Raw genomic sequence first — 139,566 nt, forward strand, 5'->3', positions numbered from 1 at the left:
GCGGGCTTCGACGCCCCTTTCCCCGGGCGTTCACCGTCCGCCGCCCCGGGCGGGATGGAGCAAGGGGGACTAAGCGCCTTTCCCGCCACCGCCGCTTGAGGCCCGCGGCGCCGCCGGAGCCGGGCGCAGCCCCCCGGCCCCGCTACACCCCGCTGCGCCAAGCCAAGCCCCGCCTGCCGCCGCCGCCCTCCCCGGCCCCGGCGAGCGGCCGCTGTGTGAGGGGCCGGCGCCGGGCGGGCGCTGCCCTGCCCTGCCCTCCCCCGCGGCGGCGCTGCCGGGCGGCGCGGAGCCTGCGCACTGCGCTCCCGCGTCCCCCTTCTGCCCGGCCGGCAGTCGCGCGTCCCGGCGCTGAAGATGGCGGAGGGCGGCGGCGGCGGCGCGGCCCCCCCCCTCCTGCTCTTCCTCGTCCTCCTCCTCCTCCCTGAAGGGGCTGCGGGAGCAGATGGGTGAGAGCGGGCAGCGCGGCCCCGGGCCGGGAGGGGAAGGAAAGGGGAGTGTGTGTGTGTGTGGGGGGGGTGGCTGTCGCGGCGGGGGCGGTCTGGGGACCCCCGCGCTCCCTCGGCCCAAGGGCACGCACGGCCCGCCTTGGGGCCGGGTGCCCCCCGCTCGCCTTCCGCCCCGCAGTACGCCCGGCCTCTTTCCCGGGGCGAGGAAGGGGGAAAGGGGCACCGGGAGCGGGATGTGGGGCCGCCGCAGGCCGCCGGGCTTTGTGTCCGGCTGGCGGCGGGCTGAGGGAGAGGCGCTCCTCCCGCCGCCGGGGCTGCCCGGCCCCGGCCCCTCTCCCCGCCCGCCGGCCCGGACGGGTCTGTGAGGCTGCGGAGCGTCCTTCCACCCACCCCCTGCCCCCCCCCTCCCGCCTCCTCCAGGCGTTAATCGCTGACTTGGGACCTCTCGCAGCTTGTAGGCAGCAGCAGAGCCGGCTGCAGGACTGCTTCGTTGCACGATTCGCCCATTTTTCACCACTCCTCGACGGTCTGAACTTCTCGGTTTCTCTGGTGGCTCTTGCGTTCAGGCTGACAGCTATTGCAGATGGTTTGTCTCAGCGATGTGTCCGATGACTGCTCGGAGCCCCAAGTGCAGAAGGCAGGGACAGTCTGTGGCATTGATTCCTAAGCAAAGATTGGATAATGCCTTAATTCTTTTTTTTTTTTTTTTTTTTCTTTTAACTGGTGTCTTAAGAGGGCTAAAGAAACTCTACTTTGGTTTTGTCCTTGGGTGTGTTGATGTGCCTATTTATAGTTAGGGTCCTTAATAATATCATACTCTGAAATTAGTATTGTGCATGCATGATGTATGTTCCAAGCATAATTTCATGGCACATCTCCACACGTTAGCTTTGTGGGCGAGCCATTAGAATAGATAAACATTTTCTTATCCCAGACAAAAAAAAAAAAAAAAAGAGGAAAGAGAATTGTGGTTTGATCTAAACTAACTAACTTGGTCTATATACAAAAACTACTCAGACAGCCTCTCGCTTGGTTGTTTTCAGTGTACCTGTGTAATTACATAAAGAAGAGTGCTGGCAAAAGGTCCTGAATGCACAACTCTCATCTGGCAGTCTTTCTTCTTCAGTGTGTTCTGTGTCAGAAATATTACTTAATTACTTTTTATTTCTCTTTCAAAATTAAGACAATCTAGTGCTCCAGAAGGATAGCGATCTGCCAAAAGATAGCGCTTCCCACCTGCACAGACCATGTCTATTTGATCCTTATCCTGCCTGCTAGAACTGCTGAATTTTGTTTTGTCTGTTGGATGCGCTTGTACTGTGGCTCCTAAGTTTTTCTAAAGATGGGCACCCACATTTGCTGGCAACTGTCATGACCTAGATTTAGTCCCAAAACTAGAGGTGAAATGTTCCTTGAACCAGGCGACTCCATCTCCCTTTAGGTATGCACATGTTCTAATATGCACATCATGTTAAAAAAAAAAAACAAAACAAAAAAACCCAAACCAACACAAAACCCCTCACTAGATCCTGGAAAGGCTAGACCTTGAATTTTTTTTCCCTGAGGGGTTGCAAGTCACTGAACCAGAATCTAAACTTCAATTTACATGAATGCATTTCTAGCAGTTACATGCTAGAAGATGAACTCCTTGCTAATGTGAATTGAAGCAATGCTGTCTGTGAGTGTACAGGCCACTGCAGTTCTGCTTGTGGCTTCTTGTCAGTAGCACTCCCTCAGTCTCTTGAGAAAGCAAATGATGTTTAGAAATCATCCTTGCAATCCAGTGGTTAACAGTGGAATTTGCAAGATAATTGCCACTGTATTTGCTGCTGTTTGGAGAAGTTGTGAGCAGCAACCAAGTCTGATACCACAGCTGTTTGGAGAAGATGTAGAAAAAAAAGACACCAGGAGGAACCTCGTTCGGTCCCGTGCTACTGTTCGGCAAGTTCAGAGAGGGACATAACTTTGTCCCTTTCTAAGCTAAGTTGGCTGCGTGGGGAGTTTCTCGGTTCCAAAATGCCAGCTAACTAGAATGCTTGCACACAGTTTCTGCTGGTCTGTGGGCAATTATGTCCTTCACTGTCTTAATCAGTCTGGAGAACAAGCATCTATACAAAACAAATATAGTGCCATGCACCTTCAGTCCTTTGCCAGTGAACTTCTAGTTGGGAATCTCATGTTTAAAGACAATAAGTATAAATGATCAGCATCTTGCTGAGAAACCATGTCTCTTTCTGGTAGTCTGGCGAAGAGTATACCTTTTGTATAGTTACCTTTTGTATGGTTACCTTTTGCATGGGTTCCTTTGTGGGTCCTTATTGTAAGACTCTGCTGGGTTCGTGTTCCCTGCCTCTGCTCTCTGTTACCAGCCTCTTGATACTGGTTTGATATGTGGCTGATTGATGCTTGTTAATTATTTTAGGCCTTGAAAGTGTAGAATTCCATGGTGCCACTTGTTACTAACTTCCATATCAATGTGGTAAGTTTAAGAGGAATCTTTTTCTTGCCAATTCAAGATAGTATTGAGGTAAGGAAAAGGTGTTTCTCTTCGAGTATCAACTGTAATTAAGATTCTCCAGGCCAAGTCATTCCTGCTGTGTCAGTTCTCCAATTCCTTTGCAATAATTTTCTGCCCTTACACACTTGTCCAATCTTTTTTCCTTTAGGTGGACAACAAAAAGCAGAATTTGCTACTAAAACTAGAAGTCAGTTAACATTTCTAACAATGATGCATGAACATCACTTAACATTAGAAATTAATTGTGATTGCACACTGTGAAACAGCAATGCATAAATGGTAGTTGCTTACTCCATTCTTGTGATCTATGCTTGCTGCTGTCATCCTTCAGGGAGGAAGAGGAATTTTTGCTCCTATTCTAATACCATAAGCTCTGTTGAGCTTGTTAAGATTGAGAAGAGGGGAATAGTCAGTTACTTGCGGTCTACTCAGTAAGTGAGGTTTTTCTTGGGTAGTACAGGTAATCAGAATAAAAAATACATATAATTTAAGCTGTTGTAGCCTACATTTATTGTTTTATCTTCATTTTCACTGAAATACTAAAATCTCCTATCCTGTCTTTTGTAGTACCGGTAGTAGAGAACGTGTATTTGCTTTTGGCAGAGCTTGGCTGTGCTGTTGCTAGGATTTCCACTGGTGTATTGAATCATTGTTGTGAAGGTTGTTCAAAATAGTATATTAAAATGCTATATGTATATTTTCCTTTCCAAGACCTACATGATCTTTTGGGAAACCTGTCTCAAAGCATGGGACAAAAATAATGTGCCTTTTTCAACAAATCTAGCTGCAGGCATAATTTCCATGACCTACATGGCCAAGCCCAGTTTGGTCGGAAGTTGTCTAATAAAATAACAGCCTCATTCCATCTAATCAGTTGTTTCTCCCTGTATAAGTGACACCGTCTGGCTCTGTCTGTCTTGCCTGGAGCACAGTTCCTGGTAACTTCTTTACCAAACACATATACACAGAATTGGCGTGAAAAGAAGGCTGGATGAATAACTAATAGTGAAACTTCATTGCTCAAGCAAGTAGTCAGGAACATGCACAGATTTGTCTGGTCTCTGGGTAGTTATAAAGCATAACTTAAGAACACAAGTTCATACCAATACCTATGGAAGTACTAGAGAACTCCTTGGCAGAGTCTTGGTGGCAGAGTCCCACAACAGAAGATGGTGAGTGCTGTCTAGAGAAAATTAGTTGGGATCCAGAAGCGTCTGTCAGTCAGACAACCGATGAATTGGCCTATGCATCAGAGCTGCTTACTGGAAGAGAGAAAGGATCCAAATTCAAAAGTAAATTCTTAAAAGCCTTTGCATTTTACAGAGTGATTGTGAGTAGAGGCGGGCTTCAAAACTTGTCTGGGAAGCTGCAAGACAAGGAAACTATTCTTTTGCCAGGTTTCTGATAGCATGGGGGTGCTACAGTAAAGGCATCTTCAGCATTCAGTTGTTGTCTTACTTGGTGGTTTTTGTAGGAATGACTAGTACATATTCCATCTGTGGAGTAAAGGTGGCCCAGCGACTGGGGCATTCAGCTGGTGTTCACTAGGTCTTGCTTCAGTTTCTTGTTTTGTGAAACTCCTAATAACTTTGGAGAAGGTCTTTAAGGTTTTCCTGTGCTTCATGTTTTTTCAGTGCATGAAAGTAGTAGTTACACTGCTTTACAGAGTGCCAAGGTGGTAAACACAAAGAACTGCACAGAAATTTGATTTTGCGTAGATCCCAGTGGTGAGAGAGAACACTCCCAAGTCAGGCTGAGAACTTAATGTAATTGTAATGGCTATGAGCCTTAATTTCATTTTCTTCTTGTTCATGGAAATGCAATAGTATGGAGTAGGGATAATTTCATGCTGATTCATAAAGATGTATGCTACGTATTAGGTGCTTAATGTTTTGAAGATTACTTCCAGTTGTAAGTGGTTTATAAAAAAGGTTTTATTCTAATTTAAAACTTTAAATTCTTGAGATTTCTCCAAATGCATTCAAGAAAGACATTCTCCTTGCTGTAAAGCAAAAAAAAAAAACCAACAAACCCATGTGTATATACAGGATATTTTTTGACATTTCATATACAGAATGTTCCATTCTCTACATATTTCTTCATGTGTTAAAATTACAAAAGATAAATTTGTATTCCATGCTTCAATTCAGATGGAAGTATTAAACAAATATGACTTGCAAGGATCATAACTAATGATGAGAGCCCAGAGATGCTGTGGCTTGTACTATCCCTAACTGTGCATGGCCTTAAAATGTGACTAGAATTAAGGACTGCTGCTTCTTTATACACTTGTGTTTTTCAAGAAGAAAATGGATGGGAATATTTAAAGTACTCATATGCTATTAATTCCCAGTTCTTAAAGTGGTCAGAGAGTTAAGAAGAAAACCACTGGGGTACTGTGAGATAAATGGAAGAAATACTCTGGGTTAGTCATAATCATAGGGGTATCAAATGCTGCTGGCTGTCTTTAAACTTGATTAAATAATTGGTGATGCTTGCAGTCCTGTTGTGGAAGGATATCCTGACAAATAAAATTCTGAGCATGCAATTTTAATGACTTGTATGAATATGACTTATCAGATGACTTGCGATATTTTAAAAAAAAACTGGGGACTTCAAATTCCTGGCCTGCCCCAATAAATTAGCGCCATTTAGCTTCCAATTACGCAGCTTACAACCAGGTAACTCTTAATTGATGATATGCTTTCGATGTGTTGGCATATGCCTGTCCAATAATTAAAACTGTTCTAGATGCTGGTGATTAATTTGTTTGGAGTGTGGGATTCATGGAAGAAAAATCAAATGTTGCTTGAAGTGTTTTTGTTTGAAAGAGAAGCCTCAGCTGCCCTGCATAATGCCTCAGCCATCCACCCTATATGCCTGTGGTGTTCACTGTGTACATAAATGGACACAAGCATTTGCTTTTAAGGAAGGCTGGCCTAGTTGCTTGACATTTGTTTTCCTCTAAATTATTTTTATTTTCCAGGCAGTTTGGAACTTCGGCTTTCTAGGTGAAGGATCCACACCTGCAGTTGCCTTTGAAGCAAACAGTTAACCACTAGCCGTGCTCAGAATTCCTCTGTCTTTCCTCATAGTGTTTTTTGCCTTCATAATTCACAAGGAACTTTTAAAATACTGGTTTATGAGTACTTAAGTGGCTCCTAATTTACAACCTCTGCTGTTTAAATGCACTGACCTGAATCTTGGGAGGGAACAAAGATACTGTAGTGGCCTGTGAATTGCCTTCTCTGGGCAAGTGTTTGAAAGCTTCCAAGTGTTAAAATTCCTCTTCCAAGTCCAAGAGGAATTGGCTATAAGAATATAGAAATCCTGTAGAGATCTTTATACTTAAAGAACATAATTTAATAGAACACACTTATTCATTTGAAAGTTTATTCTCTGCTTAGTTTTGCCAAGAGAATTTCTTAAAGGAGCATATTTTTGCAGTGCAGCATTGATCAATAGTATGTAAGTTGTGTTCTGGACATTCAAAACTGAGGATGGTTGTTTCCAGACAGACCAGATCAGCAAGTGTCACCTTACTCACTTTCAGATTTCTCTGAAAGACTCTGCCACTAGGTAGTGAATTAAGCAAAAACATAGTCTCTTTATTGGTCCCTTTCGCCCTTTTATCCTGCTTGGTTTCTCTACACCTGTTTGTCATTTTTCACTTACCCATTCTTCAAGCTCTTTGGCGCAGGGATCGATTCGGGCCTACTTTACTCCATTACTTGTAGTGGAATGCCTCAGAGCTTTCATTTTTTAATTAGCTAGGTTAAGCATACAGTTTTAAGAAAACTTGCAGTTTAATTCCTTTTACATTTTGCACCACTGTGTTCTGCTTTAGGCAGTGGGTTTGCTGCATTAAACACGCTGTGGACCTGTCAGTGTCTTATAGCACTGTTCTGGTGCAGGTCTGTATTGAGTGATCTGATTTGAGTCTGGAAGCTGGTCTCTTGGGGGTAAATACCAACACAGTCCCTCTTTTTCTGAAGCAGAGACAGTGTTTGAATGAGCTCTAAAGTTGCCATAAGAAATTCGTCAAGTGTAAAAGGCAAAAGCAGTAGTTTTCACTGCTATCATGTAAAGGAGCTATTATCCTTACATCTAAAGAAAGCTCAAAATTGTGTTTTCACAGGGTTTGTCTCAAGTTAGTTGTGACTTGTAGTGCTAGGCTGTGTTCTTTGCTGGCATTGTTTGGGCTGGGTGTATTAAACAATAGCCAGCCTGCAAACAAGAGGACAAAAGCATTTACAAGAACATGACTTTGAGCAAGCAAAAGAAACCAGACTGCTCAGGAAAGGGGGAAGTAGCGGATAGAAGTTAGCTGATTTTCAGTGTTAGGGATAGTGCAATATAAAAGAAAGAAATAATACAATGGGGAAAACAGATGTGAAAGAGGAGAAGAGAGCAGAAGTTTGTCTTGAAGTTACTTTTTGCAGTGGCTATGCAGGAGTGTGAACAGGAGTCAATTTAAGGCAGCCTTCAGAATTGGAGGAGTAAAGCAGAGGTAGCTGATTTCTGTCTAGCTTTTCCTGACGCTTGAGCTGGAATGGCGGTAGGAACTAAACTGCTCAGACCAGGTTAGAAGTGGGACTGCTCTGATTTAAGCCAGTCCGATGTGAGGGACAAAACAGGTTAGAAATTTTTTTTTCTAATGTACTTCAGGAGCCTGAGGCATCAGAAGGTGTTATTAGAGAAAGAAAATGTTCTGTACAGCAGAGTGGCTACTAATAATCTTCCACTCTGTGTTTAAGACTCCACCATTTTACCTTTTTGGTCATTCTGTAGCTGTTAAACTTGTGTCTAATTCTGTCAGGTTTGGAGTGTTTGATCTGTATACACCTATATGTAAGCATTTAACTTATGTCACATAACTACTAAATTTCACAATGAATCCACTTGAAATTGTGTGAGGGCATATTTGTTGTATAAACTGCTTTCATTTTAGTCCACTGTATTAGGATACTATGGAATTTCCACTATGCAGAAACGAATAAATAATGATTTCTGTTACGCTTGGGAAGGTTCACAAGGGACTTTTAGTCATAGTTTATTGCATCAGCATTGCAGTCAGTGTCTAATATATCTAAAAGAAATCACTCAAGGTGGATGAAAGCAATTTCTGTTTGTTTTGCAGTTGGCAAGAGGAGTTTGGAGTTGCCAACCCACAGAAATGGTGCAGAAATATTCACTTTACATCTAAAATGCAGCCTTAATGTATTCTGGTGGAGAATGTTACAGAGAGTACAAATACCTTAGTGCCTTGCTCTTTCGCTGAGAAACATATAATGAGTGCTTTAACCTTTCCAAAGCTCTGGCTTCCCTGTGGCTGTGTCTTACTAAGACTGTGCTTCTAGACAGCAAAGACAAGACAGCAATGCATGGCCGTTTGCTAAAGAACACAATTGGGACTGTAAGGCTTCTATATCCTTTATGCAGGAAGCATCAGCTCTGAAGAGAGGTCATTGTGCAGATAAGCTTGGTAAAGCACAATGGAATGTACAGATTAATAACTAATGCCAGGTAGAACAGGGAAATTATCTGAGTTGTGTTAAAGCTCACAGAGAGTTGGGAACGTGTGAATTGGAGAAGTATCCCCTTTGGAGGGCCTTTTTGGCCAAATCATGTTATCGTATCAAAAGAGATGGTGAAAGACTGTGTTCTTTAAAAAAAAAAACAAGTGACAAGTGGATCATGCAGAATGCAAAGCCTTTTCAAGTTTCTTTGGGAAGGTGAGGAAGAACTGTGGGGAAGAGTGTGGCAAAGGGCAAAGTGAAGGCAGCAGAAAGCCAGTGAGTGAGTGAGAATAGAGTATCTGCTGTGGTTCAGTTTCATTTCTTTCAAGGGGTGAATAATAGCATACCTTACTAATAAAGAACCCCAAATTGTGAAGCTGGGTGTCTTTTCCAGAGAAGGGAGTGGATTTAGCTTGTCAGCCCTGTGTGCACAGTACAGGCAGTGCTTCTTACCAACCTTATGATGGCTTCTGCAAGAGTTGGTGACATCTTTGTCCTCTTTAAGCATTGTGATGGCAGTTGCTTTTCCCATTAAGTAGAGAGAAGTATAACTCTTGGCTGAGCAGTGTGACCAAGGTTAAAATAAGAGGATATGAGTGACAGCAGGAATCAGTAAGGCTCCATAGAAGACACATTTACAGTACGTATCACTAGCATTTAGACTAAGGACGGTACTCACCTGATGTGGCTGTTGGACAGTGGTATAGCACCTCTGACTGTAGAAAGTTCTTGGAGATGGCTGACAATTCTTTTAAGGACAAATTTTGATTCCTTGGTCTGTGCTTGTATTACATTCAAGTTTGGTTTAGATTATGTGCTTCCCCTGGGGAAAAGTGTACAGAGATCAACCCACAAATTAACTAGCAACCTTCCTGGTCCCTCTCTGATCATGCCCTAGGCTGAATGAATATGGTAACATGTCTTTAAGATTGCTTCAGCTGTATCTTTGTAGGTTTCCTTATAAGGCCTAAGTAGTGTTTTGTTAATGATGTGAATTTTTTTTTTTTTTTTTATGTTTCCAGCTCTTAATCTGAGTGTGGATGTTTCAGGATAAGTAAAAACTTACATTCTTGCAGATATGTCTCAAATACTTAGTTGTGGAGCTGCTAATTCATATACTACAAAGGCATGCTTGTGTCAAGAGTTTTCCATTGGGATCAATACTTGTGATGAACTGAAGAAATCATCCCAAACTGCCTTGAACATTGGGAAGAAAACCAGATTGTTGTAGAGAATTAGCTGCAGAAATGGTCTTAAGAGGAGGAGGAAAGCACATAAAGGTAATAAAATAGGTATCACATGCAGGGAATAAATATAGAATGAAAGTGTGCGAATAGAGTCTGGAATAAGGATAAAACAACAGGAAGCTCTTCTGGCCTGCTGAAGCTGAGAGACATCGTGCACTGCTTTCTGGAGATCTGTGTACTTCCCATCTGGTGACTGCCCAGACAAAATAGGAGAACCATCTGGTTTCCAGCTGGTCCGTCAGAAGGTGCCTACTGGGAGGCTCACGTGTTTGGTTGTGGAGCCTGTCAGTCCTTGCAGCCCAAAGACGGGACGTGAGGATCAACAGGGAAAGACAGAAAGAAGGGGGAAGGCAGGGAAAAGAGGAATACGTACAGAGACGGCTTTTCTGCTCATGGTTAGAAACTTTCTGTGTTGTCTGCCTGTTTGTGTGAGGGTGCATCCTTCTGGTGTCCTTTAAACAACGAGTAATGGTGTAAAACCAATACCTGATTTTTAAAGCATCTAACATATGATCTTGCATCTATTTGTCTTAACCTGTGTTAATTAATGAGTAGAAATCGGCTTAAAAGGCAGTGCACAGAAATCTCAAGCTTGAATGCTGACTTCCCTCATCTTTCCTGAAAGCATGGTACAAAAATTATTAAAAGAAGAAGGATCTGAACAGTGTTACTGAAAAGGATTACTATCCACTAGACAAACAGTAGCTGCCTGTAGTGGAGCAAGACAAAAATGGCATCTTGCAGATTTGACACAGTTTGCTATGAAGACAGATATTTTGCTGGGAAGTTCACTTTTGGTTTATGGATTGTTTATTGGCTTCTTGTTACCTGCTTTAAACTTTTATGAAAACACTTAGATTCATAACAATGCTTAACATCCAGGATACCTGCTAACTGTTGTTTCAAAGGCTTAGTCTGGGATTTTTTTTCTTTGTTTGCTTTGCATACGGAGTCATTAAATCATAAGAACCAGAAGGATTACTGTGAAAGTCGGCACGTTCTGCTCTCCTTTCTGGTTCGGCATGGAAAGGGAAGAGCGAGTGGGGCAGCATCTGGCCGGGTCACAGATGGTGGGAGAGGCGATGGGATGGAAGCCCTAAACCTTGCTAGGTGAAGGGACGGAGCCGCTTCAGTCCCTAATGAGGTTTACTAAGAACAGCAACTGTGTGGGTCCTTTGACAGTCTTGGCAAGGGCCAAGGGTATTAACTCAGTGCAAGGATTGAAATAGAAATAAAGTTTTATTTTTAGCACCGGTCTCTTCAGGGCATATTGGAAACCTGATAGGCGAAGGGAAGTATCATCGTGCTCAGCGCGAGGGAGGCACCATCGTACCTGCGCGGTTAGCGTGATCGTGAGCTGGAAGGTGAAATTGGGAGAGTCAGCTTTATCTGGCACATTGCCTCCTGCAGTGGCTGGTTCCTGGTGTTTCCGTTGGTTTGGTTTATCCATGATACGCTTGGCCAGACACATAGTGCTAAACGGTGGTGAGGGTGCAGAAGGAAAACTGCTTCCCAAATTAGCTGACCATTTTATGTTCCAAATAGCTCTATTTTATTATGCATGAATGCAGATATTATTATTGGCCACATGTGTGGCTTGTAGTTTTACGAATTTTAGCTGAAATGTTTAAAGGTAGACTACTGTAAAATAAGCACACGCATTATGCTGATCACAAATTATAGTTGTGAAAGCCTTTAGTGACTACTGTGGGAGGGAAGCTTGGAATAGAAATGAGACTTAATTTGCCTCTAAGAGAATTTTCTTCTCTAGGAAGTTTGCTGAATATATCCATGAAGGCAACCCCCTGTAATATAGCACGTGACACAGGTTGTAGTGAAATGGTTGTTAACTGGTTTCCTGTTCTGGGGTATCCTAATTAATCACAGAAGTATTAGGCTTATTTTACAGAGATAGTTAGATTTTGTGGAAAATTCTTTTCAGTGAAGCTTTGCTCCGTAGCAGACTGCTACATTCATTATGGAAAACTAGGCAAAAAAACTATAGACACTCATGCCAAAACATATTTAAATGTATTCAAAATTAAGATTTCTTTTATCCTATTAAAGCAAAATAAAATCTGCATTTTTTTAAAAGGTTGCAGAATGCAGAAGTATGCAATTCCTTTTCTCTTACTGTAATAGAATGTGGATTTTGAAAATCACGGTTTCATATTGTAAATTTACCATAAAATTGACAAGGGCTGTAAAACCTGTCTGTTCACCTGAGACTTGGTGAAATTGAGTTCACACATCTTGGGGATGCATCTAATGTGATGGCTGTTCCCCTCTTAATAATCTTTTGTTCAAATCCCCAGTTCACTTTTAATTCTAACTTTCTGTTAGTTAAATGGATTGCTTCTGTGTAACATGAATGTGCACTCCTAGTGCCTTTAAATCTGCTACTTTCAAATTTGTAAGCATGTTGTTTTTATTCAAATAATGAAGCATTGAAGCAGTGAACATAAATATTTGAACTGACATACAAAAAAACCCTGACATACAAAATCCTTTGGCTAAGTATTTCTAGACTATTTTCACCTCTGTGTCCTTTGCAAGCTGTACTGTTTCTGTAACCCACTTTCCTGTTCTATAGAACCTCAAGTAATTTTTTGCAACCTTAATTAATTAAGATGAACTGACTAATTGCTTTGCAGATGACACGTTTTTTTAAATGAGTGCCTTCTAATCATGAACATTATTCAAGTGTTTATTTTTTTAAAATGAATAAATAAATACATAATCCCCTACATCCATTATGACTGGTTTGCTGCAAGATTTCTAAGAGTAAAATACTTCCGCAAGTAAAATAAGATTAATATTGTACCTGTTTAAATTGCAGCTTGCTTCTTACTGTAACTTTGTTACAGAAATTTTGATGTTTAAACTTTGAGAGTTGAGGCAAAATTCCAGTGTTGGTCATAACTAAACCCAGTGTAGGTGTAGGGTGAATTTATTCTGTTGGGCTCATTTCCCAGCTGGGCTGGGCTGAATTGGTGCAGTCTGCATGTATACCTCCTGTCTCTCCTCCCTTACTGATGGAGACTGAAGAAAAGATGCAACTGGGTTTCTGTATTTGTCATAACTTTAAATGGTATTTGAAGAAGCTTATGTTCTTTCAGCCTTTATGATCTACAGAGGTGTCTTTGGATATAAATGCCCTGGCTGTATATTTTTGCTCTCAGAATAACCTGCAGTAGGCTGGTTTTACTCAGGCTGTTTTCACATCTAATTGTGTTGAGAATATATAATTTTGTTGTTCTCCACTTGCTGAATTTTTGGGCCAGGTTCCCATCCACGTGACGTGCAACGGTGTACAAAATCAGCTTTTTGACTCAATTTTGGTCTACATAGTGAAATTACAGTGAGCCGTTTTTTAGTTGTTCTCTTTGCCAATTGGTAATCTTACCGTGTCGCAGTATATCTGGTCTCTGACTTGTTTGAAAAGAGCCTCAGAGATGTATGGGATGGAACTGAGGAAGACTTTTGTTTGGTGCTGCAATGAAAAATTAATTCAAGACATGGCAACAGCTGCGGGTGACAATTTAGAGTTGCTGAATAAGTATTGTAATCGGCATTTATCACTGACATCACATGGGATTAAATACTTTGAGGTGATTGTTCTTGGGCGCAGCCTTAGGGAGGGTTATTACCATGACACAGCTAGTTGTCATGGCAATGCATGGAGAAGAGGGAGACTCTTCCTTCCTCCTTTGCATTCTGCACTACTCTATTAAAGGGAAGCCTGAGATCATTGGCAAAGCTGTCCTTGTCTTTTTTTAAATGTAGCACCAAATTCTGCTACTCGTCCTTCACATTATGGTTGAAATCTCGGCACATTATGTGTTACTTTTGTGGATTGCCTTTTCTGTTTAAAACAGGTGTCGACTTCTGCTTTCTCGTGTTTGGTTGATTGCATGGTGTGTTCTCTTGCATCCCCCGAAGTTGGGCTTTTCTGTAAGAACCAAGTTGATCTCCCCGTATCTGTCAGCCAAGGTTAGAACAAGGTGTCACTGCTGTAAGGACACTCCTGTTCAAAGCTGTGCAGGAAAATGGGGTAATGCTGTATGACAGGTTGCCCTGCCTGCTTTCCCTGTAACGCTTCACCTTCACACCCTAAGAAGTGATCAGTTAAAGTGAAAGTTGATACCAAAATAAAGACAATCTGTGGAAAGTGATACAGTAAATTAGTCTCCCTGACTTCTTAATGGGTTTTGTTATTTAGCAAAATTAATATTGCTAGCATTTCATTTCTGTATGATTAACTGGGAGTCGTAGCCCTGCAGTTCAGTGTACTCACCTTGGTGAAATTCAAATAAGGTGAACGGGTCTCTGCACAAATGCTCAAATTACTGTTTTGGAGTCTAATTTATAATTAGAATTTATTTTTGAAGATCCAGTTTTAGAAGTATGTTGTAAGCATCCATTAATGGTTTACTCTGTGCAGCTAATCTACTTTCTGTTTCATGTCATGAAGTAATGAAAGGTCCTCATAAACCTTTCCCTGCTTGGGTCTCATCAGAATATGATTCTACCAGTGCTAGTCGACTCATATATGTTTGTTCAGCCCACAAATACATGTGCAGTAGCAAAGAGGTTTTATTATTAAGTCAGACTCATAACTTTCCTAAATATTGCTTTTCTTCTTAGAAAAGTTATTTAGTAAGTTTGGGGTTTTTGAAACTCTGTAGTCCTTTGCTACACATTTTGAAACATAAGGGTTTGTAACTGTTGTTTTTACAATGAAAAGCTGTGCCAAGTCTTGTTTGACAAGTTTTTTCTTCTTACAAGTTGAGCAGTCCCAAGTTATTTAATAAAAGGATCTGCAATGTCAAGTAGAATTTTATGTATTTATTTTAGATATTTATTTCATGAGTTTTGGTTGTAGAGCTTTTCTTAATATGGAATGATTCTTTCTCACAGTTGCTGCAGCCCAAGCCATAGCAGAAGAAAGAAGAAGCCAAAGTGGCGTTAGCCCTATTGCAGTCCAGACCTCAATAAATATAAAGACAGCAACTAAACCAGGTATAATTATTGGTCATTGTTCTTAATGAAGTACTGGGTTCACAAGGGAGAGTTAGTAGGGAATGAATAAAACATCTTTAAAAAGAAGTTTGATGTTCTGTCTTCAGGAGGTATCAGAGCATAAAGTATCTGGTAGATGGTTCATAGATTCATTGAAGGTCTGGTTTTGATGACAGACTTTTGCTCTTGACTCACTCAGAGTTCAGTTGGTGAAGTTGCCTATCTCCTCAGTGGGTCATAACAACAAAGATAAATGATTTTTTTTTTTTTTTTTTTTTTTTTTTGTGCTCTGGTCAGGTTACTAGTTCACTTCTTGCTGAAATTCAATTTTTTATACCCACAAAGACTTCAGCAGTCTTGGTTCTGCTTAGCCTGCAAACTAGCTATCCTACAGTGCTTTGAATTTGTCGTGACGGGTAAACTATCTGTTCTCAAATTGAGTTTTCCTAGATTCCTGTAATTCTTTATCATAGGAATTCTGATCAAGAATGAGGATCAGAGCTGAATTTGGACTAAGGGTATGTTCTCACACGTCTGACTTCTGTTCAGGCTTTCTTTTGACTGTATGCATTGGGCCTTTTAATATTTTATCTGCTTTCTGATGTACCTATTAAAAATAGTGGATTGGTTGTTGTGAGGGAATGGAAAGAGGAAAAAGGAGGGTATTCAGCTTCCTATGAATTTTTCAGATTACATCTTTAATCTCTATATAGAGTGTGCAGTGCTTTGGTGGTATGCGTATCTCTCAGGAAGTTCCATTATCCTTTTCATAGTAAAGACTTCCGACCTTTTTATTTAAATTTGAATGTTAAAAATAACTGACAATTATGTGTCTTCAATTTTTCTTTTGACAGTGATAGATGGTTCCACTCTAAGAACAGAAGAAAGACAAAGACTGGCCAGGGAGCGTAGAGAAGAGCGGGAAAAGCAACATGGTATTTTCAAGTTTCATTTAAAAAACAATTTCCCAAAATGTTTGTGTTGAAGGGGTAACTTGCTCCCTTAATACATGTTCAGTCACTTTTTTCAGCTTGCTGGGGACAAGAGACAAGGTCTGCTCATGGTCTTTCATCAGTGACCATCTGTGAACCTGAATGGAGAAGTATTAGATTTGAGAGGAAAACATTCCAGAGATTTTTAGCTTCTTGAAGCTGTATGTCACTTCTGACCTTCCATTTCTTAGTCACCACCAAGCAAATTTAGCCAATTTCTTACTGAAAGACTTAACAAAAACCCTCCTGAAAGTAAAACTTTTAGCTTAGAACTGCTTCCTGTAGCGCTGAAGACTGAGGTTTGGGGAACGCTGATGCAGAGAAAACAGAAAAGATTTAGCTAGTTGAATGGCTTGATTGCCTTGAACACTGCTTCTCTTGTTTCCTAGCACACTGAAATGACTCCTGGATTGAAGTGTCAGCAGTATACACTTTATCTTGGCAAAGAATCTGAGACCCAGAGAAGAGCATAAAACTCTTGCCCAGCTTTATGCTGTTTGTGACGTGAATCAGTGCATGTATGTGCAGCAAGAGAGGAAGGGGTCACAGTATGCCCTGCAGTCCTGGTTCTTGGTCTCCCAGCTTGTGAGGAGTGGTGTCTCTCTGGCCTGTATGTTTGTTTCTTAACATAAAAGCATAGACACACAGCAACAGGAATGATTGTGTTACCCTAACATGGAGAGAGGATAGGACTAGGACACATACAAATTCAGGAGTATTTTGGGGGCCTTATATGTAGATACTGCCTGTGCGTTGTTGGTGTAGTTATCTGGTCTCTCGGTTCATTTCATCTGTCTAGCTGCCGAAAATACTTCCACTGTGTACTCAACCACTAGCTTTTTGTCACAGTATTTGAAGCTTCCTGTTAAACTGTGCACAGCTGTTCCTAGGTGGAGGCTGCGGAGAATAGTGACATAACTATTTTGAACTCGAATCCAGTAACTGTGGGGTTTTCCCATCTTGTCACTCAGTGCTTTAAGTCTTTTCATTATATCTTGTTCTAAAAAAAATGAAAATCGCAACATAGAAAATTCTGCCTTTTGATACTCAACTTACTACTCTACTTACAAAGGCTTCACTGTTATGATGGCAAGAAAAGTATATGCTTAACATAGGGTATATGCATATCCTGACATTCCTGTCTAGACAGTAGTCTAATGGCAGGAAAGTTTCTAATTCCAGCCTAACCTGGGGACAGGATTAAAGACTCCTCTGTCGTCATGTGCAGTGTCATCCAGCTCTGCAAGCTAATCTTGCTGTATGTTTTAGCTTTAAGTGATGATAATTTTGCTTGGTAGTCTCTTGCCTGTAAGTTGCGTTGTAATATCAATGAATAGTTAAGTTTTATTTTAATTTTTTCTTGAAAATTTACAGCTGCCAAAGAGACACAAATCCTTGAAAAGGAGAGAAAAGCAAAACTCCAGTATGAAAAACAGTTAGAAGAAAGGCAGAGAAAGCTAAAAGAACAGAAGCAGAAAGAGGAACAACGGAGGGCAGCAGTAGAAGAAAAGAGAAAACAAAAAATAGAGGAGGAAAAGGTACTATGCATTGAAGTTCTGTAGTTTTAAAGAAACTCCTACATTGTTTTCCTACCTTACCATGCTCTGAAGTAGTGTGAAACAGAAAGTTACAGAAATGGTGAATGTATTAGAACATTAAAAAAAAAAGTCCTCATCTGTACGGTGGGCTATTGTTGTGGTTTAACCTCAGCCAGCAACTAAGTACCACGTAGCCACTTGCTTATTCCCCCTCACCCGGTGGGATGGGGGAGAGAATCAGAAAAGTAAAACCCGTGGATTGAGATAAGAGCAGTTTAATAGGACAGAAAGGAAGAAACTAATAATGATAATAATAACAACAATAATAAAATTACAATAATAATAGTAAAAGAATTGGAGTATACAAAACAAGTGCTGCACAATGCAATTGCTCACCACTCACCAACTGATGCCCGGTTAGTTCCCGAGCAGCAATACACCACCACCCCCCAGCCAACTCCTCCCAGTTTATATACTGGGCATGACGTCACATGGTATGGAATACCCCTTTGGCCAGTTTGGGTCAGCTGTCCTGGCTGTGTCCCCTCCCAACTTCTTGTGCCCCTCCAGCCTTCTTGCTGGCTGGGCATGAGAAGCTGAAAAGTCCTTGACTTAGTCTAAACCCTACTTAGCAACAACTGAAAACATCGGTGTGTTACCAACACTCTTCTCATACGAAATCCAAAACATAACACTATACCAGCTTCTAGAAAGAAAATTAACTCTATCCCAACTGAAGCTAGGACAGCTATCCAGACATATGTCCTCCTCCTTCTTCCCAGTGCTAGCTTTAGCTATACCCGAGGCACTCAGGATTTCAGGAGCTGTGGCTGCTGTTTGGCCACTGGTTATTTTTCACATGAGCGAAAACCCCACCCCATATTCCTAGATTTCTAGATTCCTTTTGGTGCACTTCATAGATTCTCCTTGTAAATCAGCGCGGCTGACAGGTCTTAGACTTTTCTTAATTCTGTGTCTTGCTTCCTGGGAGCCCCACTGTGGCCTAAGACGCTCACATTCTTTCTTTTCAATTACAATTTGTAACTATATGTTGAGCGGTTGATAATGTTATCTGTATAGTTACCATTTGCTGCTTTGAACTGTGTATTGACTGTTCTTATTTGACTCTTTGCCTTTGCTCTGACTGCCTATGCACCAGCAGAGCAGTATTTGAGTTGCGGAGCTCGTTGCAAATTGATAGAAGCTGAAAGTAGAAATAAATACATGAAGTTATGCCATCCATTTTGAAGAGTAGGTCTGCTAGTGCATATTAAAGGTGATGCAAGTTCTGAAAGGGTTCATTTCCATGGTGTCAGCAGTAAAGGCATGACACACACATGTGCTTTTATAAGCTAGTTCTAACAACTTGCTGTGGGTCATGGATGAAGAGCCTATAAGCCTGGCCGGCTGTTCCCTTGGGAGTCCAGGCATTGTTACATTGTTCTAGCAATACATCTTTTTTACCCTTTTTGACTGGCAGTATTCTACACTGGTGTTTGGTTATCTGTAATTGGCTTCTGGGTGTGTTCAGTTTGATATTCCATTTGAACTTCATGGAATAGTTTACATTGCTGGAGAACAAGCAGAAATGTTTTGGGTGGGCCTTGACTGCAGTCCACTGCAGTATCATCTCTTCAAGCAACTACTTTAAGCAAAAAGCATCCCTTATGCTTCAAGAGGTGTTACCCCTAAGGCTATAGTACATTTATTCATGTAATTTTGAGGATGGTGGATATGTTTTAAGTGGCCACCGGGGTGAATAATCAAGGAAGACAAGGACTAGCCGATGAGTGATTGGTGTTAACCTCATCTTTTACTTGGTCCCTGGAGGAAGATGACCTTGTACATAGAGAGTTATACATGAAGAATCCGGCAGGTGGGAAAATAGTGTGCACTTGACCTATAAACCTTGCTTTCAACCAGAAAGTGAAAACAGATCTTGACTTTGGTACTCTGACATTAGAAAATAATCACTTTTAAATAAGCTAAGCTATCTCAGGGCAATATTTGCCATCAAGGTACCATCTGCAGTTGTAAATTTAGTAGATGGAAGTGCATCAAAATATACAGTCTCCAACATTCTTGTTTGGTACTTCAGCCAAGTCTCATTTAGTTTAGTAGCAAATACTGTGGAAGAAGAAGTGGTTCTCTGCCTAAGAGAGTCTTGAAGACAACTAGCCATGGCTAGGATTGAGATACCTGTCTTCTCTCAGTTACTCTGTTATTCTGTACAGCTGTGCAACTTGCTATGTTGATGTCTTGAGCTGAAAACTGATTTTCTGTTTTTTGTAAAGTGAAGCCTATGTCTTTAACTGTGACTTTGAAGTATTACCGCACTGCGGATACCTCCATGGAAATATCATCTACAGATTACATAATGTCTGGGTACTTTGGCACCTTAGGTAAACTCTAGTTCAGGTTTCTTTAACAGAGGGGAAGCTAAGCTTTATATTTCAAACAAAAACTTTTATTTTTATCTTTTGTCAGTGAATGGAATCCTTCCTCCCTTCCTTCCAAGTTCACTTTGTCTGTTATACGCTGCGATTTTTTTAGTTTGTGTTGTGAAATGGTGTTGAAAGAAGGTGAAAGTCTTGTGTCCTCTAGAGGGAGAAATATTTGGATAATGAGTCCCCTTGGCATCTTGCTGCAATGTATCAGCAGTAAATACTGCTTCAAAAGATCACTTGGGATATGACTATTCCAGAAGAGAAATCTGTTGTTGACACATGTATGGAAACCTGGCTGAGAAAAAAGTCTAGCATGGTTACAGTTCATCTTTATGCACAAGAGCTAAAGTTCCCCCATTAGCAGTTGCCAGTCCTGGAGACAGAAGCAAAAGCTTCTTTCGGTCCTCTTTATCCTGTCAGCAGTGGTTGCTGAGGTCTGGAGTTGACTGGTCTTTTTTGCAGTTTTGCCTCCATGTCATCATATATCATCATATATCTATTAATGCCAGTACGTGCTAAGACTTGGGTCAGTGTTTGTATAGTTCTCTGAAAATACAAATAAGCTTATACTTGGTATTTTATAATGGAGACTTTTTATCACCTTTTATAAATAACTTCAGGATAAAATAGTTTAAAACGTACTTTTTGCTCAGTTTGGGGTTCATCCCTATTTAGAAAGTAGGTAGTGCTCTCTACTGAATAGGAAATCTGTTTGGTGGCTATTTTAAGTAAAGAGTAGAATAGATTATCTGTGCTTTAGCTCAACCTAATCATGTTTGCAGTGTTTTGAAACCAGTAATTGCCCTTAACATTCTTTGCATGATAGTTTTTGTAACAAAGGCTTGTTATCAGGCAGTATAGGTAAGAGATTTTAAATCATACTGGGAGAAAAAAATGTATTTTGTCTCCTGGCATAGCTGTGCTTGCTTTATATAGTTATAAGCTTCATAGAGATGTTGTTTAATGATAGGAGCGATATGAAGCAGCTATGCATCGTACCTTGGAACGGAATCAGCGACTGGAAACACGACAGAAGAGGTGGTCATGGGGAGGATCTGTAACTCCAGATTCAGAGAGCAAAACAGGTAGGTAGCACCTTTTCTAGCATGGCTGAAATGACAGAGTATTATGTGTGAACACTGGCAGGTGCAGCACTATTCATAGGGACCTGGGCATCCTTTCCTATCTTGGATCATACAACACGATCTGTGGGTAGCTCTTGGGGAAAGAATCATATCTGTTCTTGCCCTGAAATGCTGCTCAGACTTCGAGCTATTTTTGGCTTTGGGAAGAGCTAGAGAGAAGCCACATGGGAAATACAACACCTGGCAGCATTGCATTGCCAGCCCCCAACCATCAGGTAAGGGGAATTGTAATGTATAATGTTAAAATAATTCCGAGTCCTTCAGATGCAGTACATGTAATGGTGTGCTAAGACTGGTGATAAACAGAACAAAAAAACATGTACTGTAACACTACATCCGAAATGTTTTAAGCACACCCTTAGAGTTACAGAATGCTAACTGATTATTTAAATGACCAGTAATGGGTAAGGAGAAGCAGTGGGCAGTGTCCGAGCTTCTTGGAGAATAGGTTCTGTTCTAGATTAAGTGATGCATTTTAACACTTTAATTTGAGCTCAGATTTTTTCCTATTTCACACAATTAACTGTTTCAGCTTGTAAACATTCTGAAGTTAGACCAGCAAATCAAGATTGGAGTGGAAGGGATCTTTTCATGCACTACCTAACTGGAAGATCCTGCCAATAAGTTACTTAACATAAGTTACTGTCCAGGAATAAAATAAAACAAAAAATGCTTCAATTCAGCCTATCTTCTGAATTGGTGTAATTGAACTGAGTGTGTTTTAGTAGCGTTGTCTTCTGTCAGCATGAGTGTTGACTTTTAAGTGTTTATTTGTAAGATGTTTGAAAGTGCTTTGATATACATTATCATTATGATATCCAGCTTCCCCATTTTTTTGTTAGCTTGCATTGTTTGCCATTTGACCTTGTGACTTAGCTTACAAACCCTCTTCTTCTACAGAACAACAGACCGCAGATGAAGGTGGAACTGGTGGTATTGATTTCTAAAATGTTCTTTTTTCTGTCGTTTTACACTCACTACTAACCTTTTAAACTTGAGTTCTTGTTTCTCTGAAACTAAGGAAAACCATCTTCTTATAGATCTTTTCCTGGATCTTGGCCAGCTGTGCAACAAATGTGATTCCCTAAGTAGAAAGCAGCCCCCTACGTTTTTAACTATGCCTCCCAGCTAATTAAACTACAGCTTAAGTCATGGCATCCTGAGGGAATTTTCAGGGAAAGGCTATGTGCATTTGGGTTTTTAGAGATGACCGGATACAGCATGGGGAAGGAGAAGAGCAATTCTTAGTGGCGTGTTTTTGAATATAAATTAGTTAAATAGTCTAAGCTTTTTTTTTTTTTTTTAGGGCAATTTTGAACTGTTTCATTGTTTCCTAATTTGCAGAAAGTACATGGTAGGGCTTGGTTTGTTTTCTTTTTGCTTAGTTTTACCAGCAATTGAAGTAATAATTGGCAAAATCAAATTATATTTTGCTGAAACTTTGTGAAAGGGAATGGGTCCTTTGTGCAGTTTGATACTTTTTCCATTAAGGGTTTTGCAAAATCAGATCTGTCCAGTTATCTAAACATGATTCTATGCATCTAAATGTGGTTTTATTGGATTTCTGGCACTTTCCAGTGCACAGACTGAGCCATTCATAGAAACACGTTGGATCACTGATATATTTGTCAAGGCTATGTGTTTAATAAGCAAACTTATTTCTTGTAGCTAGTTTAAGATGATAGCTCTCAGCTGAGACCCAGCTAAATCTGAATTCTGAAAATCTGTGCATGCTCACAGCATTACTAATTCAATACAGCTGTCTTGTAATGCTGTGACAATATGAGACTTGAAAATGCAATGAAAGTCTGACTGAGTATGATTTAACTACTGTGGCTTATTCTGGCAACACAGCAGAAGCATGTGTATTTTATTTAACTTCTCTCTTCCCTTTCTCTGCACAGCATGAATCCCTAATTTTCTCCAAAATTAGCCAGTTTGACTGGATTGGTTTACCTGTTTAACACATGTTCCTTGGATACCTATATAAATCCAATTACTGTATTCCACATTACCAAATGCCATTTAACCTTGAAACTATGAAATCGCATTTGCTTTACATATTTAGAAAAGCACGATTTTTTTTTCCCTCCTCCATTCTTTTCTATCTTACCTAATTTTAAAGCTAAACTTTATAACAAACATAAAATAATATTCTTTGCTCTCTTCTAATTTATGTGAGGAAATGAGTCTTGTCTGTCCTTTTGATTGTGGAGAAAGATCTTCAGTGCTGCTGAAGCACATTAAAAATAAAGCGTCTTCCAACAAATTGCTCCTGATGTAATAATAGGCGCTTAAGCTGTACCTTATGCATCATAAAGTAACAAGAAGAAGAGCAGATAAGTTCAGCTACAGTAGATCAATTTGGATAACTTGGCACCAATTTTGAAAAAATTGACTATGGAAATAAACAGATAATGCAGTGTTTTTCTAAGACACTTGTGTATCCACACTGTTTTAAATCTGTGTTTGATTTTATGTTGAGGTTTCAAACATACAGCTGTCTTACCTGGGGGTGATAATGTGGAATCATGATTGGATTTACACTTCTCATATTTATTCCTGTTTCAGGATCATTCTTAGCTTTTTATCTTTCTGGGGGCTCCTCACTTAATTGTTATTAAAATCTACCCAAACCGTGTAGGATGCCTAAGTCCAGCTGGCTTTCTAAAAAAAAAATCCATATTTGGTCCCTTTCACCTTATGTTTGCATGAATGCTGGAAAGACAGCAATTACCTTTTTTTTTTTTTTTTTTTTTTTACTCTGAAAAATTTCACCATATGAGCTCTTACTACATTACATCAGTGTGGCTGAGTGGTGCACCTTGTCTAACAGCACGTCTAGAGCTAGTTTCAATGCAATATTATTTTTGCACTATCAGTTTCTGTGGCAGATTTGGGATTAAAGGCTCCATTTCTTAAAATGAAAAACATTGGGGGAACAGATTTCAAATATTCTTTACATTATTTTAGGACTAAAGACTTTCTTGTCTATTGTATTGCTGTGCAAAAAAATACAGAATCAGACATGTTCTTCCATGAACTGGCTGCGTCAACAGTAATATTTAGGAACATTGACTGGTAAAGCAGCATTTGTGGGTAATAGAGGTAGTGTGATCTGGAAAGTAAACCCCATGTAACTGAGCATTTCACCAACCATCAGCCATTCTGTATTATGCACAGAATGTGATTCACTGAGACTGCACCAAGTACCCTGCTGATGGCCTGAAATTTAAAAATTGATGAAAGCCCCAGAGTCAAATGTTACATTAATGACATTGCTGTTAGTGCTAAGATGAAACATGCAGGGTGTGGGTCTGCCAAGAGAAATGGCAAGGCTGTCTAATAAAGCATCCTTGATGACAGAGTCCTTGTAAATGAGGGAGGTTTAGTGATGACTGCTAAGCAAAACGAGATGTTCAGGTGCATCTGTAGTTGAGACATGTGCTATTAGAATAGAAATTGGGCTGCCAGAGTCTCTCCTTTCTAAATAAAGAGCTTCCTGGTCCTAGTAGAAATTTGGAGGGAAGTGAGAGACGGATAATCATATTTTGTTTAGCCTAAGTTTATCCAACCTCAGATAGGCAGCGCTGCAGCACCCTCTCTCAGTGAAACTCGGTGAGAAGCTAGGTTTGAGAGCTGCTCTTTCTTATAACGATTTTCTTAAGATACCATATTTCCCAGCTCCTTACCCAATTGCAAGCCTTGCTGCATGGCAGTCATATGCTTTCTTTGGCTTTGCTGCTACAGTTTGCTTTCCCCCTTCCATTAAAAAATACAGTTTGGTATCACATGGGATTTGTGCTGTATGCTTCTTCCATTTCAAATCCCTTGATGTAAGTATTCTAACTTTCCCCTCAAAATACAAAAGATATTTGAGGTATTTTTTCAAAAGATATTTTGTAAATACCTATGTAACCAGACTAACTTACTCAAGAATATCCTGTCTGTCTTCTAAAGCTTTTTTTCCTAGTGAATTGTCCAAAACTTTAAAGTTTGCAGAAGCTGTCCTGTGGGTGAGGTAGGGAAAAAGTTGAGGCTATCTGATCATATATTTGCAAATATATTGATCAAAAAAGCATTGACTTCTTAAGATCTTAGGCAATTAATGCAAACTAAAATTTTCTGGAAAAAGAAGACTTAAATAGCTGTATGAATACCCTTTATCAATTAGATTTTTTCTGTCAAGGCATCAATTGAGATACTAGCTCATGCCCTCACCACGGCTGTTCCCCTGAAAAAGAGAGACTGATTTTTTTTTTTTTTTTTTTTTTTTTTTCGGTCTGAACAGTCATATTTAGCCTGTACTTTTTTCTTCTGAGGCTTCTGGTAGAAGTTTCATCCCTTGTCTCTACCAAACAGCACAGCCCACCTCCAGAACTTGTAAGCTTGCTAGAAAAGAATTACTTTGCTCAGTGTAATTTTTCTCAAGGCAAGATTTAATTTTTTGCCCTCGGGGTCTTAGTAGGTGATGGACCAAATCTCAGCTTTCATGCAAGAGCTGAAGTCCTAATTTGAACCAAGAGAAATTTGTATGAAGCATCTCCACGATGTTTGGAGGCCTTAGACTCGCAAGCTTGAATTCAGGCAGGAGCCAGGCTTTCTTCTCAAGAGCAGACGCTAGAGGGTAGTCTTTACCTTCGAAAACACCCAAATACATTAATTGCGAGTTTCATGATTTTCATATATAAAACTTCTCAGGGCTGTTTTAGTTACCCCAGTACTCAGGCTTCATTCATAAAGTGCTTTTTTTTGTTTTGTTTTGTTATGTTGGGAAAGTACCTGCTAAGCTCAGATCTTCATTTCTTAACTAGATTCAGTAGATCCCCCTTTATCCCTCTTATCCCGTGGCAACTTTGCTCTTGTTCACTGTGACAGGAGCTTTCCGCTTCTGTAGCTTCAGCTCCAAAATCTGGTTTTCACTTGACATGGTTTTGAGAGAGGCCCCCCTAGCTCATGAAGCCTGGGTTGGGTACCTCTGTCAAAAGCATGATGCGGGGCCAGGGGTGTCCTTAGGAATCCTTATGTCCTGGCTCTTCCTATAAGGAGTTGCTATAGCATGCTGGCCAAAGGGAAAAGATGCTGCCTCTGTGGTGAGTAGTGCTGCTTTTTCCTTTGATACTTATGCACTAATGAGTTCACATTAATCATCTTTGCTGTCCAATATGCCAGCAAAATCGATTACTTGTGTTTGATGTATGGAATTTCTTGTGTTTATTATGCTAGTCTGCACAACTTTGTGTGCATTACTGTTTTCTGCTTATTGAGTTTCCATAGCAACAGGTATGTGCTTTTCCAAGGCTTTCACACTCTGGAGTAGTGTTCATCCTGAAAGTACATTATTTAAAATTAAAAAGCAGGTATTTATCTGTCTTGTAGTAAACTTGAAATTTTGCCATGCGAGATGTGATTTTTATGTGTATATATATGTCTGTGTATATACATACAAAAAAATAATGCTTCTTGCAGTAGTTTTTTTTCAGAAGTTACAAAATTGATAGGAAACCTGAACTTAAGGACTACCTTTTAGAGAAAAATTGGAAATTTCTATAATAGTTACAGCAGCCCTTGGGAAGTAATCAGAAAGAGGAATGCTTTCTTGCCTTTCCTCATGACTTGCTTTTATCCCTCCAAAAGTATTTGTTTTGGGTTTTTTTTGTTAACTAGTGATTGAAAAACTGTTTTGACATACCTATGTGGAAGGAACGAAGAAAGAAATTATTGTTTTTCAGGTTTTGCTGTTACTTTTTCTGTCTTACCAGTCTGGTAACAACACACAACCTCAGTAGCTTTTGTCTTTACAAGTTACGAGCACAGCGTTTAAAAATCACTTGTTTGCATACAGGTGCATAAAAACTTGGCATGGCTCTTCTAAATTAAATGCCTGTTCTGTGCATGTTACAACTGGTGCTAATTGTATCAAGTCTATTCAAAGGAAAAAAAAATAATTTCTGTTTCTTATTAAGCAAAACTGGAAATAGCTTTCAGGATGTAATACTTCCAAAGTTCGCTCACAGCAACGTGTGAAAGGTTCTCTGAATTCTAAAGTAAGCACTTCTTTACACAGCCAGCAAGCGGTCCACCTCCACAGCAAACCTCAAACAGACAGAAGCTGTCATGAATAAACGGTTGTCATCATCTGCAGCGCTTTTAAATGCTTCTGATCGAAGTAAGTGTTTGTGTGTCTGCTGGTAGCAGGTGTACTGCTTAACTGTTATTTGGGGAGGAGACAGGAGGTGGAATGATACTCCCTTTCCTCCCTTGCTGTGTAACTCATTTCATATTTTGATCTCAAATGCATTTCATGCAGTTTGTTAATCCAGCTTCACTGTTCAGGGCTTTGACCCAGTTGATGTGATCTCTGTTAGAGGAGAAGAGTAACGGTAAAGATTGCTGGTTTTTTATTTTTTATTTCTGTTAATTGCTTTACTAAAGTCAAATCTTGGTGAATGATTGATTCACAGATCATTTCACATCATTGTTACGGGTTTGCATGCCTTAAATCACACCCTAAAATTTCAGCAAAATAGAAGTAGTACAAAAATAAAGTTTTCTTTGTTCTGTTAGACAGCTTCAGACATTTGATTACCTTTGGGAAGGAGAAAATCAACTTAGTTTTGACATCTTTCTGTTGTGCCAGTCCTGTACTCTATAGACACACACTTTCTTTTTAATATTAGAATTCTGCTTTAACCAAATAGAGAAGGATGCATGAAAAACCCTGACACCTGTGGGAGTTTTTTGGGTGGGAGGAGATTGTTTTGTTTTGACCTGGAGTTCTAGCATGGTTGTAGCCATAGCATGCAGCTCTGACACCGTTTCCTAGCCCAATAAATTAGTGTAATCTTGATACTGATACTCAAATTACGTATTTCTTAAACTGTTAGTGCACACCACTGCTTGCAAGCACTCTGGGTTACTTACTATGCTGATGATTACCAAGGAATAGAAACAGCCTGGAAGACAACTATTTCTTTAATTTTATTTTTTAAGGGTTTCTGAGAGTGTTTGCACTCTAGAGATCGTCTACCGATTTCTGTGGCTTCCAGTCTCATTTTGAATTGCATCTTTGAGGTGGATGAAGCTCCTGACTGTAGGGTGTCATGTTTCAAATGTGCACCATGCAACTAGTCTTAACAGGGATGTAGAGAATGAGATAGATCTCTGGTTTTCCCACTCTCTGGTAAACCTGTACATGTGAATCTCCTCTCTGCCTCCTCCCCTCTGCCCCATCCCGATACATTCTGTAAATCATGGCAATCTGCTTTCTCCAAATAATTAAAAAAAAATAAAAATTATGAAACGCAAGAAATTGTCCTAATCTACTTGTTAAGAAAAATAAAAACTATTTGCATGAACACGTATCAGCTTGTTTTAGCCTGCAATTTCCTTGTGGAGAATCTTTCCAGTGTTTCATAGGAGCCTGCCTGTATCCCAGATGTCTTTTTTTCCAAGATGATGAAAAGCATTAATAAGCTGAGAGCTGTTTAATACAAAACCAAATTCAACTAGGTCTATGCTATAGTGTTCTGTCAATCTGCAACCTTTGATCAAATGAGCTGTGCTAGAAGAATCCCTAACATGGACATGATTTTGCTGGTTCATGTTGGAAGGTGATGCAGCAGTACTTATACACTGTATGCCTGGTAGGGAAATCAGTGAATATATCTATACTAGCATAGCTGCAGGGGCTCTGAGTCACTGGAGACTGCTTGTGATTTAAAATGATATTTATATATAATGTGTCTGCAGGGTTCAGCTCTGACTGTGAGTCAGAAAAAAGGGCTGTAAAGTACAAATTAAGCCACTAACAAAGGAAGTCACTATTATCAACTTATGGGGGTTGCTTTCAAACTTGCTGTCATACCTTGAAATCCTTTGTGAATCCTTGTTTGCTTTGGAGGAAAAATTCTCAAGTGGCCTGAAATACAAGAAATTTGGACAGGACTCCAACTGATCCATGTGATCAGGATGTAGAGGTCGACTGACTGGGTAGTTTAGATCACCATAGCAAGTTAGAGCGATTCTGTGCTCTTGATCTGGCACTCAAGAAGAAATGGCTGTTTGGTAAAAGATGGCTAAATTCAGCTGACAGACAATACAGTTGCAGAATTAACCAGATTGTTTCTGCCGTGCATATGTGCATGGGAAGGTGGAGGAGCAGAATGTGGAAATGAGAGGAAGATGCTTGTCCCTGGATCAGTGGAGTATTTCATCAGTTGTGCTCCGTGTTAATTCTGAGCTCGCTCTTACTCATACAGAATGGGAGCAATGGCCTTTTTAAATTACTTATTTAGAAAGTTGTACAAGGATGGCCTCGGTAGGTCAAACAAGAAGTTTGTTGAGACTGGCATCCTTCTGCTATGATCAGTAACATACAGGAATATAAGAAAAAATGCTTTATATAGAGTAATTCTTCCCTGATCCAGTTTTCCTGCTTCTGAAGAATTCATACTATAAAGTGACTTAATTACTCTTCTCTATCTTAGGGAAGTGGGGCAGGTGTTGGAGGGGACTTCTAGGCTTTTCAACATAATTAATCCATGCACTTTCACTTCCAGGTACCACAAAGAGAAGTGCCTCATTAAACAGACTGAATAACAAAGTTCCTCTACATTCTCAGCAGTCAGCACTCAAAGGTTCGCAGGTGGAACAGAAAGGTGCTAGAAACCAGTTTGTTTTGAGAATTGGGAGGCAGTACATGGGATATTTGAAGTTGACTTTTAAACCGTGTCCCAGTTTCATTATAACTGTTGTTACTCAGGCTTTCACTGCTGTGCATGTAGTCTATGCCCTGTGGCATAAATATCGTTATGCACATTGCAGTGCCAAATATTGGGTAACTGTGTCTATAAACCAGCCTTATTCCTCTGAAAAGTGGAAGGGTGGGGGGAGAGTAGACAAACGGTAGCCAAACCATTTAGCTCATGAGAAAATAGTGCTTCATAATGATAGATCTGTGGTTTTAGCTGATTGGCAAAAGCAAAGCATGGGAATGACAGTTTAGAAAATCATATATATAAATATCTTGTTAAAAATAATCTTCCTTACGCTTGGTCTCTAGGAGGAACAGAAAAGAAGAGGAGCACATCTTTGAATAGAATGAGTAGTAAACCCCAATCCTCTCCAGAACTAGAAAAAGTGAAAAAGGAAGAAAAACCAGGTGGTTGTTTCATAAAGCTGAATATTTCTTTTTAAAGCCATTCATAGTAAAGTTTGGACAGGCTTACTTTCACTAGTTTCCTTGGCTCTTAAATTTTTAGGACTTTTTAATGACTTTTTAGTTCTCCAGTGGTAAAGATAAAACTGTAAATGGTAAAGGTTAAATTTCTCCCTTTGGACAAAAAAGAAATCCTGTAAGAAGGACTTCGACTTTGTTAAATGGCACTGTAAGTAGATAGCATAATGTCTCTCTGCTTGAGAGAGAGATGTATTTGAAAGCTGGTAGGTTTAAATGTAAGATATAGTAAAAATGTCACCGATATGTTCACTTCTTAGTTAAATCTTACCTTTGCTTTTTAAGCTCTCTTTCATTATTCAGTTTAAAAGCAACTTCTCTGTTCCTGCTGCTGGCCTTAACTTTGTGCATGCAAATGAAGGAAGAAACCTGTTCTCACTTCAGTCTCTTTTGGTCTGTGTAATTCCCCACTAGGTTACAAATAACCTGTTTTCTAGGAACTCTTCTTAAAGCTGAAGAATAGCAACTTTTCTAACATGTTTTTCCCTTTGAGTTAACAAATCTGAAACTTTTCTTTTTAGCAGCTATTGCAACAGTGGAAATTATATTCTGCTTCAGAATATTTCCTGTAGGGGAGGATGATGGGTGCTGTCCATGTGAATTTGTGTGTGCAAATGATGCCTGATGATAACTGTTCGCTTTGACTTGCAAGTCTTCTGTTTTTTATGTCAGAACAGCCTTTCCTGCAACCTAGAGAATATAGCTCTCAAGAGCTGGATCAAAAACTTTTTGTACTTTGACTGACTTCAGCATTCAGCTCTGCTGTATGCCTGCCAGTCTTTGCACATTAAAATGATTAGTATTAAGCAAGCCGAGGACAAGAAGTGCAACTAAGAGATTGCAGTGTTTAACCCTTCTGTGCTTTTAGTTTGGATTTCCCTCTCCATGACTTCAGTATTTTTCTTCCTAAACTGTTATGATTTGCAACAATGCTCAGAGTCTTCCTTTGCTTTGTACTGCTTGTCTTTTTCATTATATGATTTCATGTTGGATCCTTTTTGATTTGTTCTCATCGTTTAGCTCGTCGTTCCCAGCTCAGTCCTCTGGACAGTAGCGTAATCAGTCGCCTCCTCGCCCCCACACAGGCCTCCTTAGCTAGGAGTAAAAGTGCTGCTACATTATCGGCTGATGGACAAGATCCCTCAGGTAACAGGAGGGCAGCAAAGCCTGAAAGTTTTATGCAGTTGCTCTTCAAGCAAGAACCTACATGATAGTCGCTAACTGTGCTACACTTCAGTATGAATCAGACAGTTAACATGTGGTTATGTATAATACTACTTATCCAGTATTTTCTTTGGTCAGGAATAACCAATTCATATGCTATGTTGCATGTTTACAAAAGCATAGAATCATACTGGCTTTTAAACTCCAGTGCCAGTTTACTTGCTCTGCAGAGAACCAGATGCTGATGTTCATTTGTTTTGTTTGTGTTGTTTTGGTTTTTTTTTTTTAACTGACAGAGATCTGCATTTGGGTGTACCCTGAAGTGAATCTGAGACATACTGGTCAGAGAACAGTGCTAGGAAATGAAAGGGAAAAAAACCCAAACAAACATACAGTTTCAAAGGAGGCTGAAAGGAATAAGTGCAAAGCCTAAATTTCTTTAGGGGGAGAAACTCATGTAAGGAACATGACAGAGGAGTTATCTTAACATAAAGGGAGCCCTGAGCTGGCTTCACACAGGTTGATTGTAGAAGTAGAGGCATACTAGGAGAAGATACTGTAGAGAAACCCTGGCTGGCTCAAGCAATTTTATATTGGTCCAGACTGAGCTGGTAAGCCCACGCTGTGGCTTAACTTAGTATTAGTGCAGGAGTCTCTGCATCATGGGCAAGCCCTAGCTGCAGCCCACATGTCTTATGATTATTATTGGTTATAATAATGCCCCAGTAAATGCATATCTGGAACCAATGTGGAGTCCTTTCTCCTCTCTTACCTTACAACTTGCGTTCCTAGTTTTGTTTGTTTCCTCTTAAGTATGTTACTCCATCTTTATTTTTTATCTTATGCCGCTTGGTCCTTGTTGGTAATGGTGACATTTCTACACTGCTCCCCATGTGTAATAATCAGTTTTTACTTTTTTGGTTTGTAGTCAATGGTCATATTTTTGCACACCTATCTATATGTCACTTTTATTTTACCATGAATATTTCAGGTCATGTCATGTGGGGAAATACCATCCTTTTTCACTGTTACTGACAGCATGTGACTTATTCACTATTGCTGAATTAAAGATAACTTTTACATTTTTATCAGTTTACTTAGAGGTACTTTCTTCATTTCAGTAGAAACGTACCTGTGCTTTAGCACAAACTATGCACAAACAGAATGCAGTTCTCCTTGCACAAATGCTGTAGATATAAAAATAAAATGTATTTTCCATAAAGTTACAAAATTAAGTGCTGGCATCTGTCACAATTTATTCAAACTATAGAAGAATCCACTATCTAGTTTCAGAGGTAGATTTTTACATCTATGTATGCTTATCCATCTATGATTATGTTAGCGAAAAAAGTAATTGGAAGATACAATTTCTTTCAGTATCTTATGTGTGAAGAGATTGACACTTCAGGTAGGAAAAGTATTTTAGTTTAACAGTTGACCTCTTTCTTTTGATAGGTTTCTTTTACTTTCTATTTTTTATTTATTTATTAATTTTTTCTTACTATTTCAGTTTTTTAATGTGGATAAAGTGCACACATATATAATAATAAAGAGGTCACAGAGGGCAAGTATAATAAGGTTGCACAAATGCTTATTTCACAAGAAAAGCTTGTAAAGTAATGCTTGGATTCCTAACGTAATGCTGCTTTATAATTAGTCTTTGAAAAGAAGGAAGATTTCCTCCTTGAGTATGGGGGAAAGATGCTTAAAATTTGAACTTGTGATGAAGAACTTGTAAAGAAAGATGATAAGCCATTAAAATGGAACTATTTGTGGTTAGATGCAGCTTGACTAAAATTAAAGTAACGCTGTTGTATTGCAAATTCAGATTTTTTTGGAAAAGCATTTTATTTTTATCTACTCCAGATTGCTGCTTTCAGAATGGTTTTATTCTTGGTGCTGTTGCTTCCAAAGTACTAATCGTGTGGTGGTGGTGTCTGTGTCTGTGACCCATTGCAATGTGCACTGCCTGTGGCGTTTCTCTGTACGGTTTCTAACACACACAATCTTTCTTTCTCTCTTTCCCCCTCTTCCTTTTCTCCTGTTCTTATGCTGTGCACTTGGTTCTCGTTTTGTCTTGTCAAATTCCTAACTTTTATAGAATCTCACCTCTGTCCTCGTTCAGCTTCAGCCAGTTCCATCAGTTCCCCAGTCCCAACTCCTAAAGTGCCCGTGCGCAGTCGTAGCATCGACAGATTGAAGTCCTCTTTATCTTCATCTGATGCAAGTTCACCAGATTCAACCCAGGTTTGTTGAAAATCCACAGGAATTAGGTTTGTATTAATCAGGGGGTTTGGAACAGCTCAGGATGGGATCTTATTTCAACAGTTTGCTTGCTTATTGAAACGTTCAATAGCTTTTGCTTAAAAAACACAGTATTGAAATCAAATGGGAATTTTGTGGTCCTTGATCTCTCTGATATCTTAAAGGCATGTTGTTTGCTGCTTATGGTTCCCAAAATTTAATTTGGGTAACATTGACTGGGTCTGTGTTTTGGAACATAAAGGAAATGTGAAGTACATCTTGTTGAGAAGTTGTATGTTTGCTGGGATAGCAGCTCTTCTGTCTGTAATGTATTCTAGAGAGCGAGCATTACTTTGTTTTTATGTATCTTCTTAGAAATCAGAGACAGAAAAACCGTCCCCAGGTTCTGGTTTAAGACGCCCTCCCTCGCCATCTGTGTCTGCCCGTAGAAGATCCCCCTCTCCTGCTAATTTGGTGAAGCGTCCTCCATCACCTTCTACAGTTAGGTATGCATCCAGGTTAAATATCTTCTTTTATTCAGAACAAAATGAAGGATGCTTCCTGTCTCAAGACAGCTGTGCTGTTAGAATTTGGATGACCTACACTACGCCATGTTTATACACATAAGGACTTCATTTTTGGTCCGATTTCTCTTTTCCACAGTAGGGATGCAGCTCTTGAACCTTTGTCTCTTTTGTGCTGACAAAATACACCCTGGTTTTCAATACAGTCTGTGCACTATAACCAACAGGAAGCATGTGAGCTTCTGTATAAGCTGATCTGTCTTTATTAGCATAGGAAGTTTCTTGGATTGGAATCACAGGGTTCATCCTTGATGTGGAGGTAAATAGCAGACCTGTTTTGATGTTAGCCCACAAGGAGCGAGTCCAGGTGCCCAGGGTATTTTCGAATCCTGTATTTGAGTTTTATGAGGAAGGCACCAGTAGTTTGTGGGTGGATTTATTTTTAAAAGTGAGGTACGTAATGTAAACTAACTGCTCTCCTCAGTTGCATGTTTGAGGTTTTCAGTGTTAGCCCTGAAAAATATTCTTTATTTCAACAGACAAAAGACTCGCCCACCTTCGCCCAGCGTGTCAAAACAAAGGCCACCATCTCCTACTCCAGTTTCTAAACCGGCACCTATCCAACGTCAACCTCTCACGCCAGGTGTTATAAACATTACCAAAAAGAAAACTGAAGCAGAGAGCAAACCAAAGGATAAGAGCACAGAAGGAACAGGACAAGAACAAGGTTCTTCACCAGCCTTGGACAGGGATGCAGTAGCAGCTACTAGCACAAAGACCAAAGAAGGTGAGTGTTTCTCAGTGACTGACGCAGTCTTATTTGAGACATCTCCAGTGTGTGCTAGGACTGGTGAAATAATTTGTTCGTGAGGCAGACCACTGGAGGGTAGGATGCTTTAAGGCCGAAGCTGTTCATTGCTGATGATTTATACAATAATTTTACATGGTGTGACTTTTGGTGTGGATTTTAGTGCAGTAGTCGGTTATTTGACTTGAAGATTTAAGTCAGGAACTTTCAATATTACTGCTTTTACTGTAATTTTAAGAAAAGCAGAAATCCTGTTTGCCTTTTCGACTTCAGCCACACTAGCTGAGGGATCTACTAGCTTAGGTTTGCAAAGTCAATAGTTAAACTGTGCAAAGGTCTTTCAGTCCAGTTGGTGATTCTTAAAATTGCTTGTGTAGAGACCTGCTTGGAGCAAGAAATCAGCTACTGGTGCATCTCAGGCTGAGAGCCAGTTTTCACAAAGCTAGAAGGCTGCCTCAGTCTCAATTCCAGTGAATATATAATCATTGCTGCCTTAGGAAAAAGTGGTCGGTTCACAGGTCACACTAAGAAATTATCTTGGTAGATTAAGGAGAGCCATATACCAGATAAGCAGTTAGTCTCCTAGTCCTCTTCATCGTGCCAAGTAAGCACAACCTCTGTCCTTCTCACCGGAAGAACGCCATCTGCCATCTCCAGAACAGAATCTGGGAGAGCCTTCTGATGAGGTCTGGCAGGCACTGGGGAGAAGGACTTAGGGGAGACTTAACAGGAAAAGGAGGGATCTCTGGAATTTAAGCTACAGCCAGTGGGCAGTACTGGGGGTGAAAATCCTTCAGACACAAGGTAAGTGGGAACATATGCTTGCTGCATGTTACTGCATGTACAGTTCCTGTTGTGCATTCCTCAGCTGCTGCAGTTGTCTGTTATTTCTGAGGCTCTTCCTGACACTGCTCAATGTTGGATGTGAAATAGTGTTAGTCAGCTGAAGAACTCATTTATGGTACAGTTCTTTGAGTATGTGTTCCTCTAGAAGGAAGCCTGGATGTCATAGTCAAATGTGGATGTCTGTATGAAGTTGCACATCTGTCTTTGGTGTCACGTCATTTATCTTTGCAGTTAGAATGTCCATCCTTCAATGTGCTACATTACTGTGACAAACATCTTGCATGCCTCAAAGGGGGCATAATCATTTGTGATCAATGTTGTCGGTTGGTTGAAACTTCCATAACAATGTGTCCTATTTCTGTATCTTCCAGTTGTTCTGGAACAAGAACACCTGTCCTTGTTCCTTGGTTGTCCCACCTGTCTCCTCTCTACACTGACTTCTGGAACTGTATTAACCCAGTTTATCTGTTTCCATTTTATTTTATTGCTAATTTCCAAGCTAGTCATCTTTGTAATGATTCATACTGGGGCTGGGTGAAGCTCTTTTTCTTTGACACATAGAAGATAAGGAAATAGTGGGCATGTTCTTCAACATAGAGATGATTTAATTTATCTCTTTGAATGTTTTGGTACACTGCAGTATGGCTAAGTGAGGCAAAATCTTTGTTCTTAAAAAGAAAAAGTTGCTTTAAATTTTCAAGGCAATTTTCATTTTACACATCAGTGTAGGCAGTTCACCCTGTGGGTTGGTGCATTACCATATTCCGGACAGCTTCTGAAGTCAGAGCACACCAACGAATGGCATGTGGCAAATCAGTCTCTAGGTCTCGTAGGTTCAGCCTAATCTCAGTTTTGTGCACTTGTATCTTCATACCATCTCTTCTCCTTCAAACTAAACTTGATTGCCCGTTGCTGACAGACAGCAATCAAATTTTTGTCTTGTTTTTTTGTGTCTTTCTACTAAAATATACTGTTCTGCAGTAAAAAGCTTTTTATTTTTCAGTGACTTGGAGCAGTTGTCATTTCTGGCAGCAGCCTTTTGCAGCTTCTCTGAGAGTTAAAAGGATTGTTTCAACTTAAAGCATAAGAAGTGCTCCTTCATGAGCTCTCACCTTATGCATGATGATAGGTAATAAACTATCATGGAGCCTCACTTTTTTGTATCTGGGTAGTGAAACCTTTGGAATATGATTCCTAGATTAATTGTGAATAAATGACTTGCCTTGAAATGTGTTGGAATCTTCTCTCCATCCAACTAATAGTACATTTTACAATTGTTCTGAGACATTTCTCTTGCCTATTTCTCTCTTTCCCCTTCCATCACAAAAAGGTCCTTTGAGAAAAAGACAGTTCTTACCAGGAATGACAGTGGGAGTACAAGAAAAATGGAGCTGAGTGTAAAACACTGGAAGACTCTTCTTAAGGCATGTTAGCAATCATGTTGGGAAGTCCTGTGTCCTGCCCTATGGAAACAGACTGTATGAGGGGTGCATGGAGATGAAAGCACTATTGAAGTAACCACATGGAAAACATCAGTAAAGCTTCAAAAGTGAAAATGCAATGGGAAGGTCCCCCGTAAACTTGAAGTCTCCTACCCTTTCTTTTGTTTCTATGCCCCCTGTTCTTTCCATATCTGTGGTGTTCTGAATCATTGTGACTGATTTTCTTCTATCATTTTCAATACCAGATATTCATCATATTTCAAGCTGTCATTATCATGTTATAACCCTATAACCTAAAAGCCTAAAACCTTTAGGCTTCTTGCGGGGGATTAAGTTGTCTTATTTAGGTTCAGTTTTGAGGGGGGAAAATAGGTTTAACCTGACATTGAATGTCAACCAATTTTGATACAACTGAGATTCCAGTAGTGTTAAAATAGGACTGCCACCTTGGTTGTTGTGCAAGTGCACAATAGAAGATGGCCTCTGCTGTAAAAATTGACTAGTCTAAACTGGCAAGACACTCAAGTGGTAGAGGAGAAGAGAGGTATTTTGATTTCTTCATGGTTATATACTGGCAATACTAAGTGAACCCTCTCTCCTTTTCTTTAAATAAAACATAAAGTTGCAAAATATAGGAAGAAAAGCACGTGCAAGTCTTGAGTAGGCAGATTCTGCTAACGATTCTTACAACTGCAAAGGAGTGGTCTCTCCTGCTCAGGGAGGAGGAGGAGGAAACCTTTTGACTGAGTTCAGATTTGGAACTGCTGTGGCTAATTCTTGGTTGTACCAACATGACAGCATTTTTGCCCAAATCGGAAGCAATGTGTGTTCTGGGGAGGTGTTTCTTTTTCAGCATTGGATAAATCTAAATATTAGAAAACGTCTCTGTGACTGCACTCCATCAGTGCTGGAATGCTTTTCCTAGGACTGTAAGAAAAATTTTTATGCACAAAACACTGCCATGATTCGGCTGCTGAGGGTTTACTCTGTGTAATTATGCCCTACAGCTGCAGGTAGTGATTATGTGTCCATGAGGCTTAAGCAGCTTTTCAGGTATTAAAGTTCCTAATGATGGCATTGTGTTTTGAATGATTTGTCTTTAGGTCAGAGGCAAAATAACTGATCAAACCCTGATGTCATTGTTCATTAAAATTACCTTGACTTGAAAGCTTTATAAATGTTAAGCAAACATATATGTGCTGATTTATGAAATATTAAAAAGAAGAAAGGCAGGTCCTCACCAACATTATGATGCTATTGCTCTACTGACACCAAGAGCTAATTCTCTGAATATTCAGATCATGAGTTCTTAAGTCACATTCAAACAGTAATATTTCTAGAGAGCAGGAATAACTGATAAAAATCAGAGTTCTTTCAATATATATTGAGAGCAACTGGATGGCAAGGGTTGGGGGTTTTTTGCTGATGTTAATTTATAATAGTATCTCTGATGTTCAGACACCATACCACCAGGCAGGACATGAAGAAACATAAACTGCAGGACTGTACAAATATCTGCTAACCTGGTGGTTGGAGCTGTTTTGATCTCCATGTATATTGGAAATTGATTTGTTGCTAAAATGTGTAGAAATATGGTATTACTGAAGTCATTAGTACGTGCCTTCAGGGCCAGATAAAATGGTGATTATTTGCACCCTAAGATACTCTGTAAATATAAAGGCATGAATGTTAATGTTAGGAAACAAGAGAAATCAAAAAAAAATTAATATTTCCTCTTCAGGGTCATGTGCGTTCAGTTTTATTAGAAGGAAGTTAAGTATATTTCCTAAAGCAGTTTTTTTTTTTTTTCAGTTTTCTTTTAAGTATTTGTAAGTATTATAGAATAAATGTGTCTTTTCAGAAACATGTTTTTAAGTACTATGGTAATTGGAGAATATCTTTAACTGGATTGTCTGGAATATGGCTGGATCAGTATAGTTGAAATTAGTTGTTATTATTTCAGTGTCAGTGAGATCTTGTGGCTCTGCATTTCTTTAGGGCTCCCCTTTGGCTCTTGTGGGCCTTTAGATGATGTGCACTGATCAAAAATGATAGTGGGTCAGTTGGCCAAAAGAAAAATCTCAGCTTACAGTGATAACGTCTTTCTTAATTTTAAGTTACTGGGGCTTTTTAACAGCAGTTTCTTTTAACCTTTGCAGAATCAGGTAGCAAAACAGTAGCAGGGACCACCACAGCTGAAGAAGCTGCTAAAATCTTGGCAGAGAAACGACGTCTAGCACGGGAGCAAAGAGAGCGTGAAGACCAAGAAAGAATTCAGAGACAGGAAGAGGAAAGGTAACAATTCAGGAGAAGGAAGGGATGCTTTCAATGGTGGGGTGTGATTGGAATGGACACTCCAGCTGTATATGTTTCCTAAGCTTTAATTACAGTTCCTGTAAATCTTAATGCAGTTCCTGAAGCAGAGGCAGACGTTAGCACCATTTGAGACAGGACAGGTTGCTGTGTGTATCGCTAATCTATATCTCAGTATATACGTAATGCATAGTCCCTGTGGAAATCACTGTTGCTTTTTTCTTCCAGTCACCAGTAGTGCTTTTATTTCAAAACTAGAATGTGGTTTTTACACCACTTGTATTTGTTTTGTTTGTATTTGTCTTGAAATAGTCAACCTCTCCGTATTAAACTTTCCTTTGATGAACTCAGGCAGTGTTTTGATGATACATTAAATCTCATGTTAGTGATCCAAAATCTGGATCAGAAATGTTGCAGCCAAGTAATTCAAAGTGATAAATCAGTATACATTTGGTTCACTGTATAGAAGTTGTTAAAAATAAATTCTTAACTTTGCGCTGACTAACTTTATTCCAGATCAGGGATCACCTGTCTGTGTTTCTGTGAACATGATAGAACATCAGATTTTGTCTGTTTTCCAGTCACGGGTATAAAGCTGTCATAAACTTTCATATAGTCTGCTATAGATGTTTTATCAGAAATATGTCATCAGATCTGTTGTGTATGTCTGCATGATCTAGCAGTGTACACCTCCAGTATATCTCTGGATTTCAGACTATAGAAGAAACAGTCTTTTAGGAAATCCAACTAAATTTATGTTTGATAGTGATTAAAAGCTTCATTTGTGTCATGGATGCAGGTGGTATTTATTAAATAGTTGTCACTTAATCAAGTTCTCAGTTAAACTTTCCATTATTGGAGCAACCTGCCTTGACCTTGACTTAATCAGCAAAGAACGTTTATGTACTCATAGATAGTGTCTTCCAAGTTATTCTGCTTTTTCCTTTGACTGGTCTGGATGGTGGCATTTGTAAATCCGCACCAGAAAGTATCTTTACGGTTATTTTGTGATTGGATAACTTAGAACTTCCTTGCTTTCCTAGTCTGTCTCATGTGCATGCACACTTTAAAGAAATAAATATCCAGTCGGTAATCTGTATCTTGGAAACACTAGAATCAGAGAAGAAGAAACAGCCAAGAGAGCAACTGAGGAAAAAGCACTGCGGGAGGAGGAGCTCCGCAAGCAGGAAGAAGAAAAGAGACTGGCTTTTGAAGAACAACAAAGACAAGCTGAAGAGGAGAGGATCCGCCGAGAACAGGAAGAGCAGGAAAAACTTGCAGAGCTTCAACACCAGGTCTGCTTATCTGTAGGCTCCAGCTGTGTTCCTCATACAAGCTGCTGACGTGTTTTCGAGGGGGTTGTCTTTGATTTTCTTTAACAGAACAGTTTTGACACGTCTCTGTCAGGAATGATGTAAAGCAGAGTTCATCCTGTCTGAGATGGATTTGAGAATCTCTTGAAGTCGTTTCCTTGCCCTAGTCTATGTGATTTTTTTTTTTTTTTTCCCCTTCCCCGCCCCCCTTTGATAAATTCAAGTGTGGGGCAGAAGCAGGTATTTTGGAAATTTTTTTAGCCATCTGGGATGCTATTTTGCACATGTAAAATATTTGTACTGAGCCCACTTTACCAACTTACTGCTCCAGATTATAAGGAGGTGGTCTGTCTGGAAAGTCATCTGGCTTGCTCTGATTCCTTTAAAAGAAAGCTTGGTAGTGTTTCCAAGTCTGCTTTTCTGGTTGCTAAATAGTCTTCCACAGCTAGTATCTGTGTACCTTTAAAAAGGCATCCTTCTAACTGAAGGAGGCTGTTTTGCAGAAAGTGGACTTTCTTTAAATGAGATTGATTTTGAAAATTAAAGCAATTTTACAATTGAATTCTTTGCGTTGAAAGAGCTGTATCTTATGGATAGCATTGACATGTCTGTTTCTTTAAAAGCTTGTTTGAGTTTATAACAATTATTCAGTGTTAACTATGCTTCTGTTTTCTTTCTGGTCACACTAGAAAAGATTTTTCCAGTGTGGAAGGAACAGAAGATGTTCAGCACCAAGTATCTTGGCAGTAATACCTGACTGCCTAGATTTTTAAGTTAACCTTGCCACATTTAGAATTTAATTGCTGTCTTGCTACTTTATAAATTATCCTTCTTAGACAGATCTTCATCCTGAAGTATAGTTTGAACGCTGAGTAGCTCAACAACATTCAGAATATTTGCATAATCACAATATAGCCATGCACATCATTTTTCTTTTCAGATCAGTTTCTGAATGTCATAGTAATACATATTTCATGTCAGTAGCTGGGTAATTGGCATTTAGCTGCAACGTATGGTAATATTAAGTAACGACTGTCTGATGTTCCTGTCTGTGTTGAACCACAATCTCTGTAACAGCTCTTTTGACTCTTGGGAATGAGTTGTGCACTGGATGCTCTCTTCTTTTTGTTTTATTTTCAGAGAGAAGAAGCTGAAGCAAAAGCCCAAGAAGAGGCTGAAAGACAGCGGCTGGAAAGAGAGAGAATTATGCGGCAAAATATGCAGGAAAGGCTTGAAAGAAAAAAGGTATACTGTTTTGAAAGCAGAGAGGTTTCTCAGCCTAAAATAGTGGTTGAAGTGTTAAACTGAACAGGCAAACTGTCTCAGATGCATTTAAATAGAAGTAGTGTGGGTTTTTTTTAAAAGCCAACTCTGGCTTGTGAGCTTTAAAATGGTGAATAAAGTAGTAAATTTATGAAACATGAAAATATATTATGATTGATGAAAATTTAAACCAGAGTGCTGAAATATAAAGCTCTGTATGTCATTGCAACTATTTTCACTGTTTTAACAGAGAATTGAAGAAATAATGAAAAGAACACGAAAGTCAGATCAAAACGAATCCAAGGTACTTTTTTGTTTGAATCTGTATAATGACAGAATAGGCCCTTGCCAGAGAAGGCTTTGCCTTGTATCCTGTCTTCCTCTCTTATCCTTACTCAAACTGGCTTCCACATGAAGTGCAAAGTCCTGGTGCACCAGAGTAATTTTCAGTAGCTTCCCATTGCACACGTTCTGCTTTGCTTGTTCTGACGAAAAGTCTTTGATGCGTTTTTGTTCAAGGCGTATAGAAACAATGTGATCTGGCATTATGACTTGCAGATTGGTTAAAAAAAAGCCACTGGTTAGATTTTCTTTTTTTTTTTTTTTTTTTTAACTGTATGCATTCTTCCGGGGCTATTTTTCCCCAGAAAACTTAAATTCCTGGCTTCATCTGTTTGCTTAAAGCAAATTTTGGATGCCCCTTGGATTGCTACAGTAAACTGGGATATATTTTTGTTAAATGTAGTGACCTAAGGTTTGTGGTAAATTATGCATATTGTATTCAGGAGTAGTTGTTCTTCTCTGAACATTCAAAGACCCAAGTCTTCATATAGCTGAAAATGAATAAATAGTTAGCACACACCTTGGAGAAATGAGGGGAAAAGGAACTCAGGAATAGTTCATAGGTAGGAGATGGAAGTGGGTCCCACATATTTCTTTACGGGCTCTGGCTCAGCAGAGCATGCATTGCTGGGTGACTTGATTGTCTTTTAGCCTTTGGACTAGTGTGGCCTTACTGCTGGGCACAGAATAGCCCGGCATGGGATCTGTGATTGAACCATTTGTGCAACTGTCCTGTTAGCTAGAGGGTAATGAGTTATTCCAAATAACACTCCGGCAATTCAGTTGCAGAATGAAGGGAAGTCTGCCTCTGAGGCTATGGAGGCAGAGGATATTGAAGAGGAGGAAGAGTTGGGTCTTGAGAAGACTGATCAACCAGGTAAGGAAACTTGATGAGTCAGGTCTAAGTGGCAGTCAGTGTCTCAGTGATGTTTAAGCATTGTTAAAAAGGTCACTCACATAATAGCATTGTGATGGTCTGAGACACAAGTCCCAGAAATGCCAGGGAGGCTCAGTAGATCATTGCCTGTTCCATACCACAAGAGACGGTCAAAATGATTAAATGCAAAAATGATTTGAGAGTGAAATGCAGGCAGCGTGCTTTCATTTTATGAGTGTATTTTTAAAGATGGAAAACAAATTTCATGTTGTTACAGGCAGCTTGTCTATAGAGAAATGAATCTCTTGAAGCCAAGTGCCTCGAGTTTTGGCTAGGAAAGGTCATTTTAGCACTTGTATTTTATTCATTTAGAATAGCAATTCTGTTACTGAAGCTCTTTATTTTTATTTTTTCTTTCTTTTTTTTTCTTCCCCCCCACTTTCAGGAAAGCTAAATGGCATTGAGTTAGCCCAGGAGGTCAAGGGGGAGGCAGAGGGTTGTTTAGAGACTGCAAATAGCTTGATCTCTACGGAATCTGAGGAAAAAGATTTGTCAGAGTTGAAGGCCAGTGAAGTGTTCATGAATGGAGGCGATTTGAAAAGTGATGAAGGGTCTCTTCTTGTTACTGAATTAAAGGATTCCAGGTGAGTCTGTGTAGGTGGCTGCTTTACTGTCAGAGCAGTTAATCCGTCACACAAGGAATATCTCTCTATGTTTAAATTAAATTTAGTGCTGTATGTAGCATTGCCTCGAATTTTGCACCCTGCTAGCTTTGTGGTATTTCTCTGGCTTGCTCCAGGCATGTGGTGTGTGCATGCTGTCAGTTTACTGCTTCACGCAGAGGCAGTTAGTTCAGGATAATTGTTTGTTTAGATGGCACCATGTTAACAGTACTGGCTTTGCTGAGAAGCAAGACACGTAGCCAGCAATGTGGCAGTGTTACTTATAAAGAACGGCATTGGCTTGAAATCTTTTCCCTTGAAATGGCTAGCAGTCCTTTTCACTAACAACGTTAAACAAGAGGGAGGGGAACAACACTGAAAAGAAAGAATAACATACAGAAAGGTCTAGAACAGTTTCAATTGTGCTGAAACACCAGATACAACACAAAAGCCTCCCTTAATGGGAATTTTAGTATTTCAAATTTTATCTTTTTGAACATAAAGCATTTCCATCTACTACTAGAAAAGTCTGTCCTCTGATGCTTGTTCCATTTGCTCATCTAAATGCTAATGATTCAGAAATGACATTGTGAACTCTTTTTTTAAAGTGATGATAAATTAATTTCATTCCTCCAGTGATGGAATACAAAAACATTTTCATGATTATCTTAAGAATGAATGAAAATTGATCACTCTGATCTGGGTTTAGATTTTGAATGTTTTAAATATTGCTAGTCTTCTGAGGCTTAGTTTTGTGTTTAAAAAGTCTTAACTGGAAAAAAGGAAAATGCACACTACTAAAACAGGGGTTTAGTGGTGCAGGGCTTTAAACTTGTTGCTTTCTTCTATCAAATATCCGGAGCCATACCTTACCTGAGAGCTATTAGTATAGTAAAAAGTGTCTGTATGTTGGTGAGTCATTCTTCCCCATTGGCTCTTGGACGGGAGATCTCCATGGCAGCCGGAGGAGCTTGTCTGGGAATGCCCTTCAGGATATTCAGTGCTTTGCAAAGTATGCAGACTGCTAATTGGCTGGCCTGTAATCAGTCTAAAGGTCAAACATGCAGAAATTGTAATATAAGCATCCATTCGTTTTTTTTTTTTCTAGCCATCCTGCAGAAGAAATGGTTATCGATGACTCGGTGAAGTTGGGTGTTAACGAAGCTGATCGTACAATTGGACTTATTCAGAATCTTAATGGAAAATCTGGTTCGTGGACTTTTGAGGAGTTTATTGACGTTGGAGTACATTCCAAGTCAACCAAACTAAGCTCGGACAGCATCTCTGCTGGTAACTGTAATCAAAACTTGAATGATGCTGCTACAATACCTTCTAGTCCCAAATTGGCTTTTGAGGAAGATGGTGCAGTGAATTCATTGACCAAACCTATAGATTCTTCATCAGGTAATCCAAGCTGATTTCCCTATCTGTCTCTTCCTCTGGCTAGGTAATTAACCTCCTTGCATATTACTCTCCTTGCCTTAACTTCAGCTTCTTATTTTCAAGGCACTTTTTCCAATGTGTAGGCCGGAGGGAAAGCTGTTTCTTTAGTGCTTGTAACTTGCATTCTGTCAAAAGGAGTCACCAACTGATGCCTTTTTAGGGACTTGCTCTAGACAGCAGCCAAGGCCCGTCATTAAGGCTCTTCCAAAGACACAGCTGAGCCCCTGCGAAGCTCCTGTATCTCCTACCAGCACTCAAGCCCATCTGTTGTATTTTTAGGCTTCTTCTAAGATGTCTTAAATGGCACATGTTACTTTTGAAGATGCTAACACTTTAAAAGGTGTCTGATGTAACTCTACAGACAAGACCTTTCCACTCCTAGGCATGTTCTGTAACTTTCTGATGCTGGCCTGCATGATCTTGCAAGGTCTCTTCAAGCTCTGGCAAGGTATTAGCTGTCCTCTCTACTTACTGTAGAATAGTCTTTCACTTCACCGAGTGGGGCGTAACACCAACTTTAAATTCCACAGACAGTTGTGTTACATTTTGGGAGGAGTAATAAAGCTGCACACACAATATTCTGAATTTTCTGAAGGAAGGAGGGCTGCATCTGAAGCCACATGTACTTGAGAAGCCAAACCCTGATGCAGTACAGCATAGTGTGTCAGAGAGGCTTCAGTAAGCTAGTTTATGTAAGACTAAACTTCTCTGGTGTTGGAGCTAAACCCCAAATGGACGTACTCACAGCAGGAGATCTCTTTCCATGAGATAAATGACTGTGTGAACAGTTGAAACGAATGGCAGTGGAAAAAACAAGACTTGCTATCCACGTTTTCTTTAAGAAGTGATGTGTAGCACTTTTTTTTATTAAAGTGTAGCACTTTTCTAGACTGAACTGTTTCCTGAGTCTCCTCTGTCACTCTGCGTCTTGTGAATTTTAGTCCCGTGGACTCATTGAGACTTTCCTTGAGGCCTCAACTAACTGGACCATGGGAATAGACGGGTTTGATGTGATATTGCTGATCACATTTTGTTCTGATCAAAATCATTAACTTTTTAGTGAAGAAAGTGTTGCCTTTTAATTTTGAACTTGAAAGTGTTTAGACATAATATGTTTTAAGAATTATTTACATAACTTTGAAAACTAATATTCGTATATAAAAAAAGAAAAGCTACTGTACTGATTTTGGACCGTAAGTAACCAAGTGGTTCTGTGCTCACTGCCTGGATGTAGACTCTGACAGTGATGATAGACGTATGTGGCATACACACAGTTATGATGGTTAAATGTTTTCTTCTCTTTGCTCTTTGGACAGAACTGTGAACACTAGAGAGACCTGGAAATAATCTGATTGCACTTCAGTAATCCAGTGTTTTATCAAGTACCGAAGGCCTTGTTTTGAAAAGCTGCTTGTTTACCTTTATCCATCTTCAAGTTTGCAAAAAACATAAAACACCAGGGGGAGGGATGACAGACTTCTGATTTGCACCTTGAAACATTTCAGGGAAACTATTGTGCTGATGTTCCTTTTCCATTCGTTTAGTAATTGTTAGATAAGACTTCCTTGTTCAAATATCACTTGTTTCCCTTTTACAGGCTTTACAGTAACCTGTTTGAGTCTTTTTTTTATTTTTGTATCAGTATGATGTACAGCAACATGCCACTGGAGGCTCCCCACTTAGCTACTGGCCAGATTTTGCATATTCCTAAAATGGCACTTGATGAAGTAAAAGACTCATTCAGTGTGTGTTAAAGTTGAACTCCCTTTGTAACATTCTAGAAAAATGCTATTGCTTGTTGGTTCATGTGCTATTTAAAAATGCAAAATTTAATATCTTCAATCTTGAATGAAGGAGAAAAATTCCTTATTTTCTAATGTGAAAATACTGGCAGTTTCAAAATGCAGTATTGTACCATCACTAATATGTTTTAATCTACTGGCAAACATCAAAATGTTTTACAGCATATGCACAAAAATGTTGAGTACCTAGATATGTCTGTCAGTGCAGTTTAACATGTCATGCTTTTAAAAGTGTTTTCCTTTTGAATTACTTATTTAAGTTTATCTACACTTATGGAAGTATTATTTTATTGTGTACATAACAGTATTAGACCACTGAAGTAATGTTTTTTTCATGTTAATTATTCTAAGTGTTCCTATTCTAGCTTTATAACAGTGGCTGCAAGCTGCATATATATTTCCCTTCCCCTAAAGCCTGCATTAAGTAATCTATTTAACCTAAACTTGCCTGCTTTTTACAGCATGAAGAGATAACTAAGCATCTTCTGAAAATTGCTACTAAAAGTAATAATGGAGTCTTGTTCTTATATCTCCTGTAACAGATATACTGGATAAGTGATTACTTTAAAGAATAGCTGTCTCAAATCCTGCTATAAACAATTGGCTGATACTTCAATTCAAATGAATCATCCAAATGGCAGCTGTGTTTTCAGTGGTTAAATGCAAATAGTTTTGCTGGAACTACATGTGTTCTTTCCTCGACATTGCAGTTACAGTTGGAAACCCTCCGCCTTCTTACTCTTGCTGTTTGCTATTCAGAATACAGTAGAACTGTTTTAGACTTTAGAGCAGTGCCTTAGGTAAAAGGAAAAATGTATTTTTGTATGATAGCTGTTTCATTCTGGCAGAGACAATCATTCTAACAAAAAAAGATGCCGATATTTTTTTCTGTGCCGATATTGTGTTGAATGGTCTGTTACAGCTCTATGTAAATATGTGCGCACTGTTAAATAAACTTTGCAGTTGAACAATGCTTTATTTCTGTAATGCTAAACGTTACCTTGCTAGGAGGCTCCAACCTCTTGCCATGCTGACCTGCCTTGAGATGCACTCTGGTACTGCTCTAACTACTCCACAGTGCAGGTTCCCAAAACTAGTAGCCTCTTTGGCAATTGCATTTGTGTGGTTGGGAAGGTATTTGTACTAACACCTTCAGACCTTGCTGTGTTTGTACATGCTGATGACACGTTCATAACTGTTGAATTCTTTCACTTGCTTTTCACTAAAAGCCTTTGCCTTTTACTTCTAGCACCAGCATCTTTATATGCTAGCGGTGAGTCCAGCAGTGCTCCATGGCCACAGTGGAGCAGTGACTGCCAAGAATACAGCATGATGCTGCCTTTTGTAAGAAAAACAAGAGTTCTTTGTTTCTGGGAAGTGTTTGTGAATGAAAGGGAATGACTGGAGCAGCATCCAGTTGATAAGTATTTCTATATTTCACTACTGTGGAAAAAAACCCCTTAAACCAGCATTCAGGTTACTGAAGGGTAGTAGATCTGTGTATGGACAGTGGCTGTACATAAGTTCTCCAAAGGGCTTTTTCACAGAGGCTGTTCCTGGCAGATGGTCCAGTGTCAGGTTTGGGGTTTTTTTTAATAATTAGTTTATGGAAATTGGTGCTTTGGTCCTCAGATATTTAAGGGTGCTATGACAGAACAGCTGACTCTACTTTGCCAGTATCAATGCATGAGACTTGATTGTGGTAGCTCAGCCATAAGAGGTGTCAATTGTGTAAGAAAGATGGCAAAATGAAAAAACAATTTTCCAGGCTGCAGGACTCCAAGCAGGCACTAGTCTCATTTTTATTAAATCATAAAACATACACTGACATGATAGGAGAGCTATCGTTGTCTGAGCTGTTTTTAAGGCAATTCTAAATGCATGTGCATTTTGTTGTAGTTGAAAGATTTACTTCTTGTTAATGGATTAATAATTGTATAGAGACAGCCTCGTTTAAACAATGATGTAAAAAAAGCTGATGAGCAAAACTTTTGGGCAAACCATGCAGAAATCAAGACTAAAGTTTATGGAAACTTAACTAGAGCTAAATTGTATTCCCAAAACATTGTTATATGTAAGATGAAGCCATTCCATACACGTGCTGCAATTTGGTGTGGTAGGGTAAGCTAAGGTATTTATTATAGAGCTGCTATTAATGGTGTGATGATGTATGTAATGTACTTGTAAAAGCATAATAATGGATCTCTCTGATACCAGGTGCAATCTTTGCATCTCTGTTTGAGGTGCATGCCTTGTCAAACCCACTTCATTTAAGTAAGTGCCAAGCTTAAACGTCTACCAGACAAGTTTAAAACTAGCTTTGTTTTAGTTTAAGCCACACACAGATTATTTAGTACGTGGATCTCTAATGCTAAATCTAAGAGCATTTCAAGCCTTTACACTAAGAGTTACTTGGAAACAAAGTTAGATTTTTGCAACGCTACATGCTTTTGTACTGCAGGAGCTTCAAAAGTCAAACCCAGTATATTGAGGCTACTTTAGTTTTTATACTAAAATGGAAAAAGTTAAAATTCTTAACATGCAAAAACCTGCTCCTTTACCAGGACTGTTTTGGAAAGCAGGGCTCTAAAATCCATTTTACAGCAGTTGCTGTCTGCTCCTTACAGTCGTTTGGGACACTCAGCACAGTAAATTTTTCCATTATGGCAAACAAAGCGCTTGTTGGCCAGACCACGGGCACACTTTGTGCATTTGAAACAATAATCGTGCCAGGATTCATCTTCGTAGTTAACCACACTGGTTCCTCTTCCAAATCCTGCTAGGAGAGAAAACAATTATAGGACGGCGATAGTAGCTTTTCCCTTGGCTGGGTTAGCCCACCAAACAGCAGATCCCATTCTTACTGCTTCCTGTGCTTCTCTAGTCCTGCAGACCATATCTGTGTGCCTAAAATACTAGCAAGAATTGCAACTGAACCATGTTGTTTGCTGCTTAGTATCACTGCTCTTGGAGAAACGGGCAGCTTAGCATAAGGCTTGTGTGGCTTGTCTCTGCGATAAGCTTTTTCCCTTGGATCCTTTCTCCAGGAAACAATCACACTGAAGGAAAGATCAAGATGTAAAGCAAAGACAGGTTGGGCTAAACACCCTACCTGGTTGTTACAAGCTTAGATCCATGCTCTAAAATGCAGAATGGAATGCAAGTCCCATGGGACTGGCAGGATAGTGCCCACATTTCAGGGCTGAGCTTTGCAATCCAGTAACCATTACATGTAAATCGGAAGCGAAGCAAATGCCACTTTGGGGCAATAAAACGCTGCTTTTTTTTTTAGACTTAACGTTCCCAAACTAAGATAGAGGTGGGAACAGTTCTAGCTGGGGAAGTTTTGAAGGAGGTAAATTTGAGGCATGCAAAGGGTAAAGAAAGAGCTCATTTACTAACTCAGACTTCATCCAGCAAGAGCACGTGGCTTATCGTGGCTTATAGTTAGATCACATGTAAATTGCTGGGATTGGTCTTGGTATACTAGACCTGCTTCTGGTGTTAGCAGCCGCTGAGCTGCATGGCTTTGGGGATTGCTGTTCTGACCTTAAGCACCCACTGCCCTCAAGCTGCATTTAATCCAGCATACCTGTAATAGGATTCTTGCAGCCAGCACACTTCTTGGCAACACACTCCTTGTAGCAGTCAACACAGTAAAACTGATCCTCTACAGCTGTGAAGCGCTTCCCACCCAGTTGCTTCTTGCAGTTGGAGCAAATGAAACACTCTGAATGCCAAGGCTGTTCCTGGTACGTGAGGCCTCCAGAAGTGATGGGCTAGGAGGCAAAGAGCAGAGATGTATTTCAGAACCAGTAGGGAGGAAGAGAGGTGATGCAGGCATGGGGTGTAAGGTAGGAGGGCTTTGTCACAGAGAAGATCTCTTGAAAGTTTTCATTAAAATTAAATAGTGCAGTGCACTTGAGTTCCTCAAGCCTGAAATCCTGCATGCCTGGAGCTTTCATAATAGTTTATTTCACCTGCATTGACTCTGCAATTCTACACTAATCAGTTGTAAAACAGCTATTTTATAAAATACTGTTTTACTGCTTGAATACACAATACCTACCAGAGAGCTCAAACCATCCCCAAAGCAAGTGCAAGGCCGGTACCCACTTGATTTCAGCAGAGTTGCCATCAGATAACCCTACAGCCCCTGCTCAGGTACTGTAACATGCAAGAACCATTCTCTCTCACGTTATTATAGCACTAGCTGCTTGCACCAGTATCTCAAGGAAAGAACATGATCTGTCTACTGGTTTACTCTCCTAGCTTCCAAAAGGCATGTGAGGGCTAGTTCTGGCAGCTGCCTTTGCAAAGTGGAAAGACTTACGTTCTTGCATTTAGCACAGGTCTTGGCAAACTTATGCTCGTGGCAGGAGACGCAGTAGAAGTCATCGCCCTTGGGGAAGAAGCTCCCAGATCCAATCACTTTCTTGCACTGGCTGCAAGTGAAACAGTCCTTATGCCAGACCATCTTCTTGTACTCAACATTTTGGTCTCCTACAACAGACAGAAATAACTTGTGATGTGGGATTTCAGGCTTGTGACAAACTCCCCACCCTGTGCAATGTAGCACGCCTGTAGGCAAGATATGTCCATACCTATGCCCAGGATTCAATTGCAACATGGACAAGGGATAAGCTGTTAGTTTCCATATCTGACTTTAGCCAGGGCCTTCTAGATTTTCTTAAAGTCGGACAGGTGCCTGAGCCTTTCTGAGAAGAGGACCTTGATTTACAGAGCAGAGCTTTTTGTAGAAATGGTTTAAGACTAACTGCTAGGGTAAGCTATCCGCATGAGGGTTAACTGCAAAGCAGCCCTTCAACACTTTAATAAAATGGACAGGTGAGAGCAACAGTCAAAATTTGCACCATTTTGTGGTGCTCCAGCCTTCCACTATGATGCCCACCATACCCCTAACTGCAGCTTCTACAGCCTCCACAGCTTGATAAACCGTCGTGGTTTTGCCCTAGATCAGAACTGGGCAGTTGTACCCCTATCACTGGCACCAGTACCTGCAATAATAGGCTTGAAGCAGCCTTTACACCTGGGCGCATCCTCAGCAGCAGTGCAGTTGCTACACCAAACCTTGTTGTTCTCCCTTAGCATGAAGGGCTCGTTGACCAAGGACGTATAGCACTTGAAGCAGCGGAAGCAGCTGTCATGCCAGTAACGGTTCTTGAAATGCAACTCCTGAAATGAACAGAAACAGTGAGCAATAAGCCCTTCTCTCTTGCTGAGCAGCCCTAAAACCAAGCTACTGTCTCATCAGCCTTGGCAGTTAAGGATAGATTCGTTAGTTCCTAAGCATCTCTCCATTCAGTGGTTGGAAGTGCAGCTCATCTGCAAGCAGTTATGGGAAGGACATTTAACCAAACTCACGGACACAATCGCATTCACTTTGGACTTTCAGGGTAGCAGAAGATGCTTCAAACCAACAGCTTTGAGATTTGAAGTTCTGTAAGTGGGGGCTTCTCTGATTGTCAAGTTCCCTCTAGTTCAGGTGTACATTATTACTGCCACGAACATGAAGCAATAAACATTTCACAAACTGACAAAAAATTCAGACCCTAGCTTGCCGAGTGCTTTGCCCAGAAGATGAGTTTTCTGCAAGTCCTGTGTGGGCTGGATTACCTGCAGTACTCTCTTCAGGACAATTCAGCATCTGCAGCAGTTCATGTGGCTGAATCTAGATCGTGAAATAAGCTCCTGTGCAAAAGCGGCCTGTCGTGAGCAGTCCTGCTGCAGTGCCCCAGAGCCTCTGGCTCTTTGCCCAAGGAGCACGTGGCCCATCAGCCAGAAGACTCACGAGAGAACTTGTTTTCACACAGAAGCTCACAAACAGACCAGAGCCAGGAAAACAAATGGGAGCATTATCAGCATCTGCCTGTCTTCTTCTCATTACCCATTTAACTGCTCAGCACTCACCTTGGAGTCAGCTCCAATGGGTTTCTTACACTCAATGCAGGTGTTGGCACAGATCTTCTCGAAGCACTTGACACAGCAGTGACGACCCTCTTTCTGCACATACTTCTTCCCTTGCAGAGGGTCACGGCAGTAGTGGCAGTCAAAGCGCTCCGACATGGTGCCCACGGTGTAACTGCCAGGCCCTGCGAGAGGAAAGAAAGTGAAGTTACAGCACTGAAGCCCTGGTAAGTGCTCCAGCTTCTCAGGTCTATGCAAATAAGAAGTATCAGAAAGATGGCTCAGCAATGAGCATGTGGTGGTGTCACGCTCCTCAAGGGCTTGTTGGTAGAGAAAGCAGCTTCGGTGCCAGCACTGTTAGGGCAATTTTTCTGTCAGGCAGCTCAGTGGTTTATAAAACATGACAGCTCTCTACCGACTGCACTGGCATTTTCCAGGTGCCTCCAGCTTTGTCTTTAGGGTCTAGGTTAGGCTAACAAACCATCACGCTCAGGGAGGCTGGGTGCAGTAGACAATCTGGGTTTGGTCACAGCAGTCACAAACATACACCTGCTAAAGAAGGCAGCTTGGATGTCCCCTCCCAGGTCACGAATTGCCATTTAGGACACAGAGACAGAAGTAACCATGAAGTCTCAGAAAAATGCAGGCTACAGCGTGAGGCCGTGTGGGCCAACTCCTGGCTGCGCTCTGGAGCTCAGCAAGGGCAGGGGCCGCCCTGCCTCCTGGAAGCCACTACAGTTAGCGTAAGCAGTTGTGGTGGGTTGACCCTGGCTGGACCCCAGGTGCCCACCAAAGCCGGTCTATCACTCCCCTCCTCAGCTGGACAGGGGAGAGAAAAATATAACAAAAGGCTCATGGGTCAAGATGAGGACAGGGAGAGATCACTCACCAATTACCATCATGGGCAAAACAGACTCGACTTGGGGAAATTAGTTTAATTTATTACCAACCAAATCAGAGTAGGATAATAAGAAGTAAAACCAAATCTCAAAACACCTTCCCCCCACCCCTCCCTCCTTCCTGGCTCAACTCCATTCCTGATTTTCTCTTCCTCCTCCCCCTGAGCAGTGCAGGGGGACGGGGAATGGGGTTTACGGTCAGTCCATCACACGTTGTCTCTCCCGCTCCTTCCTCCTCAGGGGGAGGACTCCTCACTCTTCCCCTGCTCCAGCGTGGGGTCCCTCCCACGGGAGACAGTTCTCCACAAACTTCTCCAACGTGGGTCCTTCCCACGGGCTGCAGTTCTTCACGAACTGCTCCAGCGTGGGTCCTTCCACGGGCTGCAGTCCTTCAGGCACAGACTGCTCCAGCGTGGGTCCCCCCGCGGGGTCACAAGTCCTGCCAGAAAACCTGCTCCAGCGTGGGCTCCTCTCTCCACGGGGCCACAGATCCTGCCAGGAGCCTGCTCCAGCGCAGGCTTCCCACGGGGTCACAGCCTCCTTCGGGCACCCACCTGCTCCGGCGTGGGGTCCTGCACGGGCTGCAGGTGGAGATCTGCTCCACCGTGGACCTCCCTGGGCTGCAGGGGGACAGCCTGCCTCACCATGGTCTTCCCCACGGGCTGCAGGGGAATCTCTGCTCCGGCGCCTGGAGCACCTCCTCCCTCTCCTTCTTCACCGACCTTAGTGTCCACAGAGTTGTTTCTCTCACATATTCTCACTCTTCTCTTTGGCTGCAGTTTTTTTCCCCTGCTTAAATCTGTTCTCCGAGAGGCACTACCACCATCGCTGATGGGCTCGGCCTTGGCCAGCAGCGGGTCCGTCTCGGAGCCGGCTGGCATGGGCTCTGTCAGACATGGGGGAAGCTTCTAGCAGCTTCCCATAGAAGCCCCCCCCCCATAGCCCCCGCTGCCAAAATCTTGCCACGCAAACGCAATACAGCAATGCATTAGTAACACAAATATTTTCAGTTCCCTTAACGGCCATCCGAGATACAAACGCTAGATTTCTGCGTACAGAGAAGCAGGATGGGCTCTGGCCAAGCACAAAAATGCAGCTCTCTGCCTCCTGGGGTCCAACCCGCTGCAAGTGCGGCACTGCAAAGTTTGCTCGCTCTGGGAGCACAGTTGCTGGCGAGGAGAGCAGAGTCCCACACCTTTCCCCGTCACTAAGAGGAAGGATACTAGATTGTTTTATTTACGTATTTCACATCAGGCAAGGATAACGGTACCTAATCACTCACTGAGAGCCACTTAGTTCATTACGGCCAGGCCCACTGCAGGCCTCGGCGAGGTCCTGGCTGAGGTGCCGCATAATTTGTGCGCAGAAATCACTGCCAGCCATGAGCAGAGCAGAATAGTTTCCATGTTTCCAGCCAGCTGCAGCCCCCTCCGAGGCCTTTTGTGCTGGATAGTTGTGCAGCTTCCAGCTGCTTCTTTTTGCCGGGCTTTCACATATAAAGTCGTAAGGAAAAGAAACAAGAAAAGATCTCTCTACGCATAAAGATACTTCTTCGGTTCATGCCAGCAGGGCTCTGCCAAGGGATGATGTTCCACCATGGCCAGGGAGCCAGCACATCAGCGGGCGCGGGGGCTCTCGCCCCGAGGATTTTCCACTTTGGCCGGAGGTACACGCTCACGCTTTCCCCCCAGACACCCGCCCCAGCCTGCACGCCCGGTCTCAGCCTCCCGGACCACTTCTGCTAACGGCTCCCTCTGTTTCCGCAACGCCCTTCCTCAGAGGAAGCCGGCAACACTCCCGCGAGGGAGCCGCAAAAGCTCTGGCAGGGTTACACAAGCCCGTGCGGTCCCCGAAACGCAGCTCCAATCCTGCCCCCGCAGAGCCCCGTTCCCCCTGCACGGCCGCGACACAGCCTTGAACTTTCTGCACCGTCAGCAACCGGACAGGAGACGCAGCAGCGGTCTGGCAACGGGGGCTGCCAAGAGGAAATTGAATTATTCTTTTCCCGATAGAGCTGCAGCGCCAGCGCGGAGCAGGAAAGGGAGAAGGATGCGGTCAGGCAATATAAATTGCTGCTGGTTCCTGCTGTGAGGCGGGGGAGGCCGTTAGCACCTCCATCACGTAGCTCACCTCGGACCAACCCCACCAAGGTCCCAAGCCCTGGGGTTTAGGGGCTGCGTCGCTTCCCGCTCCTGATGGAGCTCCGCGGCACGGTGGCTGCTCGTTACAGCCGTGCTGCTCCAAGCCCCAGCACAGCACCTTTATAAACTGAAACAGGGCTTGCGTTGGGGGGGGTTTTTTGGGGGTGTAGAGAGGGTACGTCGTCCCCAGCTGTGCCCTCACGGCAAGGGAGAGTCAGCGGGACCCCGTTGGGCTCGCCCTCGGCCGCAGGATGCCGCGCAGGCAGGACTGCCCTGTTGTTACGGCACGAGGACTTGTTTACGCAGCTTTTTCTTGGACACTTGCCCACCCTGGTAATTCTAGATGTACCGTCAACTGTGTGGCCCAACCTGTCGGCGTGAGAAATCCCCACGCTGGCACGGGAGCCCCCGGGGCCGAGGGAGCATCGGTGCCGCTTTCGAGCGGAGCGGAGCGGAGCCTTGCAGCCGAGGCACCGGTGCAAGCACACCTCGCCAGAAGAGCACACATCAAACCCAACAGCTCCTGGCACTGCCCAGGCACCGCAGCAAGAAGTGAGGGGCGGCTGCTGCCTTCACCACCTCCTTTGCCAACCCCCCTTTTTCTTTTTTTCCCCCTTTTCGAGGAAGGTGATGTTGGCAGCACACCATGAGCAGCCCTGACGCAGCCATGTGCAAAGCCCAGGGAGGTGCCTGCCTGCAAAGGAACATTTTGCTGCTATTTCAGAGCTCTCCTTCTGCCTCATCTCTGGGCTCAGGAAGCTGCTGGATGGGCAGTGGAAGGTGCTGGGACACGAGACTGGACTCACACTGTTACTTTGCGGATTTTAAAATCCAAAAGTCATCTCACTGTCTCCGCTTTGTCACTCTTTCAATAACATCGGGCCAGAACAAGTCGGAGCATTTCTCTTCCAGAAAGCAAGACAGATAGTCCTGGAGAGGAGCATCACACAGGGGGGCCGCAGCAGAGGTAGGGACTGGGTTCACACCCTTCCCCTAAAACTTATAGAAGCAGGCTGGAGTCCAAGCTGGCAGGAATTGCACTCTATGGGGACCGAGGTCTGGAAACGCTGCCTTGCCAAGGTCAGGAGACGGCTACGTCCTGCTGACAACTACGCCAAGGTTCAAGTAAATGAAACAAACAAACAGTTGGGAAACATGGAAACTATGTGAGCCACGGCCAGCTTTGCAGGGCTTTATCAAGCAAGTGGGTTTTATTTAGAAGAAATGCAATTGCACAGAGTCCAGGGCAAATGGTATCGAAACGTTCCTGATCTTGGGTTTAGGGTTGCTTTCAACCAGAACACGTGATTGTGGACATATGGCTCAGGGAGTAACATAAGCTTGTGTTCCCATGTAACACATGACGCTCTAACAGGAGACACACATTTATCACAGCAGCTTTGGAGCTCCACAGACAAATTAACACTACGCCTGACAGTCCCGGGAGCTGGGCTGTGCAGGCAGACAGGCCAACTTCTAGCTGCCTCGTGCCGTCTCATGGACCAAAAAAGTCCCTCTCATACATAGGCTGGGGCGTGAATTTTCTTCCAGCTCTTACAGGAGCTTTCTGCCCTCAGTGGTGTCATCCCTACCCTGATCTAGACCCCGGAAAGGCACCTTTATTCCCCTTGCCTGCAATGAGGATGCAAACACTGACCATGTTGTCCCAAGAAATGTGCTGGCTGTTCATGATCTCTGCTCACCCATCTCACCATGCCAAGAGCTCACATCAGCCAGATCATCTCCTACAACCCTCCCACAAGAGCAGCCCACCCAGGGGCTGGTGCACGAGAGCCCCAAAAGCCGCCGGTCTGTGGCAGAGTGGGGCCCCGCGGCAGTAGCAGCCGTGCTGGGACCACCAGCTCATTTTTCCAGATTGGAGCAAATGTCCATGGATACTTCAGAGTTCTGCTGCCCTGGGGAAGAAGCACTTAGTATCCTACTGCTGCTCCCCGAAGCGGTCCTGTCCGCTCTCACAGAAGGTAGACAGAACAGACATTTGTTGTGCTCCACAAAAAAAAAAAAAAAAAAAAAAAAAATATTCTAAAGCCTGGTTGGCAGCAGATCATGGGTTTGGAGATGTTTATCTCCTTAATAACCTGTTCACCCTCTGGCTGCACCACATCCCCACAGCTTAACTTTCCAGAGCTTCCAGGTATGTTAACCCTGGCCTGTCTTTGCTGTCTGGAAAATAGGCAAGTCATGAAACTAAGGACACACTGGGTATATGGAAAAAACATGATGACGCCTCGCTCTTCCTTGGGGCCTTTATTTTAGTGCATGCTGCATAGTTTCCCTGTGCAAGCTGCGCAGCAGCTGTTGAGCACACAGGAGGGATTCACATCAGCGGTAGAACCATGATACAGCAATGCAAAACTCTGTGCTCAGGGTAAGCACTCATCAAACTAACCACTAAAACCGTAAGCGCTCTACCTTTGTGCTTCTTTTCACAGTGGTGTGCTTAAAACGACAGTGGTACACACAGCTGTTTTAGCTTGGAAGTTGTTTGAACACAGTTTCTTTGGCTGTACCTTTACACCAGACTACAGTGTCTCAAAGCGAACAGCCTGGTCAAGTGTCTCCTGTTTAATCCCAGCAGAATCACATACCCTGAGGACATGCACTGATCCAAACCCCATTTCGGCTTGACTCTGGGGCCACAGAAGGGGATTTAGAAAACAGAGGAAAAGTAGGGACAGAGTGAAGCTATTCTCTGGCCCAGGCTGACATCCATGCGCAGAGGATGTTCTGCTGGAGAGAAGCAGGTGAGAAGAGACAGCGCAGGCTGCTGGGGAGAGGGGTAAGTGCGGTACATGCTCATCCTTAAATAGCCTAGAGGACCCTCAATAAAAATAAGAGCTCAAGAAAAATCCAGCAATAATTCCAGAAACTAATCCTCCTTTAAGCAAGGTGTCCCTCTCCCACCAGCCCTGGCAGGGTGCTGTCTAAATGTAGCTCCCTGATGGATTTGGCTACAGCTTGAGGGCGGCTGGCCAGACCTGTGGCCTTCTCGAGTATCAGGGTATTTGGCACAAAGACCCACTGGAATTCAACCCTAACATTTACCTGACCACAGAGGTGCCAGTTAGCCACTTGTCCCCAGAGAGCATCTGCTGCTTTTCAAAAGCAGCTCCTCAGCCCTTGGACAACTATGCCTTCCATCTTTCAAAGACCTCAGATGTTTGGGCCCCCCCCGGCTTCCACGCACCTCAAGTCGAACTGACGCCGTGCTGCGGAGCAGTCACAGGGCTGTCCCAGCCAGCGGTCAGGGCTGTCTGCACCCTGCAGCATGGCAAGCTTTGGGATGGAAAAGGTACGGACCTAAGAAGTGCTACTGCACAAAAGCTATTGCATTAACACAACCCGCTGTCTCTCCCGTCGGTTCCTGTCTCCCATCTCCCCTAGGCTGGTTCCTCCCAGTTCAGTCGAGCTACATACCGCAAGGCAGCATCGCAGTGGTTTGCACAGCAAATGGAACCGAAGCACTCAGCAAAAGGAGCTGAAGCATAGCTGATAAGTAAAGCACTTAGCACAGGATATGTGTTAATGTCTCTGGGGAATATGTTTAAATGTGATAAACCACCAAGGAAGAACTTGAAGTGTGGTCTCTAAAAACAATCAGGGAAACTGTACTTAAACTTTACGGATTATCCTGCCACTTAGAAAAGAAGATTAGGATGAAGGTGTTAACCGTCTGCCCTACGCACAAGCTGCATATTCTATGGCAATATGAAAGGAAAAGAGCAATTGCTTTTTGACTCTTCATCAGTTTTATTTTTCTTAGCAGGCTGAGTACATACAGCCCCTACACTGCCAGGCCTTGGCTACACCTGCCTATTTCAGCTCAGAACCTGGCATCCTCTGGTCTGTCACCTGCGTTACTATTCTCAGCATTCCTCTATGCAATGTCGCATGGTTTGCTATAAATACCAGGGAATACCCTTAAAAGAAGGGTCCCATTAATCTGAAATGCAAAGCGACACTCAGGACTGCACCTCAAGGTCACTGGCACACTGTGCTGGACAGCAAACATTTGCAAAGTCAAAGGAAAGAAAGAAATAATTTGCAGGTCATTTTTGCTGGGAGGGCTGGCAGTAACAAGTGGAGAGCTGTGCTCTCCCATTGCCAGGCTGGGGCACGTGCGAGTCTCATACTCTATAATTCAAAAATTAGCCTGTTGATAAAATGGAAGCTTCTTTATTTAGAACAAGAACAGCTCCAAGTTCCTCAGGCGGTTGCCAAAAACATTCCCTACGGTCCTATTGCCACCATGTCTGAGCACATCCCAATCACTATTAAATCTTCACAGTTCCCCAGGGAAGTAGGGATGTGCTATTAAAAAAACACACTGCTCCAGCCCTGCAAACTCTTCCCTCAGGGCTTCCTTTTGCACTTAATACAGAGCTCAGCTAATGCTAACAAGCCTCCCAGTGTGCACAGCACCACTGCCTAGAGTAAGGCTGAGCACTTAGGCAGAGTTTAAGCACTGAATTCCAAACCTTTCAAAACTAACCAAATCAGCTAAAGCGAAAGAATCCTGTTCAATAGCTAACTCGCTGCGTGGCTGCCTTAAGCTTTGACCTTTGAGACTCCTCAATTATGTCCCTAGCTATGCACGGATCTGCCCCCACCTCAGTAGCTGGATGCCCTTCTCGTGCCCAGGTGCCCCAGGAGCCAAACGTGAGCCTTTCTCCTGCTGCGGAGGATTCACCCCCCTGGGGCAGGCACTACGGTACCCCACTGTAGCTGTCCCGGAGAGTGGGGCTCCCTGGGGGGTGCAGGAGCAGACACTATAACTTGTTGGTGGCAGCACTCCAACTGCAGCATCTGCTCAGAGGACACTTCAGCATTTTATATTACAGCACAACATCAAATCCACGGGTCCTTGCCCCAGAGAACACCTCCCTGAGGAAGATGAGAAAGAAAACAAAGATCCAGCTGGGAATATAATGAAAGGATGCTACAGCATCGGTCAGTCTTGTGGGCTGAAGTTAAAAAATGTCATCTTACATTTTAATTGAATGGATTGCTCTTTTTAAACACCTTTGAGATGTTTAAAAATGATACCACAGAAGTCAGATTTTACTCAGAAAGGTACCTTGCATAACATATATCTGCATCACACAAGCAAATCCTAAGTAGTTACATGCCATGCAAGAAGCCTCATGCTCGTGCCTTGTCCTGGGAGGCTGAGTGTGAAGTTGAACAGCATGCTGTGACTTTCCTCCCAGTTTTGAAGAGGCTTTATGTTCCCAACTATGTCTCATGAGCACCACTGTCCCCTGGCTCCTGGTATGCGGCAGCTCGGTTTGATGCCCATGGGAGCTGTGCCCCAAACTTGACACCCTCTCCCCAGGCATGTCCACCTCTTGGGCTATGTCTCATCAAGAGATGCAATGGCACTGCCGTTGTACATTGTGATGTGCGGCCGTAAATACTTGTTGGACACACACACAAACATGGTTAGCTTCTAAGAATCAGATAACCTTTTAAAAATCGCAATGAGCTTTCAACTGTCTGGAATTGGAGGGCTAAAGGAGATTAGTCACGAATGGGAAGACACAACACAACTGCATGCCATGGGGGCCATGCAAAACATGCTCTCAAGATTCCTGTCAGTGTTAATGGGATGGAAAAGTTAACATTTTCCTATCACTGGTGAGGTTCAGCCTGTTTGATCTACAAGACAAACACAGAGAAGAGGGAGTAACCACAAACTTCCCACCAGAGCAGAGCAAACCATCTGGGTTTACACACTGGGCTCCTGCATGCTCCCCTCTGCTGTGGGTTTCCCCTGCTCACTGCAATAACAGCCACAGCAAGCTTGCTGCAAGAAGCAGCAGCATCCCACATTTTCACCTAGTCTTCCTCATATAACAGCTGAGCCCCAGCCTTCCCACAGCAGCAGATACGAAAGCACTTACCATCCAAAGCATTTTACAAAATAGATGAAACCACCACCACCACCACCACCGTGCTGCCAGCACCAGTCCCCCACACTGGTTATAAACCGGTTTGCCATCATTAGTTACAGCTGCAGATCGCCTAGGCTCAAGAGTGCATTCAAATGTGTTATTTTCCTGGTGCAGGAACCTGTTAGCAAAACCTTCCTCCCCATTTACCAGAAATTGCGTACACAGGGCTTCTCCCACAACGCCCAGCAGCACATCCACTTTACCTGTGTGCCTGTGGAAAGCCATGATTAGCAGCCCAAAGTCACCAGCAGCCCCTTAGGTAACAGAGTTCACAGTCTCTTGGCCGATTAGGAGCTGCCCCGTTTGATAACATACATTTAAACGGAGGCTATTAATATGGACGGGACTCCTACCAGATGTCCACTCCCCTCCCCAGAGATCACAACCTTAATCCCTCTTGAAAATTCTTACCATTTTAGGTGATCCAAGGGAGAAGAATAGGATCCAGAGACCTCTAGGTCTCTGTAGGCAACATGTAAATACCTGCCTGGCTACTCAGCACCCAAATTAGTCCCAAAGGCAGAGTGTGCCTCAGGAACTTGACCCCATGCTAGTACTATTTGGCCTTGGCTTTAGAGCTAGATTGTGTCTCGTAACAGTCCTGAGCTAAATTACAGACCCAACGTGAATTCTGCACTGCCGCTGGTGAAGGGACGAGGTGGCTCACAGCCCCACGGGGGCCGGAGGGGCTGCGGTCCCAGGAACCAGCAAAGGGCTGTCCCCTGGCTGTAGGGCCCAGAAAGGACACGGGCTGTACCCCTGGGGACCGAGCTGACAGCCCACAGAGGTAATAGAATATACCTTCACGGGGGAGGTTAGACTTGCCTTCAACGTGAGGGTCACGCTGAAGTTCTACTGCCAGTAAAACTACTGTACCTGGTCCTCCTCCAGCTTTTGCCCTAAGGAAGCTCAAGGCATTAACTGTTCAAAGCGAGCAAGTCCCTGAACAGCAGCACTTAGAAAGCCAGGCTTCACGATTATGGGGCTTCTCTAGCATCTAACAGCATGGCTGGGCTCATTCACCAGCACGCGCCTTACAGAGGGCACTGCCTCGTGCCTCTGTCCTCTTTACTCAGGCGTCCACGAAGCTCCCTGGAAGACCACGGCTCCAGCCGACCTATTTCCACCCGAATCACGACAGGGAGCGGAGGGAGCTGGGGTTCGGGGCTAGCTCCCGCGGGGACGCGCAGGCTGCAGCAGCTCCGTGCCCACGCACTCGCTCTGGATTATGCAATTGGCGGCGGCACACGCTCGGGGCCAGCGGCCAGGGACACCCCGCTGCCAATCCCGCCTCCACGCTGGCCGTGGGAAAGTCAGTTAACCTCCCTGACAGCAGCTGGGAAGAGCCAATGTTTATCATTCCTTCCACAGAGCCCATCGCCGTGGCGTCTGGCCTCTGAACAGCAACCGGCATCTTCAGCCCCAGCGGTTCCCAGCCAGGAACCAGGAACATCTCCGCTTCCCTCTTGCAGAGGTCCCCAGAGCTCCTCGACCACACACACGTGGCAGGGCGTGCACAGCCTCCAGCCCCAGGCTTGGTGAGCCCCCGGGCCTTCGTACCCGTCTTAGGGCCCCCAGGTAGCACACACGCAAGGTCACCATCTCACCAGCATCCTGACATCTCCAAGTTTCCAACATGGCCTGGAAAAGGCCACACTTGACAGCGTGCCGTCCCAAAAGAGCACAGCGTGGATCCACTTGTGTAGCAGATTGAGGCTGGGAAACATGCTAAAATACTAGCACGCTGAAACACTTTGGCTAGGAAAAACCCAACGTTATTCTGCCCCGGCTCATCTATAAACTCAGGCAAATTGTTTGCATAATTTAGATGGTAACAGGAACCCTAACAACTGGTGTTTTCCTGTGCTAATCTTGCTGCGTGCAGTGTAATATTTACAGACGTGAGTTCATTTTTGGCAATGCACGTAGAGTTTGCACCATTAACCATTCTCATTCCTTTCTAGTTCCCTACACAAAGCGCTGGCACCCTCCCGCCAGGCAGTCATTTCCTACTTCCCCCAGAATACCCTCGTATTTCAATTAGAAATGGTAACCTTTGCTCCCCGTCCTAAAAGGCGGAATAGCATTGCACAGCAATGTCAGCAGCTGCCACTTCCCACCCCAGAGGCGGCTGCAATTCAGCAGCGGTTTGACAGTATTGCAGAGGCATGCAGAGAGTAGGGATGGACACTTGGCCGTCAAAATGTTTCACGTGCACAAATGCATGTGTGTTTGCAGCGTGACAACAGGCATGGGCTGGAGGAGATGGGAGGGAGAAAGCTTGGCCAAAAAACAGGAGGAAGACCCAGCCCTGCTGATGCTCATGAAGCTTTACCATGAAACTCCCTGGAGCAGCATTTCACGGCACAGCTCACTCTGCAAAGCCCACGGTGATCCCCCAGAGCGGTCCATAATAAAAAGGCCATTGTGTTTGAATTTGTGGCCCCCCAGGCCAGCGCAGCAGGGACGGGCCAAGGACCAACCCTGGCTGAGAGGACAGGGCTGCTCTTGGTTTCTTGGCCGGTTTTAGCCACATGACCTTGGACAATTCCCATCTCCTCCCCAAGCCCCTCTTTGTCCCCACAATCCTAGGTGATTAAACAGGCTGTTTTGGCAAGGTATAGCACAAGTGCCAAGGAGGAACGTTGTTGCCCTGTGAAACGTGGCAGGGAGCAGAAACCTCCAGGAAAGAGAGGGTGCCCCAGAACGGAGGTGTGTATCTGCGCCCTTTTCTGCTAGCCAGGCACCATGCACCCGCGGGTCCCAGAGGACAGCGCGCTACAAACACGTCGATGAGTGCACGGCAAGGGCATGCGGGCTTGGGTTTTCACGTTTTTAACTCTAAACCTGTCCTGTAGGTTTTCAGGACTCCAGGGAGCTGGTCTGGACACGCTGATCCCACCGCACAGGTCTGACTGCAAAGCAGCATGGCTGGGGCATAGTGTCATCCACTTGGATAGACAAATGATTCACATTGTGGTTTCCAGAGTATTTTCTTGCCCTAACAATCCTGCCAGAAAAGGTCTAGGAGTCTCAGCTTGCTCACACATCCTGCTGTCACTCAAGGGGCAGAAAGTCCTAAATAGAGCCAGTAAACCCAGGCATTGATGAACTGTTAGTCACCATCATCAAAGAAAGAAGCAGGCAGCAGTAAATACAAGCAGGAGGGAAGCACCTGTCTGTCTCAGTGTAACGCTGTACCTTCTGCTTCCATACACACTGCTTAGCAATGCACAGTAAAGCTGCATAGAAAAGCACACTAGCCATTCACTGGGCTCCCCAAAAAACGTGAGCCCCATATTCCTCCCTATCCTTCCTGTTGTGCAGGCAGGTGCTAGACTAACTCCATGCTCTCACTCCAGCTGGAGGCTGGTGCTGTGCTAGCACAGGACCAGCACGGTCCCATCGGCCAGGGCTGCGGCAGGCAGCATGGGGGTTAGCACTCCGCATCCAGGTTGCTCTCGTCCACCATTTCCACATACACTTCCTTCTTTTCAAGTAACAGCCAGAAGATTCAGGGTTTTTTTTAATTTTAAATCTGTCTTAGGTTGCACGCAATGTGTGTTCTCCCACAGCAGAGAGCACACCTTCTGCCCAGCCTATTGCAGACCCCAGTGAAACTTCCCTTGGCTCTCGTGAGGCAGACACTAAACAAAATCATTTTTTTAGAACTTTTTTGTTTTTAATATAAAGACAGAGTTTGCGGGAAGCCACCCAATATAGGAGTTGGGCTTAAAAGGACAAAAATAAAGCTCCTTCCAAGAAAAAGCCCGCCTTTGCACTTGTGGCTGGTCCATCAGTGGGATGGAGGAGGCAGCAGCCCCACTGCCACAGAAACGCCGAGCAGGTTTGGGATCCAGGACTGACAGCTGGGGCTGATCCGGCTCTCCAAGCACTCAGTATGCTGTGTGCTTCCTGCTCCCAGCACTGGCTCCGGACTGGTGAAAGGCACTGCAGAGCAGTGTTTGCAGACCAGCCGGAGAGGGCTGCCAGGGAATGGCCCCTGCTCCCTGCCCAGCCGGGGACCCTGCGTGCCACCCACAATCACACCTGAACCAAAATGGGACGTTTCCACCTCGTCCTTTCAAACAGCCAGTTCAGTTCAAAACTGGACAGTTTCTCTTTGAAGCGTCACAAAAATCCTTCAGAAGACTCAAACCTGGCTCAGCTCCCCCGTTCTGCATACAAGGATGCGCCTCCGCACCCCTGAAGCATCCTGCAGGCATTCACGTGAACGCGTGACAGAGACACCCCGGTTCACACGGGATGGACCCGCATCCAGAGCAAAACCAGCAAGGACATCATGCAGAGACAGAAGGGATGAACATACCAGCCATCAGGCAAGCCCCGTGCCCTCAGGCCACCAGCTCAGAGGGCACAGTAGAGAAGGAAGCGGGCAAAGGCACACAGGGTGTTTTCCTTTCTTCCATGCTGAACTCCAGCCCACAGCTGGGTCAGATCTGTGTGCTGAGCCTTTCAGTGCCAAGGGAATCTTTTAGGATCAGCAGTGGAGGTTGGGATAGAGGAACTGGGAATAGATTTATAAGGAAGCAGACACAGACTGGGTAACCCTTCATGAACTCAGATGTAGTGTGAGGAGAAACAAAAAAGGGGGAAAAGAAGGCAGGATAAGAAGAGAGAAGAAAAATAAGGATGAGGGTGTAGTAACAGACAGGAAAGAATGGTCAAGAGATAACAGCGCTGGAAATAAAGGCATCTGAAAAATAGCAAAACTGGGAAGAGATATAAACTGGGTTTTTCCCATCTGCCTCCATCCACAGGCTGGACTGTTTCCAGGACTATTCCAATGGCAGCTCCAAATTTATTTCCCTGCTACCATCTGCTCTGCAGCTCCCCTCCACACATGCTTCTGACTGGCACTTCTTCCCGTCACCTGTTGCTGACATGGCAGACCTCTGGCTGCTGCTGAAAGCCAAGTGACACCAAGGCCTGGGGAGAGTGTCTGCGCATAAATCAAGAGCTGCTTTGTAGACCCAAAGCTTTGTTCAGCTCCTGTCCCCCCCTCCTGGCTATGTCAGGGTTGGAGAAGAGAAGCTGCAGCGTGGTGGGGCGCAGGCACCGTACAGAACCATGGCAGCAGCCCCAGGACATACAGGATCCAGGGAGGACTGGGGGGAGAAGAGGCTGCAGCAGTATTGGGTGCTGCAAAGGGTTGGCTTTGAATCAACTGCGCGAGAAAGTCCATTTCTTCCTATCCCTGCTCTCTCCTCCCTGTGGCTCTTTGCGGTATTACAGATAAGATGTCAAGACTATCTTCCACCAGCAAGGATGCTGAGTGCCTGCTGCGGTCCTACAGTTAGATTTAGACCTTCAGTACAAGCTCAAAAAGGGACAGTCCCAAAAAGCTGAAGCTGGTTTTTTTAAATCTCTTAGACAAATGTATTAGTCTTAAATCCACTAGGTTAAACCCAGGCCACGTTTCTCTTTCCAGCTGTGTCTTCTACGTCCTTCTGCCTCAAATCAGTCTGCAGAGGGGAGCTGCGAGTGGCTGGGAGGCTCAGCAGGCTGCCCGCAACCACCTAGCACGAACTGCGAGGTGAAAACAACAGGTCTGAACGTGCCTGGACATCAGCCAACCCTAAGGGGATACAAAGTCTGCCTTCCTTTGCTCCTCTTGGGAGAAAGACCCACATTTAGTGCCGAGACTGGTCTGATTCAGATGCCTTGTAAGAGCATTAAGCCCATAACTGGGCTAAAAAGCCTCAAACATTCACCTCTTCCTTCCCAGCAGCCTTATAGCTGCATTGTGCACAGATGCACCCAGCCGTGCCCAGTTGGAGCAAAGCAGCTTCAACGCGCTGCAGCCAAATGTGACGACGTCCTCATAGGTCATCTGCCCCGAGACGAGCAGAAATCAGCTGGTTCTTGCAAGTTCATTGACCACAAAAGCACCCACCGAGGGTATGGGAATAAGGCATCCAGCGTCTACCAGGGAAGATGAGCCCAGCAGGCACGGGGGAAGCAGCCTGGGTGTCCAGTCACAGAGGAGCGGTGGGGAAGGTCTCCAGGTTAGAATTTCGGGGCCCCAGCAGTGCCACGCTCTCACCCACACTGGCCAGGCCCCTGCATTCGATGCTCCCATGAGGAGCTCTGGGGTTTCTGCTCACCGCAACGCCCAGAGCTTTGGCTGCAGCTACGCAGCGTTGTGCCCTCAGCGGTGGCAGGACCATGATGCCTCTCAGTTACCAACAGCATTTTCACCAGGGCTGATGTGGTCCTGGGAGGAACCCTCCCTGGGGCCAAGCAAGCTGCACCACAACTCAGTTATTTCCCAAGTTATTACCCCATAGCTTCATGCTTAGGACAGCGGAGCTCCTTAGGGAATCTTGGCCAAAAGCAGGGGTCTGTCTTTCTGCAAGTTTAGATGGAGTCACATGGAGGAGGCCTGACCAGTGGAGTCAAACAGGAGGCAAAGGTTTGCCAGTCACAGCTTTCCCCCCATGGCTTATCCCTGGCTTCAGAGCTGAGAAAAGTAACTTAAGTTGCTGTCAAATAAATACCACACTGATCCCAGCCAGGCAGCATGGCAGTCTTTTCCAGGAAAGATGAGGTCTGATGAACATTCACAGCAATATAATCCTACCATACCCACACAATAAATGCTCATGTCAGGGCTTCACCAAGTTGTTAGAAAGCCATCACTGAAATAATATTTCACAACCTCCATTACGTTCTCTGCACTCCTAATTGCTTTCAATTACTTCTCACAGGCAGCTGGCTGAGCGATGCTCTCCCCCAGTGAAGTTAAACAGCTCACTGTGGAGAGCACGGAAGGAAGTTCAACTATTAGTTTGTATCACTGCTTGAAAGCTGGGTCATTCACCTTCCCTGGAAATCTACCCACTACAAGTCAGAAATTAGCAGCTACCCAGACATCAGCTACAACACACATGCTCTCCAGCATCCCCCACATGGGTTTCCAGTAGCCCTGCCATCCTCCTGTGTTCCTTCAACAGGATCTGGCAGCAAGAAAGACTTGCAAGGTGAGCACTGCAGGGTATGCCCGAGCTCTTCCTCTGAAGGCTGGGAACGCTTTTGGCGTGATGTTTTCTAGCAAAACATCATGTTCCTGGGAAGCTGCTGGGCAGATGGTTCTGCAGACCTTTCCTCTGCCCCCACAGCACAGCGGACGAAGTCAAAACCCCACACAAGCGGTGCTCTGCAAGACCAAGGAGCCTTGGTGTTTCCTCTTAAAGAGCTTTATTTTCAGGGGAGGAGAAGAAAGGGCTGTTCGTGGATGGACTGTGATTCTGGCAAAACATCCTCCAGGAATTCAGCACGTGGGAGACACTGAGGATAGAAAACTTTAGCTCAGGTAGTCAGAGAAGGGTAAAGCAAAAGCTTCTCAGAAGAGGGCTGGGCAGAAACACGCTGCCTGGCTAAGGGTGAAGACAGGCCACCGCTTCAATGAGAAGGACATGCCCTTCCGAGCATTGGCATGCCGGTTGGGAAGACTCCCTGGCATCCAGCGCACCATCAAAGCACTGCCTGAACTTGGCACGGGCCCCAGGGCCATGCCCTGAGCACTGATTTAAGCTGGCAGGAGCCAGCCCTGGCGTATGGGTTTAGCAGGACAACCAGCCCCTTACCCTGGGTACGGGACAGTCGCCTCGAGCAAGATTAGCATTTGGCTATCTACACCTTCAGTTGTTAGACAGTGCTAATGGCTGAAAGGACCAAATGACCCTTGTTATGTGGCCATTTTAAAAATAACCTTTCCCAAAGCCCCACAGAGCATAACCCTGTGTCTGTCTCTGCTCCAAGAGCCGAAGGAGATCAGCTTGCAGGGCTGACGGGTATTTTTGGGCACTCTGACTAATTGTCAGGACATATGCTGGGCATTCTTTACAAGGAAAAACAAAGCTGCAAAGTCTCCTCCAGTGAGACCTATGGGGTTGGATTAGTCATAAAAGTTATTCTCAGAAACCTCTGCTTTGGGAGGGTTTGATTTAACTTCCAGCTTCAGATGAGCGCATTTTAAAATGGAAGAAGGCATCAACTTCCTCACACCCTAACACTTACAACGAAGGCTCAGCCAGGCTGGACCACGTTGCACCAACAACAACAAGGGCAGGAGAAGTGAAAACCCTTCACCTTGGAGCGGCTTCAAATTCACAACTGCTTTTTTGGCACCGCATCACATGGGCATTCGCTGGCCGTGCCAGGGTATGTGCTCCAGGACAAGCCAAGGAGAAGACACCCACCGGAGGGGGTGAGGAGGCCCACAAGCACCCGCTCACTTGTTAGATGGAGCCCTGGTACAGCCTTCTAAGACACCTTGCCCTGGTCCTGCGTAAACACGCATTTCCTCTGCCGAAACAGATGCCACTTAACTTTCCCCTTTGCCCAGGCTTAGTCTGAGGCCAGAGTTCACTTCAGCCACTATTCGTGTTAATATTCCGCAAATCAGCCCATCAAGCCTCTCGTTAAAGCCCTGTTCATTTAACGACCACACATCACGCTGCTCAGCCAGGCTCTTTGCCTCTCTTCTTTTGCAGGGAAGTTGGAGCCCTTGCCAGACTAGGAGACCACTCACACTGATCCTACTGAACTTGCCTTGGCTGTTCTTTCCCAAACTGACCTCCAAGAGGCTAAGGACTCCAGCAAAACAAGAGAAGTCAGCCAGACTTCCAGAAGAGCCCAGAGCCCTGATAAAGGAGTATTTTGCCAGCCGTGTCCCTCTTACTCCCTCCACGCTCAGGAGCAAGACACTCCCAGCTCAGCAACTCCAGAGCCTCGACGCACTGCAGCAAAACGCGAAATCCTCCTCAGAGGCTGTGTGCCCTGAGAGGAGCAGAGATTGGCCGGTTCTTGCAAGTTCATTTACCACAAAAAAAGAATTTATTTTAAAAGCAACTTGATTTGTTGTTTGTTTGTTGGGGGTTTTTTTATTGTTGCAGTTCCTTGCTGCTGCTCCTCCCATGGCACCTTTCACCAATCTGAGCACCACAACAGCATCTCACTCATATGCCAGTTTAAGCCAGCACTCATCCAGCTCAGTTTCTCTATGCTTACTAGGACCGCAAATAAAGCACCTGTGTGCCACATCTCCACAACACCCTGGGACACGCAAGCCCAGAACAGCCCACATTTCCCCCAAACCACGCAAGGCCTGGGTGCGCTCTGCCTTTCAGGCCAGAAGCTGTTTCGATGCTTTGAGCCCCACTGCTGTGTCACCCCATGCCGCTGGCCATGCGCTTGTGCTTTCCCCTTTCTCTGGCGTATATCAAACCTTGCTCTTTTCATTCAGCAGAAACACTGCACCAAAAGCACACACATCTCAGGGTGACAAGAGCTCTCTAAAGTCTCCACCAGTCCTTTCTGCATATTTTTCCCCCCGAGCTGCACAGCAATTTCCACTGAGGATAAGAGTTGTCAATTCAATTTCTAATAATGGCATTAAAATGTATGAGCCATTTCTCTGGAGTCAGGGATAATATTTTCAAAGTGCCGGTGTAATACAGGAATGTAAATCTCATTTTCCATAAAGTGATAAGGATCCCAGGTCTCCCTGGAAATCATGTCAGATCAGAGCTGGGCAAGGTCTACACTAAAAAGCATTCTCCATGGGGTCAGTTAGAAAACATTAATTTGCTTTTTTTTTTTTTTTAAATAAAAAGGGGAACAAATATCTTTAAATCTTTCATCAGAGTTAAGATTCAATTTCAGCCAAAACCAGAGATACCCAGCCCAGAAAGGCTCTCAGTCCATGGGCAGGTGCCCAGCCCTGGTTTGCGGCATCCCAGCTGAGTGTCCTCACCTGCAGGATGGAGGCTGTTTCAGAGGTGGGGGTCAGGGGAATTCTCCTCCCCCAGCGCCCTCCCATTCCAGTTTTTGAGTAACTGAGCAAAATTTCAGTTGCTTTTGTGTCTTTGGAAATATTAAGATCAGTAGACTAGTACTTGGCAAGAGACAGTTCAGCCCAAAGCAGTATGGAGAGGCAAGGTTATTTAAGCAGCTAAATTTAATTTGCCTCCCATTTGCTGAAACAGCAAATAGCTTCATCCTCCACGTCCACAGGGATGTGCCAGGGTGCTCGGAGGCAAGGGAAGGGCCCCTCTCCTCTCCCGCGCTCCCACTGAGGGTCTCATAGCACTACTGCACGTTACAGCATTTCTACCAGTGCTCACTCCTGGAGCAATGGGCAAAGTCTATGGGCTGTTACATTTATTAAACACAAACCTTAGAATAAGAAAAATAAGATACTTAGAAGAGTGCTTGATTTTAAACATAGAAATAAACCAGCTGGAGTTGGTACAAACACTTATGTGTTTGATTAAGCCATCCTCTGCTCTGTGGCTGGATCCAAGCCCAAAAAATGATTTTGTTTTGTTTTTCAAGCAGCAATGAGACAATAAATTCAGGGACGACTAGTAACACAGTCTGCAAAGAGAAACAACCCTTCTCAACACAATTGCTGCTAGCTGTCAAACTACTGCCCAAATCAAACTATTAGAGGATCAGCTCCATGTGACAAAAAAGCAGCACTAATTGCACACAAGTGCCAGAGAAAACTGTCAAAAAGCTAAAGCAGATGTGAAACAGTGGCTTGCTTGCTTATAAAACCAGCTTGTGCAGCCACATAGCATGAGAGCCCACAAGAACCCATGTCCCGCTGGGAATGCTGCAGGACAATGGGGAAAGGGTGAGGCTTCCAAATCATCGAGGACTTTTCCTGCAACAGCAAGGACTTTACTGTCCCTTTGATAAAGTAAGCTCAGCAGCAAGCCTTGCCTGCTTTATGCCAGTGTTGAGCAAGGTTAGACTTGGTCCTGGCCAAGTCCAGGATATGCAAAGTACAGCAATGGTTTTAGTTGCCCAGAGACAGCCAAAAAGCAAACATGCCTTGATACCAAGTAGGTGAAACACTGGGGTGGGGACATGCTGCAGGGGGGAGGACATGGGGAAGAGAGAGAGTGCAGACCTGCAGGGATGCCTGTCCCACTCCCAAACGCTAACGCCCACTGCTCAGCCCCACAATAAAAAGGCGACATAAAGGACTATCAAACACCACGTGCGAACAATTCACCCAAATCTCCCTTAGTTATAACTCCTCATACTAAAATCGCCTTCTTTCAAAAGCCAACCCACTCCAAGTATTAGGGTTTCATGAAGCCCTTCCCTAGAGTTGATGGCTGAATGCACCGGTGGCTGTGACAGAGCTGCCCGTGATGCTGAGGGACTTGGTCACGTCACCAAAGCATTTCCCACACGGCTCCAGAAAAGAGCTGGAAGAAATCCACCCACAGGCCTGGAAGGGACTTGCAAGAACACAGAGGCAGATCGCTTCATGCTTGTAAAATTATAATGAAAGACTTCCAAAATACAAGAATACCCCTGCTGAAACCAGTGCCTTTTTTATAGATGCAACCTTCATCCCTTGCTCCAGAAAGCCATGAGGTTAATCCTAAAAAAATTGTGTTTTTACACCATGTGACTAGGTTCATGGATTACATTAGGGCTCAGCTTTTGTCTGCATTCATGCTGCTGATAATTGTTATCTGTTTTCCGTCACTGGTAACTGTGTCTCAAAAGATTTGGTGAAATCCATCAGTGGGCCTCTGGTAAGTGGCTTATGCATTGCTCCATCAAGACAGCTGTCAGGCGATATGCTGATGTATTTCTACATTATTTCATGCATTTGATAACTCGGCAATGGGGAGCAAAACCCAAGAAAAGGGAGCAGCAGAGACCAATGCCACACCTTTGTCAGCCTCTCCCCTGCAGCATCCTAGTGCAGAGGGACAGGCAGTACTTCCTCCTACAGACAGACTTTTTTAGTTAAAAATTGAATTTATTCAGAAAATATGAATTCATTGAATGCAAGTACACCTGGAAACATCTCTGCCTTAGCAGAGAAAGGTGCAGGATGCTATCGGAGCCCTGCCTGGACCCCTTCTGGCTTGGCTGTCAAAGAGACCAAGTGCAGCACAGCCACCTTGTCCTGCCTTTCCGACTGGCACGGCCAGCAGCCCCGCGAGAGTCCCCTCCAACCCCAACCTCCATCACCCAGGTCTCGGCTCTGCAGCAGAGAGCAAGAAAACCATCTCTCTGCTTGCAGCAGCTGCTCCCACACTGCCCGCTGTGCCCCGGGCAGAGGTGACCCCAGTGGCTGTCCAAGCGCAGGTCCTCCCGACACCTAGTGTCACCTGCGGGCTTATTCCTGGGAAGAACCGCAGGGACAGGCAGACACAGAAAGCCGCCAGACCCTGCCACTAGCATCAGCCCTTCAAAAGTCAAGTCCTGATCTACGTAAACCAGGGACTTTTCCAGGTGAAATAATGGCAGAGCCCAAATATTCAAGCTCCTGCCCCCGGTATGTTGCAGAAGAGGGCGAGGGTTTTCCAAGTCCTTGCTCCAGCCCCGGGAGCAGCAGCAGGGGAGAGGCTCTGCCTGTCAGACACGCCTGTCTAACTAGCTGTTTAAAACTAGCCCTTATCCACAAGTCAAGCACCTCCGTTTTCCCCACAATTCTTGCACAGGGAGAGGTTTCCAAGATACGGGAGATGGCGGAGGAGGCCACCTCCACAGCACCTTAACCCACTCCGAGGGCTCTCCAGCCCACGATCCCACCAGGAATGTCATCACCAGGTTTCCAGGAATTGTAAAAGCCCAGGCTCAGCAACCAGCCTCATGCACCATCCCCTGCACGATCACATTTACAGGGCAAAAGCTCTCTGGCAAAACAGCTCGCACAGCATCCAAATGTCAGTGGAGCAGACAGCGTTACTGGCGCTGGCTCCCTTTCCATCCGGCTGCTCCAGCTCAAGCACCGACGCTGCTCAGAGGATGAGCTCATCGCTATTTCAGGTTGAATTTGCACTTGGCAATCACCCTGGTAACCAAAACAAATTACTCATTGGTTTATAACAGATTTATTAGTTGTTTGTTTCAGTGTCTAGTGAAGTACACAGAAAGCTGCATCACATTATAGCACCAACACTGCCTGGGGTACGAGCGTGGAGAGGACGGTATGTACGGCCATTGCTATGGAGATGGGCTGCGTTAGCACCGGAGGTCAGAGGGAAAGCTGACTTCGGGCCTGACTCCAGCGACATGAAACTGCAAAAAGGAGGTGAGAGGCACGGCCTTCGCTTGCGCACGCCACGGGTGCCCCTGCATGGCAGCCTCCTGCCACCCCAGACACCACATGGGTGTTAGCCTCCTCCAGCACATCAGAGTAACCAGGGAGATGCTGTTCGCAATCCTCTCCAGCCAGAAATCAAACAATCTTTCCCTGAAACAGGTATCGGGAGGGTCTGACGCTAGCATACCCACTAACACCAGCCATCATCAGCTTCATTCCACATGTCAGGACTATGAGGACACGGCCACTTATAGGTCTTCCTGCTTGTTTATGTTCTTGGGCAGGAATTTCCTCCCATTCATCATCACATGCATCACCACGAAGGGCACTCAGAAGCAGGACTAACCCCAGGGTATTTGCCTGCTCTGATCTGCAATGTAGAGTGCTTGGAAGAGATCAGCAGTGTCTGTTTTTCTGTCACACCTAGACTTGAGCCAAGATACAGCTCAGAAGTTGTCCAAATCACCTCTTATGTTTAACAAAGGGTTTGAGGGTTTTTTTTGCAGAATGTGTTTTTGCAAGAAAGAGAAAATCTACCCTGACCAGCTCAATCCAGCAAGCTGAAGTGTTGGTCAAGATATGTAATCCATGGCTAAGCCTCCAGTCCAGCCTTCTGAAATGAAAACAGGCAGGTTGTGTCCCCTACGCACTGCAAGAAACCCATCCCACCAGAGAGTCAGATTCAGAGTCAAAGTTTCCATCTTCAGCTAAAAATCATTATGGTGATAATGGTATAAGAGAGAAGGGAAGATTACAGGGAGAGGTGGATGACATGCTTGTGCATCCAACAAAGCAAATCCAGACAGAACTAAACAGATTTGCATCCCCACCGAGTGCCTTTGTGCTGCTGCGGGGTGAATGTGGGCTGCTCTCCTGTCCTGCTCCGATGCTGCCACCCAGGCCATTTCCAGAGGCAGCACTGAAATATGTTATACATCAAGTGGCATTTACGTGGCAGGCTGTCCCAGAAGGGAAGCGTGACCAGCTTTCAGTCGGCAGAGCAGGGGTAGATAGGAAACAGTATTTGTACGTGTTGAGTGAAACATATAGCTCTGTGTATTTTTAAAGGGAAATGAGACCAGAGAGAGAGTGAGTCTTGCACCCTGGACTGCTCATTACTGCCTTTTCTACAGTCATGTCAGAAGCAAGACCGGATCAAGACAATGCTTAGAGCTCACCAGGGAATTTTAAAGTGGAAGCAAATCGGTAGGAATTACTCAGATTTCCGAATGAGGACCACACAGCCCTCTGCTTCTGGAGGTGCTGTCTGCATTTGCATTCCCTCAAACCACCAACTGCCCTGTGGTTAATGCTGTACTAAAGAGTAGGACACGGTGCCAGGCCCCCAGGATGCTTTCAGGATCTTAACACCGCCTCCGCAGGCTGTTCATCTGAACAGGCGTCAGCCAGAACAATTTATCCAGCCCATCCACTGGATTAGGTAAATCACACTAGAAAAATCTCTGTAGTACCCAGCAGCAGCGCAAGAGCACACAGCTGTCCCAGGGCGGCATGTCTTCTGGGATGCTGGCAGTCCTGGGGATGACACACCTACAGGGTATTTTAAAGAACTCTTTGCTATGTCAGTTCAATGAGAAGAGGGGCAAACCAAGAGGCATAGAACAAAGTGGAAAAGGCTCGAGACTCCAGAGATGAGATTATAAGACAGAAGCTGGAAAGGCAGGCAGGCAGTGCCTCAGATGTGACTAATTCCAAACCTTTGCTCCAATGTTTATTATAGAAAAGAGCAGATAAGAAAGGCGGCTGATGGTAACAACTGCCAGGGGCAGCCAGTCCCAAATTAAACAAATAGCAAATGCCTTGAAAGTAGCCTGCCAAGTCAGAATGGTTCCCACAACTTGGGGCATTTCTTTAAAAGAAAGTACATTATTTTCTCCCACCCCAGCATCCTATCAGCAGTGGGGGAGCTATATTTAGGGTGGTTTCATAGTTACTCTTAAGGGGATCTTTGGTCAGAGACCACCGGAAGCACAAGAAAACTGAATATTCCCAAATGAAGGCATTGGGGAAGAGCTGGGAGCCAATTCCCTGCAGGAAAGCCAACCAGCAACCACTGCGGGCTGGACCAGCCATGGGTTTAGTGCGATGAACCACTTCTATTTTTCTTAGCAAAGAAAGGCACATCCAGCACACTGGTTCATAAGACAAAGTTTTGGAGGATTGAGTGGATTTTGCACTGTCTCTGGCCAAGCAAAACAGTGGAGAGCAATTCTTGCTCTGCCAGAAGCTTTAAGTCCTCTGCTACTTAGACACTGGTGTAACACAAGAACCTTTACATACTGGGGCAGCTGCTTCAGCATTAAAGCTAGCTTGAAGCAAAATAGATGGATTATAGATCTCTGTACCAACCATGCCTCCCAACAGGAGTCCCTCAGCATATCTAGCACATGCAATTGCATGTTAACAACGGTCTCTTAAACCCATCATTTCAGTAGACAGACACCACTGGAGCCAGCTGTCATTTGATTAGAAGCTTCCCCTATCTCAAAGCATCACAGAGCATGAAGGTCTCTGATGTCTTGAAGACAAGTGGGAGGATTTTCCAGGAGGGAAAGCTTTTTTTTTTTTTTTTTTTTTTTAGCTATTTCTCCTGTTCTTCCTCCCCATCTACATCACTGAAGAGATATCAGAACAGACTCATTTCACTGTAGCTCTGCAGTTCAACAAGTAAACTGGCTGTGAAATATTTTGGTCCAAATTATTAAACTTCAAGCTATACCTGTCAGGCAGCTTTCCTTGAGGCAGATTTTAGTCTCCTCTTTTCCACTCTGCTCTGGTTTCCTCTTTCTAGGGGTGGAAAGATGTTAGAAACAAGGAAGCCGAAAAGCCGCCCTGCACTGCTTGCTCCCAGCAGGAATAATTTTTTCTGGTCTTCATTAGAGGTCTGGGTGACAACTGGTATTCTGCATTTGATCCCAAGAGACCACAAATGCAGTCATGTCACACCACTTTTAATCCCTCACCGTTAACAGCTGTTAACTGCCTACTCGCTTGCCAAACAGCCAGCTCTGCCGAGCAGGAGGAAAAGACATGCATCCCAAATTATATCAATCACTAGGATCACCTCAAGGAATAAAAAAAGATCAGGCACATCTGTGGAATGAGTGGGTCTTCTGAAAACACCAATCTGAAGTCAAGAGGGTTTGAATTTCCTATTTACAAAAATAACGCAATTCTGCATCCAAACCAAAATTGTAACTCTGTCTTAAAGTTTCCAGTCAGGCGCACAGAAAAATACCAGTCCTTCCATCCTGGGCTGCAGCTCCATCGCTGTCGGGAACCCTGTCCTGCCTCTCCAGCCTTTTCCAGGGCACTCTTTAATTTGGCCTTTTTTGAAGGAGTGCTTCCTCAGGACCCTGTCTATCCCATTCCAGCATGGCTATAATGCAATCCTTGCCCTGCTTGCAAATACCTCCAAAGCCCTAAATGTCATTTTAGCCTTGTCCTGCCATAGGATGCAAACCCTATTTGCATTCTCTTCAGAGAGATGAAAAAGCTGGAGAAGGACAAGAGCGTCCATCTGTCCATCTATCCCTCCCCTAGACAACACTGTGCTCTCTTGCTTCGACAGCAGGAATTTGCTCTGGCAGCATTCTTGGCACCACACACTCCTGAATCACTCTGAAAGTATCAAGGGCCAAATCCTGCTTCAGTACATGCTGCAGGGACACGCAGGGAGGGTGAAGGCTGCCTCGCCAAGAAGGCTTTTTTGTGGCTTTCCACATACCAGCTTGGAGCAGAGCAAAGCCTTTGCGGGAAATACTTCAAGCAGCAAAATGAGTCGATCTCTGGTAAGAGATTTTTGGCTAGGGGCCTGGGGAGGGTGAGCATGTGGTATGCACACAGCACCTGCATCCCCTGGGACTAAGGGTAAGAAGCTGGGACAGGGCTCTGTATTCCTGCCACCCTTCCCCTCTTTTTGTTTTCCCTGCCCGTTTCGCAGGGCTCAGCAGCACGCACCCGTGGGCTCCCTCCCCGCACGTAGACCTCATTTTAGCCCAAATTTGTGACTACCTCTAGACACTGCAGGACTACTTCCCTGCACTGAGCAACTCATAATCCTTCAAGGGATTTTATTCCACCAATTTACACATTGTTTCAGAGCCCAAGTTTCCACAGTATTTTTGCCGAGTCTGCAGGCTCCCTTCAGACACAGGCGAAGGGTTAGCAGGGAGAAATGCTCGTCACAGACCAGCCTCAGCCTCTCAGCTCTGATTCATTCCCACAGAAGCCAGCTGGGGTGACTTCCCCAGAGCTGGCTCTGGGCTGCCCATCTACAAAAAACTCCAGTCAAAGCACATCAGGGAGTCAAAACATGCTGGGCTATATCCTGTCTCTGAACCCCAGGAAAGCCCCAGTGCCTTTGCTCCGACACCCAGCCAAGTGGCTGCAAATAGAGTTTTTACTGGACCCAGAGATAAAAGAACTGAAGCCAGAATATATGGCACAGTCCTTCTAAAAACCATGCTGCAGAAGTGGAAGCATGAGTTCATCTGAATACCATTTAATACTTTAGAGTCCTAGTGTCTCAAGAGCCATCTGCTTAAAACTCCTCTCCAAATCAGGGTATCTAAGTGAAACATGAGGTCTCTTTCTTCCTCCCACACTCCCTCTGCCAAAATCAGACATGAAACAACTGATCTCAGACATTTCTGCTTTGTTACTCTCCCTGTCTGCATCTTCCATAATAGAGAAATTTAAAAAACCAAACAAACAAAAAAGAGATCCCAATTAATCAAGCTGAAGTCAATTTGACTTACAGTGCATTTTTTATTATAAAATCACAGGTCATTTGTGGGAATGTTTATTGTATAGACATTATTTCCATTACCTTTTCAAGGAAAAGTGATTCTACATAGCCAAAGTTACAGAATCGCATCTGAAATCTCAGCTTTGCTACCTTTGCACTCCTACACGCAGAGCGCAAGGTGATGATGGCTGGGGACCACGCGGGTGAGAGGCAGGCACCGGCTGCGTGGCTTAGCCCTCCACACATCTGCTGGTGACACCGGCATCTCCGTGTGACCCCCGAGGAAGCCTGGCACCAGCCAGGCAGAACTTGCCTATTACTCTCCAGGAAGCTGCTCTGATTTAGGAGCGTACCCAAAGCCTGAGCAAACTTTGCACATTGCTGGTGGTGAGGCTTACCTTGCTGCATTTAATGCCACTAGGACTTCAGGTCTAAGTAGCACCATGAAAAGGGAAGGCGCTAAACATAGGCTGGACCGGATCATCTCATCAGCAAAGATCAGAGGAATTTTCCCAGGTTCTTTAAGGAATTGACACCTAAATCCCCCCAGGGCATCCCCTGGAGGGGGAATAAACTTCAAAGGACATCATTCACACAGGCTGCTGCTGAGGGGACAATATTATTCCTGGCTCACATCATTAGTTTTCTCCACTGAAGCACTGGAAGTTTCAGCCATGTCGCAGTTCCCACCCAGTGCTAGGAGCTGTATGTACTGACAACAAGTACGTGTTTCCAAGGTGGAGATGGGAAGATGATGACAGCTGTGGTACCCAAACTGCACTAAAAGAGCACAAGTTTCCACCAGCATGCACAAAGCACAGAAAGGGCCATGGGATGTCCTATAACACAGAACTACCCTCTTTTCACATAGGTATTACACAAAAGGAAGTAAATTGCTTCTTGGGGGCAAGGCAGGCAGTTACTTAAAGCTTTTGTTATATCCTAGTGCAATGGGTATAGTCTGCAAGTCATACTGACAGGATATGGGCTTAGATCAGAGATAAAGCGCATCCTACAGCATCATTCCCCTATTCGTGGACCAAACAGGGACCTGACAGGGCTCCCACCAGCTGCTTTGTACCATACATCTAGATTTTCCATTCATGGTACAGTCTGATGGAAAGGCTGCTTCCAAAATAAAGGCCAGCCAAGATAGGCTAGAGAGTGTTTATTTTCAAGTGTTTGAGTACCCTAAACATTGCCTCCTTTTGAACAGCTGCCATTATTTACACCCAGGCAGAGAATTATACCAACATACATGGAGGCAAGCCATTGTTCACAGCAGGGAATAACTTCTCCTGTTAGAAACATGTCAAGACCCCAATCCTACAGACCTCCCCCAGCCAAAACTCCCCAAGAGCAGGGCAAGTCAGAAACCAGCTGTAAAACCCCAGCCCTGAACTGGTTCCTCAGAGCCACAGTCCAAAATCTGAGCAATTAACTTCCTTTTGCACTGAGCTCTTGGGGGGGTTTTTTGCACTTGTGGTGTTAGCTCCAAAACACCTAACCCACATTTTTGTAGCAGGTATTAGTCAAGAATGAATTTTTATATACTGAGCCCTTTAAGGAGAAATCAAGAACTGGTTTGTATTAAAAAAATTCTTGGGGTGGGAGGGTAAGAAAAGAGGTGGGTGTTGTCACTGAAGTGAAGTAGGTAGGTGCTTTTATCATTAAAAAAGAAAGATTAAGTTTTAAAGCCTTATTTGGTTTCTTGATCAGCTATTTGCTTAGTACATCATGGCTTAAGAATTTAATCAGTTTCCTTTCAGAAGTCTTTTTGTTGTTGTTTTTAAAAACACTCTTCCTCTCAAAACAAGGTAAAAGACTAATTGGTAGATGGATTGTTTTAATCTTTTTTTTCCCTCCTTTCATGTGCTAGAGTTCAGTGATTTAAAAAGCAGCCACATCCATTTATAAACTACAGACTAGCTCCTGCTTACACAATACAAACTGGACCAGAGTCACACGCATTAACTTATCTTTTGCCTAGTTGCTAAAGAAAAGATTAGTGACAGAAACACCCATCTTGCAAACACATGGGCAAATAGTTTCAGTCATGCAAGTGATTCCACAAATCTAGAGAGATATGGAGGTGCAGTATCTGTGTAAAGATAAAGGTGTTTGCATTCACATGGGGACAGCTGCAAGTGTGGCTTGTCAGAAACTCTGGAACTACCTGATATGCCATAATATAGAAAGAAAGAGGAAGATGTGATAATTATCAGGTAAAAGCTTGCATTTCCATATTCCCCAATTCTGTTACTGCCAGCTTGCTCCCACGATTCAGAGGGTATCAGTCCTCACTTTGAGAGCATCACATCACCTGAGAGCCCACAAAACAGCCACTGCTTTAGCTATCTCCTCCCCAGCTGTCATTAAAAGCTTCAAACAGGCACATCTGATCACCTGCCTAGGAAAACACACAGCTGACAGCTCTCACACAGCTCTGTACCGCTGCAAACGCTTCCTAAACACCCACTCGGCTGGGAAGCAAAGAGAAAAGTTATATTTATACCCAAGTGGCTGCCTGTACTTGCAAAGCCACCACCTTCCAGGAGAGAATACGTGTATCAGAAAAAGAGGAGGCGAGAGAAATCAGAAGCAAGAATTTGGATAAATCTCATCCCCAAAACACCACATAAAACAGAGGCAGTTTCTGAGGTTAACTCAGCAATCCATGAAGAAACTGCTTGCTAGAAAAGAGCGTTTTAGAAGTACGTTAAACACCCACAGACTTTCCCCCAGCCCTGCTCTCACAAACCCTTCCCCAGCAGAGCAGCCACAAGGCAGAGAAAAGACCCAGCACAAGCCCTGAAATCCGAAGAACCGCGAAGCGTGGGATGCCGAAACGCTCCCTGCCCCGCTCAGCGAGATGATGCTCGAGAGGGAGAGACGGAGGCATGTGCTTACTGGCTGCCGGAGAGCCTGGGAGCTGCTGCCTGGAGGAGGGAAGGGATGGAAGGGATGGACTGAACTCCGCGGGCGGCTGCGCACAGCACCTCGGCAGCGGGACGGATGCGGGAGCGCTTCGGTCCAGGGCTGTGCCTCCAGCCTCGTGGAGGGTTAGCACGGCTGGGCTGGGGTGTCCAGCTGGCGGGACAGCGGCTGCTTCGCCACTTATAGCAGGGAGGCGCGTTGCAAAAAAAAAAAAAAAAAAAAAATAATTTAGTCCAGCCAATAGCACCGTTCCTGCCTGGGGAGCAGCTGGAGGAGAGGGGGGGAACAGCCTGCTCCTCCCAGGGCCTCTGCATGGTCCACAGGGGGAAAACCCAACCAGCGAGGGCACTTCGCCAGCACAGCCGTTGCCCTGCTTCCCCACAACAGCAAAGCGCTGTTACTGGGACCCATGGGACTCGCCAGGCTGGGCAAAGCCCTGCTACCCCCACGGTGCTAGGAGTTCCTCTCCCAGACCGTTTCACACAAGGAAAATGCGGCACAAAAGCTTTGCGGGGGGATTTGTCGCCAGCCTCCCATCCTGTCCAAGCTACCCTCTCTCAAAGCTAAAGTTGTTCCTGGCAGCTCTGTTACAATATGTGTCACCTTCAGGTTCATAGACAGAGTTTCCAGGACAGAAAACAAACAGAAGGGATGCGTTTCAAGTTAGCAGCCTGCGGGGAGGGAAGGAACGCAGCTGAAGAGAGCACAGCAAAAATGATGCCAAAAGAGGGGTCTTTTCTTCAAAGCAGACACCAGAAAAAGTACTATCAGGTAGCAAGTCATTCCTATTTATAAACAAATCTGCCTGTTTGTGCTGCACATCAGACAAATCTGACAACATTCACATCTGTTTTCTTTTCCCCCTCCTTTCTCCATCCTTTATCCTGTTTTTTTTTCCCTGCTCTTATGTCTTCCAAGTTTGTCCTACTTTCTTCCATGCTTCTGCCATTGGATATGCGGTCCAGCAAGTAAGTTTGTTTTTTAACAGGAGGTGCTTGTGTTGGAGCTCTTGCATTACAAACAGGCTTTTGTGGTGCCTTGGAGAGCCACAGAGCTTCTGACTAATGGCAGGAGAGGCTGGGCATCCTGGTGGGTGTGCTGGAAACACCACTGGTATCCCTGGAAAGCAGATCATTATACTTGGGCAAAGAATTTCTGTTGTTTAGTAAAACGAAACAAACATTGTGTAAGAGCTAACACACCGTCTTTACAAAAGCATTTGTATTTCTGTGTGCGTCTCTTCTTTCAACAGGTAAGTCCAACAGATTCTTCCAACACCGCATCATCCATATTAACAACGTTCCTAGCAGGGACGAGAACATTGGGTTGCTCTGAGGTTCAAGGCTCAGACTGTCACCACTTGCCAAGAGCAACTTCAGGCATGCATAAAATACAGATGTGAAACACCAACATTATTTATCATTATGGACTGAAGTTTACATTTGATTTTCAAAGGAATCCAAATACCCATTTCTAGCTCGTTTTTCCAACAGCTCTCCCAACAAGCACAGTTACCATAAGCAAGAGCTTTTCTCTAGTGGCTGTCTGTAACCAACAATCAGGCCAACAAGAACATTAGCAAAAGCCCCCTGCCCCCAAAGTATGATATCGCTTACATGATTAGAGCTGCAGAGCTCTGGGACCCATGAGAAATCACAGAGACTAAGGCCCCTCAAGGATGGGACATTCAGACAGAACATTTCCAATTGGATAAATCAAGCCAAGAGCTCCAGGAGAAGCGTGAATTGTAGTTTGTCTTTATATCCCAGCACTCTAGGTGTTGCACAGCTGTAGAAAAATGTCACTAGGGGCAAGTTACCCTGCAGCCACCTCCTGCAGGGTTTTCTCCTTCAAAGAAGGGAATATTCCTGCTGCAGGCAGTAAGCAGAAGTAGAGGACCCAAGAGTAACAAGGGTCCAGGAGCACCTGTACCAGTGGAGCTTAGTTAACGCCCCTTCACCAGAGACTGGTTAGTGTCCCTGTCACCACAGAAGTATTTGGGGACCAACCCTGATGCAGATGTATCTTGGAGGAGCACAACTGCATTACACATCTGGAGAAGCATGAGCGTGCTAGTAAGTGAACAAGCCCGACAGCAGGTACCTGCAGCCCACCAGCAGTGTAACAAGCATTCCATTTCTGCAGGGAGCATCGTCACACTGCTGCCAGGATCCTCTGCCTCTTATTTAAAATATTAGATGCCTTCCACATACAACACAAACTAGAGATTTCACTGGCAAATCCCAAACACCAGCTACCATCAAAAACAACTCTAAAGCAGTACGTCTGTGGGTCTAATAAAGTAGCAGCTAAATAACAAATTGATCTATTTAACATGCCTCTCATTGATTACAGCAGAGCAAGTTGTTATTTGAGTAACTCATTGCTCTTGTTGGATTACAGTTGAAGGCCTGATCCTACACTTGCTGCATCCTCCAGATCCCCTTGGGCTTCCCTGGCCAGCCCCACAGGCACAATGTCACATCCAGAAAAAAGCAGCAGAATAAAGGTCTGCAAAGGCACGTGCCACAGAGCAACTACTCTACCCCACCTTCAATATTGCCACCTCTGACAGCGAGTGAGCGTTTGCAGGATCAGACCTTAAATCTGCAGACTTAAAATGACCCGTATACCTGACAGAGAAGACTTTAAGCACTCTTAACCTCACACATATCACAACAGCAGCTTTATTCTGTTTGGAAAAGAACAGAAGATGATTTAGAGAGCAAGGAAAGCACACAACTAGAGTCAAAGAAAAGGCACTCAGGCATTGCTGTATTACAGATACAATATAGCACTATAAAAATCTCCACCAAAGCATTGGATTAAACAAGAATAAACTGCAAGAATGACACAACTCATTTCAAAGGACTGAGACAACTCTGAGTCAACCCCCTGCTATCACCATTGCTTGCTAAGGAATATAATCAGTTACCATACACATTGATTTTTGGCAAACACAATAAATATTTAAAAAAAAAAAACAACACAAAACTCCAATGCTCCAATATATCCTTGACGAGTTATCCAAACAAAATGAACTATAAGCAGAAGCATTCAAAACCGAGTCAGTTAAATTACTCACTCAAATCTAACTGCTAGGAAACTTTATTTGGAAATGGTGGAGCTCAGGGAGCCGTGCAGGGAGGCTGCTTTACAGCCAAGCGCTCCGCAAGAAACCCCGTGGGGCAGGATGCTACCCCAAAGCGAAAGGCTCACCTCAGAGCATGGGCTCATCCACACTGGTGAAGAAAGAGATGTGCTTTGCATCCTCCTTTGGGTCTCCGTGCTGGTTTTATTAAATCATTTTGCAGCCACAGAGGGGAGGAAAGTCTTCCACACAATGGGGCCCATGTTCGAAAGTTGATGCTCTGTGGAAGGAAGCCACATGAATTTGGGGGTGAATCCATGCAGAATGGCATTCACATGCCCCTTGGGTGGCTTTGGCCATCCTGGTTTCCACGTGCCAGGCTGGGACTGGGGATGATGTGCCCCCACCCATGGTGTCCCCAGTCCAGGGCTGGCAGTGGTGACAACCACCCGTGTGAGGAGATGGGGCTGCCCCACTCACCTGTCCTGTGTGGGACACCGTGGCCACAGAGAACCACAGCAGCTCTCCACTCCAACAGGGACGACCTCCCCACACAAGCCCTCCTACCCTCTTCTCCCAGTGCAGGACCAGTACCTCAGCCCTCCCTCCCTCAGCTGCCTCCACTCCCTCTTCAGCTCCAGGTGGGGGTAATTACCACTCCCCCTCATTAAACCTCTCCAGGCAGACTGCCTTTCTCACAAGCAACATTGCCCCTTCATCCAAAGCAGCTGGGAAGGGCTCTTTTTTTCTTCCAATATTACAGCCTGAGGGATGCAGCCATCTGGGGGACAAGATGCCATCACAAACCCTTTTGCCTCCCCGTCCGCACCGGCTCCCTGGGGTCACTGCCATGTTATTTGCCTAATTGACAGGCTTCGTCCCGGTAAACACAGCCACCTCCTTTCACCAGCCTCCGAGAGCGGGAAGCCTTCCCGGCAGAGGCAGCTACACACAGCGGCTGCTCCTGTGCCGTCTGTTTGACTGTCCCTGACTCTGTGGGGACGTCAGAGCCATGCCCTGTTTCGCACTGGTTGTTTTCCCACTGGTCTATAAAGCACCCGTGGTCCACACAGGGCCTCCCAGCTGAAAGAGTCAAATTGGAAAGCTGATGCCTTGAGGTCCCAGTGATGGCTCCCTCCTCAAGCTGTCCTATCACTTCTCCAAAGGCTGTTTTTAGCCCCAGATGCACAGAAGAAGTTACAGCACCGTGCAGTGAGTCATTTCAAGAGATCTGAGAAAAGGAGGGAGGGGGGAAAAAAGAGAAAAAGAAATAGGGAAAGAGAGCAGACTCCACCCTCCTGAACCATCCCACCATTTTGTTGCTGTGGGGGATAACTTGTGGCCAAACTGAACCCCCGCCCTGTAGGCAGCTGGGGCTCACCTGCAGCAGCTAATTACCTCGCAGGCCATTAGCACAAAGTCTCCAGGCAGGCGAAGTAATGGAAAAGCTGAAACGTTTCAGAGTCATTCCTCTCAGGGAGTAAGTAAGGGTGCGGTTGTGGGAGGTTTTATAACGGCGTGGTTAAAACATCAGCAATGCAAACCCTTTTTCCATGGAGTTTAAACACATAACTTGCTGCTTTCCAAGTTGTTGCAAACAAGAGCACCGCAACCTGTCAGACGCGTACCGCAGGAGTGCTGTGATCCTTAGCTGCCAAGTGCACCTCTGCAAAAAACCAGGCATCAGTCAGCTCTCTGTCTTTGCATCTGCTGTAATTCTTCCTATCGGTGTGGTTTGGAAATCATATACGTGAGTGGGATTGAGGGGTTAAATTGCTGCCGAGGGGCATCAGTGGATCCGTCTTCGCCAGCGGCTCTGCAAACCAGCAAAAGATGAAGTAGGAAGTTCTGAGTTCAGTGGGTAAAACAGTAAGACGCATAAAAAGGGATTGTGGTTGTATTGGGTGACATGCATAAAACTACTCAGCTTTCCACCATTTAGTGTCGAAATATGTCTGTAGCATAGGCCGACAATACCATCAGCAAACCTGGATCAACGGATCAAAAGAGATTTTCAAAAACTGGACAATCACGTGCTGAAAGACCACTATCAAATACTATCCCGTGAGTAATTACAGTGACTGCATTATTCGAGGAATCACCGCTACTCAGATTTTCCTGAGTGACACCAGAATCTGCACATTGGGAGAGGATCTAGCTAGAGATTGTTCCCACCTTTAAAAAGCAACTGCAGGGATGGCTCAGCTATGAGATTAAGAGGAGCAGCCGTGTCAGTCCGCTCGGCGTCCTTTGGCAGAGGCCAAAATGCTTCTCCCAGTACAAGTTGCTCCTTCTGTGCATGGAAAATTACAAAGGTGACTCCCATTTATAAAAGATGATGTACCAGGGCCCCGCAAAAATGGACCCATCTGTTGACTCTCCGGCCCCAGCGAGGCTACGTTTTGAAAAGGCAACAGAAACAAAGGTTTCCAACGGTCTTTCCAGCAACAATATAAGTTTTCAAGGAATGTTGGCAGCAGTCACAGCCATTTATCTGCAGCCTGCAGGGGGCTATTCAAACACACCAGGTTTTCTGCCAAGGGTAGGGCTTGAGGTTTTCTGCTCCGTGGTCATTTGAACCTCAGCATTTCCGTCCACATTCACGCACTGGGTCCGGGTGTCGTTTGCCTGCTGGATTGCAGGCAGGGATGTGGGAGCAGCAGGCAGCCTGCGGCCACAGGCATCGCTCCACCTGGGCACGCACCCATGGGACGTGGTAGCCCTGCGAGCGTGCACACCTCTGCTTCTCCATCCCCACACACCAGCCTCGTCTGGCCTCGCGGTTTCTGTAAATCCTATCTAACCCTGAGCAGAGCCCACAAAGTGAAGCACGGGGAGTAGTCTGGGCAAACAAGTAATTTTGCTCCTGCAGAACTACTGTTATGACAAAAACTTTTCAGCCACCATCTGCTGAAGTCAAGTAAGTTTCCATTGACTTCAACAACCACTGGGTCACAATTTGCTTAAGTGTTTCCAGACTTTGGCCCTTCCAGCAAACACCTTGGCCAGCCATTCAGCAGTAACAGAAATCCATCAAATATTTGAGTATTTGCATAAGCAAAACAGATAAAATTTGAGATGAGGTGTGGTTCTTGGTCTTTATCTTTTGGTCAGCTTGGTCTTTATCAATTGTCAATTACTGGGTGGATACATATCCAGAGAGATTTAACAAACAAAGGATTCTAACAGCAATGAGGTAAAACGATAACAATATAAGGTTTTACTTTTAGCAGAGCAAAGGGATTTTGATGGTATGTGTTATGGACACCTAAAACATGTTTATCTTTATCTTACTATGCATAATTACCCTAACAGTGGTCTTTTTCCTTGGTGTTAGGCTCACCAGGTGTTTCATGTTCCAGATTTGAAAAGATAGCTTCCAGGCATCTGACTGAAATTAGGCTCCTTTATTAATTTTAGCTTTAGATTTTAATCTCAGAAAAAAAATTAATTCAAGGTACCCACGGGCTAACATAAGTAAAATAAGTGTTTTAATAGCAGAGGAGGTTTTCGAAGCATGACAGATTTCATTTTGCCTGAGTCTGCAGCTAAAATCAAATCAATTAGAAAGCTGAGGACCATGAAGAAACACATACAACTGGATTAGATGATTGCAATGAACACGAGAAGCGATAGGCACAGCATGGGCTGGGGCTTCCAGCATTTGCCTACAGCTAAGGGGACCAAAATTAAATTCCTCATCCTGGTGTGAACTTCTTGCTTGACTTCGGCTGAGTCACATTACATCAGTCCCTCAGGCACTACCTGCCTGACTCCAGGGCTGCTGGCTACGCTGTGGACATACTCCAGAAAGGAGCAGCTGTGCTCAGCGCCTGCAGCCCCTCGCTTCGCTCGTTTGCAGCTGCCTTCGCCCTGTCTACATCGCCAGGCTGGAGGGGTTCACCTTGTCTCACCGTGCCTCGAGTTCCCACGTCTACAAAAAGACATAATAGCAGTTTTTGCTTCCCACATGTTTCCTAGGGAGGCGTGTTATCAAAGACACGTGAGCCGCTTGGCTTCTGTTTAAAATGCAGGCTTTGCAACAACAGACAGGTAGAAAGAGGACAAGCTTTCAGACATGAAAGCACCCCGTGGAGAAGATTCAGTTTCAAAAAGCAGAGCTGGAGATGTGGCATCACTGCAAGGGACTCACACAAACCTCCTCTGCTGCCACAGCCTCTTCCAGACCGCTCCGTTCAGGCGTGGGACGGGATGCAAGAGTCGCACCGCAGCCTTCCCCACTGCGCGCTGCCAGTGCGTCCACATCTCTCTGAATGCAAAGCCTCAAGCTGGGGAGTCTTAAGAAATGTTCTGCTTGCTCTTTGCGTGGTGATTTTGTGATTCACAATTACTGGCAGTGAGAGTCTTATTTAGTAAGACAGTTAATGGCAGCTGAAGCTCTGCAGAAGCTTAGATTTGGTGTGCTCCAAGGTACCAACCCAAACTACCCACGTGATGCCCATGGCTACACCACGGGCAAAGTGGAGAAAGAAGCCGCTTGCCCAAGGACATGGATGTGATCTGTCCCAGGGGCTGGAGCTGAACTCCAGCCCAGCTCACCAGACCCAAGTGCCTCTGGCTAAATCAGAGTCAAAACTTTTTCTTGTATATAAATGCAGTGGGAAACATACTTACTACTCAGGCCTACGCTGATGATAACACAGAGAAGCCAGGTCACACCTTTCCGTCTTTTCTGCTTGTTCCTTGTGTCCGACAGCACTGGCTATACGAGCACTTTTACTTTCTCTGTCACATCAATTTTCCCTTTGGTAAAAAAGATTGTATTAAAATTATAAGGCTACTTATGGAAGGCTTAATTACAAATAAGGTTGGGGTTTTTTATCCCCTATGCCAAACAATTTTTTTATTCCCTGTGTCAAACAAATCAAGTGAACAGTATCCACTTAATCTATACGTTTCATGGTAGCTTCATAGTTTGGCAAAAAGTAAATCTGTGTATGCTTTTCAAAGGCTTTGTTTCACAAACAATAACAAAAAAAGGAATAGTCATGCAAAAATTACAAACCATTTGGCACTAAGGAAATTCTGAATGCAATTTCCTGAGCTGAGTGTGCTGTAGGAGCTGCAGTAAATAGCTGTCAGGCAGCTTTCTCTACCAAAAGATTTTAGACAAGACACCCGGCTGTGAAGGAGATTTGTCTGTGCTGGACTTTTGCTCTCCTTCCAGTTCAGATGGGATTTTCAACTGATTGAGTTCAGCTGGCATGAAGGGAGCATGGGTGTGTTTTCTTTGGTTTAAACCAAGTTTTCTGGGAATCATCTCTTATGCAAAAATGGGAGAGCTCGCTTCTTTGCCGAATTCTGCTGAAGAAAAGTAATTTAAAGACAGTTTGAAGTCAAAGCTAAAAGAGACCCAAGAGAAAGATCTCAGATATATGCATGGATATAAAGAAGCTGTCTTCCTGCCACTTCCAAACTGAAGTAAATATCTTCAGTAAAAACAGATTGTGATTTTCTTTTTCCCCTCAGCAGCTCAAGCGAGGGTTGGGAACAGAAGAAGAAACTGAACCAACAGTGGGGAAAAATATTTGGCATTAGGGACTCTGGAACTGAGGAAGAACGTGAGAGTTATGCAGAGGCTGTTTAGATTTTGATGAAATCTCTCCCAGGAGAGCAACACACTACAGCGAGGGGTGACAGAGCCGTCCCCCAAGAGGAAAAGGGCGCTGGGTGCTGCGCATTCCCTTCCCACCCCCCTCCCGCACACCTGAGCAGGTCAGTGAAAAACGCTGCTCGACCAACTTTTGGGAGCTCATCAGTGCCTCGCATCCCCCTTCCCAGAGCTGCTGGCTGGGCTGCAGGTGCTGGGTGGGTGCAGTGGGTGCTGCTGTGACGTGGCACCACAGCCAGGACCAGCTCTCGCTGCCGAAACGAGTCAGCTCGTGCCCTGGGTGCTGCCAGCCTGGCCCCACTGCCTCGCTGGAGAAGTGCCGCGGCAATGCCGCTGGCTCCCTTCGGAGAGGTTTCTGTCCCTCAAGCAACCCTGAGAGTGTCCTTGGCAACTCAGAACCACAAACATCAAGCGGTAGGAGCCAGGAGGGACCGGCCAAACACGAAACCTGGTAACTGGGCTATAAATATTTACACGCTGTGCCTCGGCTTTACTCATTCTGCTGCATCAGAAGCGCGGCCAGCCACAGAAGTCCGGGTATTAACTGTCCTGCTTGTTGTGGTTCAGGACTTTCAGCCGGACCATAAACCCCACCGTCCTGGGTCAGATCTGCTCCCAGGGATGCCAACAGATGCTCTTCTTCCCAGCCTGAGGTGCCAACGCATCCTGCTCTGATTTTGGTGTATCTGCAGCATCAGATTTGCCCACCACTCCCCAGATCAGCGGAGCCTCGCAGCCCAGCCAGCACTGTGGTGCTGCGAACGCGACTGCTCCAATGCCATCTGGGCACAACCGCCTGACCCCCGGCTGGGCTCTCCTCCTTAAGGCAAAGAAATTCAGTCTTGCGAGCATTGCTGAGGCCTGATGCTGGCTATGGAATCTCAAATTAAATATCTGTAAAGCCAGGATGATCCATTTTTTCCAGGGAATTTTTTACTCAACCCCTACACCCTTGTCACGAGTGCCATCAGTCTATTATCAGCTCTGTCATCGGAGCACAGACAGATTCCAGCTGAAGCAACAAGTTGCTGACCGGAGCTGAGTTTAGGCATGTAACTGTGCCAAATGGCACTGGCTTCTCTCTAGTGGGACAATAGCATTCAGCCCTTGAAGGCATCTGACCCAGAGCTAAGGCATTTTATCGACAGCAAATATCTCAGCAACAAAGCTCCAGCTGGTGAACCAGCCCATACAGAGCAGAAACGAAGTCACGAGGGAAATTCATTTGCCTTTTGTAACAATTTGGGCATTCCCACGTGAGCAGCGGACACAGTTCTGAAGTCTCAGGGTGGAAAACATAACCCAGACATACCTTGTGCATTTGCAGCGTTGTATCACTTGACCTGCCTCATCAGAGGAATCCTTGATTTTGCACCTTGAAAAATGGACACCAGTGCAAATAGTGACCTCAGACCACTCAACCAGACAAAATTTAGCTAAATAGCTTTAGGAAGTTTGTGTCTATTCCAAAGCTAAAAAAATATGGCAGAGTATCTGGTGAAGGGAATAAGTTTGTATTAAATCTGGCCCTACTGTCACTGAGATCCAGAGGCATTTCCAATTCTATCTTACAGATCTCAAAAGCTTCAGAGGCTGGCAGAACTCACACAATGGATCCAAAAGCACCAGTGACTAATATTAACTGCCTGGGAAAAGGGAAATCAAGCAATGCTGCTTGTTCCCCTTCTTCTTGTACCTCTGGGAGTTTTAGGAGCAAGCCATATCACAGAAGAGCAGATTTAGCCTTCCATCATCAGACGGTGCAGTGGAGATACTTCAAGGTGCTGCAGAGAATGAGGATGCCGTGGGAATGTGGGAGACATGCTGCCCTCAGCTGTCTTTAGGGTTATGCTCATGGAGACGCCAGGCAGAAAAGGTGCATTTTGGTACAGGCCAGTGCCCAGGAGGGGCAAGGGAGATGCTGCAGATGTGATGCAGGTGTAGAACGTGCCTACTGTGGCCCCGCTGTGATTTTCTGTGATTAGCCCATCCTAAATCAGGCAAAGGGGCTGCAGCTAGCATGGGGGAGAGAAGGAGGTCAGTGGATTGCAGGACATTTACAGCTACCAACACTGAAGGGGACAATAGCTCCTCTTGCTGCATTTGGAGAATGAACAGAGCGGGAGCTAGCCATGGGCTGTGGACACCAAGCCACAGAAACAGGGAGGAGAAGGAGGGGAAGATGTCCCTGGCAAAAAGATCAGGCAGAATTCATGATACAGAAGTCCCTTACAAACAAAAAAGGCTCAGGGGTAGCTGCCGGGTACCTGCAGCTCTTGTCTGTAGTCCAGCATTACTTATAGGAGGAGGAAAGGCAAGGGAAAATATTTCTGCTGCTGTCTCAGCCTAGGCACATTTACATTGCAAAACGCTTTGATGCTCGGCCGGTTGGTATTTTCCTATTCACAAAGTGTCCTTTGCACCGCGGTGCCTTCCCAGCTCAGCACAGCACCTATGTGGGTAGGCTAGAATAACTAACCTTGCTGCTGCAGGTAGAAAAGCTGACATGCTGCATAAAGCTGACAGCTTTAATTTATACACTTTTTATCTTTGTCCGCATTCCTGGGAGCTTATGTATACAGGAAAGGGAGCAACGTTCACACATATCCTTAAAAGCAGCTATGACCACACTATTCTGCGAAACACACAGGGATAGGAGATTGCAACCATATATGGACTCCTTGGGGCTGGAGCATCGCTGGCACCCCTTGGAGGAGGACAGCTGGTGGAATTTCCTATGAAAGGCCAATTAATAAAGACAAAATCCTTTTGTATATACGCATGTCTAAATACTGGACAAGAGATTCAAGGCTCTGCTACCCGAGAGTCCTGAACCTTACAGCGTCTCCTGCAGCCGTTAAGGGTTCTTGTAGCCTCTGACCCAGGCTCTAAGTGCCCAGCATGGACTGTAAGGGCTGGAGCAAGGAAAAGCACCAAAATGGGCTGTGCGAGGGCTGTATGTCCCAAAGTAACATGCTCCAGAGCCCCTGGTTCCCAACCTCCATTCTGAGAGCAGACCTTTGCACACCTTTGGTACCATCCAGCAAAACCAAGTGGTGACAGGCTGGCGTTCTGCTTTCCCCAGCTTTGGGCTCTCCAATGACAGCCTCACCCCTGACATCTCACCTCTGCAGCTGCCAACCCACCAAGACTTTGCCTTGCTTATCAGGCTTGTCCAAGGGCCAGGAGCCTTCAGGGACATCAGAGCCACTGCACTGCTGTGCTGCCCTCCTTTTAGCTGTAGTAGAGAGGTCAGAGTACTGGGAACCAGACTGTCCCCAGTGCTGCTCCTGCCAGCAAGGTGCAAAGCAGCTTCTGATGTTAACAGGGTTGTAGGGACCAGGTGAGTTGTAAATTCCTTTATATTACATGACACCCAGATCGCTCACTCCCAGCTCAGCAGAGAGCAGAGGAGATGGAAAGCAGCAGGCACACGTGGTGTTTGCGCTGGGCAGTGTGGCTACACTTGCACTGGACACAGAGAGTACACAAATACTCCCATGGCCTCTGGGTTCTCTCATCAGGTTGGCAGATTTCGTTATCATTGTCAGCAAGGATACCATTTCTTCATTTCCCCTCCACTTGCCTCACCTTCCAATTATTCTCCAATCACAGACACATGTGGCCAGAAGATTTTTCACAGCTTAGTATTATAAGAATATATTTGGGCCCACTAGCATCTGAAAGGCACTTCCACCCACACCTCCTCTCTTATCTTGCCAAGCTATTTCCTTCAGAATACTCCCCACATATGGTGACAGACACTGTTTGGGGACTGTGACCAGCAGGAGCCAAGCAGAGAGAAAAGTCCTCTTGCAACAGTGCAAACAGCCATTGTGACCACAAATTGGCTGCAGGTGACAGCAACTTCGAGTGCTAGGAATTGTTTAAAGCCCAGGTGATGTCCTACTTATGAAAGCTAGGAAGCCTGGAGGGAGAAGTACCGTGGAGGAAGGTGCCCTTGCAGGCTTAACATTGGGGGACTGGGGGGTTGAACCAGCTCGGATACTTGTCAGCAGCTCCAGCAATGGCTGCACCTCATCTCTGAGGGGCTAAAATCAATCCTGCAACCAGCTTGTGACCGTTAGCATTAAACTCCTGATTCTAAAAGCCTAACAGGGGGAAAAAAAAAACATCAGCAGGCAGCTGCCGTAAAGAGGAAAGCAAGATGCGGAGTAGGTGTACAGTCTCCGAGCACAAGGTCACCTCAACCACCTCCAGGCTCCTGGGTGTTGATGTCTACCCACAGGAACCCTGCTGAGACAGCCAGATCCAGGCTGCGTTAGCAAATTCCTCCCTTTCTTCAGTGCGAAGGCAGCAACGAGGCCGTCACTAAGCCAAGCACCTCCTCTGAGAAGGTGGTGGCTTCTGCAAAGGGGCTCAGGGTGTGAGAGCAGTCGGTGTTGCGATGGGGTCTCTTCTCCTTTCTGCAGATAAAGGCTCGAGCTGGATGGCGTGTAAGGTGTGGTGAACGCGGCAGAGGATGGAGAGGGTCTCTGGAGCAGGGGTGGGCTCTGAAGCCCCTGCACTGCCTGGACCTGGCGGTGATGGACAATTACTGTCCTTTCCAATATTGCCATCTAGAGGACCCAGCAAGGACAAGAGATCCATGCAGGCCACGATGAGATAAGGAAGAAGAATAAAAAGCTTGCTTTTTTAAAATTTTACCTCACATAAAGGCTTGCCCAGCATGACATGGAGATGGAGAGCCAAGTGCATAAGGACTGTCCGTGCCTTGGGCATGAGAATATAGGATTGCTCTAAAAACAGCCCTGTGATTTTTTTTTTGGGGGGGGGGGGGTTGTAGATACCTGGCTCTGGCCCACTTCCCAGCACTTTACTGAGCACCATGTGAACATGGCCAGGGGGTATGATAGCTTGACTGAAAGCTATCCCTAATCAGCTCAAATTGAACCGAACTAATAAAATTGGGACTATTCAGCAAGTAGCAGCTCTACACACCTACCTGCAGTGCAAGTCTCCCTCCCCAGACTATGCAGGGATCTGCCTCATCCCTTCTTCCAGTGCTTCTGAACAGCACCTCTCCAAAATTTTTTTGCATGGCTAAAACCATATGCCAGTTCACGGCACAGCGAGCCTGTCCCAGAGGATGCCTGCTTGTGGCTGTGTGCATTGGGGAGGGTTAGATGCACGCCGGCTTGTCCCGGCTACATTTTGCGTACTGGAGATAGCGCTCACCAATGGTGAGCCCAAGGGCATGAACCATACCGTACTTCAACAAAACAATTCATTTGGGTGAATGAATTGGGTGATTCAAGGGGTGCGCTGCACTTCTTTTGAGGGTTTGCGGGGGTAAAGAGCTGCCGAAAGGCATTTGTTCAATTGCTGAACTACATCCTTGTTTGTTTTAGTTATGTGCTCGAGTACGATCCAAGCCTGGGCTGGACAGCATGCGTACAGCGGGATTAGCGGTGTTTATTCTGATTGTCAGGATTTTGAGGTGCAAGAATGCATGGTGGAATTAGCATCGTTTCATAGTAAAAAAAATAAACACTGTTGTCTCCTGTCCGGCTCCTGTAACTTCCAGTAGCACAGGCCACCCACAACCAGTGTGACACTGGACAAGCCCTTCTTGTTACAATCTCTCGGTACTTTCGTGAGCTGCAGCCAACGCTCTGGCAAAGCCCAGCGGGAGAGCTCAGGCCTTGCCACCCCACGCGAGGACCGCGGTCCCTTTGGAAAGCAGAAGAGGCAGCCCCTCGGCTGGCCACTGCTATGGATGGGAGACAAGTGTATTTAACTAGGTTTCAGGGGCTATCTTCCCACAGTGATACAGAGCTACAAAGAATGTATTTTTATACCGTTCAAAAGGTGAGGGTTGTCCTTTGTGAATCAAAGCTCTCAAAACCAGATTCCTGAAGTTTCCGAGATGCCCTCTACGTTGAAGGATTGTAAAGCATCTGAACAACAAACCTCTTCAGCTGCTCTGACAGCACATAGCACCAAAAAAAAGGGTACAGACAGGAGACGGAGGGCAGAATCCCCTCCAAAGGATGGCAGAGCAGCTGCCACGAGCCCAACTGCAAATTCAGTGAAAACACAGGACATAAAAGCCCATGAAAGCTCAGGAGCCTTCAGTTTGCAAACATCCCGTAGCAATGCCTCTCACGCAGGTGTGCTGGTTTTGGCTGGGATAGAGTTAATTTTCTTCACAGCAGCTGGTATGGGGCTGTTTTAGATTTGTGCTGAAAAGTGTTGATATTACAGGGATGTTTTAGTTACTGCTGAGCAGTGCTCACACAGAGCCAAGGCCTTTTCTGCTTCTCACCCCACCCCACCAGCGAGGAGGCTGGGGGGGCACAAGAAGTTGGGAGGGGACACAGCCGGGACAGCTGACCCCAACTGACCAAAGGGATATTCCAGACCAGAGGATGTCACGCTCAGCATAGAAAGCTGGGGGAAGAAGAAGGAAAGGGGGGGGGATGTTTGGAGTGATGGTGTTTGTCTTCCCAAGTCACCCTTATGTGCGATGGAGCCCTGCTTTCCTGGAGATGGCTGAACCACCTCCCTGCCCATGGGAAGTGGTGAACGAATTCCTTGTTTTGCTTTGCTTGTGTGCACGGCTTTTGCATTCCCTATTAAACTGTCTTTATCTCGACCCAGGAGTTTTCTCACTTTTCCGATTCTCTCCCCCATCCCACGGTGGGGAGGAAGTAAGCGAGCGGCTGTGGGGGGCTGAGTTGGCGGCTGGGGTTAAACCACGACAGCAGGTCCACCCACCACCCCAGGACACGTTCGAGGGAGCAGCAGCTGGGTTTTGCTGCTCCTGGAGGAGCCGGGGAGCCGGACATCAGCGTCTCTCCGCTCCCCAGCGCCTGTTCCTGCAAGGGAGGATGGCCCCAGAGCTGTGTCTCAGGAGCAGGGGCGAAGGCAGGAGCGTGCACCCCAGCCCGGCTGCCCTCCAGCCCACGGAGTTCAGCATCTGCATCATTGGCTGCTGCCTTACCCGTTGGCCAAAGGCCACGAACAAACTGGTCCGAGAAGGTCAAGCGGCACGTCGTCACTTTGCTACAGATTTATTTCCGTGTGAATTAATGAAACGGTACACACAATTCCAGGAAAAAAAAAAAAAAAAATTTATAGGCCCATAATCCTTCTTTCACAGTACAACGCAACACTAAAGGATTTAGTCAGTGTAAACAGAAGGTCCAATAGTGATCATCAGCTATCACAGATCAGCTGCACAAACACCACAACTACGGAGTTAATGCCATTACCACACAAATCGACAGTACCAGTACAAATCATAACTTTACCTACAGTGCTTTTTCGTGTGCAAAAACCATGAAAATTCAATTTACAGAAGAAGGGCACCTTCTCTAAATCTTCATGGGAGCTGTAAACTGCCTCCTTGGGGCTGTCTTATCTATTGGGCGAAAGGTGTTGGGGCCTCATTCTCCAAGGTACCCTTAACTTCATCTGCAGCATGCAAACCATCAGGGCTCTGCATCTGAAAACCAGGCACTCATGTATTCTCTGCTGCAGCAGGACAAAAAAAATAATCAGCTGAGGATGAATCTGAGTCATTTATTAAATCACTCCTGAATTTCAGCTTAGATTCAATCATTCGCCAAGACTATTCAACACAATCCTGGTTATATTAGGTATGGATCATAAGAGTTCACAGGTAACCCACAAAATCATAATTTGTTAACTCTTTCTTTTGGCTTTAGTGTACTAACCGAACTGTCACTGGCGTCAAAAGCTGAGGCTTATGGTAATGTGTTGGCAAGCTTAAAGACAGTGGATAAATTACTGAAATCGAAGGGTCAGAGAAAGAGAGGAATGCTACCAAGGCTATGCTAAAACGTTACGCTGTGGCCATCTCGCAGCGCTCGGCTGCAAATTTGCACCTCAGCTGAGGATTGCCTGGGAGGGAGCCCTGCGCTGCCCTTACACTGTGCCGCGCACAGGGCCTGCCGATGGGACCGCGGGCTTTCAGGGGGAGCAGAACTGTTCTGCACCTCTGGCTGCACCAACGCCAGCTTTGTAAATTGAATTCATAGTCAGATTATACAGGAAAAAACAAGAGGTAGTTATTTATCATACCTCTTCAAAAAGGCAAAACAAACAAAAAACAGGATGTAGAAGTGATGCAGTAACCTAAAGTCAACAGGTACCTATTTTTTTTTTCCTTTTTTTTTTTTTTTAAACACATGAAGTTAAGTTAGACATCATATAAAATGCACACTTTATGGAATTCCTGCATAGCAGGAAACAAAGAGGCTAGCGCTAATCCAACAGCTATGTTAACAGCGAGACTGCCATTTACCGGTGCAAGGAAGATGCCCTATCTAAATACAAACAGAGCGTTACCCCCCTTCTAGAGGAGTCCTATGGCAACACTTACACATTTTGTTCAGAAGGAAAAAGAAAGCATTTTCTTGGGGATAAACTGCCAAAATAATTAGTTTCACATCCGTAAATTTAAGGCAATGTTACTTAGACCTGAGAAAATGGAAAAAAAAGACAAAGGTTTAAATTTATTTTCTCAACTATACATATACACTCAAAATTTCAGTATTTCCTGTCTCCTCCAACTCTCAGGTGGTGCTGGGGAAAACAGCCATGGGGAAACTGCTCTGAGCTCTCAGGGTCATATCCTGACAGATGCAGAGCTCGTTCCAAGGAAAGCTAACAGGACCTGTGAGTGCTCAGACTCACCCAGCTCTTTTTCATACATTCTCTTTTTAAACACCTCTGTTTAAGCCCTCTGGAGAGGGTTAACTCCAGAACAGGCCTGTAGTGCACCAGTAACCCTGAAAGGTTTGTATAGCAAAACTGCAGCTAAAATAGACAATAAAATTACATACAGTAAATTTCTGCAATTCCCCCTCTTCAGGAGAAAAAGAAGGATGTCAGGGTTAACAATTTCACTGCACCTTTAGCCATTCCCATAACTACAGAGTAAATCCTTTAACACTAGTGTGAAATCGCAAATTGTTCTGTGCTCTTCCTTGGAAAATTAAAAAGAAAAAAAATTTTTAAAAAATCAACTCGCAAACATTTCCCGTTAAATGGTAAAAGACATGGGAGAGATGGCGTGGGGATTACAGACACACAGCATGCTAAGGAGTTATTAAACAAAGTGCAATGATTTTTGACTATACAGGAGGACGGACGGACGGACAACTCCCCTTCAGTACCACCTAGATGCTCAATACCTCTGGAGAGGTCCGGAGGTACCGTGTCAATCTGTAGCCGTAAAGCTTGTGTTCGAGGTTGGCTGGGCTCCACGGCCCCGTGTGCAACTGCGGTAGCTCTGCACATCTTAGCTACGTCTGTGACTGCGGGAGAAGGGATTCGCTCGCACCAAGACACGGTTGTTTCCCAAACGTGAAATCTAGTTGCCGATTGAGGATTTGATGGCTGGTTCTAGAAAGCTGCTTGAGCCACAACTGAAAGAGGGACTCGGCCCTAAAATCTGTGCACGCCTGGCAGTGGCTTCTGTGGGATCACCTCCTTCTCCTAAACATGACTACAGACACAAGCCATCCCTCCCTCCTGCTCGCATCTGAGCAGCCAGACACCCGCAGCCCTTGCTATCAGCTTTGGCCGGTGCCTGCCGTTAGCCCGCTAAAGCAGGGCTTGGGCAGAGGGTCACTAAAAAGCAGAAAGTCTCCAGGTCCCAGCTCAGGTTCCCACAAAGCCAACAAGTTTATCACCGGCCACTGTCTGGCAAGAGGGTCTGTGGGCAGATTTTTCGCCGATATTTCAAACGTGACTATCCAAACATCAGTGACTAAAAAAAACCAAAAACAATCCTCATCTGAATAGAAAGCGATTTCCACTGCTCGTCAGCACCTCCCTACCCTCCTCTCCCAGGATCAAATGATGAACAGGGAGTCAGCTCCTTTATTTACCCCGCTGGGAACTAAATCCTTCGTCAAATCACACATTAAAGAAGCTCACTGTGTGCAAAAGACTCTTACGCTAAAACAGTTCCACCCTACACAGTGCAGTCAACACAGTTTTTAACTTAAACTTGCAGCTTGTTCTTTACAAGTGCTTGGCAGAGAATATTTATATTCTTCTGACACCATATAAATAATATTTATACAGCTTAGACATTTTGAGACATGCATTAGACTTTAGGTAGTACATATTTCTTGATCATATATGCAAATATTACTGTCAATTAAACTGAGCAACCTTATGCTGGACCATGTCTTGCGTTATCCAGGATGTTTGACGGTGGCTCCGAATCGTCCATGGGAAGGACCAGGCGTGTTCCCCGGATTACGAGTTCATGGTCCCCAAAAGCAAGCTCCCGATCGAGCGCGTCTTCAGAGTTGTTTCCCACGAACCGCCGCGACGTGCCGCTGGATGCGACAGAGTCGGTGTTGACGGTGGAATCCCCGTAGGTCAGACTGATGTCCCCGTCGTTCAAAATGAGGTCGGAGTCATCATCCTTTAGCTGCTCTTGATTCTGGGCAACAGACAGGAGGAAAGTGCTGTTTAACTCTTCCTGAATAGCTATGTTTGCAATCGCACGGTGGTGGTGGTGAACGAGCAGATAAAGGCACCAAATCACAGACTCTCCCGCACCGCGACCATAACCAGATGTGCCACACACACACACCTCTGAGCCCAGGAGACTCGCGCAACGCACTAACTTCTCTGCAGACTGCCTGAAAGGGTGCGCCCAGCTCTTCCTTCTGATGCCGTAGCCAGATACATGGGGAATGCAGTTTTGAGTGGCTTTGACAGAACTAAAACACCCGTGGGCGCAGGAATCGCCCTGCCGACCCATCACAGCCATCTCTGTTTTGCGCAGGGAACTTGATGCTGATACTTTGCTGGCAGGGCAAGAAAACCCCTGCCAGGGAGAGCTGCCGCTGCAAGGGGCTCCTGGCAGAGCAATACCCTGAGTGCTGCGGCCCTGCCGGAGAGCCGTGCCGGTACCAGCCGCCCACAGAGCCACGAGAGGCCAAACCTGACCAGCAAACCCAGCTCCTCGCAGAGTGCGGGTGCACACAGGCTCTGCAGCGACGGTGGAAAAGGTCGCTGCCTACAGGCTCTCCAAAGCTGCTTGTCATCTCCCTGCCCCTCTGGGCTGCTCAGGCGAGGGCTCTTTACTCTTTCGGGAGAAAATCAGCCCCGGTTCAGATGCTGGCAACCTTTTTGGTTGCGAGTGATGCAGCTGAAGGGCCTGCAGGAGCAGCTCAGCTGCAAGGTTGGAAGAAAGCAGGGGATAGGGAAATTGTGTGTCTTCGCAGCTGGGCAAGGACAGCCGTGACAGCTTCATCGAGCCAGTCACTGAGGAACCACCGTGAATACACCACAAATCCCTTCATGACCAAACAGTCAGCTGGAAAAGAAAATGCTCATGGGAACTAGCTCATCCATCAGCCCCAGTATCTGATCTCCCCCCAGGCTCCCAGCTCGAGGCTCCAGAGCAGCATCCAAAAGCTATGCAGAAACGTAAATGAGTCAAACTCCGGGAACACCGTGACAGAAAGGACGCCAATGGACTCACTTCGTACGCCTGTGGACTCGTCAGGCACCGGGCAATAGGTCCACAGCACCCCGGGAGCGTGGTCGTCAGAGGAGGACCACTGTGTGTCAGCAGAGGCTTTAGATAGCTGCAGACAGGGTTAAGGAAGAAAGAGGAATAGGGCAATGTCGGTAAGTCGAGGGGTGGGACGCAGAGGCAGCAGTGAAGGACTCGGTGTCTCGAGGAAATCACAGGAAGGAAAGAAACACAAGTCCCTGGAAGCATAAAAATTATAGGGATGAGCAACGTGACTGCAACCACACAGTGGGACACGAGTGGACCAGGACACGGTCCCAGTAAGAAAAGGCTTAGCAGCATCACTTGTCCCATCACCCTGTGCCTCACCTCAGCCCGGCAAACCGCTCCTCCACTAATTCATGGCAAAGCATTTGAAAGGGAGGAGGGGCACAGATCTAGCAAGAGGACTACAAATGAGAAGACCCCGTGCCATTCCTGCCTGCCTGCCACTGGGATTGAGGACCCCCTGGGCTTCCAGGCTTGGAGAGCCCAGCTTGGAACTGAGCTACCACTGTGTTCCCACTGACAGTGGGTGCAACCGGTCATTTCTTGCAGCCACAGACACAAGGAGGTGCAAATCAAAAACCAGCAGTGTGACGGGAAAGCAAACACCGGCTCCTCTGCTGAGCAGGGAGCGAGTCACGCTCCGAGTCAACAGAGCTGCTCCGGCAGATGGGATTTGGCACGGCGCGCACCGACTGCCATTCAAGGATACTTGTGATCGAAGTTGTACCACATGCGGAAGAGCCAGGCGCTTTCTGCCTTCGTACTCCTCCTCTCGCTCTCCGGGACGCCCTGTGGGAGAGCAAAACATTAAACAGCGGCAGGGCAACGTGCCACGACCTGGATCAGGGCCAGGAGCCCCCCTGGGGACATGAGAAAACACACACCTTCCCACTGCCTCTTCAGAAGAAACCTTTGGGTTGCAGCGAGCATAAAAGCGTTCACACCATGACAGGCTGAAGGTGCCTCCAGCACCGCACTCTGCCTTTAGCAGCATACAACAGCCTTAGGGAGGTGGTATCAAAGCACAGAGTGACCATTTTTCTGCTAGAGCCTTCCAGTTTCTGGCTCCAAGGTTTTAAGTGCCTCGGAGCCAGTGGCTGCATCCAGACATCACATTTAATAGTAACTGGCAGGTCCAACCTCCATCAAATCTCGCCTGAGATTTTTGTATGCAAATAATCATGTGTTAGGGGACTCCTGGCTTCCTTTTAGTTGGAGAAAAAAAATATTAAACTGTTTGGAGGGGACTATGAATACAATTACATATTTCACAGAAATTTGGCTTTCAGATTTATGGCTCTGAGCTGCCTTTAGCATTTGACGCTTTCTCTCCAGGAGGTGAACAGCCCAATAAATGGTTCTGAATAAAATGAACCTCCAAGGTGCAGAACCCACACTGAAATCAATTAGAGCCGCAGCCACAGCACAACCGGGCTGCAGATGCACAAGCGAGACAGCTTGGGGCTACCAGGCAGGAAAACTCCCAATGCCGCAGGGCTCCAGCATTTATCTCAGTGCGGTCAGTGGTTCCTGGGCTGCCACATAACTACCCACAGGAAACATGGGGGCAAAAGAAAGGTTGAGGGTGCCCGTGGGTAAAAGTGGGACAGAAGATGCTACATAAAATGAGTCAGTAAATGGCATTTCTGTACTGCCATGGATGCTGGGATGAGGCAGAGAGCCTCCATGTCACGCACATTTTGGTATTTGCTTCAAACGCAGCGAGGGAGAGACCGAATCTATTGCAGCAGAAATGTGGACTGACTGAACAGTCCAGCGTTACTTCCACGCCCTTCTCTCCAACTGAATAAAAACAGGCCTCATTATAACCACAGAGAGCCCAGAAAAGCCATGACTCCCACTCATCGCAAACTCCTTCACCAGGGGAGCTAAAAACTCTCCTACAGCTGGAAGGGAGCGAAGCACAGACAGGCATTCACAGGGTCTCCACGTAACGCCTGCACCGATGAGCACAGTGCAAATTCCTCTACAGAGGCTGCCCAGCGGCACCGCACTCACCACGTTCTCCTGATCCGCATCCACACCGACTCTGTGGAGGAGAAAACAAGCACAGGGTTAGCGCAAGCAGTGCCAGGTGGGAACATGCCGCGGTCCGGGGCGGGGGGAGAAGGACACGATCTTCCTCTTGTCCCTTAAAACCGAGCGCCTTCGCGTAAAAGCGGGACGAGGGAGAGGACGCGCTGCGCCAGGAGAGCCCCACGCGCGCCACGCTCACCGTATATTCAGGCAGGACAGCATGGCCGTGGTGCCCCCGCCGAAAACCCACACCGTAAAGAAGACGATGAGGAGCGTCGTGCTGAACATCATCTGCCGGGCGTAGGTGGCCGTGTCGCGGATGGCCAAGGCGAACGCCATGGCTCCTCGCAGCCCTGCCGGGGAAGGGGCGGCGGAGGGGAGGCGTTAGCCCACGGCACGGGCGGCTGCCCCCGCCGCAGGCTTCCCCACCCCGGGGTTTACATCACGCTGCCCCACGTGCGGTCCTGTCCCCCTGACAGGACACCCGCCACCGGAGGAGACCACAGTGCTTTAACGGTGATGATCTCACAGCACGCGCTGTGAAAGCCTGCGTTATCGCCCCTCCTTCCCAGCCTGGAAAGGCAAACCCTCCTCCTGCCCCACGCAGTGCACCCAAGCGCAGGGCAGGAGGAGCTCGTTCCTACACCTCGAAACCAAGGCACTCACAACACTGAGCCTAAGGGAGCCCTTTCCTGCCCAGCCTCTCCTCCAGACATTGTCCGTAAGAGATTTAGAGTTGAATACGGAGTATTTCCAGGTGCTCGGGGGCAAGGAAGTGCAGACGGGCCCCGTGGTTGAAGGCAAAGATGCAATAACGTACCAGCAAACATCATCATATGCTGTAAATTTGTTCCGATCTTATTTCTTCTCCCCAAATTCAGTAAAAATGACAGTGGGTAAATATTGGCAGCTCTTCCTAGGAAGATAGCAAGCTGTATTTGCACACGTTAAGGAAATTGCTCTTCCTATGTCTCCCATCGCATCCCACCTCTGCGCACAATGCCAGTTTCTACTGCCTGACAGAAACGCTGGGGAGCCTCAGAAATACCGGTCCTCTGAATGCAAAGGTAATAACCCAGCTCCGAGTGCTACAGCAGTGTGGGAAGAGCATGCTACTGCCTCATCGAAGCAAAGTACACATTGCAATTCAGGAATATCATACAGAGGCAAGCACAAATAAACAAGGGAAATGATGAGAGGGCAGGCTAGATGAGTGAGAGGAGAGAAAACCCACCATTTCCCGCTGTATGCTCTCCCCTGCTGGGTCCGTTTTCCACCCCAAGAATTATTTGTCCTCTGTGAAGCTCAAGTTATCACAGCTACCACAACCCCTCTGACATTCCCCTGCATGCCACACTTCACAGCTGGGTTTGAAGCTTTAAGCCAAGTCCCGTTCCCAAAGATTATTCAGCAAAATGAAAGCAGCAGCAGTTGAGAAGGAAAAAACAAAACCTAATGCTCTTTCTGTTTTCATAGTCTGGGAGATACGAGAATCACCAGCCCCTTCATATTGCTTTTTATCTTTGAAGCTGTGTCTTTTAATACCAGCACCCAGATGGCAAAAATAATCCTGGAGCCAGTATTCAGTGCAGCCTTGAATAATACGGAAAATGCTTCCAGCTTTTATGTTCTTTCCTGAACATCATGAATTTGCATAAGAGACGTATTTCATGATATCTCTCATGAATGAGCCATTTCATCAGTGAGTTAGCCAGTTCCTGCTGAAGAGGCACAGCACAAAATTTCAGTCTAACCACCCAAACGGCATTTCCCTGCTCTTTACTCCCGTCACCCCACTGCAACCCTGCAAAAGCTCATCGGGGAAATCCAGTAGACCCCGCTGCAAACCCACACGCCAGCACTGGCAAAGAGAACAACGTTTTATTTATCAGTATAAACCTGCTTCAGTGGAGGCAAAGGGTGAAAGTAATTCTGCACATCCAAACTGGCTTCCCTGTGATATGAAAAAAATTCCTTCAAAATCCTTGTTTTTCTGAGACATACCAGGGCCAATAGCCTGTTTCCATTAGCATCAGCCTGCAGAAGGGGAAATCCTCTCTCATGACATCATTCAAAGGCATCTACTGTAGCTTTAACTGTGCTATTTGACAAAAAAAAAAAAAAAAAAAAAAAAAAAAAAAAAAAAAAAGCTTTTTTCAGGGTCAACCAAATGGAATGGCAGAGAAAAGAGGAAATAAACGGCTATACCAGGCGGTCCCCATTGGCAAAGCCACTCCTGGTGCCACGCTGCCATGTGACGAAGCCTGGTGCTTCAGCACCACATTCACATCAAACACCGAGTCCTTGCAGCAGCTGATTCGAATGCCCACAAAAGGAGACAAGACAGGGGGAAGAATAAAACCAGAAAAGCTGGGAAAAGAATCTCCTTCTTAAAATAACCAGCAAAGGCACCACTACAGGGGAGAAATCTCCTTTTAAAAATAAAGCTAGACTGACTGAAAAAAACCCACACACATCTGAATGAAAAACACAAACTGGGAATGAGGCACCTCTCCCTTTCTTTTTTTGTCTTATAAAATGGGCTCCAAAGGATACAAAAGCCCCCACCACAAAGGTAGGGTTAAAGACGTGGTTCTGGAAGGTGAACAGTGCAAGTCCCATGTATGAGAAGATGAAGTTTTCTGCCAAGAAATTCAGAAGCTCAAACAACTGAAAGAGAAAAACAAATTAAAAGTGAGTTAGAGGTAACATAGATTTAACAGGAAAAACATGTTAGCCCATCCATCACGCAATAAATACTTCTGCAGAAGCAACCCTAGTAAAATCCATCTGTGGAAAGACAGATGCACCTAATTCTGTCTAGAGGGAAGGGAAAAATATTGAACTTGAAATTCAGAGAGGCTGAAGGGGGCTGAGGAGCTCTCACCTGCTTAGTTCTGTGTTGAGACTCTGTAGATAAGTTGTTATAGGTATAATGGGCCTGCGTGATCCCACAGAAGAGTACGGCCACCACACCTGGGGAGCAGAGCATCATGTTAGACTCCTGGTCATGAAAAGGGAGCTGAGCTGCACCCCAATAGTGTAGAAGACTTAATGCAATAACCCCTGAACTCAGAATAATTAAACTTCTGAAAGCAGAGGGAGAGCCCTGGCTGCAATCAACACTGGGAGGAGCAAAACGCAATAGCCCCATCATCCCCGCAGATCTCCGTTCCAGACGCAGGGCTGTGCTGCAGCTTGCCTGTAAAGCCACACGCTTCGGCCAGCAGGAACGTGCTCCAGGACATCAAGAAGAACAAGCCAGTCTCCAGCAACGGGAACTCCCGAAGTTTGGTGAACTTGGTGACGTTGCAGATGGTTAAGGACAATTTGGAGAGGAACTGTAGGCTAAGACCATGTAAAATTCAGTTGTGTATCACAGCAACACTACACAGCCTGCCCCTAAAAAGTCTATGGCACTGCCTTGCATTCACTTAGGCAACAAATCATGAAACAGTGTGTCTGGGTAAGATGCAGCGCAGCAAAAAAAGGAGCTGTTAAGCAAAGCAAACACTTGGAAAAAAACAACAAAAAGGATATTAAAGCTGTCACAACTCCAGTAGCTGCTCCCATTGCAAAAGATCCACTGAATATCCCCAGGAAGATCCCGATGGACTTGAACATCGCTGTGACATCAAATGTGTGGCTGTTGTCGCCCGCCGGCTGGTACGCAACAATTGAACTGAAAGAGGGAGGAAAAGCACACACAAGAACACAACACTGCTTAGTCTGGAGGGGGGGGGGCACCTCCATGGTGCTACGTGAGCTTTGCAAAGCGCTACGACCGCTGCAAACACTGAGCCTGAGAAATCAGGGATACAAAACCCGAGTCCCACGCTGCAATCCCTCCATGTTCACAGCATACAGCCACAGCATGCCTACCCTGTCCCGGGGAGTTTGGGATCCCCTTCGCTCCCGGACAGCTTTCTACAGTTCATGCCTCCTAGGCATGGCTCTGCATTTGCTCCTTCTAGACATTAAAGGATTGGACCAAAGCCTGTCTCTTGCATGATCTCCTGCAAATACATTTGCTAGGTGACAGTCCATCATTTACGATGGTATTTGGAGGGTTTGGCATCAGCTTTCTATAAAGTCGGGCACTCTGGGACCACAAAGCGTTCAAGCGGGAAGCCTACATTTCTCCATCAACTCCACAGAGGCAGCTAATGTGAACATCCCCTGGAGAACTGTAAGATATGCCGCTTTACTGCATTTAACATGCACTACATTTATTTTGTACTGCTCCGAGTTCTGAAGTGAAATACAGGGTAGCAAGGCAAATGGCACAGCGCCGGTTCACAACAGCAACGCTATTACCTTCATCCACCAAACTTCAACAGACCTTTGTGATGAGATGGCAAATAGGTCTGCCGCGCTGATTCCATCTCTGAATCCACTCCCTCCCAACTCCTGATGAGGCGAGCCTTGCATCAGCCATTCCACTGTTTTACTTGGAAAGGCTGAGATACAGGGGGGCCCTTATCCATCTCCTAAATCCTATTTAACAACTGCTTACATCACTTTTTTTGATGTAAACTTACTGAAAACATTAACTTCCTAGTTAGCCATCCCTCGGCTGGCTCTGTTAAAACTCTTGGATGTGAACTTTAAACGCTTGCTGTTTAACCTCCCGAGTTATGCTGGAGTGGAAAGTTACTGCCTCACGCACATATCCTGCAGCTTTCTCCCCTAACTACACACCAACATTTTTCTGCAACGCAAATGACAATCCTCCCCTTCCCAACGTGTCACGGGTCACTTCCCGTGCTAAACTTCCCTGCTTTTAATACAATTCGTTTTTCTGCACTGTCTTTTACACTGCAAGCCACAGATTTCTCCCTGTGATTTAATTTCTTTCTTCAATCCCATCTTATACTTCCCATTCACCAACGTGCTCTTATTCTGAGGCTTGGGGTTTGGGCTTGTTTTTTTTTAAATCCAGACTGGTTTCACTTCCCCTCCATAACCAACCGTTTGGATGTCGGTTTTGCGTTTTAACCTCTTACAGTTTTCCTTCTGGTTTTGCTTTTTGCATCACTAATAAGACATCATTCCCAGCTGCCCTTCATGCACTTTATTTCCCCTGTCCCTGCCCACAGGGCTCCCCATGGCATTTAGCCCCTGTGAAACCTCCCTTTGGGAGAAGCAGGCAGAGACCCTGCGGCTGCATTTACCCCCCTGCTCCCAAACTGCAGCCCCGGCATCTCGCTGCCCACCGGCTTTCGGTTCTGGGTTCAATTCCTTTTCATCCTGCAACCGGTTCCCCGCTGCCAAGCCAGGCAAGACCAACGCAGCACAAGGCAGGAACAGAAAGGCATGGATCCTGCTCCCCAAGCACGGGAACAGACACTTGTCTGGGACGGAAAGCGGGGAGAAGAGGACCCTCGAGGGCACCCAGCTCCCGGCAGAAACCCCGGAGGAGTCCCAGCTCCTCGTCCTCCCCGGCGCGGGGACGATGCCCGCAGCGCTCGCTTTCACCACGTGCAAGGAGACGACGGTGCTTCTCGGGGCCATCACCGAACCCACGCACCCGGCCAGCTGCGCCCGGAGCCCCTCTTCGCCCCGCGACAAGGCAGCGCCCACCACCAGCCGTCACCCAGCCGGCAGCTCCTCCGGCAGCGCAGCCCACCCGCCCGCCCAGAAACCCCCCCGATTCCCCATCTTCCCAACTCACCCTTGCATCTCCCTAACCGGGCAGCAGGTCTTCTGCTGGCGGGGCAGAACCATCCCCAGACGGTTCCCCCACCTACACCTCTGCTGTGAAACAGGCAAATGCCAAACTAAATTTAGAAAAGGGGAACCATAAATAGGAGTTCTGGACTGCTCTCGGAGGTGCTCTCCTCCCTGGAGCGAGAGGCCTTCGCCTCCTCCTTGCACTCAAGATGTGGTTGTGTCCAGGTGATTTGAGGCTGTCCTTGAGATACCTGCACCCACCGATACCCGCCGTGCTGACCGGGGCTGCCTTACGCTGCTTATGGTGACCGCAAAGACAAAGACCATGGCAAGCTTTAAAACAGGTATGGCTTAATGGCTGAAGAGCCCTTGAGAAGTCAGAGTGCCGCTGGGCCGGTCTGCACAAAAGCTTTGCGGCAAAATAGCTGCTGACTGCAGCTTGGAGCTGCTGTTTTGGTGCAAATTATCTTATTTCAGGGAGGGGGGGTGGACCGAACTCAGCTTGTGGGAAGAGGAAGGCAGGAAATCAGATCAACAGCTACAAAGCTGATAGTGAAACAGTGGAAGAGGCAAATCGCCGCGCACGGCGCAGTCACCTACGTGTGCGGAGATCCACCACAAATTTCATTACTCTGATGCTGAACACACCCACTCCCACCCAAAACCTCCCGGCACAGGCTGGAAGACCCTGTCCCTTCCTCACTCAGGATCACCTCTTAAACACAACCTGGCTGTGCAGCATTTACTCTTGCACTAGTGGTGACACATCCAGCATAAAAGCCAGAGCAAGCAATACAAATGGTTCCAGAAACCTCAACAGAAACATTCAGTTCAGTAAATACAACTCATGCGGGTGGCGATACACAGCTCACAATATGTTACTTGCTGCCTCTGTCTCAGTAAAACCCACACAACCAGCACGCCGGAGTGACAAGTATTCCAGAAATATTTTCTGCATTAGCCTCAGCTATACGTTAACCTGTCACCATTGCAGATATTATATATTTCCAAACAAATTCCCGTGATGACAGCACAGTGAAAACGCAGATAAAATACGTCCTCCATGCAGAGGACATAAAATATTAAAGACTATAAAGCATTCTTCAGAAAGCCAGCAAGTTTCCCATGCGTTCAGTCCAGGGCATTAACTCTGGCTGTAAGAAATACCATGTTCTTGATGCACAGAAAGTGGGGAGAGATAGGAAACAGCTGCTTTACCAACTATTTCCACCTAAACAAAAGCAGGTATTTGTGGAAAGGAAGGAAGGCAGGTAGGAGCAAAGCCACCAGCAAGGGGTTGCAGTGGGATCCTGTGGCTGAAAAGCAGACATGGTGCTTTTCCCATTTCAGAGGACGTAAAAACTTCCTTCTGGCTGGGTCAACCGGCCATAAAAGGAAAACAAAACTATCCGTCATGCAGGGGAAAAGTTGTAAGGACAGCCCACAATCCCAAGCTGCCATCTGCAATGAGGAGATGCATCAGAAGGTCACTAGAGCTTTTCAGGACACTTAATATGGAAATCTGCTCTTGCAAACACCAATGCTGCTATTTTACAGGAGCAAGGCCGAGTGGCTCCCCCCAACACCTGACATGTAACATACATAACAATTAAAAATAAAAACAGAACACACTTACGAAGACAGCACTATGGCAACGGCATCATTGAGGACGCTTTCGCCAAAGAGAAGGGCATACAGCTCAACATCAACCTGGAGTTCATGGAATATGGCAAGAACAGTCACTGACAAATAGAAAAATAGAGAGACATTCAAAAAGGTGCCGTTATTTTGGTGTAATCAAAGACAAAACACCCGTTTTTAGAAAGCTGCCTTCCTGCACATCTGTGCCACTCTGCTGCAATGGTGCCAGCCACCCCCCATGCTCCCTTTGAGAGTCTTCCTTCTGCCCTTTAAGATGTGGATTTGCTTCATCATTTCCCTCCTCCTTTTACTAAAACACATCCTGGGCATTAGGTCTATTGAGTCTTTAGCGGGCAGACATGCACAAACTCTGCTCTGAGCTTCCTGAGGGTCTGAGCTCACAGGCTAGACCATGGTACCACACTGACACAAGCCACCCAGCTTTTGGGATGCTGTTAGCTCGGAGCATCAGGGAGAGCCTTCCTCCACCTGCAGAAGGCCAGGAGGATGCAGGCTTGTCCAGGATGATGGCTGTCTTTTCCTTCCATCCCTGACAGTCCGAGAGAAATCCTCTGATTCAACACAGGTTGACACACTGGAAATGCCAGCACTGATGTGTTAACATTTCAGACCTGACTGGAAAAAGCCAGGCATCGGCTCAAACCCTGTGGGGGGGTTTCTTGTGATTTATGGCCACATGGCAGAGATCGGAGTATGCTCAAGCCCTTCTGTAATCCAGCAGCTCCAAGAAGATAATGAAAACGCAGCAGGCTTTGCCTATCAGCCTTGCAAAAACATCACAACATCTAAAGCAAGTAAGATGAAACACATGGTGCATCGTGCACAGCTCAGGCTGCTGCAGAGGGCTCAGCTAATTCCAGTGAACTTCTGTGAAAGTCCGTTAAAACAGCATTCAGGGACTCATCTGTGCAAACTGAAGGGGGTTTAACCCACTTATGCACAGGGAAACGCACCATTTTTACCATTTGTGAAATATTCTTGGTCCTGTTTTGAAGCCTGAAGAAGGGATGCGATGCTGACAGCTCGTCTGCAGCATTTCTAAGCGTTACTTCTACCTACAGTACTTGTCTGGCCTCTGCCCATCTGCCATCAGATTTACCACACTGCCATCACGTCTGTGAGGTGCTCCCTGCTTTGCAAACGTGCCCCCCTCTTGATGTCGACACCCCAGCTAAGTTACGGGGAGAATGCTCGACCTCGCAGCCCCACAGGACCAGCTTCCCGCTACAAGAACCAGTGGCCTGAATGCATGCCCACCCAAGACACGTTCGGAGAAGCTGGGAAATCATTTTACCTTATTTTTTAAGTTATTTGTTTGTTGGGTTTTTTTAAATAAAAATATCAACAGTAATAGCCATACCAATACCTGGCAAATCTTAGGGAAACATGAAAAGCAAATTTTTAAAAACTCATGGGGAATGCACGTCTCGCATCTCCACCTGACAGACAGATGTGGCTACTGCCACGCTATGCTGCAGGTTATGTTCTGCAGCGTTATTCTTGCCTATACACATATGCATAAAATGCTCCTCATTTTGCCTTTGAAAACAGAAATGACTCTTTGTTAAGATGAACAGGTAAAAGTCCCAATTCATTCGGAAACGACAGCCGCTAGCACTTGTTTCAAAAGGACAGAAGACTTGGCTTATCCAGCCGTGCAATCTCTCCCTTCCAAGCAAAACTGACCAATATCTTCATTTAAAAAGATCCGCCAAAGCTACTGTAACATCGGGAGGGGGGCGATGCTGCCACCCCCCAGCCCCACCACACCGATCTCAAACGTAGCAGCCAGGCTGCAAAGGAAGAAATTCAAGCCCTGTTCAGCAAAGGGCAGGAGGAAAGAGAGGCCTTTCTATACTTCTGTGTTTTTAGGTGAAGCTGGAACATGCAAATAAACAGCTACCATGTAATGGCAATCGTAAACTAAGTAAAATTCAGATGGACAAGGCATGTTTTTCATAATTTTGATTTATAAAGTGCATCAGTAGACCAAGATGTCACTACTGTCCTCAGTACTGCTCATTAAGATCAATCTTCAATTAGATTAGCACCTTCCAAAATCCCACCCAAATGGAAGTGGAAGGTCTAACTAACTAAACTAAACTAAAACTATCAGCTGAACCCTCCCCACATTACACATCTTGTTCTGCATCAGCGGTTGGCACAGGATGGCAGAGACACAGTGGACCTGTCCCAAAACCCAGCAAAGTCAAGAGAGAGACTGCCTAGGACTTCACTGCAAACAAAGATTCAGGGAAGCAGAGGTTTGGAAGGTATACTACACATAACTGGAAGGAAATAAAAAGGCATGGAGACAAGTTTGACCTCTAAGAATGTCACAAATAAATTAAACTCCAAAACTCAGAAGGAGGGAACTTGCAGGGGTTTCAGACTTTCTTCCCCTCTTCCCCACAACTCGAAACAGATCAAAATGTAGGTAAAATGATGGAAAAAATAACTGTCTAACATACCTGGGTCAGTAGCCGACACGATGGCACCGAATAGGAGGCAGTCAGTGAAGTAGAAGTCTCCCCCGAGCTGCCCAGTGACTTTCATCAGCGCCACGCAGCCATACACGACAGAGCTGGTGATCAGAAGAAGCAATTACTCATCTCTGCAGTGCATTAAAATGTCATTCAAATGGGCTCGATTCCCCTGAATTTGCCAGATTAACCCCTAAAGTTATCCAAACGCAGGAACACCAAAGAACTGAGCCTGGTGAAAGCCCAGGACCACACACACCACAGCACCCATCGGACCAGACCACAAACACAGTGCCAGTGAGGAACGGGGACCGAAACTCCTCCGTGAGCATAACATGGCTAAAGAAAAGCAACAGCCAGGCTCGTGGGGTCTCATGATCACTTTGCAGTGTTTCACATTAACACATTTCAGTGGGATCACCTTGGCCTGACTTTGGAATGGCCAAAACTTTCAGCGAGGAACAGATAATGTGGATGCTGAGTTTGCTTGAATCCACTGGACTTTCCAGGGGAAAACACTCTACGCCAGCCTGCCTGCTACTATTCAGAGTGGGAATCATCTAGCTCCCTCTGCGCACAGAGATAAATAATTTGAAACACAATCTGTGCTTGCTAGGCACCCGCTTCCAGCAAGTAAGGACAGGACGTGTGTTTACGATTCTGCCCTCTACTCTTGTGTCTCATGCTTGCTAGGGCTGTGCTTTCAATAATTTGAAGTTACTGACTGTTTTTTCAGGACAATCTTCAGAGAAGTGTGAAACTGTCCTTGCCATGTACGTAACTATTCCGTATGGAATGCTGAGAAAGCACTACGCAATTAGACAGCAATCACCCTGTCCACACAGCAAAAGCTTGGACAGTAAATAGCATTATTTGCCACTGCCGAGCAGCGGTAGTAGAGAGCCTGTGTGATATTTCAGGGCTGGAATTAGCAGCCACAGCTCCGGGCTCAGAGCACTGCCTCCGAGCATGGCTCAAACTGCCGTGGAAGAACCAGACCAGCTCCAACTACTCACCCGATCACCAGGCAGGAAATTGCAGTGCCGAGAAAAGCGTATGCTAGGATGGATCCCAAGTTTCTGAAGAAGTGCCTCTAGAAGGAGGAGGAAAAAAAACCCTGAATTATATTTTGCTAAGAATTTATTTCAAGCCTGCACAGGCACCCACACAGTGTCTGTAGCAACTTGGACCTAGCTCAGACACCGCGAGCTGGACAAGCACGGCTGAACAGTGCCCAGCACAACGGTGTACACTGCCAGGCCAGCAGATATTAATGCAGCATTAATAAACATGAACATATCATTTTCTTGTACCCATGTATTTAATAAGGTGCGGTTCCAAGTCCTGGGAACTGATTTCCTAATCCAGCAGCATTCCTCCTTCCTTCTACCACAAGCTAAACAGGATCATTTTCCTCTCCTTCCAAATCAGCATTTCAGAGAGCTGCTGCTTTCTACAACCCTCCTACCCTCCTGTGTGTTTCGAAAGCGAGGATGGCTGAAATGGCCCAGCTGACCCGAAAAGCCCCTGCGCAAACCCGTGCTGGAAATGGTTGAAGTCACTGACCCTTCCCGGGGCAGAGGGACGGATGAGACCGACTGGGGCACTCTCAGCCCTGCTTCCTACAATCCCGCATGTACTGGGGAAAACCGTACCCAGCTCCGCAGCCTCAGCCTGCTGAGCAAGCGTTAAAGCACTCTCAAGTATTAAAAATGCTCTGGAGGCAGAGGAACTAAAAACGTAGGTGCTGTAAAGGCACGTACCCTTTTCAAGCTGTAGCCTGCATAAAATATAATTGGAGGAAGCAAAATGTTGAAAAATACTTCAGGATCAAAAGTCACCTGTTAAGAAAAAAAAAAACCAACAGTAAAATGGTTTGTTAAGAGTGCAAGACAAAACACAAATAAGAATGTCATACAAAATATATGCAGGAAACCCTGTACCCCCACCAAATGAAATGCTGTCAGGTGAACACTGAGGACATGTCCAGGATCTTTGGGAGACATAGCTCAGTCTAAACAGCTTAAATTAAGATCAGCTGAAACTAGAGTTTCATTACATTGTGTTCAACTTATAATTTATATCTGATCACAATCTGACCAAAGTAAAAAAAAAAAAAAAAAAAAAAGAAAAATCACTTAATCCAGCAGATACAGGACCCGTCCCCATGGAGGGAGTGGGGAGCATCGCTCACCTCTCCAATCGCCGACTCCCTTACCTTTCTCAGCATCTCATTATCCTGGACATTATTGAGTTCCTGGGCACTGATTTCCCCCTTCAGGGTGTACTCGTAGTACTTTCCGCTGACGTTCACCAGCAGCGTGGCGGGACTGGTCTGCACTTGGCAGCTCAGCGTCACGTTGTTGACGTCGCTGGGGACGTGGATGCCGTAGCGCAGGACCACGCCGACCAGGACACCTGAGGAGGGACACGCATCGGTGAGATGAGCCACAGCAAATGCCTGGGACAAGCTCTTTGAGCACGGATGCAGCACCAGGCACACCAGGAGCCTGACCCCCTGCTCAGCTGCTGAGCACAGCCACCATCCAAATAATTGCCTGTGCAATATTAAACCATGTGCCTCCTCCCACGAGCCATACAAACGCTCCATGCTCGTGCGGACTTTCTAACACCAGCCACAGCTGGTCCTGAAGGCTTTTAATTACCCAGCAATCAGTCAGACCCTCGCTCTAGTGCAGCAAACAGCCAACACAGAGGGCACGCTGGTTTTCTTAGGGCGAGCACCCTGGCATCGCTGGCACACAGCTGGGGACCTGGGCAAGGTGCTGCTCACGTGTGCCCAAATTATGCACGTTGCACCTGGAAACCTGATGGCATCGTGTTTTGCCACTACAGAAATACATTAAACCCTTCCTTTTTGTAGAGAATTAAAAAAGGTACCAAGCAACCATCACAAACGCTTTGAGGACAGTGAGCATCCTTCATAAAATGCTGCAGCACCATAAAGCCTCCTCCCGCAACAGGGAGCTTTCGCAGCACACAGCAGCGATCCCCATTTTATAAAAAATGTGGAAATTTTGCCTTCCGGGCCAACCACCCGGGTCTGCTCCTCGCCCTCTGCAAGCTTCAGCTCTGCACCACGAGCAGCAGCCCCAGGGCAGCCCCGCAAGCCAACGCTGCCTCCGGCTCCGCTGCTGCACAGGAGTATCGCGGGGTCAATTTGAGAGTCAGCAATTCATACGGCACTTTTCTTTTGCAGCACAGCTGACGAGCTGTGCTCTGAGGCCTTGCATCCAGATTAAAGGCGTTCGCACAGCACAGGCTCCTCCGGCTCCTTCTCACCCGCACGGCGTGCCGAGCGCTCTCCTGGCAAAGCTTTTTGACATCTGCAGGCTGGGGAGGAGGGATGTCCCACAAGACACCTTTCCACGTAGCCTTCAGCACAAAGGGTTTGGAAACTCCTTGATTAAGGCAGCGCTGAGCCACCACAGAAATCCTGGATCTTAACCCCATCTCTGAACCACACATTTATGAAAAGCTTTCAGACACGTGGGAACTAAACAGAGACCGCAACACTCGGAAGGCTTCTCCATTTGCCTCCCAGGATGCTCCCGCTTCTTTACTGTTGCCTTAATTAAGATCTTGCTCTGTGCTTTCCTACAGACAGGGCACAACCCCGACCGAAGGGAACACCAAACTCTTCCTCCGCCACCGTGTCACGGGAGCAGAGCCTGGGCAGGAGCTCTGCCGTGGCCGGGCAGGAGACTGTGGGACCCCAACGCATTCCGCACCTCCTGCAGCCAGTTCCCGATCTGCCGCCCAGTTTTTGCCTTCTCTTCCCTTGACTGCAGTCTTCCAAATGAGATTTGCTCATTTTGCCGACGGCCAGAAGAAAAGCCCCTGCCTCCCATCCCCATCCCAGGGGATGTCGTACACAGCAGGGCCACCCAAGCACACATCCAGGCCATGAGCAGAGGCAGAAGAATCGGCTGCAAACAGACTCACCGCTGCTAACCCATCACACCAGTGACACAGATGGCTCAACCCAGGGCTGACAGACCTGGGAGCTGCACCCAAAACCCAGTCCCTGGTCTAATACGGCACTTCTGCAGCACAGCTGAGCTGCTCTCGCAAACCTACCGATGCTTTTAAGCCGTGCACAGCCGACCATGTGCTCACCACATGTTCTGCGCTTTATCCTGCATTGCACCGTTGGCACAAAATCACCCCAACAGTAGCAGAAAAGGTCTTTCTTGGAAGAACCAGGTATGGTCAGCTCCAGCAAGGAGAGCTGCTTCAGGGAACATCACACTGTGCAGAGCATCTGAGAGCTGCTTTTACACCAGCATCGCTAACAGGGGACACCAAAGAGGAATATTTTTGCTTAATTTTCTACTAGCCTCTTTGTTCCTGTGATCTTCCAGTGCTCCAGAAATAAAAGTATGGAAATGAAGGCAAGGATGTCAAGAACACTGAGATGCCACAGCATGTATTTACATGAGGATGTGGTGGGTGGTGGGGCACGTGGCACCACAGCATCAGGACAAAACACCCAGGTCTCCTTTCACCCAGAAGATGATGACCCCTGAGGTACCATGGGAGACAACAGAAACTCTTCACTGAAATAAAGCGAGCTTCAGAGGGTTATTTACATCTGCTTGCAACTATTAAGCAGCTTTAAACAGTTACAGTGAGAATTTAAATGCAAGGGAGGAAAGCCAGACTGGGGAGCTCATTTACCCTCCACCCTTGCCACTGCTCCTACACTCCTACGGAGCAGGCAGCACCACATACACCGCACTCTGCAGCTCTCCAGAGCTACCTGGGGTGGCCTTTAAAAAGTCTTTTTTTTTTTTAAAAAGAAGTTGATTTTAGAGCTTCACACAGGAGTCAGAAACCTGCAGCAGCTGTCTGCCTTTTCTCAGATGGCAACCCATCCAGCGACCCCCTCAATGCCCAGGCTCAGCACTTGGAGATGAGAGGCCCTGCAGGAGGAAGGAGGGACGGACGTCGCTGCTGTGAATTCAGAAGGGATCCTGACTCACCCGCCTCTCCGCTCTTAATCCCCATCCCAAAGCAGCACTACATCTGATAGCACCCCTGCTCGTCCTCGCCGTCTCGCTTACCCGGGCAGCTGTTCCCGGCCCCGCGTGCCGGCAATGCTCCGGCCACAGCCAAATTCCCACTCTGGCCAGGAATGGGATAAGGGAAAAGGGACAGATAAACCTACAATATCTGCCAAAACCACTGTGCTTGGGGCTCCCAAAATCAGGCATTTTATCTCGCCCTGCAACACGCTGCCTGGGAGGCTCCCAGAGCTCTCCGGACCGGGGTGGGAAAAGACGCCCACGTGCAAATACACATCCAGCCAGCACCGTGCCAGCGGCTCCTGACACAGAGATGCCATCAGAGTTACTTCCACGGAAAGCACGCTGCTGCTCTGCTGAAAGCCAGTTATTCTGCCAACGTTAAGATGACCCCACCACCGGCCCCTCCTGCCCAACAGTGGATCACTGATCAACCCTCCCCACCTAACGATGCTCGCTGGAGGCACTCGGGACAAACCCAACCCAGACGCCAACTTTTTTCAGTCACCAAACCCAGTCCTGGGCTCAGGCTATCTGGACCAAGCCCAGGGGACCGTGTACGTCCTCCTGGTTCTGACGGTCTCTTAGGAAATGGTTCAAACTCTCTTGGCGCTCAAAGGGCCATCCTAGTAGCAACCCGTGAGCCGCCCCGCCGGTATCGACATGCTTTTGCAGCCAAAAGTTTTACAAAACTGAGCCCTGGGAGGGAGCTGAGCGGAGGGAACCTGACACCGAGGAAGCTGCCAGCCGAAAGCTGCAAGGAGTAGAGAAGCTAAAGGCAAAGCTGGTAAATTAATTGACTTCTTTTATGCAAAGTGCAAGAGATTACTTTCATTGCATTTCTCCCAACTTCATTAAAAAGAACAAAAGCCCATGGGCTTTTTTTTTAGGTGCTGTTGAACATTTCCGATGTAGGGTTTTAAATGAAGACTAATATATTACCATCCAGGCACTTAACAACAATGGAAGCACACAGGATCCCCAGGCAAGCATTAATCTGGACACCAAAAGGAAAAAAAAATGTAGCAAGCAACTGAAGACATCCCCAAAACAAGCAATTTAGACGTACGCAATCCAGGGGCCAAGTGGGAACACGTACAATGAAACTAGAGAAGCTCCTGCCACATCCACCATCAGACCTTGAGAAGAACTGAAACAAGACTGTTCAATTAATCATCCTAAATGTTGAGTACTTCGGATGTGGGAACCTCATTTTAAACACCGAAATGAAGCCTAGGGGCTACTAAACACCTATTGTCTATCACTATGCAATGATTCCAGCCTGCATCCAGCTCTTGAACATCAAATCTCAGCTGATGGTGTAATTTGTAAGATATAAATCCACCTGGAGCAAGAGCTTATAACTTACAGTAAAAACAGAGACACCAAGGAAACTCTTACGTATTTCAGCAAGAAGAGACGTATGCAAAAGTTTTATTTGACTTACTTGTTGGGGCTTTTTTTAATTAGAAAAAGACAAGCTTTTACAGATTGCTTCTCTTGCCTAGATTTCAGGGTCTGTTTTGCAGCCTGCCTGCTGCAGCACTTCCACATTTTCAGCGGACTTCCCCAGGATGCAAACCATCGCAGGGGCTGAAAATATCGCAGGGGACCGGGAACAGCAAAGCAGAAGCGGTACCTGCTTTGCTCCCTGCAGCTTTTAAGTTGCTGCTGTAAAACAACAGCATCTCACCACTCCTTGGGAAATTACATGTCCCTTTTCCTATGGTAGCTGTCACAACCTGAGAAGCAAATGCCAAATGCCTTGATAGCAGGGAAAAACTCGGGATTTTCTGCATGACCAGACAGGTGACGTTACGGATTTCGCCAGCAATTTCCTAAGCACAGTCTGCAAAAGAGCAGACAGAAAATATGCGTTTTAGGGATCAGCAGGAAACCAAAATGACCCAGGTCATCCTCTGAGAACAAGGGGAGCACTCAGGTGGGTCAGGGAGAATGGAGGACCAAGAGGAAGAAAACTCCAGGAGAAGAAGAACAAGATTAAGGGCAAGTTTGAAAGAGAGAAAGGAACAGAAAGGCCATGTGTCGGCGAGCTCCGGGGTAGCAGGAGAAGGAAGACCTTCCGTGCTGGAAGCACGTGCTCCCACAGCACATCTCCCATCCCGGGGAGGTGACCACCCCTGCCCCAGGCGGGAGGCCAGCAATGCCTGCACCCACCTCAGCGGTGGCTTGCAGGAATCTGAAAAGGCAGACCAGTATTTTGTGCCTCTGGGCTGACGCAAGTGTCTCCGCCCCTTCGTTTGGAAGGACACTTCCAATTAAATGAAACTTAGGATCACAAAAGCCAACGGCCCAAACGGGTCAAGTCACAGGCTTCAGAGCAAAGCTTTCTGCCGAGCGGGGGACTCGGCCACGTTGCTGCTCTGACCAAGCTTGGTCGCACATCGCCCACAACCAGCAAGGGCAAGGACAGCACGGAGAAGAGACACTAACCACAGCACTCAGCAGAAGACACCTTCTCGATCCTAAACTCTGCGAGTCTTGTCTAGATAAGGATCCATGGCCGTGTTAATCACTCCCCCAGCACAACTCCCAGTCCTACTTTGGTTGAACTCCAAGTCATGCTAGATAACCTGGGTAGAGCCACGTACGGCATCTCCACCCAGTGGTTCAGGCCACTTCATGAGGCCATGTCACCTCAGTAAATCACAGGCCACCGTTAAAATCCAACCAGCTACAGACCCGCTCTCCCGACCCACGGCCTCGCTCCACTTCTTGTGGGAACACACGTGGGGCATCTCACCGAGAGGTCCCGTCACGGCGGGAGGACAAACCCCAAAAGTAGGGGCTCCTGCGCACAGGTCCCTGAGCAGCGGGACGTAAGGCTGCTGGCCCTGCGGGTCCCTGAGCACGGCAAAGGGGGGGAGTATCTCCCCAAATGGCCCCTCCGCTCCTCCTGTACAGCTTCTGGAAATTCCGGTCCTCTAAACAGAGGGTGGAAACACAACCTCTGACCCCAGCGCGTGGGAGGCAAGGCTCCTGACCAGTGCAAAGCCTGGCCCCAAGTCAGCCCTGGAGCAGGTAAGCAGGACTTGCCGGTGCTCGGTGACACGGGTTTCGAGGCCACTTGGCACGTGGTAGCCCCTGACCCCGCCAGCTTCACCCGTGCTGCAGCCCCCCCTGCGAAGCCACCTGGGAAAACCCAACTAGTTGCTCACTGCCCGCGATTTCGGAGTCACGCTGCCCTCGAAAGCCCTCGATATCTAGGGTTTGGAAACCAACCAACCCTCCCTCCAGCAACACCCAGTAACACTCAGCACGGGGCGAGCCAGGACGGGGTGCCCAGCCCAGCCGTCCCAGCAAGACGGGAGCATCTGGCTGGAGCTGGGAGGGGATGCGGCGTGCCCCCCAACATCCCCGCACCCCTTCTTCGCCCACGCGGATGTCCACGCAACGAGCCCCGTCGTAGCCCCACCAGGCACCGAAGGAGAAGGGAAGGGCGGGCTGCCGGTCCCCGCCGGTGGTGCCGCGACAGCGGGCGGGCAGGTGCCAACCCAGGCGCTCCAGTTGGCCCAGCGCAGAGCCGGGACCGGTTCGGATGGGGCTGCCGGTGCTGAGGGCAGGGTGGGGGGGCACTCGCCCCACGGGTTTCCCACGGAGAGGGGTGGGAGGGAGGGGGGGGGGGGGGGGTGCCGGCGCCCCTCACCGTAGATCATGGCCAGGCCGGTCTCATGGAGGAAGCGGGCGCGGCGGTGCTTGAAGAGCCAGATGGTGAGGATGGTGAGGGTGAGCAGCAGGATGAAGACGAGCAGGTTGGCGCTGTCCTGCCGGTGGCTCTCCTCCGCCGCCTTCTCCGACACGATCTCCTCCTCCAGAGCCCCGGGACGAGCCGCCAGCACCTCCCCGCCCGCCGCCCCCCGCGCCCACAGCCCCACCGCCGCCGCCGCCGCCAGCCCCGGCCCCGCCATCGCCCCGGTACCGGCCCCGGCCCCGGCCCCGCCGCCACCAGGAAGCGGCGCTGGGCGCAGGCGCTGCGGGGCGGGGACAGCGCTGCCGGGAGCCCGGATAGGGACGGGGATGGGGCGGGAGAGCGGTGCCGCCGGGCTGAGGGAAAGGTTTGCGGTGGAGAAAAAGGGGGGTTTGGGGGTTGGTTTTATTTTTTTAAGCAAGGGGGGAGCGGGAAGGCGGCGCCTGGAAGCTCGTAAGGGGGAAAGCGGGTTTGCAAGCGAGCGGAGGAAGGTTTGCAAGAGGAAAGGTTGCCCGGTTGTGAAGGAGGCTGCGAGCTTGCAAAGTGGGGGGGGGGGGGGGATAAGGCCGCAGGGGTGCGAGGGACAGAGGGCTGCGAGGGAAGGCTTGCAGGAGTGCTGGCAAAGGGGGTTGCAAGGGTGCAAAAAGGGGGTTGCGAGGGGGAAGGTGGCCAGAGCGCCAGGAGGTTTGCAAGAGGGGGGGAAAAAAAAAAAAAAAAAAAAAATCCCCAAAAGGGCTTGCTGCAAGGAAGAAGTTTTGCCCAGGCGTTGGCTTTGCGCAGCCACGCGCAGGGGCGGTTGGGGCCGATGAGGGTGTTGTGCGTGGGGTGCCCCGGAGGGGTGTGCTGCAGGCCGCCCCTGTCCCAGCCTTCTGGGGGGCGGATGGGGCCCCGCGCCTGGGGACAGCAGCAGCCCACGGGTGGGTGCCGGAGGGCGGTGGTGCGTTCACGCCGTGCCAAGGCACGCGGACGGTGCCAGGAGGCGCGGTCAGCCCCGAGGTGGGATCAGGAGAAACTTCCTACCCTGTTTACCAAGAAATAAGAGGGGGATTCGTGCAGCCAGTGGGGCAAGGGCTGCAATAAACGCCACAGTGATCACCTTAAAGGTGATTTGTAGAAAGCACCCTCAAAGAATTGCTTTTGTGCCCCTTTTCTTTGGGCCTTGGGAGCATGGAAGACCCAGGATGCTTGCCTGTGCGGGACAGCTTTGCCCCAGGCCTTGCTCGGCCCGCGGTCGGGGCATCTGTTCCCGCACACGCCGTGCATCCCTCGACACCGTTTTTTTCTTGCGTGCGTTCCTCAAGCTTTGAGGTTAAACGCGTGGCAAGTGGGAATTTACCCCAGGCCCCCCGATGGCCCCACGCTCAGCTTTCAGCCGGGAGGGAACGGGCCTGGCCCGGGGGTCGGCGGGTCGTTTCTCCCTCCGCTGCCCCCCCCCCCGGGGACAAGCCCGGCTCCCGCGGCCCTTGGATGTTCTCAATGGCCCGGGACCCGCGTGGGAAAGCGGCGGCGCGGCCCCGCCCCCTGCCGCGAAAAGCCACGCCTCCCTACGGCGATAAGCCACGCCCCCTCCACGGGAGCGGCCTGGCCCCGCCCCACCTCGTGACGCCATCAGCGGGCGCCGCGGGGCGGCGGGCGCCCCTGGCGGCGGCGGGGCGGGCGGCGGCGGCGACGACGATGGCGGCCGCCTCGGTGTGGAAGGGGCTGGTGGGGCTCGGCCTCTTCGCCCTGGCCCACGCGGCCTTCTCGGCGGCGCAGCGTGAGTGAGCGGGCGGCGGGGCTGGGGGGCACGCACCGGCGGCGCCGCCTCCTCAGGGGGAGGGTTGCGGCGCGGGGAGGCCCACCGGGCCCCGTCACCTCCGCCGGGGGAGCTCCGGGGCGGGGGCCGGGCCGGGCCGCGGCGGCACCACCACCACCACCATCATCATCATCATCATCCCCGCGGGGAGGCCAGCCGGCTGGGCTGACCCTGCCGCCGCGGGGAGAGCGGAGCCGGCGGTGGCCGGGAACTTACCGGGAGGAGCGCGGGGCTCGCTCCGTGCAGGCGCGGCGGCAGCCGGCCCGGGCAGGGCTGCCGGATGGCGGCTTCGTCCCTCGCATCTGCCGTCCCCGGAGCCGTGCTCCCTCCTGGCAGCCAGGAGAGGAGGTGGTGAGGGGCGGGGGCTGCCCGGGGCTGGGGGCCAGCCCCGCTCCGGGGGTCGCCAGCCCCGCTCCGGGGGAGCGGAGTCCCGCAGCAAGATCCGGGAGCAGCCCAGCTCGCCCGGGGGTCGGTCGGGACTGACACACGTCTGAGAGCTACAGCAGGTTCTTGTGGGGTTTCTGTACTGCTGTTTCTGTTTGTTTGCTCCTACGGAGTGTTTGATGCGTGCGTGCGTTTCTGTTTTGTAGATCGCTCGTATATGAGACTAACAGAAAAGGAAGATGAAACGTTGCCCATAGATGTAAGTTTAAGTTTTTAACGATGTTTGAAAGGGGTAATGCTGTGTGGATAGTTTAGTCTCTCAGATGCTTTTTTTATACGTGATAGGCAAGAATAAAGGGTAAAGTAGTTTTTAAACTGTACCTTCATTTGAGCTCCCTCTGTCAAAAAGAACCGTATTTTCTGTTCCAACTTCCTGCGGTGTGTTATATCTGTCAGAGAGAACAAACCCCGGGTCTAGACCTCCCTCTTCGCCTTTAGAACTACCCTGAAGCATCTTGTCCAGGGATTCCCTGAACGTAGCTCAGAGAGCTTTTGCGTTCATCTCTTCCTTTGCAGCATAAACATCCTCCTCCCTCTGGCTTTTGTTGGCTGACATTTGTTTATCCAGTGTGGCTGTGCGCCCATTTTATCCCAGCACAGCCTGCTTCAGGAAGGTTGGGGGTTTTTTTAATTTGCTTTATTTGCTTGGGTTTTAAATTCCACTTCAATTATTATCTGTTCCATTTTTGCTTGATCAGAAAGGTAAGGAGATCAAATACCCACGACAACCAGGCATGGTCCAAATGGACCGAGCAGCAGCTGCCACCGCTGCACAGTGTGTGTTGGCAGCCAACTTGTTTCTCGGAGAGGGTATCAGATCCTTAAGTGCACAAGAACAGAGTGTTTTGTTCTAAGGATCCGTGTGAATCGATTCAGTGCGTGCAACACAGACCGGGTGTCAGGCAGCTGAAGCTCTTCTCAGCTCTGCCACCCTTTTGCCATGCTAAATAGGTGGGGTAATTAATCTTCCCATGCCTCAGGTTCCCTACTGTTGAATTGCTCACCTCTGCAAAGCACTTACTGTCACTGGATGAAAAGCGCAAGAGATGCTGTTTGAAAGATGAGATTTTTTTTGGTAAATATTAAGAACGTTAAGTAATATGTGTGTTGCATTGTGTTTCCCTCTGTTACAGATAGTTCTTCAGACTCTGTTAGCCTTTGCAGTTACCTGCTATGGGATAGTACATATCGCAGGAGAATTTAAAGACATGGATGCCACTTCAGAACTAAAAAATAAGTATGTTTTACTTCTTCTTTTCAGAAGTGCCTGTATCTGCTACTTTTTATACAAACTGAGCACTGTGAAATAGCTCACTCTTTAGCATGGTAGTTCTTAAATGCATGTTGTAGACAGTAACAGAGAGGAACAGTCACACCTGAGAAAGCCAACAATGTCTTGAATTTTGGAGAAAGTTAGATAACAAATTAAGTAAACCTCTTGCTTTTCCTCATCCTAAAATCTTGCTGCTGTGCAGAGTTGGTAGAGGAATGAAATGTCTGCGAGGGACGTAAGAGCTCAGCAGTCATAAACTGCTGTCATGAATGGTGTCATAGACTACGGGGCGGTATGCCTGGCTCGCCCTCTGTCTTTGCTTCTTTACGAGAGTCTGAATTATTTAAATCTCACACTGAACTATTCAAGGGAGAATATCTGGAAGACTCTAAGAAAATAAGGGATTTTGAATCAAGATTTTGAAAAGGATATGAAATTGGATGGGCAGACACGGCCTCTCTGCCCATTTCCAAAAACACAGGGGAGTATGGAAAGTAAACAAGTTGACATTGTTGTATTTCATAGCATTTACCTAAAACCCTTAGCTTCAGGCACAGAAAGGGATGGAAAGCTGACAGTAAACAGCGTCAAGGTATTAACACAAGTGACAGCTGAACTAAGGCTGGCACATTTGGTACGTGTGCATTCAGTAATCCACAGGCCTGCCTCTAAGCTCAAGGAAGGAAGGTGAAGTTTGTCTGTGGGGTGGACAACCTCTGCATATTGAGCAGGTGGTATTTTTCACACTTGGCTTTGTATTTCGGTTTAGGAAACTTATAAAGTGAGCAAGAGTTTCAGATTCAAAACTTGTATTTCTGTGTCTGTAAAAGTTGGTATACCCTAGACTGACTTTTCTAAAACCCCTGTTCTAAAAGAGTATTAACATTGACTTTTTACATTTACTTTGAAGGACGTTTGACACATTAAGGAACCATCCGTCTTTTTATGTATTTAATCATCGTGGTAGAGTATTGTTCCAGTCCCCAGACACAGTGAATTCCTCTTCAAACCAAGATGCTTTGTCATCCAGCTCATCACTGAAATTTCGAAAACTTGAACCTCTGCGCCGCTAAGACTTTTACAGATTATAATAATAATCCAGGACACTGAGATGTAATATTCAAGTCGGGGATGTAAACACTTTTTTAATTTCTGGAGCAGTATTTATATTGATCTTCCAGACTTTATAAAGTATATATATATATAAACTAAGGACCTTCTTTGTACACTGTTAATGAAAATGACTGAATTGTGAATTGGCAATGCAGTGTAAATTATTCTACAGTTATGCTGTGAAACACATCTTCAGATTTTCATATATTAAAACAAGTTGCAGCTGACTTCAGTTAAAACAAAAAGCAAGCTAGTTTTTACTGCAATTAATGTTCTTTGACAAGAGGGAATGTTCGAGTGCTATTTATTTTCTCAGTTTGCTTGCACTACAGTTTATGGAACTCCTTCAGAAATACTGTGTGCACTGCATCAGTTAACAGCAGAAAAAGGGGCAGCGTCTCCTGTTCCTAGAATGCCTAGGAGACCTGCATGGTATAGGCACGGGAAGTCAAAAAAGATTGCTTTCATTTTTATTTTTTTACAATGCTGAAAAATAGTTGTGTGAAGGTTGGTTTGGTTTTTTTTTTTCCTAGTTTTTCATTATCACGTTATTTCCTTGTTGCCCTCCTTCGTTTAAATGTAAACTGTCCTATGTTGCCCCAAGTTGCCTGGGATGTGGCTGTACATTTGGTGCCTGTGTGAGGGAGGCAGCTCACGTCTGATCACGTAGATTATCTACCATGCTCAGCTTGTTTAACCACTGTATTTATGTTCTCTTTGGTCGTGAATACGGGAATGTTCATCAGACGGCTGAATGCTGTGTTGGCACCAGTTACAAGTTCCCAAGTCATCTTCTACGAGAAGTATTTAAGTATCAATAAGAAATATCCATTCTGTCAGTGGTCCAGGGGTAGGGTCCAGCAGCTGGGTCTGTCTGCTGGCACTAGTACAGTACAGGCAATCAACCGGTCGTGGTACAACTACCCCCTTTTCTGCCAACAGAGCCTTTCAATTTGATTTCTTTTTTCCAGCTGAGCCCTTCATTGATTTAAGATTACTGTCTTGATTTCATATATTAGGACAGATGATACAGTCCATAACTCTTACTGACATCTAAATTCTCATCTCCCCTTAGGGGCTGAATCAATGCTAAAATTTCTCTTGGTCTGGCATTCACCTACCTGACATAGCAAAGGGATGGTAGTTTGAGATAATGATGGGGCCAACTAGAATTTTGCCTAGTCTGAGGATGTCTCACTGCCACCGTAGAAACTCAGCCTTTTGTCCTAGCATCTGTTTTTTTAAAACTGTTAAAAACTGTCAAAAGCAAAAAGCTTAGCAAAAATACTGTGTAAACTGAAGCCTCTTTTTCTAGCTCTGCCCGTCCTATGGATTGGGTGCCCCAGTGCTAGAGCAATATCCGTAGCTGCTGCTCTACAATCACTCTTAAGCGTCTGGGTTTGGTTAGAAAGGGTTACTCTGCCAGCTGAAAGCGTCTGAGCTGCCAGATTACTTCCTAAAGTGTCCTGGTTCCCCCCTAGCTGGTGTCACAAATCAGCTCCTGCCAGCTGCTGTCACCAAAGGCCTCAAAAATAGTAAGTATCAGGTCAGCTCTCTGTTGCGGACAAAGCTCTTTCCTTGGGGAAGAGGGCTGCTGTGCGGCAGCTGCCGCATGGAGGAAAGGACTGAACTTGGGCCAGGTGACCTTGCGAGGCACAGAGGAAAGACAGAATTAGCAGAGGGAGGGAGAAGCAAGGCAGAAGGTCAGTAACCACTGTACCAGACTGATACTGCAACTGTGGTTGGCAGTGAGCCGTTTGCAGAGGGTCTCTTGGAGCAGGGCTGCTCACCCTTAATGTCTAAGAAGCCCCATTTGCGCTACCGTAAGGCTACGTGGACCTGCCCGAGGTGGAAGGTGCTGCTGCAGGACAGGGTGAGTGGAGAACGTCATCCGCTTCTCCGAGCAGGTCCTGCTAGGAACACCCTGTTGGCTGCATCAGGTCTCTTCTCATTGCAAGTAGCCTTACTCTTCAGCAGCAATGGTTATATCACAAAGCTGTACAAATTATTTTTTCTTATTGATCTCGCAATGTCCAATAAAAATTGATATCCTTAAAGTGTTTGGGAGTTTATTTGTTTATTTCTGACCAACCTGGAGCCTGCTGCAGCAAATCCCTGATGACTGAATATTTAAAAGTGACTGCCTAGCATTGACAAGAAGTGATTGCCTTAATTACGGCAGCTCTGTGTGAAAGCGGGTGGCTGGCCTGGTGTTCATTACTAAGAGATAAGATCAGTAGGGGGAATCAAAATAGCATGCTACAAGTAGCTAAACAAAACACTGGGGAGGGAAATGTTACCAGCTGAGGATCTGCCTGCCTTTGAGATTCCTAGTCAATGTATCTGGCAGAGCTGACATATTTTCTGTCTTCCATTTCACCATAGTAAAGAATCTTCTACCATGTGCTAATCCCCTGCCAACCCACAGGACAGGCTCCTGCAAGGTCTGGTATTGCAATGGTTGCTGGGGGAAACACTCAGCCTGCTCACGGGGCTGGAGAGAGTTAAAATCTTGGACTTGAGCAAGATCACTTTTCACTCCCTGTTCTGCTTTTCCGTTGGGGGAGGTTGAAAAGTTAGCAAAGAACTGGAGGAGTTTGCTTAACTACAGCATCCATCGTGATTGCACCAGAGAGCAGCAGACTCACCCTTCGTCTGCTTACTGCACTGCTGCAGCTGTCTGCATCCAGCACTGAATATGACAGCATAAAAAACCAATAATCGGTGTTTTAAGGAAGAGTTATCTTAACCAGCCCCAAAACTACCTTGTGCTTACCTTGCAATGTGCAGTTCTTCAGAGATGAGCTTCCCTTCTTCAAAAGCAAAACAAAAGTTGTGCCAAGAGCTTCTTGGATTAGACCAAAAAGAAAGAGTTTCCAGCCTCACCCAGTGCACATTTACTGCCATCATGCCTTGAATTGCTTTGGCTACAGGACATAATGTTTCTACTACATTAAATAAATAAAAAAAAAAAGTGCTGGTAATTTGCATTCGTTGCTGGAGTAGCAGGTTTAATCTGCATTAATTTTGCTGGTTTTTAATACACTTCCTCACCAGTCAGTGACAGTTCAGTGGGGAATTTTTGTTTGTTTAAAGCTAAGGCAGGCAGGAGCCGTTTAGACCCTCACAAGGCGAGGAGATGGGGACCACCGTTTGTGCCAGGCATCGTTCGCTGTCGCTGTCCTTTCTGTATCACACTGGCTGGGGTGGGAGCACAGCTGGCAGAAATCTCTTTTCCTAGAGAGTTCAGCGAGGGCTGAACCGTAGCACCGCTTGTGAAAATAACTCCTGATCGCGCACGCCTGACAGTTGCAGAGGAGCTTTGTGCTTCCCCTCCGCGAGTGCGCTGGAGCCATCGCTGCGGTGCAGGAAAGCAAAGTCTGGCTTTGGGGAGACCCGTGAGTGCTGTTTGTAAAGGGTGAGGGAGGCCGGTGTGCCCGCTCCCCACTGCTGCCAAGCGCTGGGTAAAAGCTTTTTTGGGAAAGCTGGTGGCTAATGACCCCTTCCCGGGAGCACCAATGCAGCCCCCTCCCTGAAGAAAGCAGGGAATGGCAATTACTTCCTAACCAAAATGATTTTTTGCTTCCTTATCACTCGCTTCCCATGCTTTGGGTTCCCTCGCCCCTTACCGTGCTGCAGCAGAGCCACCCTTCTCTGTCTCCGACACCTCCAACGAAGACATTAGCTATGGGAACATCCTCCAGCTGGATACACCCCCCCCCCCCCCCAAGAGTGGCACCATTTCTGCTCCTTTTTGGGGGTCACCTGCACCAAAAGGCAGCAACTTTCCACCAGACGATTGGGAAAGGCTGAGGCTCACCCCCGAGCTCCCTGTGGGAAGCCCCCCGTCCCCACTCCCCCAGCCTCGGTGGGGCAGGGAAGCTGCCGCTCGCTTTGCAGTTCCCTGCTGTCCCAGCCCGTGCCTGTGCCGAGCTGGCAGGCTGCCTGTACGGAGGGAAAGGGCGAAGAAAGGCTATTTTGAATGTTAAACAAGCAGAAAAAACTTTGGTACCAGCTTTCCACGGCCGGCACTAGCAGCGAAGGCAAAACGCTCCTTCGATTCGGCCTTGAGGTTCACCTTGAAGCTGTAATCACCTGGGGGAGAACCACGACGGAAATAAATCTGGTATTCTGGCAGGTAAAAGCCTTTTAATCAGCCCCAGGTTGGTCTCAGTGATACAATGTCATTTCAAAACACTTCGGACTGCAACAAAAGCTACATCCTTAAAATGGCAGCTAATTAATTTTCCTGTCCTGCTAACTTAATCCTTTTTCCAGCCAAGAAAGGCAAATGGGAGTTCATGAAGCAGCGAGGCAGCCAGGAGCCTGGCAGCGCGAGCAGGAACACAAGCCCCAGGGCTCTTTGGCAGGGACCCAGGCTGTGCGGTGTCACGGCTTACCAGGCCATTTTAAAAGGAAGGGAGAGAAAAAAAAAAATTAAAAGGTGACATTTGGATTATCAAACCAATGGCTCATCCTCTGCTAGTGATCCCGGGGAACCCAGAGATCCCCACAGAGATAGACGGGGCTATTTACTCCCAGTTCATATTCCTAGTGTCACCCTCGCTGCCAAGGCAAAGCACCCAGCGCTGGCAGTGCCCTCCGTGCCCAGACTGGTGCTGGCTGAACCAGTTTCCCCGGGATTCACCGGAGGCACGCTGTGCTGCAGGAGGACTTCACTTTGGATTTAAAAAAAAAAAAAAAAAAAAAAAAAAAAAGAAAGAAAGAAAGAAGAAAGAAAGAATCCCCCCTCCTCCCTCAAAGTATTTCTGCTGTATATTTTAGAGCAGTTCAGGGCCAGCCACACAAGGCCAGTGCTGACGTCCTCCGAGCCCCAGGCTGCTCCAGCATCCCCTGTCCCCAGGAGGTCCCCGCTGCCGCAGCACAGGATGCAGGAAGAGCACCCGTGGCGCACAGCAAATGCTGAAGCAGCAATTTACTCCCTCATCCCAGATGCAGAAGTGCACAAAACAAGACACTTGCATCAAAAAGCGGGTTTGGAGGAGCCAGTTCGGCAGGAGCTCCAAAGAGTAGCTCGCTTCCCCACATCCACACGAAGCTGTCGTTCCCTGGGCCATTACCGGAGCCCCCAGGGCACCCACAGGCCTGGGCTCAGCCCCCAGCGAGGGCAACGCCAAAGTACGGCACCACCTCCCCGGCACAACGCAAAGCACATGGAGAGGAGGGAAGGGGACAAATAATCCCTCCTCCTCCTCCAAGACCACCACGCTGCTTCTGGTTTGCAGCCTCCCATCGCACACAGATCTCTGCCCGGGCACCTTGGTGACAGCGGTGCCATTTCAACATCAAAGTTACCATCGCCACTTAGAAACAGAAGCCAGCTGCTATTTCAATACCCGTTTGAATACAGCAGCTTCAGATCACAAAGGAAAAGCCACAGCAGAGGGAGACCCACGTTCATCTCATGTGGGAGGGACCCACATATCTATGGGGTGCATCAGGGCTGGTTAATAAACCCAGGTCTACTGCAAGTACAGCCATGCTGCTGCCTTGGGTTGTCCAGGGCTAGCAGGAGAAGACAACCTCTGAAACGGACGGGCTGAGATGTCTCCCAACTCGGCACGATATGAACAGCGGTCAGGGGAGGTCTGCAAGGCGCTCTCCTCTCTGCCTTCGCTTCTCACGCTCAAGCAGTAACTACAGAGCTTGAAAGGGCCAGAAATGAGGCTCAACGCCACCACGTTCTGGGAAGCAGAGCAATGGGACACTCGGCAGAGATCAGCTAGTTAAGACAGGAGCACTGAAAGAAGAGAGGTGAGTCATGTCAGATGCAGTTCCAGAAAGAGCAGAGCAGATGTCCATCAGCACGGCACCGCGACACCCCGCTCGCAAGGCACCAGCTCCGAGTGGCCGGCCTCCCCAAAGACACCGGCTTGGTGCAGGTTTCCACCTTTCTGCAAAACTCCCCCTCTGCATGTCCATGCCTGAGGATGAACAGGGCAAGGCTTTCATTGGCATTTTCAACCTCTTGCTACTTTCCTCTCGTGACGAGAGCAGTCCCTTTCATTTCCTTGCTTTCACAGCCCCTTCTCACCTCAACAGAGTGGGCACACCGAATCCAGGGGTGCAAGGCAGATGCTGGGAAGCAGAGCCTGCTCTGCTTACATCTGCAGGAATGCAGGATTTGACCAACTGGAACCCAGGCAAAAACCAGCTTTCAGCTGCCCCGTGAGGTCAGAGCCTCCTCTGGGTCCTGTCGTGCACACTTCTGGAAAGAGCTATCGCTCAACCTATTACCCAGCAACAGCTTCCCATCACAGCCTGGGCCATGATTCACCAGCAACTGCCTTTCCTCAGGCGAATTCACAGCCAGTTCCCAGGAGTCTGTCTCACCCCATTTCACCTACTGCAAGCCACGGGGAGAGCCGCAGCAGCAGCTCGGTGAGCATCCTCCCCTGCATCTCTCACCAGCACACCGAGCCCTGGCATGCCCTGCTCGCATCCAGCTCCCAGCAAGCCAAACGCTGCCACTGCAGCGCTGCAAGTGCCACGCATTTGTATTCCTGTTTTCTAACAATACTCCCGCAGGAAGATTTGCTGAACGTGATGCACTTAAAACAGCCTCTACCAGAGCTCGTCAGTCCCCCACTGTCTCCTTTTCCACTAATGATCATTTTAGATAGCAGCTTCTATGCTCTGCCCGCTTGTCAGTGGTGGAGGGAGGAGCCCTGAATGCGAGGATGCCAGAGGAATTTAAAAATACACTTTTACACAGCCGAGAAAGAAAAGACGCCGGAGCAGCTCAGGTCAGAAGCCAGAACTCAACTTTGAAGAAGAGGCAGTAACACCACGAGTGCCTACTGGCTTCCGTGACTTCTCTCCAGCCTTCCCACCTCTCCCTTTCCAAGCTCCCACTTTTTTCCAGCCCCAGAAGCACAATTCCAGAAAAAGACACCCACTTCAGCCACCTCTGCATGGAAGCCAGCCGTAGGGAGCCTCTTCCATCCCCACCCCACACTCCCCCCGTGCCAGCCCCGGGATGGCAGGTCGGAGAGCGCAGGGAGGAGCCCACCGACACGCACAAGAGCCCAGCAGCCAGCATGTTGTTTTGTGGTGGGATTTTCAACACCAGGGAAGTAATTCAGTGTACAAGACCAAATTAGGACATGGATTTTATAACCATCTTTGCTAGTGACACACTATACGACCTTGGGTAAGTCCCTCCATCCGTCTTTAAAGACTCTCAGAGGAGTGCCGCAAGACTTTAATTAGCAGCCCTAAAAGTACTCGAGGTAGTTTGTGTCTCTTCCAAAATAACCAACTGCAGATGAATTGGAACAACCTCATTTTCGAATTCTGCAAGCAACTGGGATCCAGGCTGCTCCCAGATCAGTCACTTCAACAACATAATCAAAGTTAAATGTGCCAGCTGTGCTTGAAGGATTTTAATACGCTGCACGGACTGGAAAATAGCTCGAAGAACCAATGTTATTTTTCCATGGCTGGGATGTCACTGTCGAGCAGCTGCATTATAATCATCTGCAATCAGCAAAATGCTTTTTTTTTTTTTTTATCAGTTTTTAGTTTGGGGGAAGAGGTCTCATTTTTATTTGCCCTACTTAAGAAAGCACCCTTGAATCCTGAGGCACCCACTACCAAGAGATCAGGGAGCTACCACAGCAGTGTAGACTCATCAAAACACCTTCAACTGTCTACAATCAGACCTCAATCATACTGACAGGTTCCCAAACTTTAAAAGTTGTACCCAGATAGTTAACTGCTCACACTACTACTACCACCACCTCAAAAAACAATATGTGCATTTCCACAAATCCAGCAAAAAGTCCAGCTCCAGATGCCAGGAGGCAGTTGTCACATATCCAAGACCTGGTATGGCTCACGAGCAGAGTCCCTCCCCAGGAAAAAACCTGAGCCCAGCCCAGCATCCTTCTCCGCAAGGGCCACCTCTGCACAAGGAGATGGGTCACAGCTGCAACATGAAGCAAGAGGGGAAGTCTTCCAACTCCATCCTTTATAAAAGGCTGAACCTCTCTTTGATATATTCGACATATTAAATATTTACAAATAAAATGTAACATTAAAATATGCACGTACTTTGGAGAAAATGACAAGAAACAGGCTGACCATGCAAACAGTTTTGCCCTTATAACTACCAAAACGTTTTATAAACCTCTCCTCCTCTTTCACCATCCTGCAAGGCTGTAAGTATTTTACAAATGGGCACACACCATAAGAATGCTTCGCAAATAGCTCTCCGTCCCTCCTACCAGCTGCTCAGCAGTGGCGAGTGGAGCATTGGGACACAGCAAATTGCCAGAGGTGCCCAATATTTTAAGGGATGTTATGCAAGACTGCTTGCATTAGAGGAGTGACAGTGATTGAGATGACAGCAAGCATATATAAATGCCAAGAATCCAGCTACTTCCACTGCTGTTGGAGCTGATCCAGGACTAGAAAATAGCCGTGAAATTCCCATTGCAGATGTGAAGATGAAACTTCCCCAAGCTCTCAAAAAAACAAATAAATCTCCAGCAAAAATCTGATCGAGGTTTCCATTCCACTGCCTTTCCCAGGCCAAACTATTCTTTTGGACTTCACCATAAATTATTTAAGAGCTTCAGCCCAAGCTCAAAACCTTACAAAATATGCAGCGTCTTTGACAGCTTCCCAACGCATGGTAAAGGGATTTTTTCTTTACGTGGTACCAGCAGTCACCATTCCTGGCAAACCCACGTGGCTGCCAACTCAGGGAAGGTATATGCAGCTATATTCTGCCACTGCATACAAAATACCCTCCGGTGAGTTTAGCACAAGGCTGTACCAACAGTTTAACTCCTTGGCACATTCTTCTTCTGAACTGTGAGTAATCAGCTGCTGAAGTTACCGGATTTGCACTACCAGCCCTGAGAAGCATCTCATACACTTTTAAAACGAAGGCTCTGAAGTGGAACAGATGAAGTTGAACCAGTTTTCACAGCATGCAAGCAGCGGCTGCTTTTCACACTGACTCTACCCACAGCCCCTATCTGCACTCCCTGCTCAACTGACAACTGGGTTCCCACAAAACTGCCACACTGCTTTAGCCACTACCAAGAGACAGTCTCAAACACTGTCAATGCAGAATGAGAGAATAAAAACACCAATGCTGAAGCCAAGCCAAGAGTCTACTTTCAAGGATGAAACAACATGCCAGGTTGCAGCTGAACTGGAATAAAGAAAATAGGCAAGTCCAGCCTTTTTGGTTTAGTTTTCCCTCCCTGAAATGATCACAAGATTCAGATTTAGAAGTACAGCTTAACAATTCCTGCAAGCCACAAGATTTTTGCTAAATCCCAAGGCATTATTCTTCTCCAGTTTCTTCCTTTTCCACTTAAGACAGACTTCAGCTTGTTTTTGCAGACCTGAAAGAAGCAGCTCCTTTTAAATCCAGTGACTAACATCCTTCCTTCAGATCTCTGCCAAACCTCGTTTCTGCCAGATTTGAAGTGTCTTTGGCCTTGTTTTCAGCTTAACTAGGTTGCATATTCTTCAAGACAAGTGCTCTAGAGTCCATTCGCTAAAGGTGTGATGTTGCCATGTTGCTCGTATGAAATGCTATAGTTTAGCTTTATAGGTTTTTTTAATAGCTCATTTGTTAGCCAATGCATTTCCACTCATATTTTTCCATAGAAGTTTCTTAGTAGATATTAAAGAACAGAAGGAAACAAACTCAGTATCCTACATTGCTGCCACTGCAGCCATCCACTTTAGAGGCAGAACCTGGAGAAAATTACCAGAAGCAAAGCAGCAGGGGGAGAAGTTTTGTTTTTGGTTTTTTTGGGGGTTTTTTTTGTGGTTTTGGTTTGGTTTTTTTTTTTTTTTTTTTTTTTTAAGAAGTTTCCTGTAAAGGGAGATATAAAATTGCTTGACCACTGCGAAGTCAAGCATAGCACAGTCACAGCCTCTGCAGCTTTTACTTTGGAAGATCACAATCACTTTCTCATGCTGCTTAAACCTGGGCAAGTATATATTTGCCCATCATAAACCCACTGTGTGCACAAATTGGGAACAGCAGCACCTAACAGATATCTGCTATCAGTGACTGGACTGGGAGCTGCATGGCTATGGGCTCATTTGAAGAGGAAGATTCCTTAGAGTTTACAAGGGAAAAAAATAAAGATAACAAGCAATGAGGTTGCCTAGTTAAGAGAGGGTCAGGAAATGGAAGCAGCAGAATACATATATGTATCCAGACCCCAAAGTACCACACCCTTCTACCCATGGCAGAAAGATAAGTGCTTAATTTGTTAATTCAGATTCTTAAACAATGCTCCTTACAGGAAACACAGCGAGCCATATTTTTTTTTCCCCCCACTTCCTAACATCCCAGTTTAACTATGCCACATTATTTCAGCCTTAGTAAGGGCTCAGAAATATAAGTCTGAGCAAAGCACATATAGCTTTCCAGATTCCTTCCACACATCCATTACATATTTGTGGACCTGTGCTGTCTCCTGAGCCCTTGTTGCGGAACACTCTCGTTGTGCAGAGGCTCATCTGTCACACAGACTAGACACGCTCTCAGTAACGCAGCTGTTGCTTCTGGGGTCATGGTCTCTACCTAGAAAAGGCAAGGCTTGGCACTAGCCTAACCTCTCCTGGCTGTCCCAGTCACACAGCAAAGTGAAGTGTGCCATTCAAAGCTTGTGGCTGTATTTCTTCAATGCATTAGGCCATCTGTCTTAGGACGAGTTATCTCCGTTAAGATTCTCCTTAACATGGTTGTGGAGCATTTACTGTTTCCTAAGCAAGCAATGTTCATTTCGTGCTCCATTTGGGATGCAGGCCTGTGCGCACTCTTAGATGAATTACTGTTGCTCCTTTTTCTTCACCTCTTCACTGACACAACCTGTGAGGATGGTGCATCTTCCTTCCTTCTTATGAAGACTCACGTCCAGTTCACTGTAAGGTTTCTTCCCCTCTAATATTCCGATCCAAATTCAATTTATTCAAATAATGGTGATGTAAAGGAAAATTCTCACTGCTTGTACTTGAATGGACTATTTTGTAGTTTCTGAGGTATAAGACTCCAAAAAAGTGAATAAAAGTCATCAGCTTCCTGTAGCTAATTTGGCAGCCAACTGCATCACATCAAAAGAGCAGGTTTACATACTAGCAAAGTCACTAGT

General features: G+C 46.1%; 4 protein-coding genes across 23 annotated transcripts; 2 read left to right on the forward strand and 2 right to left on the reverse strand.

Moving 5' to 3' along the window:
- Positions 1-281: 281 nt before the first annotated feature.
- Positions 282-48,128, forward strand: MAP7D3 (MAP7 domain containing 3). 17 transcript variants are annotated; one of them, XM_029996514.2, is made up of 21 exons: positions 283-446; positions 14,651-14,752; positions 15,607-15,687; positions 17,119-17,282; positions 20,700-20,814; positions 21,775-21,807; positions 26,942-27,043; positions 29,436-29,534; positions 29,939-30,037; positions 31,133-31,258; positions 33,378-33,523; positions 33,896-34,026; positions 34,584-34,831; positions 39,300-39,435; positions 40,568-40,748; positions 41,907-42,011; positions 42,280-42,333; positions 43,155-43,248; positions 43,694-43,892; positions 45,019-45,314; positions 46,670-48,128. In XM_029996514.2, exons 1-21 carry the CDS (start codon positions 443-445, stop codon positions 46,675-46,677), a joined length of 2,523 nt encoding a protein of 840 aa, XP_029852374.1. In that variant the 5' UTR covers positions 283-442; the 3' UTR covers positions 46,678-48,128. The 17 variants fall into 17 exon arrangements, with proteins under 17 accessions (XP_029852373.1, XP_029852376.1, XP_029852380.1 ...); XM_029996513.2 differs by having other exon boundaries at positions 282-446; positions 45,019-48,128; XM_029996516.2 differs by having other exon boundaries at positions 282-446; positions 21,775-21,795; positions 45,019-48,128.
- Positions 48,129-48,933: 805 nt separating this feature from the next.
- FHL1 (four and a half LIM domains 1) lies at positions 48,934-62,605 on the reverse strand. Of its 4 annotated transcripts, none has more exons than XM_029996534.1 (6): positions 62,510-62,605; positions 53,087-53,268; positions 52,174-52,351; positions 51,489-51,658; positions 50,748-50,934; positions 48,934-49,934 (listed from the first exon to the last, which is right to left on the reverse strand). In XM_029996534.1, the coding sequence occupies exons 2-6, from the start codon at positions 53,240-53,242 to the stop codon at positions 49,777-49,779; spliced, it is 849 nt and encodes a 282-aa protein (XP_029852394.1). In that variant the 5' UTR covers positions 53,243-53,268; positions 62,510-62,605; the 3' UTR covers positions 48,934-49,776. The 4 variants fall into 4 exon arrangements, with proteins under 4 accessions (XP_029852394.1, XP_029852393.1, XP_029852392.1 ...); XM_029996533.1 differs by lacking the exon at positions 62,510-62,605 and adding an exon at positions 62,302-62,430 and having other exon boundaries at positions 48,934-49,931; XM_029996532.1 differs by lacking the exon at positions 62,510-62,605 and adding an exon at positions 62,302-62,430.
- A 36,053-nt stretch (positions 62,606-98,658) lies between these two features.
- SLC9A6 (solute carrier family 9 member A6) lies at positions 98,659-124,027 on the reverse strand. The gene is made up of 16 exons (XM_029996884.2): positions 123,750-124,027; positions 117,253-117,452; positions 116,798-116,875; positions 116,051-116,127; positions 115,023-115,135; positions 112,526-112,631; positions 108,757-108,898; positions 108,419-108,524; positions 108,104-108,192; positions 107,773-107,886; positions 106,037-106,148; positions 105,416-105,569; positions 105,199-105,229; positions 103,889-103,968; positions 103,138-103,243; positions 98,659-102,087 (listed from the first exon to the last, which is right to left on the reverse strand). Exons 1-16 carry the CDS (start codon positions 124,009-124,011, stop codon positions 101,812-101,814), a joined length of 2,046 nt encoding a protein of 681 aa, XP_029852744.1. The 5' UTR covers positions 124,012-124,027; the 3' UTR covers positions 98,659-101,811.
- A 544-nt stretch (positions 124,028-124,571) lies between these two features.
- On the forward strand, positions 124,572-130,473 carry MMGT1 (membrane magnesium transporter 1). Its single transcript, XM_029996885.2, has 4 exons — positions 124,572-125,547; positions 126,177-126,229; positions 127,164-127,267; positions 128,214-130,473. The coding sequence occupies exons 1-4, from the start codon at positions 124,959-124,961 to the stop codon at positions 128,374-128,376; spliced, it is 909 nt and encodes a 302-aa protein (XP_029852745.1). The 5' UTR covers positions 124,572-124,958; the 3' UTR covers positions 128,377-130,473.
- Positions 130,474-139,566: the final 9,093 nt, after the last annotated feature.

The sequence above is a fragment of the Aquila chrysaetos genome, chromosome 21 (genome assembly GCF_900496995.4).
Source record: "Aquila chrysaetos chrysaetos chromosome 21, bAquChr1.4, whole genome shotgun sequence".
Classification (NCBI taxonomy): Eukaryota; Metazoa; Chordata; class Aves; order Accipitriformes; family Accipitridae; genus Aquila; species Aquila chrysaetos.

Excerpts from the sequence above, each read along its gene's own strand:
- MMGT1 (XM_029996885.2), top strand. The coding sequence starts at position 124,959 with ATGGAAGACCCAGGATGCTTGCCTGTGCGGGACAGCTTTGCCCCAGGC. Across the intron at positions 125,548-126,176 it reads GGCCTTCTCGGCGGCGCAGC|ATCGCTCGTATATGAGACTA; the intron begins GTGAGTGAGCGG and ends TCTGTTTTGTAG. Across the intron at positions 126,230-127,163 it reads ATGAAACGTTGCCCATAGAT|ATAGTTCTTCAGACTCTGTT; the intron begins GTAAGTTTAAGT and ends CCTCTGTTACAG.
- FHL1 (XM_029996532.1), bottom strand. The coding sequence starts at position 62,323 with ATGGCTTTCCACAGGCACACAG. Across the intron at positions 53,269-62,301 it reads GGCTTTCCACAGGCACACAG|GGCCTGGCAGTTACACCGTG; the intron begins GTAAAGTGGATG and ends TTCCTCTCGCAG. Across the intron at positions 50,935-51,488 it reads CCTGTGCTAAATGCAAGAAC|CCCATCACTTCTGGAGGCCT; the intron begins GTAAGTCTTTCC and ends TTTGCCTCCTAG.
- SLC9A6 (XM_029996884.2), bottom strand. The coding sequence starts at position 124,011 with ATGGCGGGGCCGGGGCTGGCGGCGGCGGCGGCGGTGGGGCTGTGGGCG. Across the intron at positions 117,453-123,749 it reads CGGCCTGGCCATGATCTACG|GTGTCCTGGTCGGCGTGGTC; the intron begins GTGAGGGGCGCC and ends GTCCCTCCTCAG. Across the intron at positions 115,136-116,050 it reads ATTTCCTGCCTGGTGATCGG|CTCTGTCGTGTATGGCTGCG; the intron begins GTGAGTAGTTGG and ends TCTGATCACCAG.
- MAP7D3 (XM_029996513.2), top strand. Across the intron at positions 21,808-26,941 it reads AGATGAAGGTGGAACTGGTG|CCAGCAAGCGGTCCACCTCC; the intron begins GTATTGATTTCT and ends TTCTTTACACAG. Across the intron at positions 27,044-29,435 it reads TTTAAATGCTTCTGATCGAA|GTACCACAAAGAGAAGTGCC; the intron begins GTAAGTGTTTGT and ends TTTCACTTCCAG.